The 144179-nt window shown below is 42.4% G+C and overlaps 1 protein-coding gene across 3 annotated transcripts; it reads right to left on the bottom strand.

Annotated features, from left to right (window-relative positions):
• Positions 1–58986: 58986 nt before the first annotated feature.
• PXYLP1 (2-phosphoxylose phosphatase 1) lies at positions 58987–142234 on the bottom strand. Of its 3 annotated transcripts, none has more exons than XM_068145473.1 (6): positions 142192–142234; positions 101970–102101; positions 77463–77624; positions 76552–76678; positions 63704–63843; positions 58987–61317 (listed from the first exon to the last, which is right to left on the bottom strand). In XM_068145473.1, exons 2-6 carry the CDS (start codon positions 102046–102048, stop codon positions 60386–60388), a joined length of 1440 nt encoding a protein of 479 aa, XP_068001574.1. In that variant the 5' UTR covers positions 102049–102101; positions 142192–142234; the 3' UTR covers positions 58987–60385. The 3 variants fall into 3 exon arrangements, with proteins under 3 accessions (XP_068001574.1, XP_068001572.1, XP_068001573.1); XM_068145471.1 differs by lacking the exon at positions 142192–142234 and adding an exon at positions 121995–122088; XM_068145472.1 differs by lacking the exon at positions 142192–142234 and adding an exon at positions 121371–121502.
• Positions 142235–144179: the final 1945 nt, after the last annotated feature.

Here is a 144179-nt window from a genome sequence, read left to right as displayed (position 1 = left end):
AATCAGTTGGGGAAAAAAAAACAATGAAACAGTTGAAAACAAGCAGAGGTATGGAGCTCAAGCCGTGGCCTTCAGTTTTTAGTTCAGATGGGATACTTAAAGAAGCTCTTGGTCTTAACTGTTGCCAAACCAGACTGGTTTCAGGTATAATCATTGTGAAAAAAGGGACAGACAGGAAAATACATCAATGTCCCCATACACTGAAGGTCACCATTTAGCATCTCAGCTGAAATCAGCACCCATTCATCTCTTCTTACTACAGGCAGTAAACTGTACCGGCTGAAGAGAGACCACATCTTTATTATTGGCTTAAGCTCATGAAAGAGGAAGGATGTACAGCCCTGAACAGCCACCTCTTACATTCATGCAAGGTGACTCTCAGAATCATGAGTCAGTTACACACTCCCTACCATCTGCTGATTGAGGCTTTTTTCCTCCCTGCATATCTGAAGGTGTGCAGTCATTACTCCAAAACTGTGAGACTGCAGTAGTCCATACCAGGTTGAAGCTAGGTGTTCTAATGTTTAACAATGTTCTGTTTGCATAGCTTTGATTTGTCCTAATCTGCCATTATGTTTGTCCCTGGAGTCAAGAATACATTCCTGCCCTCCTTTTTAAACAAAGCAACATTTGCTGGAGTTAACACATGCTCTGCATGTGGCTCAAGCTGTTAGCAAGCGGAAGGATGAATGTATTTGCTTATGCTCCTTCAAAAGCTGATCTTCTAGAATGGATTTTTATGTGGCTTGGGAGCCTTCCAAGTGCAAAGGATTAAATCACCAGGAAGGGCTATCTTTCCTTTTTCAATTCCCCTTTAAAATGTGTTATTTTGTGATGCCATCGGATATCAGTAGTGATGCTTGGCTACATTACATACTGCTGTTTAATTGCCTTAAAAACTATTTCCCTAGTAGTATCATTAATAATACCAAGCCTAAATTGGATTAAGCACTACACCACTATAAAGTTAATTCACTGTGATACTAATGAAATGTCATGTGAAGCTTCCTGTAAATCCAGCTAAACAGTCACTGCCAAGGATCATTAAATCAACAGCATGTTCAGCTATTCTGCTCAGAAAATATTGTTTTAACTACTACCAGGTGATTTTCCTTACATTTCACTGAGTTTTTAAGTCTGGTGGACTAGAGAGTCTTTTGTAGCACAACAATGGCAATACTTTGCCATTGTGTGTTTATGAAGCATCAAGGTAAAGACCCGCTCTGATGCTCAAGAAAGTTAGCAGGTTTGGGTTTGAACATCATTTGAAGCAATCCTGAAATGTTAACTATAGCTCCCACAGGAGATTTGCCACTGGACAGCCAAGCTTGAAAAATCTCAGCCTGCAAATCTGCCACAGCTTACTCAGGTGGAAAATAGGAATAACACTTCCCTGCATTTGGGAAATAATATTTAAAGTCAGTGGTGGAAGGAGTGCAACTGACAATGTAAGCTCAAGGCTCAAGCACTGGCTAAAATTGTTTGCTAAGTGGATAAAAGTTAGCCATGATCTTGACCTTCTCGTTACACTGTTATGCATACTGTCTGTTCTAAGAGAAAGCTGTCTTTGTTTTTAGTTTTGTCCTGAATCTCACAGGTTTTATTCTGCATTTATCTTTTTCTTAATTTAATACAAGTATGTAAAACCAGCCCTTCCAAACACAGAGTGTCCTTCTCCCTGAGGTTTGTTTATAGCAACAATTTAGAATCTAATGGTGTTGGCTATAGTCTTCAACAAAGTTAGAGAATCAAGGAATGGTGGAGGTTGGAAGGAAACCTCTGGTGATCACCTGGTCAGACTCCCCTTTCTAGAGCAGGGTGACCCAGAGCAGGTTCCCCAGGATGGCATCCAGACAGGTTTGGATTCTGTCCAGAGAAGACTCCACAGCCTCTCTGGACAGCCTGGTACAATGCTCCACCATTCTCTCCTTATGTTTACGTGGAACTTCCTGTGTTCTAATTTGTGCCCATTGTCCTTGTCATTTGTCCTGTCACTGGACACCACTGAAAGAGTCTGGCCCTATCCTCTTGACACCCATCCCTTATATATTCATAAGCACTGATAAGCTCCCCTCTCAGTCTTCTCTTCTTCAGGCTAAACAGCCCAAGGTCTCTCAGCTTTTCCTTATCAGAGAGATTCTACAGCCCCCTCAGCATCTTTGTAGCCTCCACTGGACTCTCTCCAGTAGTTCTCTCTCTCACACAAACTGGGGAGCCCAGCACTAGACACAATACTCCAGAGGTAGCCCCATTAAAGCCATGTAAAGGGGGAGGAGAACTTCCCTCAACCTGCTGGTCACACTCTTCTTAACGTACCCCAAGCTCTCAAATTTCAATCACTTGGGCGGAAGAGGGAAACCTGCTTAAAGAGAAAAGGTCCAAAGAAACTCCCAGAGAATCTCAGGATGCATACACCAACTGATACACTTCTCAGATGTACAATGCAAGGGATATAGGTCAGTCTACTGCCCAGAATGTAAGTGGGAAAAGGTAGCTTTAGGAGACAAAGGTGAAGTCATTTCTCCTATCTCCAAGCTAGTCAGAAGTTCTATAGTACTACTGCACTTAATTTCTCACTAATAAAGCTACTTCTCAGCAGTCTCTCTTAGTAGCTTAATATAAGGCCCAGGCTGATGCAGGTAAATGGCTTCTTTACAGAGCGAACTTGCATCTGTCTGGAGAAGATGGTACAGACACTTTAGCATTGGCTGTTGGTTGATCCAGAAACCATGCAAGCAGTTGCAGCCTTCTTTCCCACTAGTTACGACAGAGAGACGAAACTTTAGTGATGATTCTCCCTGTTCCACACCATTTACTACTTATAAATCTCTGGTCTGTGTTCAATGCACATGCCTTCAGATCTAGAGAAAACATTCAATAAATATTCAAACCTAGAATTTAAGAACGTAATCATCACCACTTATTTTGGACCATGTACTCCATATTTTTAGTTCCTGGACCTCAAAGATAGTTCTACTGTAGATAATAGGATATAATTCATTCTGAGTGACTTAAAAGTGTTAGTGGAATAAAGTTCACTGATACTGCACAAGCAATGCATTGAAATCCATGTCTTGCTACAGAAGAGGCTAATGGGGCAGAAATCTTACTCCCACTAAACAGATTCAGTTGCAAATGCTCCATCCTCCTTAATAGCTCTTCTGTATAATAATTCTCATCCAACTCAAGGCAATGATAAAACCTCATTGCAAAGAATCACCATTCCAGGTCACTTTTGGTAATGACATTGCTTTAAATCTTGCTAATCTGACACGCAAAATCGTTGCTAAAGATGTCTGTTTTCTCACAGAGACTGAATGGCAGCATTCTTTCTCTTCTGCTATGAGCCTGCCTGTCTAAAGTACTGTTAATGTGGATAGCTGTAAATCAGACAGCACTACCAGTCAGCTCTTTAATCTTTGTAGCCAGATTTCTCAGTGAGAGGTCAGAGCCACTGGGTAGTGCCTAGGCATAGGGAAAGGCACCTCCAAACCACCCATGGAGGATTTACAAATAACAATTGGTATCTTGACTGATGAAAAGCTAACTCTTGAGAAAGGAAAGGATGCAGCCCTGGTTTTCTATTCTCAGATCCATTATTCAGCTTTCAGGGATATTTTAGTTTCACAGGTAAGACTTGATTTTTTTTTTATTTACATTTTATAATATCTTTTAGGGATTGCCCTTCAAAACTGAAGATTAACCAGGACCCCTGCAAAGTCTGAAATCTTCTCATGGCATTTCTTTGACAGCAAAAGTCCTTCTGGTTAAACACCTGCTCTCTGAACTTATTGAGCAACAGATGAAAGTCTCAGGTTTCATACAGCTGAAGTCCAGCTTGTGCCAAGTACAGTCAAAGTGTCTCAGGGACTGCTGTGGCTGTTGGTTTTGATTACTGCAAACTTGCTGCTGGCTTGTGCATGTTTGGTTTGTCTCCCGAGCCATCAGCATAGCTTCTTGCTGTAAAGGGGGCAAACTGAATGACAAGGAAGCCAAGGACACTATAAGAGAGACTGAGAGTAAGTTGTTTGGCACTCATTTTGACATCAATACTCCTGGGCCATGAAGGTGGCTGTAGTGTAAATAAGTAGATATTTAACATCTTTGCCATAGTTTTCACTTTATAAAGCTGTTAGATTTAGTTCACTTATAATATATTATGCAAATGATAATTCTCTTAATTGATTTATATACCCATATATGCTTGCTCATGCTAGAAACTTAATTCATAACATAATTGCGTTTTAGCACAGTGCTATTCCTTAAAAGTCCATAAAACTTAGGTTTCCTGTCCATAGGGACCTATACAGTGGCAGTGATGTTTCTGTTTTCTCATTTCTTTTCACCATGTACCTCAGGTCAGACTTAAAAACACTCAGAGCACTCAGGATAAACACAACATCTATTTGTGCCCTGTGTTGCCACCTCTCCATCTCCATTTCCCTGTGGCAGTTATTCTTTTATCATGAATGGCTTATCAAATATTGTCAACTCCATGTCTTTCCAGACAATTAAATGCTGTAGATCGTATAATAAACTACTCTGCTGTCAGCCGGCACCATAAACCACAAGGAGCCAGCTGTTCAGGATGTCATCCAGCCTCTGACCAGAGGCGAGGATGAAAGCTGAACTCTGACCCGAGTGAGTGATTGAGAATACACTGTTTGTCACTGTCTATAGAAAACACAAACTGCCTTTGCTGGCATCCAGACTGTCTAAATTTAGCTCCATGATGAAGTCTTGAGTTTAGTGAAACCTTTCAAGGAATGGATGATAACATTTTGTGTTTCATCCTAGGACAAATTTTAATCACGCTCCTTCCCAGGGGACCTTAAAGTACATTTCTGAAATAACAAAATCCTGGATGTGTAAATTTGGACAGGAGACAGCCATTTGGATTTTATGTTCACGTAAATGGGATCAGCAATCTAGGCTTGTCAGTTCAGGGATTCAGTCTACTTAAAACATTCCATCACAGTAGCTGGCAGTTTATACTCAGATAATTATGATGTTCTCTGTATGTGTTTTCAAATGCTGGCTTTCCATGCATGTATTTTGCACCTTTCTTAGGACTCAGGAGAGCTGCAGGAGTGAAAACATTGGAGTCAGAATGGAAAGCCTGGTGGTGGCTCTGTGGCAAATTACTGTCAATACCTGTCAGTCTTGGCAGGGCTTGGACATAATTTCCAGGTGCCCTCATGAAAGGCTGACAACGCATTGCCTCCTCTAAACCAGCAATTCTCAGGAGTTCTCTCAGCAATTCTCTCACCTTCTCCATCTTACCTTCCTAGCACACACGCACTGCAAGCTAGACAGCATGGGTCTCTCATCCCTATAATTTGCTACTTGTTTAGAGGGCAGCCTGTAGTCATTCTAGACCAGAACCTGTCCTCTCAGCACCTACTTCTGTTTGAGTTCCCCAATTTCTCTCTGAAATAACTGGTGTAACTTTTATCTTAGGACTTAGTTGTTGAATCACTTCCTCCCATGCAGAAAGGACTACAGGATTTAAGCTAATGGTGAAACAACAAGGCTCAGATACAGGAGCTCGACAGAGAACTACTGGAGAGAGTTCAATGGACGCTATAGGAATAATATAGGAACTGAAGTACCTCTCTGATGAGGAAAGGCTGAGAGACCTGGGACTGTATAGCTGTCAGAAGACTGAGAAGACTGTTCATCAATACCTAAAGGCAGAATGTCAAGAGGATAAGGACAGACCCTTTAGTGGTGCCAGTGACAGGACAAAAGGCAAGAGGTACAAACTGGAACACAGGAAGTTCCATCTGAACATGAGGAAAAAATTCTTTGAGAGTGACAGAGCACTGGGCCAGGACTCCCCTTCTCTGGAGAGATTCCAAACCCACCTGGACATTGCAATCCTGAGTAATCTGCCCTGCTTTAGTAGGGGGATTAGACTAAATGATCCCCAAAGGTTCCTTTCATTATGCAATATTATTTCACGTGCACCAAGAGCTACCCCAGTTGGCCTATATGGCTTCAGCCCACCTCACTGAATTTAATAGGAATGAACTGTTTTCAAAACTCTCAGATAAGACCACTATAAATGAGGTCTTCTCTGTCAAGCAGTCTTCAAAACTAATAAAAGTGTTTTGCCAAATTATTTTATTCCAAATTGAGTCCAGTAGTTTTCAGCCCAACCCAGAAACTATAAAGCATACATGATGTGTGTGTGTACATACATGCAAGAGCTGTTTTAATGATGCAAATTTTAGAACATTAAGCCTTTATAACTCAGTGCTAATGCTTTCTCCCCCTTCTCTGTGATGCTGTTTACTTATTTGTCTGCCCACTGCTGAAAGTGTAATGTAGACATGGACCCATAGTAGAGTAATGTAGCACTGCCCCATAGTAATTTGTCACACAGAAAGAAACACTACAAAATACACATCTTCATTCTATGGGGACTGATGTCTGTGGGGCCCTGTGTGACTGCAGGAGTCAGTCAGTATGCGTGAACTTGAAGGAGTAGAGTTTCCAAGTTCGTAATTTCATGCAGCCAGGCATGTAGCCCAAGGTCAGAGAGAAAGTCACTGTCACTCTGAAATACAGGCTAAAGAGTCCTGACTCAGTCCTTTGAGCTAACCACCCAACCATGCTTCATTTCACATCCTCCTCAAGAGTCATTAAATGTTTCTTCAAGTGCAGCATAAAATTTGCTGCATTCAGTGCCTACTTGTTATTCTCATACCAAATTTCTCAAGTCTGATGTTTTGTTAGCAAGCACTGCCCCAAGGAGAAAAAAAAAACCACCACAACAACGCCCCCCAAACAAACAAAAAAAACCAAAAAACACACCAACAAACACAGCCAAAACTCACAACTAAACCAAGGAAGGTTTGAAAGGAAAGAATATTGGAAAACAAAACAAAAAACACAGACACACACACACATACCAAACACTGCACACCTCCCCTTCCTCCCCCCCCCTAAAAAAAGGCAGCAAATGACACCAGAAGGAGAGCTACTTATTTCCCCATCTTAGAGGGAAAAAGCAAAGGGTACTTTCTTCCCCATAACATATTCACTAATTATATGCACTATGAATTTAAAACAGAGAAAGAAACATTCTTTGAAATCACTGCAATAAAAGATGACCTTGCCAGATCAGATTTAAGCTTTCATTTGGAACTCCAGAACCGGTTTGGTGACCTCTCAAAAGCTATTTCTGATTCGAAGAAAGCCTTTAAAGTGATGTGACACGGTACGCATAAAACCACGAAGCCGCCTAGCAATTTCCAGCTGCTTCGCCACGTTAAGAAGTGTCGTTTCTTTCTGTTTGTCAAACCCAGCAAAATCTACAAGTAACAAATACCAAGGCTGGTTCAAAGTGATGCAAATTGTGAATTCTTCCAGTGCTTCAAGTTTCCCAAATATTTGCCAAGTTGCAATAATTTACTTTCTACCTCTGCAGTTTTAATTAGAACACTAAACTGTTCTACCAAAAAAAAAGCACCCTAATCAAACAAAAAGAATATATGCTTCACAACTTACTGCTAATGCACCTCAGTGGCAGGGGCTGAGATTCCCTCTGTTACTGACTATTTAACCACAACAGAGAAAGAATATCATAGAATTATATAATGGTTTAGATTGGAAGGGTTCCTTAAAGATCATCTAGTTCCAACTCAGTCATGGACAATGATACCTTCTACTAGACCAGGTTGCTCAAGGCTGTATCCAGTCTGGATATGTGTGTATTTACTTTACTAATTTAGAGTCTACTAACCAGGATCAGGCTAATTTAGAATAAACCAAACCAGGTTGGAAGAGACCTTCAAGATCATTCACGTCCAACCCATCAACCAATCCAACCCACCCAAGCAGCTAACCCATGGCACCAAGTACCCCATCAAGTCTCCTCCTGAACACCTCCAAGATCTACTGACCAGGCACCCACTGGCTAATTTCAGGCTTCAGCATTGAGGTCTCTACTTTCTATATCACATCTAAACCATTGTCTGCCTGCTCTATAAGGAAACAGTGCCTAAAACCCTGAGGCACTAGACCTTATTGATTGCAGTGCACACCTTCTCAGCAAGCTCCAAAGACCAATCCATCCCCATCTCCCTATTTTCACCTAATCATACCACCACTGTTCTATTACTCCATGACACAGTATGTGTCCGGTGTGAATTCCACATCCACTATTCATCATTTCCCCTGTGGAGCTTAAAGGAGCAGTGGATGTTGCATATAGCCACAACAGAAAGGTTAAAGGAAGATAGCGAGGGTTTGGAATCCAAGCCGCTACTTCACTAGCAATAAATTAGCACCATTTGCAGTCATTCTTTCCTCCCCCCCACCATGTTTCCCATTGCTGAATGAGTGAGAGTAGTGTACTAACATGTAATGCACAGATTATTACAGGAATAAGAATTTTACTTTATGATGAGAAGCAGGTAGAGCTAACTGTGCAGAACTGATGTTCCTTAAACTGGCATCTCGCAGAAGGCTAGAGCCTCAGGTTCAAGCAGTGTGTTGATTTATAAATGTGTATTAAGATTTCATAAAAATTCATTCCTGAGAGTTACATACTCAAGGACTGAAGGTTAGAGCAGGGCAAACATTTTCAATGCACAGTTTATCTGACATTTATAGCTGCTTCTGCGTGAGCAGCCTCTCAGAGACAGAGTGGCCCACCTAATTTTAAAACAGCCTTTTATTTATTCTTTAATTCTCATGCCCAAGTTACTGTATTGCCACACTTTGCTTATTTGTACATGTGACATTTGATTAGTCAGATAGCTTCTCCAGATTTACAGGACATGTGTATGACTACTTCCAACGCAGATAGGCCATATCCATGCTCCTTCATTTATACTTCACCTCTCCACAAACATTGTGCATACCCATTTCCACAGAGAAAATGTGAAATGGGACAAAAATATCATCCAAAGTAAAAAACTATCCTTGTGAAAATACATTTTTGAAGCAAGCACACACTTGTGCATCAAGCCACGAATGGATGTACTTGATGGCAAGATCTTCCTCTTATACACACGTCAGAAGAAACCATTGTGCTGTAGCCACAGATGAACACCGCAAATGCTCCACAGTTGCAATGACAATGTCTGGGCAGCACCCAACCCCAAATTTGTAATTACTAGAAGCAGCAAAACAAAACCCACAGTCAAGTAGGTAGCATTCCTCTGAAGCATGGAGGTTTTATGTCCTTGAGGCAGCAAGCAGGAGGTGTTTTGAACTGCAAACCATCTTAATCTCCTGAAATCCCTTAAAATGGATTTTTCCTTTTCTGTGCAGTTAAAATTCTTGCCTCACCTTCATTCCCATTCCCTTCTAAAACAAGAAATAACCCAAATGGTGGAAATCAAGGTTATATTGGCATCAAGGATTCATTTAGGAAAACAGTGTTTGGAATTGAGAGGAAGTCACTTTTAGACACAATGAAGGCATGAAAGAACTTGGCAGGGAGAATTACAAGAAAAGAGGAAGAACAGAAGGGAAGGAATGAGGAAAATGCACTAATACTTCTCCTGTATTAAGAACATACATCCTCAGGAAAGGATTTCCTCTTCTTTAAGAAAGAGCTCTTTGATTCATCTAATTAGTAATGAAACATCAATGTAACTGCAATATTTTCACTCCTATTCCCTTCTGCCATCATTACAAAGCCACTAGCTTTACTGACCTTAGCATGAAGGATGTTGAAAGCATACAAAGAAGCCTTCCTATTTTATTGCTTTCACTCCAGTACATTATACTAAATTACAGCTAGTTACTGTTCATAAAAGCTTAGCAGAAGAAACCAGGAACATCAGCTGACACCTGAATTAATTTCTCTTTCTCCCCATTAAATAATTTCTATTTAAGATGTTGCTGTGCATTCCAGCAGTCACAGTATTTGTCCTAGGCATCATATCCCTCACAAGTCTGCTGTTAAGTTCCTGACATTTTTGTGTTAGCCTTCAACAAGGCTACTAGCCCTACAAATCTCTTAGGCTTAGCTGTATTACGTGCAACTTTTAATGAAAGGAGGGCCTGACTTTGTGAAACCAGGACAGCAAACAAAAGTCTATTTTTAACTGCAGAAAAAATAAGAAAGCCTAATAAAAGGAGTTTGGGCTCCACATTAGCTGGCCAATGCAGCGAGGCACCAAACTGTCTCCACCTGTCTCATAACTCATCAGTTTGGGCTACTACTTACTTTAGAGGCTAGTGGCTGGTATACAAGGGATATTTGAGCCTTGAGAGTGTGAGCTGTTCTTGACCTTTTCATAGCTAACATAAGAGAGCAGAACTGTTTCTCTTCTGTTAGTCACACACAAACCACCTGGAACTCGTGAAACAAGGCCATTCCTCCAGAAGTGTATGCATATCACACATCTTTTCTCAGCAAGTACACATTCATAACAATCCACTTTCTCATCCTAATATGTTAAGTATCCCATATTTTGCTAACAAACTTTGACCACTATAAACTTCATGGAGACAAACTTCTGAGACAGTAATGGGGTCAGCCATACTTCTGTGTCCTTTAGTACAACTCTGTAAACCAGATTTATGCCACTGCTGTATTTTATGCCAACAACACTCTATGGTGCACATTATTCACAGTCTGCTTTATTCTTTAGCCTAATAAAAATAGCTGTTATGGAACCAAAAAAAAAATACTGCAAGTCACCCAAAACACAACTCCACAGACAGGGCTTCACTGCTACGTCAGTTAAAACAATCAACCAAACAACAACAAACCCTTTTAATAATATTTAACAACAAAAATAGTTGAGATCCCTCTTGTTTCTGGCATAATAAAAGTTCTTTGGGTCACATCAAACTGTGCCCAAGAGCAGCAGGTCACAGCATTGCTATTCAAAGTAGCAGGCATAAGCTCCAGCCACAAAGCAAGACCCTTTTTTTCTGGCCTTTGTATGCATCAAAGGAAAGAGGGTAAAGACATACTTAGTACTGGCAACTGCTTCATAAAGAAACAAACCCCTCATAAAATAAAATCTTCTGTACCTTTACTCCAGAGGCATTCCAACAGCTCTAACACTGCTCTTGAACTTCCCACTGGCTTTACACTCTCATGACATTCTGGGGCCAGCAGGAAGGAAGTAGCACAGAAGGGTGGAGGGAGTGAGAATCATTCTCATAAAACATTAAACCTGTGGTAGAGGTAATAAAGCACAGGATAGCTGTAGTTAGTGATTATGTTAAGCACCATGTTTCTACCCTTGCTGTTTCTTTAGCCACAAACACTTCCTGTGGGGAGAATTAAAAACTAGCTCCGGGGCTAGGATTGGGGATTTAAGAGTAAAGCAAATGATGTAAGAGTCTTATGGTCCTCTACCCTCACTTTTGTAGAAAGCAATAACCAAATGACCTATTTACAGATAAATCAGACACAGATGTGGGTGGCCCACTGGCAGAGAGAAACCCACCACTTGGCTTTGCAGAGATTCTAGGGACACCTCACAGCTCCTCTTAAGAACCAAATTTTTTTCCAACTGATTCCTTAAGGCCAGGTCCTTGGCAAGCATAAATCATCCCGAGCTCCAGTGAATTCCTTGTAAAACCCACCTTGATTTACATCCACAGAAAAAAAACAAGCCCTTTTTGCCTCTCCTTGCAATTCCAAGTGTTTGTTTCCTTTTCACCCAGCAGTTATGCTACTGAATGCTAATGAGATGTGAGGTGATTCATTCCCAATCAACCATTTCCAAAGTAATTAGCATGAGCATCTAACCTTCACCTTTCCCTGCTTTTTCAGATATTACACAGTCTCTACTATCCACAGATACTGGGACACTACACAGAGCATTTCAGCTGCAGCCCAGCTGCAATTATTCCCTCAAATGTTCAAGACATTCAGAAGAATCCCAACCACCCTTTGGTGTTCTCATGGAAATGAAGTTTTTGGGGGTTTGTATGTAATTATTTCATCATATTTATTACTCGAACCATCTCTGAGAACAAAAGCTACGCAGCAAAAGCAAGGCTTCATTTAACCAGGTGCTCTCCTGACAGTTTGAGGAAATCTATTTAGGAACAAAAAAAAAAAAAAAAAAAAAAAAAAAAAAAAAAAAAAAGGAAAAAAAAAAAAAACAGGCAACCCAACCTACAACAACAACCACCAAAAGAAAAAAAAAGAAGGAAAAAAAAAGCGCCTTTTCTTTTAACATCACTGCTCTGACAACCACAAAGACTGCCTGACAATCTTGATAGCTCTATTTATGATGTTACATTATCCTGCAACTGTGAGGAATGCTATTTCCCCTAACCAGGCTTAGGGCTAAATAGAGCTGTGAGACAAACTCTATTTCTCCATTTCCAACTGTGTGACCTCCTGGAGGGTGAACAAAAAGGGAATCGGAAACTACTGAAGGGTTGCAAAGATGGAAAGAGGCAGCGTCCCACTTCTTCCCCCACCTGGAGACCAGTGTGTCTGAGTCAGTCTCAGACTGGGAAGTTTCCCTGGTGGGGAAATGGCAAATTTATCACCAAGCTGTGAACAACTGCTGTGCACAGCACAAGGAAGAAAGCCATTTCAGCAGCTTGTTGGTGTTTTGGTTTGTTGGTGGGTTTTTTTTTTTTCAATATGACTTCAAGTAGAAGAGGTCTTGGATGCCAGTGATGGATTGTGACGTTTTGGAACTTTAAGACATAAGATATAAGGCAGTGCATTCCTGGCCCAACTAGAACAAGAAAAGTGGAGTCTGTAAAGCCCAGGAGCCAGCTGTCTGCATTTACCAGCTTAGATCTCTCATTTTGGCTTTTTGTTGTTGTTGCCATCAGATCACAAAACCATGAACAGAAAGTTTAGAAGGATGCTGCCTGGGGAGGTGGTGGAGTCCCCATCCCTGGAGCTGTTCAGGAGGGGATTGGATGTGGCACTTGGAGCCATGGTTTAGTTGTCAGTAGGTGTTAGGTATTAGGTAATACGTATGTTGGACTTGATGATCTCTGAGGTCTTGTCCAACCTGGTTGATTCTATGATTCTTCAGGATTTTTTTAGTGCCTACATTCATACATGTTCCTCAACCTCTCAAAAACCAGATACTGTTGGAGGAAGCCTCCATAACCTTCTCTATGAACATATTTGATGCTTATAAAGGACTTATCATAAACAAAACATTTACAAAGGACACTGCAGCCATTATCACCATTTCACAAATGGAGAACATGAGGTAAAATGACTTCCTCTAGCAGGGGCAAACTGGAGCCAGATATTCCATGTTCCTGCCGGATCACATTGCCAAATACATCCTGGAAGAGATAACTTTCTGTTAATCTTTAGGGTGAGCTATAAGGATATTCTGTTAGGAAAAAGGCTGGATAAATAGGACAAGTGAAAAGGATTAAGATTTTAAATCCTCTAATTCTAATGCCTGAGAACTGGGGTGTTTTTTTTTTCTGTTCTATTCTCAAACTGGTTTAAGTCAATTTGTTATGTTTTTTTTGAGCCTGCTTATTAATGAAATAGAATTTGTGTGATTGTGCTGACATTCCTGCCAACAGCCTTTGAATCTGCTAGTTAATTTAAACCAAATACAGAAAAGGAGTAGAAGTTTCCAAGGTAATTACATTCCCATAGATCTTAAGACTGGTCCCAGATAGGGCAGAGCTGGAACCAGATTAGTTCTGTCACTCAAACAAAGACCCTGTCAGATATGGCAGCACAACAGAACTTACAGAAGAAAGATGAGAAGAACATTTTTTAACAACTATATTTTGTGTTCATTAATCTTCAATTTCCTGTTGTTCACTGGATGCATGAGTTTGTACTTCAGTGTGCTGGGCAAGGAGAATGGTGACAGCCTGTCTCAAGGTGCTGCAGGCTCTCAGTTCAAAACTCATGCTTCAAAGCATGTTGAAATCCATGTAGGTGAGCAGCAGTAAAAATAATGGCTGTTAGCTGGGCTTCTGCTTGATTATTATCACAAAACCACTAATTAATCAAACGAAAATCATTCATGAATCATATTAGAAAATACCAAATAAATAATGTTTTAAAGCTTCTGCTTTTCGGTAGGTACAAGACAGCTGTCTTGGTTTGAGCTAGGAAAAAATGTAATTCTCTACAGTGAGTTTACTCTTTGGCTCAGTCTCTCATCTAATGTCTGTCACTCTTCTAGTGGCTGGTCTAGCCCTAACCCTTGACAAGAACTTGCTACCAACATTTCACAAGTTTTACCCCATTACCCTCAGAACTGCTGCGACGTATCAGGAATGGCCTTCAATACATCAGCAATGTTTTGTCTAATGTGACGAAATGTGCTGGGTTGAGGCAGGCCCCTTCCCCACCACTGGCAACAATAAACATTCAGACAAACGGATTGCAAAAGTGATGGAAAGTTTAAATAGAAAGCAGTGAAGATTTACAGAAAACCAAAAGCGCACTGACAAAGAAAGATCCCAAAGCAGACCCAGAGAGATCCCATCCCCACCTGAGGGTACACCCAAAACCCCCAGGGCTCCTTCTTCCCCCCCCCACTACTAGGCTAGTCTCAGCTGGCCAGGTCTGAGACTGCCCATTCCCGAGGCCCAAAGCCAGGAGGCATCTCCCCCAGTTACCGGCTGACGGAGGAGGAAGAGAAGAGGAGGTGCCAGACTCCGCCCTGGATCTTATAGTGGCACAAAGAATTGTGGTAGGAAATACTACATAATTTCCTGTGTCCACCCCTCTGGGCTGGACTTCTGGACACAGAAAGTAAACATTGCAGGGGGCACCCAGATCAAACTGCAAGACTAAGAGTTCCCCAAATGACAGATTTCAAAAATGACCAATATTGCTATGCCAGATCTCTCTTGCTATTTCCATAAACTAGATTCAAACAAGAAAGTCAGCTTGATGGCCGCACCCAAAGAGTAGCTGTCAATGGCTCCATGTCCCAGTGGAGGCCAGTGACAAGCGGAGTCCCTCAGGGATCAGTCCTGGGACCTATCTTGTTCAACATCGTTGTGGGTGACATGGACAGTGGCATTGAGTGCACCCTCAGCAAGTTTGCTGATGACACCAAGCTGTGTGGTGCAGCAGACACACTGGAGGGAAGGGAGGCCATCCAGAGGGACCTTGACAGGCTGGAGAGGTGGGCACAAGCCAACCTCATGAAGTTCAATAAGAGCAAGTGCAGGGTCCTGCATCTGGGTCGAGGCAATCCCAGGCACAAATACAGGCTGGGCAGTGACTGGCTGGAAAGTAGCCCTGAGGAGAGAGACTTGGGGGTGCTGGTGGACAAGAAGCTCAACATGAGCTCTCAGTGTGCACTTGCAGCCCGCAAAGCCAATCAGATCCTGGGCTGCATCAGGAGAAGTGTGGCTAGCAGGTCGAGGGAGGTGATCCTCCCCCTCTACTCAGCCCTGGTGAGACCCCACCTGGAGTACTGCGTCCAGTTCTGGAGCCCCTATTACAAGAGGGATGTGGAGGTGCTGGAACGTGTCCAGAGAAGGGCCACAAGGATGGTCAGAGGGCTGGAGCACCTCTCCTATGAGGACAGACTGAAGGAGTTGGGGCTGTTCAGTCTGCAGAAGAGAAGGCTCCAAGGTGACCTAATTGTGGCCTTCCAGTATCTGAAGGGGGCCTACAGGAAGGCTGGGGAAGGACTTCTCAGGATCTCAGGTAGTGATAGCACTAGGGGGAATGGAATGAAGCTGGAGGTGGGGAGATTCAGGCTGGATGTGAGGAGGAGGTTCTTCACCATGAGAGTGGTGAAGCCCTGGAATGGGTTGTCCAGGGAGGTGGTCGAGGCCCTGTCCCTGGGGGTGTTTAAGAGCAGGCTGGATGAGGCTCTGGGCAGCCTGATCTAGTGTGGGGTGTCCCTGCCCAGGGGGGGTGGAACTAGATGATCCTTGTGGTCCCTTCCAACCCTGAATGATACTATGATATTATGAAAGTCCATTGTTACACCTGTGGAACAAAAGCCCAACTCCCTTGGATATTAAAGAGTAGATCTGTTGAAGCTGAAATATTTGCAGGCCTATAGAAAAAAATAAAGCACTTCTGAATGTCAGTAGAATCCAACACATAGTCTCCCATAATGGTGCATTTTGTAACAAATGCTCCATATAGTTTCTCCTATAGCTCCCCTCAATTATCATACAGCAAAATCATTCCCACCACAGCTATTTTTAGTGCTCCTGACTGTTTTCTATTACCTCTGTTATAAATTGCCCATTGCCCTTGAAGCTACATATTTAAATAAATGGAATAAGTTGGTGAAACATGCCTAGTCCTAAATGTTGATATACATCATTCTGACATTCGCATTTATCCAGGAACAATAACACCACAAACATCCCTGAAAACACTGCAGAAAGAGGATGACAGTTCAGTTATCATATAATTATTCACAAATTAAAGCAAGAGCTTGTTAAGCACAATTTTCTGTTAGAAATTAGGGAGACCTTATTGTAGGCTTTCAGTACTCAAAGGGGCCCATAAGAAAGATGGGGGCAGACTTTTTAGCAGAGCCTGTTGTGATAGAACAAGGGGTGGTGGTTTGGAAACTAAAAGAGGGGATATTCAGAATAGAGAGAACGAAGACATTTTTTACACTGAAGGTTGTGAAACATTGGCTCAGGTTTCCAAGTGAGGTGGTAGATGTCCCATCCCTGGAAACATTCCAAATCATGTTTAACAGGGCTCTGAGCAACCTGATCTAGTTGAAGATGTCCCTGCTGACTGCAGAGGGGTTGGACTAGATGACCTTTAAAGGCCACTTTCAACCCCAAACATTCTATAATTCTATGAAATGGTATAGCAGAGTTTCCTGACACAGATGAAGTTACCAGAACTGGTTTCAGGTCCACATACACAAGAGAAATATAAACAACCAGTGATCTTTTTATAGAAATCATTACTCATACAGGGTTAATAATGAGAACTCAGATTCTGAATTCCACTTAAGCATTTGACTATAAATAAACATGAAGTATATATGGATAAGAAACTCTCAATCTGTGACACACTTTTCTTAGGCCATTAATGCTGTGGCTTAAGTACAATCTTAGTATCTGAAATTCAAATGGCATGTGTAAAGTTTTCTCTTCAGAAATGCTCCAGTTTTGGCTTTCTGCTTCAGCTCCTCTAGGAGTCTATTCCTTGTGTTGGCAACAAATTTTGCACTCGCTTGCTTTGGAGGAGAGCAAGTACAGTAAAATCCCACCACCCTGGTAGCACAACCAACACAACAGACTACTAGGAAGATTACAAATCCCTTGCCACCTGAATAACAAGCTACCAGGCTAAACTCAGGGCTGGATTGCCATTTCTTCATCAAATTCTCTCAAATGCCTAACCAACATTTTTTTTTTCCCCACTCACAGAGCTGGAACATTCTGAGGAATTTGTAACTTTTATAGTGTTTTCTACATGCAGTGGATAGCCAGATAAAAACTGCAGCTACTGCCACCTAGAAGTGTTGAGGTCTTTCTGGGCACCCTTGAGGGGTTGTGTGATGTGTCACAGGTGGTTTGTCTTTACTCCAGGATGTCACTCAGCTCCACTCATTCACATTTTTTTCAAGTGATAAAAAACCTCAAGTTTACCAAGTTTAATAGGCAGAATTAAGTTTTCAGAGGTTACAACCTGCACAAATGCCTGGACTTCCTCTAACAGACTAACAACTTTCAAAGATACTAAGAACTAAGGGGCCCCGTCCCTGGGGGTGTTTAAGAGCAGGCTGGATGAGGCTCTGGCCAGCCTGATCTAGTGTGGGGTGTCCCTGCCCATGGCAGGGGGGTTGGAACTAGATGATCCTTGTGGTCCCTTCCAACCCTGAATGAAACTATGAAACTATGAAACGTATAAGCAGAAGCTGAATTACTGACTGTGATTGCTTGCCACTGCCAATTTGAGGACATTCACGAATTAGTAGAATGTAAAAGGCAATTTCAGCCAGTGGAAGAATGAAGCAACATTTATCAGCCCTTGGTACAATGCTGATAGCTCAGTCCTTCAGGAATTCAAACCAAACAGGTTGAACTATAAGAACAGTTACAAGCCAGTTTGGAGGAAAATGTCTGTAACAATATTTACTTCAATTGTTGTTTTAAAATCACCTTGTTCTTTTAGAATATAGAACCATTTTATTTCACTGCTTGTTTTCTACCTGTGGTCTACACCTTAGTCTACATCTTAGTCTATGTACAGCCCAGAAGAATTGAGTATATTATGAAAAATAGCAATTTATATGCAAATCTCCTGCTTTTTCCATGTAAGTCAATGGCAATATTAATGTATGCAGGCAAAGAAGGTTTTCACAAACAGGACAGTATTCTATAGCTGTATGTACATAAAGCCCACTGGGAAATTGCAATTTCTATTTTCCTCTCTTCCTACATTGTTTATCTGTAAAAATAAATAGATCCAAACTCTAAATGTCCCACATCTAAATTGAATAGAAGCATTCAGAAATAGGGTGAAACTCAACAATACAGGCAAAGAATGGTGTTACCTGGATTTCCTTTCATTTTTGCAGGAATAAAAACTCAAATCTCCTGCGCAGCTTCACAAATGCCACCTTATACACACACATTGTTCAAAGCCAGGATGGATGGGGCCTTGAGCAATTTGGAATTGTCCCTACCCATGGCAGAGAGGTTGGAACTAGATGGTCCTTAAGGTTTCTTTCAACCCAAACCATTGTATAATTCTATACTCCAGAAACACAAAAAGCTACCAAATGGAGGTTATTGGCCCAACAGCTTCACAGTATATAAAAGCAGATTGACAGACATAACTTCAAATCCTGCTCATTGTTTAACTGGTACCTTTTCTATCTATCTATTACTTTAAGATGTTTTAGAAGTCTTTAGCTACTTTTGTGGTCTGGAATCAGACTGGATGGCAGCAGATCACAGGTTTGCCAGAATCCAAAATAAAACTAATTTAGAGTTTCTGTGGAAATCTTGTGAAACCATGACTTTTTCAATTTCAAAAAGCCAAGGACACTCACAGTCCAATATTGTCCTCTGAGCCCGGGGTTATGTGCTTCAGTGTGTTGTGCTATACAGACACAGAGAAGCTATTTGCTGTTTAGACAGTTGTGGTAACAAGGCAAAGAGTGGGATACAGATGCAACGGGATGTTCATAGATTGAAGGGGAAAAAAACATGCTTTGCAGAAAGCACATTTTAATAGTACTTGGTCCTGAAGTGAAGTCATAGAGATTTTCTTTGTCTATAGACTAGTCTTCCAGAGGAAGTGCCAGAAAACGAGTTGCCTAGTGGCATTTAAAGCTCTGCTAGACAAATGGCTAGGAAATTCTCTACAGGAAATTATCCTGTATTGACAAGGGAATGAACTGTATTACATTACAGGGTAGATGCTGCTCACACTTTCTCTGGATTAACACTAGTGTTGCCGAGATAAAAAAATATGACCCCAAGGGCCGTTTCCATCTCACTTCCTCATGATCCGTTTTCTTGGAGCAGAGCTTTAAGGTTAGGAATATAGTGAGTTGTATGAAAGAGAAGCTGCTAGAGACAATGAAGAAAGTTCTTATTCAAACACATGAATCTTTACTAAAAACAGACAAGGAGAAATTACTGTCAAGCTAGTTGCTTTATAATATGCTCCATTGTCTCTCAGAAATAAAGACTCTACTTTTCTACACTCCAGCATCTGCAATTTAGCCATTACTGTATTGTACTTGTTGGAATGGCAGTTTAAGGTTCTAAATTTGTTAATTTAATTTTTTTTTTCCTTATCAAGGGGAAACAAACTTTCTCTTCCTCACGTCCTTATTCCTTTTATCATAAATTGTTCCATTTCGCTCTAACTCCAGCGGTTTCCCTTTCACTCCCTAGAAATTACCTTATTGCCGGGCTGCCGGTCTGGCAAGGTTATCTCGTTCTGCCATCTAGTGAGCCATGGGCAGAATAACATGTTCCTTCCTAAATGGCCAGGCATCTGGAGAGCGTGTAACCAGTGTGATGATGTCTTTAAAATCTTCATCTCCTATACATTTGGTCTTTTATAAAGCCTACAAATAAAAGGTTCCATCATGCTGTAGATTAATGTATGTTTTCCCTAAACAGCTAAACCTATTATTGTAATTTACCATTTGATTTACAAGAGGGTTTACAGCCTTCATCTTGTGACAGGTAGTAATTTAAGCATTACCCACCAATGTATTACAGCAAATGGGTTGATGCAGGCACAAGTGCCTCCTTTCAATGGGTATACTCCTGTGATGGGTACTTGTGGATAAAGGTTCTGTTGTGCCACAGTAATTAAATTGTCAATATGATGTTTCGATATTTACCAGGCTATGCTGATGTTAACAAGAAATTCTTTCTCTCTTTGAGGGTGGCCCCCCAAAGTAAAAAATATGTCCTGCACCTAACCTAGCTTCCCTTTTGGTTAGTAATGCAGATTTTGGACCAGATAGCCACTGGTTTTAGTGTGTTAAATGATTGTGCTACCCACACAACCAACTAATAAATATTTCTTGATACACTCACAGTCTGATCCAAAGCCCACTGCAGTCAATGAAAAAAAGATTTAATGGCCTTAAACTGGCTTTGGTCCAGGTCCTCATTCTCTAAAATAATTCTTAATTGAAAATTAAAAGCTGCAAGTAAAAAAAAACAAACAGGTGGGAGAGGGGGAGAGCAAATTTTACCCACCAGAGCGTTACTCAGGCACATGTTAGGATTAGGTTGGAATTAAAACCCTGCGAAAAAGACCATCACTCAAAGAAAGCAAATACTAACACGGTGAAATATGCAGTTTGTGCTACTATTGAAAAAAAGAAACAGCCCTTGAAACAACACAAAGAATCTAAGAAGTCACCACAGATAAAGCAAAAATAGTAGCAAAAGGACGTCAGGCTTTATAGCTTCTAGAACTGAATTAACTTGCATAGAAGGGACGTGGGTTTGGCTAATATCAGCAATTTCATTGTGATGTTTGTGTGGGAATTTCAGAAACACAGCAGGCAATGTCTGGGTGCACACACAGACCCACACAAAAAAAAAACCCTCCAACTGATCACTTCAGTCTTTCATTATTACTGTTTGTTTGGATGATGGAGGGGAAATAAACAATAGTCCCAAATCAAAAGATGTGATCATTTTAAGAGCTGCACTGCCGTGTTAGCATAATGCCTCTGGGGTCTGCCATGAGCTTTTGTTCACTGATAGAATTAGTTCACTTGAAGGTGTTTGTTGCCATGAGAGAGATTTTATTAGCAAAATTCGATTTTCTCTGCTGAATGGCATAAAAGAGGCTTTATTTACATGTATATACATAAAGATATATTTCCCCAAGTCAAAAGAGACAGAATGAACCCAGAAGTAAAAAAAATAGTGTGCTTGGAAATATACATCTAAACTACTTCCAGAAATATAATATCCTTAAACTGACTGCCACAGTTCAGTACCCTGCAAAAACAAACCAAACCCAGAAGCAGGCATCCATTTACCCTGCAGAAAAGTACCCTGCATTATGCCTTACTTGCAGGCAATTGAGAAAAGCAAGTTTAACCTCAAATCATCTTCCACGTAGCTGTGCTCTTTGTAATCATGCAATATACAACCATGAGTAAAAATCACTGACACTGTGGAACTGGCAGCTGCAGCCACTAATGTGTTGGGCTCCTTTCCTTCCCCATTTTGAGTGTTTTTATTACTATTTCTTCCTCACATATTCATTGAAAATGACACCCAAGGTAGATGCCACTGCAGATTTTCCTGCATCAAACAGTTCTAGCTGACTCGAATCAAAAATTATTTTTACCCTTCTTACAAAACAAAAAAAAAGGACAAAAAAAAAACCCAACAAACAAACAAAAGGTTTGTATAATCATATTCCAGATACACTTCTCTATCTGTTTCTGCTGAACTTATTGGCCAGTTTACAATTTGGCAAAAAGTAGGAATCCAGATAATGTTAATTTATTAAAATTACATCAAAAACAGGTAAAATGAGGACAGATGCATTTAGTGTTGTGCAGCAAAAAGAGACTACAAAGGGGATTGTCACTTGCCATTAGGTACCAGGTACTCTACCTCAGTGCTCTCATACAGAACATAAATCTTGACAAAATCAAGTTTCATCAATGCTACAGTTCACAGGAACTGTTTGGCCTGCACTCTTACTTGTGTTAACAACTCTTTCACGCTTTGGGAATACCGTTTTATTCCATGGCAACACTTGGGATCCAGCTGGCTGAGCCACACGCGGTCAGGCACAATGGCATGGAAGCACGCCTGCAGGCTCAGGCACAAGAACTAGAAAACCAACAGAAAACGTCAGGAACCAACAGCTGTGACTTAAGACACTCCAGTCGACTCTAGGAGCCTGGTAAAAGGAACACAGCAGTATTAGATGCAGGCAGGCTTTTTCCAGGAATGAACATCTGCTTGCTTGAAAGACAAAATGCTGAACACAGAACTTTGCAACAAAACTAGAAGACACTCCTGAAGTTCCAAACCACTGGGATTTTTCCTCAAAGTTTAGTTAATGGATAGAGAGGCTGGCCATCAGTATCAGAACAAGACAAACATAGATTCAGACATTTTCCAACACCTGATATGATACAACTAGCATCATAATCATGGGATAGCTTAAGTTGAAAGAGACCTTAAAACTCATCAAATCCAACAATTAACCCAACCCTGCCAAGTCATCACTCAACCATATCATTAACAATGCTTTCAAATCCCTACAGGGATGGCAACTACATCACTTCCCTGAGCAGTCTGTTCCACGGCTCGACAACACTTCTGGGGAAGAAGCGGCTCCTAATGTCCTACCTAAACCTCCCCTGGCACAACTTGAGGCTGTCTCCCCTTGTTCTGCCACTTGTTACTTTGGAAAAGAGAGTGACCCCCACCTTGCTACAACCTCCTTTCAGGGAGCTGTAGAAGGTCTCCCCTGAGCCTCCTTTTCTGCAGGCTAAACAACCCCAGTCCCCTTAGCCACTCCTCAGATGGCTTGTGTTCTAGACCATTCTCCAGCTTTGTTGCCTTTCTTTGGATATCCTCCAGCAACATATATGCTAGTTTTCATTACCTGAAGAAAGAGTTTGCTAATGAGTCTCCTACTCAGCCGGCTTCTTGCCTGATCCTGCTTTCAGTGAAACCAGCAGCCTCATGCTTTTATGTCAGGGGAGCAATGAGTTTCAGCTCTGAGGCAGTGAAAGTAACACAGCACGAATGCAGTCCTTGCACCATCAGTGAGATGATGGCTGGTTTGCAGCGGCAGTGTGGGCAGGAACAGAGGAGATTTTCTGCAAGGAGAAGGAGATGAGAAACTTCATGCCTTGTCTCACACAAACCATGAAATTAAAAGCCAATCTGACAAAATCAACTGGATAAAGCTTTGTCTATCAGCAGGTATTTAAAATATGAAATTATATCATTCAGGTATTTATTAATGCACTGAGGATTTGCTTTGTTTCCACACAATTTGCTGATGAGACTCTGGTCTATTCAGAAATATGTGTATTTTTCAAGGCATTTAATTTCTGGAATTTAGCCATTTGTTTCAAGTTTATGGAACTCAAGGGAAATTCTGGCTTTGCTGAATTCACTGATAAAACTCTCTCATACCTCAAACTATCAAACAAAGAAGACAAGCAGCTTGATAGGACAAATACATCTAACAAAAAAAAAAATAGATTTTTGCATATATGCAAATGTTCAAACACATTCCTGGAAAAATCTATCCTCATCCAGAATTCTCTCATCAGGTAGAAATAAAAATGTACTCATTTTACCACTCACCCTTCACTTTCAGCAGATGCAGTTGTGCCAAAAAACCATGTTCTCACCTTTCAAGAATATAAATTGTCTGATAATACTAGAGCAGAAGCTGGAATTTAAATTTAAGCATTACAATTCCTTCCCAAATTCTGGCCAGAATCCAACCTACCAATTTCTCACTATGAAACTGGAGGATCAAAAAACAGAAGAGGGACAGAAGGAAACATGAACAAAGGGCAAGAGAGAAACGTCTGTCTTCTGTGTTCTCCAAAGTTTAACATCATGTAATGTCAGCACCATGCTGAGATGAAATTTGGCATAAATAGTGCAACTTTATCAACCACTTCCTAAAAATCACAATGTATTTCCTCTCAGTATTCATATCTGTCTTTGAGTTAAACCAGCACTAATTCTGTTCAGTGGTTTGACTTTTCAGCTCAGTCTCAGTGACAACGCTTTCTGAAGTTCACAGCATGTTCTTATAGACAGGAGCTGCTTTGAGCAGTGATAATGCTGATGGTTAGAGTTCCTACCAAGGACTGGGGTGCAGAAAGGCTCTTGCTTAGACTTGTTCCTTTGCAGAACAAAAATCTGTGTATCGCTTCGGGATGCAGTAAGGAACAGGTGCATCTTCCCTGAGCAAAGGAGTGGACAGGACAAGTGACCCTAAACCGACCAACAAGGGATTCCATTCCATGGATGTTATGTTCAGCATAAAGCAATCACTGTGGTCAAGCCTCTTCCCCGAAGGTTAGTGTCTGAGGAGGACTCTCTCCATTCTGCCTTTCATCCTGATCTATGAGGTCCTGAATCCAGTTCCAGAATATAGCTCCTGAATCTGGTTCCTGTTGGCCACTGAGTCCAGTCTGGGACTTCCCCAGAGCCTGCCCACAGTGACAGAATTGCCATCAGAGGTTGAATTCAATATGGGTTCATATCTATAGTAGCTATTTAATTTTATTTTCATTAAACATGGGTTTAGCTATCTTTTCAAACCCCTCAGTCTCTCTCCCTAATTGCCTTTCTCCTCCCTTTAGGAATAAGGAGGGAGGTTCATAAAGAACATCCGTCACTCATTTTGTGGCCAGTTCATCCCTAACCCTTGACCGTATCAAAAAGTGAAAATACCTGGAGGTTATGCTTAGGAACCCCATCACACATCACTTAAGTTCTGTTGCATACATTGTATTATTATTGCTTTTTACTTCCTCATATTGCATTTCTTACAAATAAGTTAGAAAATATTCAATTATTTTATACTTGAGACCAGGATACTATGATTAGACAGGCTTACAAATTCAACTGCAACTTCTGAGCTGTTGGGTTTTTGCTACCACTGTCATCATTATCAGCAACAGCAAAATACCTTCCCAAAATCCCTGGATCACACATCCTTGAGAAGCATCCCAGGCTGATTTCAGGGCAACATGACACAAATCAATGCATGTATAGAGATAGAAGAAATTAATATGTCTGGCATACCTGGTGATTAAAGTAAAATCAGTGTTAATCATAATCTATTTAAGGAGGGGGGAACAGGAAGGAGAAAAACATCTCAATTTTAGCTGAGCACAAATGCTGGGATCTATTTCTTCTCGTGCTCTCAGAACACAAGATTAGTCAGAGTTGATACCAGTGAGCAAAGAAGGAATTTTGTTTCTTACAGACCCTGTAGCAAGAGGGCACACCTGCAGGCCTGGGACGTCTGTAAAAGAGCTTCCAGAAATCCTGCATCGTCGCAGCCTTCAGATAAAAGCCAGACATACCTTCAGTAAAATTTTATTCTGGGGATTTCATTGCACAGTATCACAGTATCACAGTATCACAGTATCACTTAGGTTGGAAAGGACCCCAAGGATCATTGAGTCCAACCTGTCTCCACAGACCTCATGACTAGACCATGGCACCAAGTGCCACGTCCAATCTCCTCTTGAACGCCTCCAGGGACGGTGACTCAACCACCTCCCTGGGCAGCATATTCCAATGATGAATTACTCGCTCGGTGAAGAACTTCCTCCTCACCTCGAGTCTAAACCTCCCCTGGCACAGCTTGAGACTGTGTCCCCTTGTTCTGGTGCTGGTTGCCTAGGAGAAGAGGCCAACCCCTTCCTGGCTACAACCACCTTTCAGGTAGTTGTAGAGGGCAATGAGGTCACCCCTGAGCCTCCTCTTCTCCAGGCTAAACAATCCCAGCTCACTCAGCCTCTCCTCATAGGGCTGTGCTCAAGGCCTCTCCCCAGCCTTGTTGCCCTTCTCTGGACACGCTCAAGTGTCTCAATGTCCTTCTTAAACTGAGGGGCCCAGAACTGGACACAGTACTCAAGGTGTGGCCTAACCAAAGCAGAGTACAGGGGCACAATGACCTCCCTGCTCCTGCTGGCCACACTATTCCTAATGCAGGCCAGGATGCTATTGGCCCTCCTGGCCACCTGGGCACACTGTTGGCTCATATCCAGGTGGCTGTCAATCAGCACACCCAGGTCCTTCTCTGCCTGGGAGCTCTCCAGCCACTCCCACCCCAGCCTATAGCTCTACATGGGATTGCCGTAGCCAAAGTGTAGCACTCGGCACTTGGACTTGTTGAAAGCCATCCCATTGGACTCTGTCCATCTGTCCAGTCGGTCGAGGTCCCTCTGCAGAGCCTTTCTACCCTCTAACTGACTAACATCTGCCCCTAACTTTGTGTCATCTGCAAACTTGCTGATGACTGACTCTACCTCTTCATCCAGATCATCGATGAAGATGTTGAAGAGGACAGGGCCCAGCACTGATCCCTGGGGGACACCACTGTTTTGCAATCTGCCCCAAAGATGAAGGGACACTTCTAAAAGGTATTTGGCTGTTTTGCTACCAGACTGCTCTGATACAAGAAGTATTCTGTGTAGTTCTGGAGCTGCTATAGGATATGTTAGACACTTCTGGATACAGCGCTGCATCTATCCCAACTTGCTGGGACCAGAAGCCTCTGCCTTGAACAAAACCATGTTCATATGTCAATGAATCTTGGAAAATGGAAATGGAAACTGGAAAAAGCTTGCAGTTACTACTTCAGGACAACACCTCCTGAAGTGACAGTCAAAGTTCAGAATTCAAGAAGCAATTTGATTAGCAGCTTGAAGGGCAACAGAGAGAACCCTGCACAGACAGTGCTCCCAATATAGGGAAACTGATGGGGTTTAGCCTAAACCAAACAGCTGGCAACTTCTCCACTGAATATTTTGGCTTCAGGAAAAACAATCAAAACCAAAGAATCAAAAGAAAACACAACGGTGCAAGTTCTCCTTTAGTGTATTATTTCAGGAGCCAATATAAACAATTTTAATAGGGCTTTTGAAGAAAGAAGAGAAGGAGTAGTCTTGAAGTTATAAAATCCATGACATTTCTCACCTGCTTGAAGGATATGTTATTTGCTAAAGGGTTTTTTAAAAGATAGGGACATGAGGCCCTTCTGATCTCATCAGTCACAAGCTGCTATCCACTGTACATTCTCCACTGATTGTATCTTCAGTTTTGTTTTTGTTTAAACCCTTCTGTTACCACATTAACTACAGCTTTAGACAGCTTCTTGGCCCAGGCTCTGAGGCTTTTGCAGGGTCAGGGCAAAGCAGTAGAGCTCTTTATGATTTCATGACAGACCACAAAGAACACTGCACAGCTACCCGCTGGTTCTGTTTACACATTCCTTTAAAAACGCAGAACAGCTCCAGTCTTCTCTGCTGGCTGTGCTGCTGAAGGTGTGGCTGTATCAGCCCACTGAGGCCATGAAACCAAACCCAGACCCCTGAAATGCTCTTTCTCATGCCAGCAGAAAGGACTGTCAAAATCAATACAATACAGAATTACAAACCCTGTGCACCAGCAGTACAATACAGGGCTGCAAAATACACGTGTTCTGAATGCTTATGCTAATATTCTATAACTCCAAATAAAAATACAAGGTGATAGTTGGAACCACTGACACCAGTATAGGCTTTTGCATGGGCTTCAAGGCCAGGCTTTCACAAAACCAGTCACAGAATCAGAGAATGGTTTGGGTTGGAAGGGACTTTTAAAGGTCATCTAGCCCAACATCCCCACACCTGCAGTCACCAAGGACATCTTCAATCAAAGCAGATCACTCAGAGCCCTATCCAACCTGTCCTGGAATGGTTCCAGGGATCAGGCTTTTACCACCTCTTTGAGCAACCTGTGTCAGTGTTTTACCACCCTCCATGTAAAATACCTTTTCCTTATATCTACTCTGAATTTCCTCTCATTCTGTTTAAAACCATCACCCCTTGTCCTGTCACAACAGGTCCTGCTAAAAGGATTGGCCCCATCTTTATTAGAAATCATCTTTAAGTACTGAAAGACTGCAATGAAGCCTTCTTGCAGCCTTCTCCTCCCCAGGCTGAACACCACCAACTTTCTCATGCTCTCCTTACAATGGAGCAGTTCCAGCCCCCACATCATTTTTGTGGCCTACTCTGGACTGGCTCCAATTGTTCCATGTGTTTTCTGTGCTGAGGACTCCAGAGCTGGGCACAGCACTGCAGGTGAGGTCTCATCAGAGTGGAACAGAGGGGCAGAATCACCTCTCTTGACCTGCTGCCCACACTTGGGCAGTATTACTTTAGCTCATCAATGTAAACAGATATACTATAGGGAATCAATACCACAGAAGATTTAAAGCAGCAGTAAATTTAGAAAGTATAGTAGAGCAATGTATCATGTCCTTCCTCATCTGTCAACATGTTGCTGGGTTTGCTTATTGGAGTGACCAATAGGTCTTTCAGGTTAGAACTGAGCTCCCCACAGCCTGTTACACAGCTCAAGAACAGCTAATGGCAGCAGAAATGGCCTCCTCACTCTTAATGAGAACAACAAAATGTCACTGAAACACCGTGACAGAAAACTGCCACTGCAACATGGAAGAGAAACAGCAGTAAATGTCACTCAGAAGAGCAACCAGAATGAGAAATGAGTCATATCTGAGGATGCTCATGAGGTCTGGCTGCTATAGTAACTGCTGTGAGGAACTTAAACGGCAGAACCTTGTTCTCTGCTCTTTTGTTCTACTGATGGGTTGCCATTTCTAAATGGATGGTAGATTTCCATTGTTCCCCATCCTGTACAGCCCTGAGGGCTTTCTGCTAAGCCAATTCTAGCAGTGCTTTTTTCTGATCTAGCCGTTTGTCCACAAGGGAGCAGAGTGAAGAGGATGAATCACACCCTCAATATGTAGAAAGGAAGAACTGGGAGAAACATGATTATAAATCAGCTGCTGGAAGAGAGAGCTGAAGCAGGACAAAAAAAAAGATCAAAGGTACATATTGCTTAAGAAGCACTGGAAGGCTTGTCTGCTAAAAAGGTCTCTGTACCTGCATAGCCTGTAAGTCAACACTGGAGAGGAACTAGGAAACCACCAAGAAACAATCTACCAATGGAAGATTAAACAGCCTTTCACTTACTGCAAAGACTTACATTGTTGCAACATGTTCTAAGACTTTAAAGGGCCACGAGGATGATCAGAGGGCTGGAGCACCTCTCCTATGAGGACAGGCTAGGAGAGTTGGAGATTGTTAAGTTTGGAGAAGAGAAGGCTCCTAGGAGACCTTATTGTGGACTTTCAATATCTGAAGGGGGCCTACAAGAAAGCTGGTGAGGGACTTTTTAGGGTGTCAGGTAGTGCTAGGACTGGGGGGAATGGATCCAGTCTAGAGAAGGGTAGTGAGACGCTGGAACAAGCTGCCCAGGGAGGAAGCCCCATCCCTGGATGTTTTTAAGGCCAGGCTGGATGGGGCTCTGGGCGACTAGTGTGAGGTGTCCCTGCCCATTGCAGGGGGATTGGCAATAGATGATCCTTGAGGTCACTTCCAACCTTGCAGATTCCGTGAAATTCAGTTGTAATTAAATGCCCACTTGGTGAAACTTGGCTGCTGATCTGGGAGGGGAAGAAACAAAGAAAAAACAACCAAGAAAACAAACAATCAAACAAACAAACAAACGAGAAGTATTTCATACATGTCTTCTGAAGGTACAGTCCGAGAAACAACAAAATTCAACCATGCCTAGGCTGACAAGAATCTGTTACGGAAAATCATCCCTTAAGAGTCTGATCTTAAGAAGTGGGGGTGGTGTGTATGTAAATTAAAAACATAAAAGTGTGTTATTATTGGAATAAAAGTCCATCCAGAGATCCAAAAAGTTATGCAGAACCCATTTTATGAAGTCAGTGTACTAACAAATACAAACATCAGCAGAAAGAGTCACTGTGCAGTTTATGGAGGAAGAAGGAAACATCAGAACCTAGAGACAAGGAAATGGAATTTGCCTGATGTGGAACTAAGCAAAATAATGTTGTCCTTCTACTCCCATACCTTATTCTCTGTGTTTCACAGACATGCCTGTGGCTGAAAATACCTTGAATTGACTTCTAATAACAACAAAAAAATATAATTGGTGGTTTTTCACTTTAGAATTTGAGAACGTTTGAGGCTGGAAGGGACCTTCAAAGGTCATCTAGTACAACTCCCCTGCAGTCAGGAGGGACATCTTCAACTAAATAAGGTTGCTCACAGGCCCATACAATCTGACCTGGAATGTTTCCAGGGATGGGGCTTTTACCACCTCTCTGGGCAACCTGTGCCAGTGTCTCAGCACACTCAGTGCAAAACACATCTTCCTTCTATTTAGCTTAAATCTCCCCTCTTCTAGTTTAAAACCTTCACCTCTTGCCCTGTCACAACAGGCCTTACTAAAATAGATTGTCTCCACATTTGAACCTTGAAAGGCAAAGAAAAGAAAAGGCAAAATGTTATTCTCATATTTAAACTCTCCACCACTTGAAACACTATGCTGCAACATTTCACAACTGTTAATATCACTTCAGTTGTTTGCATTCTAAGAACTTTCTGTGAGAGGCCACATTAGTGACTGCAGAGCCTTGATTTATTTCTTATTGCCTTTCTTTGTGTTCCAGGAATGGACTGGGTGGGGGGTGTCTTGCCAGTATTTAAATGTTCCTTTTCTGTTTTATGGGGTTTGCCTCCTTCATTTCAGGGGATCATTTGAATCTGGAATCTCATCAGCTTTGTGTGCTTAAAGATGTAATTCAAATTAAACTTTTGCAAAAGTAAATGTTGACTTTCACAATAGCTATGAACTAAACTATGAGACACAAGGGAAAAAAAAAAAAAGAATGTAAACAGATACAACTAAAAGAAGAAAGAGCAGCTCAAGCATTTTTGGAAAATGTGGCCATCTGTACACTTTGCTTCTCTTCACTTGATACCTTTCCCCACATGGTCAGCTTATTGCAGTCAGCTTTTGCTTTCTGTGGTTTTGTCCAAGTGGTTCCAAGGTGACAGTTACCCAGCATTAGACATCACCTTCATTTGATCCAGCTCTTTTCCTACACTCTTGGGGATGATTTCTCTTCTTTTCTTTTGACTTTTTCATGGCTGACAGGTCAGAATACAGAGGCTAAGCTGTATCAGGGTGATGAAGTGGCTAGGAGCTCAAACTTGCAGAGGAAGAATCACCAGAAGATCGCAACACGCTCAAGCAACGGAGCTATGAGTAATCATCTGTACAACATCAAAAGATGCTTAGAGGCCACACACAGTTTTGACAAAAACCAACCAACCAGCTTTTCCTTCAATGACTCTCTGAGTTGTTCTCCCTTGAAAGAATTTTTTGTGGGAAAATTTGTCAGTGTACTAGTACTCATGAGAGGAAAAACTACAGCCTCTGGCTAAAAGCTACAGCCTCTGGCTGCACCTCATAGTTAAGACTGTTTCACTATAACCCTTCCACTCAAAATCATTAGAAATTAATACACAACATTTTCATTTGCCTTGTTCTGTGTGACTGCTATTTGTTAAGCTGCAGTACAATACAGTGAATAAACACAGGACACAAGCTGCCTATGAATAATTTCCATTTTCTCACCCACTCCATGCCTCTGCCACCTATTGTGTTAGTGTCAACTTTGAGTTTAAAGGGACCTTAAAGGTCATCTGGTTCCAACCCCCTGCCATGAGCAGGGACACCTGCTAGACCAGGTTGTTCAAGCCCCATCCAATCTGGCTTTGAACACTCCAAAGCTTGGAGGTTCCACAGTTTCTCTGAGCAACCTGTTCCAGGGCCTCACCATCCTCATGGGGAAGAATTTCTTCCTGGTGGTCCAATCTCAATCAAGCTTCTTCCAGTTTGAAGCCATTACCCCTTGTCCTGTCACAACATGTCTTTATAAAAAAATCCCTCTCCAGCTATCCTGTAGACAGCCTTGGACAAGCCTTGAAAGGCAATAATGAAACATCAGAATTCTTCATTTCTTTGTTTTATTTCACTTGAAAGAATATCTGTATGGAGTCCACCTCCCCAGTGCACAAGCATCAACAGGCCTCAAGATAAGAAAGGGGGAAAAATAATTCTGTTTGCATACTGAGATAGTGCTTCCCCTTCTGACAACAGCTACTCACCTGCTTTCTAGGTGATTGTGCATATCCTCTTGTACTGATAAATCAGAATGATGTCATTTTAAATAATGTTCACATTTGTTTTTAGCAATAATTCATCTTCTTTCATGTAATTCTCTAGGCTCTAATGGAAGGTATTGCCAGCCATGTGGTACTCTTTAGATATGACCAGCCACCTTCTTCCTTATGGCTGAAACAAGCTGAATACATCTGTAGGAGAATCCTGCTCTCCTCTGGAATCTGCAGATAGCTTACTGGGAACTAGGATGCATCACACAGACTTGCAACATCCCATTCACCAACATTTTAGTCTCCAGAAACAAAGTGTCAGGTCAGTGTAAGAGTAGAGCAAGAATAACTAGCCCATACTCCTTGCATAAATCTTCAGGCACCTCTAATGCCTGTGGTTCTACACCCAGCTTTTCAAACTCCTTACCCCAACAGAAGGATAGGAAAGAAGTAAAATACTTCTGTCCAGCTACCTACCCATTCATAGTGGCAGGAGAAGTGAATATGACCCAACTTTACTGGTCTATATTTAGGTGCAGTCAAGCACTGTGTAGGAACTGGCTATGGAATCCTGAAACACTCTACCAAATGAGAATGCCACAAAGAGAAGCAAGAAAAAAAAAACAGCTTTTAAACATATTACCTTTTCCCAAGAACCATCGAGATTCTTTACAGAGAACATCTCCATAGAGAAACCACAAGGCAGATCTAGCAGTTCACTTCAACCATGCTACCCCACAGGTAGGCTACAACTGAAAACCACTATCAAGCCTGACCAAAATGCAGCTGTGTTTAGGGGAGAGTTTGGCAAGGGGCAGGGGGGAGAATCCTTCCCAGGAATGGATATAATTAATGTTGATGTAACACCTCCATTATTAAAGGATCCAGCAGTTGACCTGTGCTGTGTAGTCACAGTTATTTCTTGACAAGTATGGATTAACTGCAGCACACAGCATTTTGCCCCTAATGTCATGCTGGCATTTTAGACCCCCACAAAGTATGTCTGAAGCTCTGGAATAATCCATCAAGTAACACATCCATCAGATACATATTGTTGCTCATCTCCAATAAAACGAATCCACTTTCAAACAAGCATTTTCTTTACTGCACTCATCAGTCTTTGTGCAGTTATGCACACAAAGGAAAATATGAGAGTAATAGCAAGCCCTAGAAGATCAAACAGAGATATATTTTACAGTAACCTCCAGAAAAGATGAGCTTTTGATGGAACAAAGAATCAGCCTAGGGCCTGTGTAAAAGATACAAGTCATGTCATGACTGTCCCTTCACTGTACTCATGAAGTCAAATTTATGAGCTGAAGGTTAGAACTTTAATGGGTGCAAAAGAAGTAACTTACCATGACCCCCAAGGCAACCAGAGGTCAGATGCATGGAAGCCTTTGAAAATTTTACTGATAGTTTAGTGTCAAGTGAGTTTCCAGCTTCCTCTTTTGACAGTACAAGTGGGTCAGGATAAAACATCTTTGTCCACCAGTGGAAAACAGCCTGTTTGAAATTTATTTCAGCAGTCTGAGGAACCTTGGATTGTTGGGGTTTTTTTTAACTTCTTTTTAAATATCCACACAAAGAACTAGAAGTTGTTTCAACCTCTATTGGACAGTGAGTAGAGACCAGTTGACCCAGCCCTTTCAGTAGCCCTTAAGAAAATCAGCTCAGTAGCTTTAAGGAACAGTTTTCATCAGGAGTCACACACACACACAAAAAAAAAGCATTAAAAAAAATACCTAAAAATTTTCCACACAGTAGAAAATACTCTGTAAAAAAAATATTTTCCTTCCTTCTGCAATTTTCCCAGCAGACATCCCAGTCTCTTTTAGAAATTACTCAGCTCTGGGAGATCAGCAGGTACACCTTCCCAGTGGGGTCCATTCCTTCCCTTCTTTAATGACTCATTAGTAACATGCATTCCTACACATCAGCCTGTCCCTATGGCGAATAAGCCAAAATGTAAATGTTAAGGTCGGTCATATTTACATGTCACCACTTATGCTAATAGCAATCCCAGTACCTGGCTCTTTAAGCAATGTCATCAATCATCTTGAACGTGATTAAGCAGGAAAGTGAGCAAACGGCTCACAAGGTGATCTCCCCTACTTCTCAGCCAATTAGTGCTGCATTGTACTCCATCTGCTTGGAGAAATGCTTCCTATTGAGTATTCCTCACCTCCCCTCTACACACCAAGAAGTAAACATGAAGGGCACCGTTTTGTCATTATTCTTGATAGCACAGACACACACCTCCAGCAAGCTGCAGTTCCCCGAGCGTGTGCTTTCCCAGATGTAGTCCAGATGCCTCCTAAATGCATATGGCAGGAAATTCTTTGCAATCTTTTCTGTTTCCCGTATATTATTGGTTTATAATTGCTGCTATCCATCATAATTTTTTTAGCTACTGACTACTGCCCTGCTTTGCAGGTGTGTAGAAGAAACACAGGCCTACCACATGAGCTAGTTTAACATCTATCTTGGTGGGAAGAAGTATAACTAGTCTTCAGCATTAACTGAAAGTAAGCCTTACTGGCAGAATCTAACATAACCAGGATGAAGATAGTATTACACAGAGTCCAGGACAGAGATACATTGTTCCTGACAATTAGGTTGTTTTCATGATAACTGAATTCGACTGCTGCCTGGCTGAAATTGTGTTAACCCAAAGCTCAAGCACAGTGTGTGACAGGGAATAAATGCACAGCAAAATATTACTCCACTGATACACACTCTAGCTCTATGAAACCTCATGTGTCTGCAGTGCAACACAGAGATTTCATTTTTGTCCCCAGCAGCAGTCTGTCTGTGTCCTAATTTATCTCAAGCCCATTTGCTTCTCAGGGACTAATCTGATCCTTCTAACATTTCACAGAATCACAGCATGGTAGGAGTTGGAAGGAACTTCTGGAGATCATTAGAAGAAGGTCTAACCCACCTGCTAAAACAGGATTACCCAGAACAGATCATGCAGGATCATGTCAAGATGGGTTTGGAATCTCTTCTGTGAAGGAGACTCCACAAACTCTTTGGGCAGCCTGGTCCAATTCTCTGTCACCCTCACAAGAAAGTTTTTCCTCATGTTCAGATGGAACCTCTTGTGTTCCAGTTTGTACCTTTTGCCCTTTGCACTGTCACTGGGCACCCCTGAAAAGAGTCTGGCCCCATCCTTGTGATATACATGCTTTAGTTATTTATAAGCATTGAAAAGATCACTTCTCAATCTTCTCCAGGCTAAAGAGCCCCAGGTCTCAGCCTTTCTTCAGAGAGATGCTCAAGACCCCTCACCATCTTTGTAGTTCCTTTGTTTCCTGCTTTGTCTTGCAGCACAGTACAGACACGTGATGTAAGTTCGAGTAGATGACATGATCAGCCTTGAGTCACTGGTTTTCTTAGGTTATTCTACAGCCTGCAAAGTTTGTCAAGATTGCTGCAGTGCTGTACTCTGAAATTGTAGCATCAGCCTGTTTCTTGTGCTCAGAAACTGGAAAGAGCTTCTGAGACTACAAATATTCCGTGATCTTCTCTGAAACACTTCATGAAGAACCCCACCAACCATTAGAACTTTTAAGCATGGAATAAGGAGAAACTTACCCAGTTTTAAGTGATGAGAAAAGGGGTCAATGTCTCACCAGGTCATTCTAAAGTTCTCAGTAACTGACACTGATAAGCATAAAAGGGCAGCCCCAGTTAAAGCATGACAGAGAAATATCCAGAAAAGAATTAACAGGAATAAAGAATAAGGCATCAATCTATCTCTGCTGGTTTATTTTGTATAAAATCCTGAATGAGGTCCAACAGATAGCACTAGCTTCCTCTCTTTGAAAACACAAATAGATGATAAGGACATGGAGTGTTTGAGTCCTAGCTCCTATTCCCCCCATCACTGAACTGAGACTCAGCACTGTATTGACTTGTAATTGTGTCAGTGTTCCCCTTTCATATCCTTCTCAGTCAAGAAGATCAGATAAAAACTGGGACCACTATTAACCTTGACAGGACCTTTAATCTTTCATGACCACAAAGGTTTGCATGACTAGTGGAAGATGTATAGATTATTAATCAGAATGTCTGTGACGTCTCCTCCCATCAGATCAGCAAGGACAACTGCTCAGCACTGATCTTCTCATCTATTACAGGAATTTTACAGGCAGCTTTCTGAAGTCACAGAGGATGTGACAATGTCTGACTTTTTTAATTTGGAAAGAAGATTTAGAATGTATTAAACCAAAACTTCTATACTTCCTAATTAAAACATAATATTAAGAACTGTACCAAAACCAGATCACCTTCACTGACATATCTCACGTGTAACCTCTACAGTACTTCCATAATTCACATCATGCATCTCCCTGGAGCACAATTGTTTTTGCCATGCTTATTCTGGACCAACACCCTGCATTTGTTAATCACCAGCTTCAGTTTCCAGGTAAAATGATCAAAGTCTATTTGAGTCAGCAATGTTTAATAAAGTACCATGCAGTTACATTTGTGCCTTTTTTACATGGATTCCTTTATAGTATCATAGTATCATAGGGTTGGAAGGGACCACAAGGATCATCTAGTTCCAACCCCCCTGCCATGGACAGGGACACACCACACTAGATCAGGCTGGACAGAGCCTCATCCAGCCTGCTCTTAAACACTTCCAGGGGTGGGGCCCCAACCACCTCCCTGGACAACCCATTCCAGGGTTTCACCACTCTCATGGTGAAGAACCTCCTCCTCACATCCAGCCTGAATCTCCCCACCTCCAGCTTCATTCCATTCCCCCTAGTCCTATCACTACCTGAGATCCTGAGAAGTCCTTCCCCAGCCTTCCTGTAGGCCCCCTTCAGATACTGGAAGGCCACAATGAGGTCACCTCAGAGCCTTCTCTTCTGCAGACTGAACAGCCCCAACTCCTTCAGTCTGCCCTCATAGGAGAGGTGCTCCAGCCCTCTGATCATCCTCGTGGCCCTTCTCTGGACACATTCCAGCACCTCCACATCCCTCTTGTAATAGGGGCTCCAGAACTGGACACAGTACTCCAGGTGGGGTCTCATCAGAGCTGAGTAGAGGGGGAGGATCACCTCCCTCGACCTTCTGGCCACACTTCTCCTGATGCAGCCCAGGATCTGATTGGCTTTGCTGGCTGCAAGTGCACACTGAGAGCTCATGTTGAGCTTTTTGTCCACCAGCACCCCCAAGTCTCTCTCCTCAGGGCTGCTTTCCAGCCAGTCACTGCCCATTCAGAGACCATTAATCTAGGAAAATTAAAACAGATTAAAATACCATCTTACTCTATAGAAAATCGAGCCCGGAAAGCCTCAGAGAGTCCTCAGTAGAGACAGTCAACACCTTAGGCTTCCTCCTAGTAATCCACATGGTGTGTGTGCGCTTGTGCACAGGTGAAGAGGAAGCAGCTCCGAATCACAAAGCTCTTAGCAGACCAGAGTAAATACATGTCGTAGATATGAACAGAATTTTTAGGAATATACTTCAAAAGAAACATTTTCTTGGAAGAGAACTCTGGCAGTAGGTTTGACTTTTTTGGTGTTTTAATATTCACACCCTAAATTTTGCTTTTAAAGTGCAACACCTCTACAGCTCAGCTGTCTGCCAGAGCAAAACCTGTAGGAAAAAATGATCAGTGTCACATGCCTGTGTTTTTAGTGATATTGATTAGCTTCAGCAATCACATAGGATGGCTTCAGAAGTCAAAAAAGATCAGTTACTCTGGCAAAACAATGCTCATGAATTATAAAGAGAAATAAATGTGCATTGATTGCAAATCTTGATGTATTGTGGTACAATGAATTTGCTCTGCATTGAGTTAATACAGTAAGATTTTCCCTTTGGGGATCAGATGGTAAGAATGAGCAACAACCTGCACCTACCATGCAGCAAATGATAATGAAATCAGCCAGTAGCCATTCACTTACCAGTACATATCCCTTATGCTTGCTGTTTTACACTGTAAAACAGGACATGCTACATGTCAGTCATGCAACAAGAGTACACTCTCCTTCTTCCTCCAGGAGAAAATGTCGCAGAATAGGTCAAAGCTCAAATAGTGGGTCAGGTTTTGGGGCCATCACTATATGAAGAGAATTGAAGTGCTGGAGCAGGTTTATAGTAGGGTAGCAAAGCTGGTGAAGGGTCTGGAGAACAAGTCCTGTGAGGAGCAGCTGAGGGAACTGGGGTTATTTAGCCTGGAAAAAAGGGAGGCTTAGGGAAGACCTTCTCACTCTTTACAACTACCTGAAAGAAGGTTGTAATGAGGGTCAGTCTTTTCTCCCAATTAAACAAGTGACAGGATGAGAGGAAATGGCCTGAAGGAGTGGTTCTGAGCAGTCAGAAAGAGCACTCAATTTTAACCCTGATTAGCTTTCACTATTAAATCCTAGCCAGGGATGCACACAATATCACAGCCTTAAACTTCTCCAAGCCAAAACAAGTAAAGACACTGGCACTTGTCACAAGCATTAGAATAGAATAGACTAGACTACAATAGAATAGAATAGAACAGAACAGAACAGAACAGAACAGGTTGGAAGAGACCTTCAAGATCATCGTTTCTCACAAGCTTTCTATGGGGAGGACATAGCCAAGGAATAGAGAAAAGGCTATGCTGATTATCACTGTCCCTTAGAGTAGTCCCAGTCCCTTGTGCTGAATCTAGCTAATCTCCTTAACGCTGTACAGAAGAGATCACTACTGGCTCCATCTTCTGAGGATGCTGTATCTCATGACCTGGGAAGTTCACATTATGTAATCCAAGGTAACTGATTTCAGTGCTAGAATTAAGAGCTTAACTCTTCTCAAGCTGTTCATTAAGCCTACAGAGCTGTTTCAGGGTGCCTGAAAGCAGAAGCATACAAAGAGTTCTGAAGATTCTACACCTATACAGAACAGAACCACAGAATGGTTTGGGTCAAAAGGACATTTAAATATCTAGCCCCTGCAGTCAGCAGGGACATCTTCAACTAGATCAAGTTGCTCAGAGCCCCACCAAATCTCACCTGGAAAGTTTCCAAGAATGGGGCACTGACCACCTCTCTGGTGTACCTGTTAATAGGCAGGCTCCCAATTCAGGCCCTGAAGTGAGACAGAAATATGCACATTCATCCAAGGTAATATGCACAAAATGGCCTGCAAAATCACCCTGGACAATCCCAGAAGAAAAGCCAGCTTCTCAAAAGGGTGAATCACAGCTTTGTTAGGAGATTTTTCCTGCCATACTGGTGTCACTTAGTTTCCTTCAAGCCTCACTGTAATATTTACCAGCCCAGTTATGAATGCCTTTGTTTTTTGATCTCCTTGGAACTTTTACTAACGCTCCACGTGCTCTTAGTTCTGTTATTTGCTTGGCAAATCTCCCATCTATCAGCTGACACATTCTGTAATTCAGCTCCACATTCTCCCATCATTCATCAGTCCATTCACACACTCTTCTATCTGTCCTCACATTCTCTCACTCTCTTCTTCTCACTTGCTGTTGTGTCACTTCTTTCAGTTTTAGAAAGCTCTGCCGCCTGTCTCCTGTGGGCTCTCCCAGAGTATCCAACAGTGTGTCATTGTACTCCACTTTGCAGTCAAAATGACCATGAAACAATTCACAGATAATCATACCTGCAAATCCAAGTATGTTTTACACATTCAGTGGTCCTGATCCTGATTTCATTCACTTCACAGTAAATTAAAGCAATCCTACGGGGAATATACAGGTGTAAAATTAGTTCAAGCAAGATGAAAAAGAACTCCTGTTTTCTACCAATAACATGAGTATTAAAGGGCTAAAGAGGAAGTTGGATAAGTCAAAATCCAGCAACTGATCTGAGAAGAATGAAAGACTGTGGAAAATTGGAGAATCATTGTTTTCTTAGCTGAAGTGTCATAAAAAAACCCACTCCCTGAGCTCATGTTATTTAGTCCCAGAGACTGTAATACAATGGAATATGTTTGCTGAGTAAAAAAGACATGAGAAAAACACATTTAAAACTTGTACAAAATCCAGTACAAATACAACCAACTCCCTCTCAAGGTTCACACACAAGCACCCATACTAATGGAAATAACAGACAGCAGCAGTACTCACAATGATCAGGAGAATCCACAGAAACAAGGCAAAAACAGAAGCAATATGAACAACTTCAGTTACCTACATAGGCTTTGCTCTGTCAGCAGTGAGGGAAGGCATGAAAAGTGGGGCAGATTCTCCCCACACATAAACACAGATAAGAGTTCTTGAAGGTGAGTTAATGAGCTTGGCATTCACATGATCCAAGAGACTAGGTGAAGATATAATTTGGACTGAGGAGTAAGCTGTAAAATGGGCCAATCTAATAGTCTTCAGCAGAGAGAGAGAGTCACTGAATTCTGTTTGTACTGATAATATCAACCAGGGACAACATTATTCACTGAGAAAGCACAAAGAAAGGAGATGTTCTGTGTGCCACCCTTGGAAAGAAAGGAGGAAGAAAGATTTTTTGAAGGGGCAGTTAGAGATATAGAGGGAGTGCAAGAAAATGTGGAACAAATGGGACTGGTGGGAAGAGAAAATCCAAGGGGAAAATGACAAAAATCCAGACCACAGACTATGAGACTTGACAAAAACCATTCAAGCAGCCAGCCATTATCACAAAAGAAGAAATAGCATGGATTTGTTTCCACAAATAGCTACCACATCTTGGAGAGCTTGAAGTGCATTGAAGTGGAACCCAGTGGAGGCCACAGAGAGGAAAAGAGGGCAGCAGAGGTTATTTGAACCCAGGAATACATGTATTAACTGAGATACAGTCATGTTGAGCAAACGTTTTGGAGGTAATGGAGTACAGATTTAGAGATCAAGGAAAGAAGAAAGGGGCAAATGAGTTCAAAGAGACCTCATTGACTCTACCATTCATTCTTGACCTCTAAAATACTTGCTGTTTATGATGAAAGCAGTGGCACAGGCTTTGCCATAGCCTTGTTAATTAACTAATTATCTGAAGGCCACAATCATAATGAGAGCTACACAAACAGCATTCAGAACATACTGTCATTCCCTAGATCAAGTTACAGCCAAGGAAAACTACATTCCTGGTTTATTTTCTCCCTTTCAGCCTTCTACAGAATTATGATGATGTGTTAATGGCTTAAAAGTACCTTTAGCAAGTTGGTACAAAGCTCAGCTTTCACTGATAATCAGCAATTCGAAGGAGCCCGTAATAATGCTTTAGTTTCAGTTCCGAGTGGCTGAAGGCCTTTCCCCTCTCCAGAGCATTCATATGGTTTTGATTCGGTTGCATTCTCCAGAGGAGACTACCAGTAGTTTGCAGGGATGGGGGGATGGGGTTTAAGAGTGCCATTTACATTTCTGAGGAGGAATTTTTTGGACAAGAGGACACAGTCTCAAGCTGTGCCAGGGGAAGTTTAGGCTTGAGGTGAGGAGAAAGTTCTTCACTGAGAGAGTCATTAACCATTGGAATGGGCTGCCCAGGGAGGTGGTGGAGTCACCATCCCTGGAGGTGTTCAAGAGGGGATTGGATATGGCACCATGAGGTCTGTGGTGACAGGTTGGACTTGATGATCTTTGAGGTCTCTTCCAACCTTGGTGATTCTGTTTATATCCTGATTATGGAATAAGTATTGCCAATACAGTGATGGGCATAACCACAGATACCAAGAGGTTTCTAAAGGATGAAACAACTGGAGCTACCCACATCAATTGCTCCAGGACTGCTATTCCACACTGCCAGGTAAAAGCTGTAGGAGGGCCCATGGGGCTCTCATTTCACCATGAGCTTCTTACCATCTCAGTCACCATAGAAGCAGTACAACAGACACTTAGCCATGTCCTCATTGGCTTCTGCATAACAGCACCAAGGTGGAAACTTAAACTGGGACCAAACAAGTGCACACTGAAAACATGGAGAAATAGCTTAAAAGCCTATTGAGAGTTGATTGAAGTTTTTTGCACTCCATAAAACAATTAAATGAGTTAAACTGGGCATAGAAGCATGGATCTACCTTCTACCACCAGGGCAAAGATGGGAAGGGGTAGGCAGTGAAGAACTTGCCTGTTTAAACTCCTCTACTGACACTCTAGCTGACTTGTACATTATGAATGTATTGTTAAAAGAAGTTACAAAGTTACATGTCCTGTTTTATGTTGTAATAGAACTTGTTTGGTGCTAGTTTAAAGCCTTTGTTTTCCCTTTGGGAAGAGAAGATTAGGAGAGAAGATCCTGGCATGTTCCTCTCAAAGCTTTTGCCAATGTGGGGTCTTGTTGCTTCCTCTCACAGTAGTAACAGATGTTTGTGAACACACTCCATAAGATTCACAAAAAAAAGAAGGGGGGGGGAGGAAAGAGGAGAGGAAAAAAAAAAAAATAAAGGGGGTCAAAGATATAAAGGGGGCAAAAAAAGAGAGAAAAGAAAAGGTAAGAAAGGGGGAAGAAGCAAGCTTGGTTATTTTCTGAGAGCTGCATGTTCTATGAATGATCACAAGAATTTGATCTCTTACAAGATGTCAATACAGCTATTTAAAATAAATATGAATGTCATTTCCTTCACATATTAGGCTACAACTGCAGAACTGGGATCCTAAATTCACTCCTGAAGTGGTACACGTACTGTTGTCACTGTATTTCTGATGTCTCATTTTCAGCAGTTGTTAACAAACTCTTTGAAAGTCAGACCTCTCAAAAGTGCCAGAACATCTTGGCCAGCCAAAAGTCTCTGTTGGTCTCTCCACTCCACATCCAATAACATTAATACTAAATCATCTCATGCAGGCCATCAGCATGGCAAAGAAAACAAAGTATGCTCTGAAAAGAATCAAAGTTTTTAGCAGTTTTTCCTCACACTGCTGGTACAGACTTTATGGAACAACTAGAATTTTCTCTCTAAAGTGGGAATTCCTTCAGGAGAATCAGCAGAAACATGGACTGTTTGAGGGCGAACAAGTAGTTTCTCAAGCTATTAGAGGGAATATTAGAGTAAAACCTGTAGTAGAGAGCTTCTCATTCTCTACTACAAAGGCATGTTGTGACAGGACAAGAGGTAACAGCTTCAAACTGGAAGAAACTAGATTTAGATTAGACATTAGGAAGAAATTCTTCCCTGTGAGGGTGGTGAAGCATCAGAGTAGTTTGTCCAGAGAAGCTGCGGAGGCTCCAGCTCTGGAAGTGTTCAAAGCCAGGCTGGATCAAGTGTTCAAAGCCTTGAACAACCAGGTCTAGAACAGGAGGTGCCCCTACCTGTGGCAGGGTAGATGATCTTTAATGTCCCTTCCAACCCAGACCACTCTATGATTCTACTGCTTTACTCTTCTAATTGACTCCCAGATCATAGTGATCTCACATCACAATGATTGTTCTTGTAGGCTATTGAAAAGTGCATTTCACCTCTATCACACATTTCATTCATTTCAAAAAGGCAACCCTATGTGCACCCCGTAGGGCCACAATTTGACATGAACCTTTCCCATCTGGACACGTGCGTTGTACCATCAAATCCTTGCCACACCAGCTAAGAATATTGACCCAGAATTATACAAAAATAATAAGCATGCACAGAGAGAGTGATTGCCCATTGGAATGGGCTGCCTGGGGAGGTGGTGGAGTCACCATCGCTGGAGGTGTTCAGAAGGAGACTTGACAGGGTGCTTGGTTGCATGGGTTAGTTGTTTAGGTGGTGTTGGATGATGGGTTGGACGCGATGATCTTGAAGATCTCTTCCAACCTGGTCTGGTCTATTCTATTCTATTCTATTCTATTCTATTCTATTCTATTCTATTCTATTCTATTCTATTCTATTCTATTCTATTCTAAAACAGTTTGGATGTGGGTATAATACAACACCAGCTGGGCTCTGTGAACTTTCTTTTTTTCAACCTGTTGTGAAATTTGTACTTTTGTCACTCAACTTCCTTTACAGACTTGGGGACTGAGAATCCATTGCACCCAGTTTCCAGCTTCCACGGCTCAACCCCAGGGGTGTTGCATGTCAGAGTTTAGGATTAAACATGCCTGATGCAGGAAACAGTTACAATACATCCCTTATGATGAGAATGAAAACACAAATAAGGAAATGCAAAAGCCCATGTCTAAAATAAAACTAGCAGTTGCTGCCACAGAGACTGCATGAGGCAGAATGAGAACTGCATTTCAGCAAAACTGCAAATGCTCCTACAGTCAGACAAGAAAAACCTTCTCCTTTGCTCAGCGGGATAGTAAAATTTATAGCTGTACTTCTTATTTTTAGATAGTTCTTTGAATGCACAGCTTCTGGCTTCCTTAATTTCTTTTGTATGTAATATGTTTGGATTTCTCCTCTTTTTTTTTCTTTTAATTTTTCTTTCTTTTTTGGTTTTTTTTTTTTTTAAAGAGCCAAGCAGTCATAAATCAGTCCAGGCTGTGGAGGTCTTAAAAAAATGCAACAGTTAAAACTGTAACATTCATAAATACTTTTATTACCCTTTCCAGGCTTGTGGAATGGTTTGACATTCATGTCTCTAACTTGGCACAATAACCAGCATAATTCTGGACGTGAGCAAGCACACTAACACCGTCTCGTTTCAGGCTGTGTAAGCAAGTAGAAGAGCTTAGGCATGCTCCTTATGTGCAGCAAGTGTTGTTAGTGCTATAAAGTGTGTATGACATAAAGCAGGGAAGGAATCCCATACTCATTTTTCATAGAGAAGAATCACAATTGTTAAAGACTGATTTGTGTTGCTGACAGACACATATTACACACCTACAGGCAATCTGGTTGTTGCTTCCAAAGGGTACAGGCATGCTGGGGGAACCTTGCTGAGTGAGTGCTAATAAACCTCTGGAAGAGACATTCTCACAGTTCTCCTAATGAGCTGGCAGATGATCTTTCAGTTCCACCAAGCAAAGAAATTAAAATGAGTCCAAGTACAGAAGTTGTGATCCATATCCAAAGAGCCAAGCAGGGGGCAGAAGGAATAACCAGTTGTCTCAAGTTGCAGCATTGTAACTGATGGGTCTGGTTGAGCTGTGAATGATGATCTGAATCACTGTAATACGCAGGATTTGCAAGTCATCATGGAATCATAGAAGGGTTTGGGTTGGAATAGACCTTAAAGACGATCATCTAATTCCAACTGCCATGGGTAGGTACACCCCAAAGGGTTTCTCAAAGCCCATCCAACCCATCTCTGAACACTTCCAGGGTTAGAGCCTTTATAACTTTCCAGGGCACTCTCAGAGAACTGGTACTAAACTCTCATAGGACATGTCAAGCATTGGTTTTATCCACATCATCTTTACTACTAAAAAGACATCAGTGTGCTGGAGTGGGTCCAGAGAAGGGCAACAAAGCCAGTGAAGGGTCCAGAGCATGAGTCCTATGAGAAGTGGATGAAGGAACTAGGAGTGTTTAGTCTGGAAAAGAGAAGGCACAAGGGAGACCCTCTCACTCTCAAGGATAGTGGACGTGGGGATTGATCTCTTCTCCCAAGTAACAACACCGGAGGAAACAGCCTCAAGTTGTACCAGGGGAGATTTAGGTTGGACACTGGGAAAAATTTCTTCACTGAAAGAATGGTCAAGTCCTGGAACTGACTTCTGGTTGAATCATCATCATCTGTAAGGGATGTAAGAAGTACAGTTGTGGTGCTGAGGGACATGGTTTAGCAGCAGAATTACTAGTATTGGGTTCGTTATTGGACTTGATATCTTAAAGGTCTTGTCCAAACTAAACAAATGTAAGATCCTAATAAATGTTAGAGTTTAGACATAAAGCAGGCTCATGACACAAAACCACATCTAGTTCTAATCCTTATTTTAGGCTAGACAATTCCCATTTTATTGCTTCTAAGCTAATCATCTCCCACATTTTCAGTCAAGTTTGTTCGGTTCAAAATAATGCTTTGCAGTTCAGAGAAATATCTGAAAGGAGCTACATCCACACTTACATATGATGCAAGATGAGTTGGCTGTTTGAAGACAGAGGGAGTGCAAGGATAAGATCTAGGAAACAAAGCTAAAATTAGCTGAGAACCCCAAACACTGCACACAACATTTAGAGAAACAACTGCCAAGTGCAAAATACAGGAATTAAACACAACACATACATGGCCATCAGCTACCCCTTTAAATCAAAAGGTTTGAAGATCTGTCTGAATATGACTGCAGCTGCAACTCATGAGCCAAGTCAGTGCTAGTGCTTTGAATCAGTTCTAATAACACCAATTTAAGTTACTTCCATGACACTCAAGCACCAAAGAACAGAAGTCTTGAGATTTTGTTATGAGGTGGCTCAATCAAGTACAGAAGACTTCCTTGATTTAGAACTTATGCAGATTTCCCCCAAATTAAGATTTACTACTGCAAATGTTAATTGCAAATACCACTGAGGAAGGATAATAGAATTCTAACTACCTTGAGAACGCTTTTGCAATACATCATATTAAGGCTCCTGTGACACAAATGGATTTAGTACATATAAGACTTTCTATAAAAGAATGATACAGAATCAGAAGAAAAGAAAAGAAGTCAGATTACAGCTTCCAGTCTTTGCTGCATTTGCAATTCATGACAAATATGTTCACTGTCAAGCTGTCATTTTATATTAGAACTTCATTTTCCTGCTATCGATCCTCTCTCTGTTTATTCTTTTTCTCATTCTTCAGCTGCCAGGATTTTGGAGGATCAACAGTGACCAAAACTACAATAAAGAACCTGAAGTCCCAAATAAATTTTGTACACATTCATTCCATACCCATCAGCCAGAATGATTTCTACAGACTCAAGCAAACTTTCATTAAAGCTGCCTTGCATTTGAATAATGAGTCACTGTTTAAAGAGGAAAGAGTAAAAGAGGCATCTTGCTTTCATGGTGAAGAGGAAGCTAAAATCAAACAAAGGTACTTCACAGCGTAGGTGTATGTAATGTAGCAGTTTCTACACAGATTATGCCCTGTTTCTGAAAACAAAACCAGACAGGGAGAGAAATATGGCCCACAAACCAGGTGTTAGATTTCAGTAAAGACTTAATGCAATACATAAACAGTAAAGGAAAGTGAATTGCAAGAGGCACAATTTCCCCCAGCACATTCAAGTACATTCCATGCTCATTAAGGGGTCTGGTCACTATGGGCATGCTAAGTGAAAGAGCCATACATAGACTCTTACATCAGCCTTTTCAAGCACATTGTTCTTTCACTAAGATTTACTGCATTTGCACTTCTCCAAGCTGTTTTTGGCTGAGAGATAGCATGGGAAAAGGTAGACCAAAGAAAGTGTAAGCCCAGAGTGTACAATATCTTTGTGGCCCACAGTGATGGGACCCCCTCTCCTGGAGAAATAGACATATGTTCCCAGCTATGTAAATTCAAGAACAGGAAACCAGTGATATTCCTGGGGTCTGAAGCCAAATGACCACAGCAAATCTTCATGTAATGACGGCAACTAGGAATGTTTTCCCTTGATATACACAAGATTGTTGCCAGGACTGGTAAAGACAACATTAGACACAGTAATATTCAGAACAATCATTCATATTTAGATGATTAACACTGTCAGGCTCTATTAAAATCACACTGGAGAAGAAGAATCTGTAGATTAATTCAGTCATTACATGAATTTACCCTGATTCAGATATTCCACAGGAAGGATACCACTGAGGATTACCTCCCTCCATTTCAAACTACATTACTTTGAATTTGACAGACATCACCCTTCAGGTGGCTAGCTCCCAAAGTTAAAGAATAAAAAAGCTTAGACTGAAGCACAAGCTCATTCTGTTTAGCTGGAAGTCCAGGTCCTAGACATTTCTTCTTCCCACCTCTGACATGGTTTCACATCTTTATGGTTTATCATAATTCTCACTGATCCATTCTTGTTTGTTTGGAACATCATCTGCTAAATGTATACAAGTTAAGGCTGTGAAACTTCCTAACGGGATGTCTGCAACAAGTAACATGAAATTAATAACCAAGAAGTTACCGGCTGTGGATGGATCACCTTTTAAAAGCAGGCAAATAGAGCAGGAATTTGTGGTACCAGTGACTAAGTGTGACAGAACATAAGTTCCTGGCTGATTAACAGCTTTCAAAAATGAAAGAGCTCTGCGAGTACAGGGCCCCCAGATGAGCAGCTTGGCCTCCAATACAGTGCATTTCTATTGGCAATAATCTCTTATATGATACCACAGAACATACATCCAGGAGACTAATTTTTACACCCTGAGGCAATCAGCTGCTATGCAAAAAAAGTGGGCCAGCTCCCAGTGAAGTTTCTGATCTGGACACTGCTGATTTGTATCTTAATTAGATGCAAAAAGGAACAGGAGGAAGAAGAGTCACAGCTTAGTTTTGTCAGTGATGTGGCTTTTGAATTTCATTTGACATTGGTAACTTACTTCTCTTGTTTAGAGAGCTTCTAAGCACAGCCCCACAGTGCTATGACAAGTTTTTTTTATAAAATTGAAATGATCAAACTCCAGGTACCTCTCGTGGTCTGCAGCCCAATTTAGAAGCAGTCAGCAAAGGAACAGAACAGTAGCATGCTGCTCAGGCTGTATCTGATCAAAGGCAAACTATTCCTCACGGCTTAAGGAGCATTCAGCCAGTTTACCTCAAGGCAGGATTAAATAGCAAGGGAAAGGCACTGCAGCCCCTGGGAAGTCCTTGCAGCCCTTGGAAAGTCTGCAGAGACAATTTCTAAGATGTATCAAGCACAAAGGCTCTCAGTGCCCAAGGCAAACTGGAAAATATTCCCTCCCTCCAGTTACTTGAACATTAAATCATCACCTGCGGGCTGAAGCTGTCATTTCACGCTGAGTAGCATCATACGGTGTCAGAAGTTCTACTCAGATCATTTAATCTCCCCCTTCTCACCCCAACACACACAGCAGTTTCTTACACAGGCATTAACAGAATAGTGAATTACTTTAAGGAAGGAGTAAGATTTGCATTAATATATAACATACATTAAAGTCTTGATTAAATTCAGCATCTGCCTTCCAGTCACTTCAATCAATTCTACACTGAATTACAGTTTGGGGTTTACATAAAAATGTAAAGTTCTCAGCATTTTTATGTTTGTTTGTTTTTTTTTTTGGTCTAAGTGCTAGCCTCAGAATGAAAGGCTTGGTCTAAAAGCTGTAAGAATGGATCTTAACAGTGCAATACTGCTCATGCAAGAACCAGAATGGCAAGATTAATACAACCACTTCAAAGCTGCTCCTGTGTTGTAGACTTTGAAGCATCAAAGTGGCACTAGGGGAAATAGCTGAGGTTCTGGTGAAGATCAGACACACAAGACTTTCTTCTTCCACTATCCAGTCAAAGCACATTGACCACTACCTTTTGGTAAAAGGCCATCTCTCAGGGCACACACACTGTCACTATGCTATCTCATAACTAAAAATACAATTGCTTACATTTGAGAAAGGCAGTCACAAGTTGGGAACTCAAATTGTAATTCCTATCGTCATGAGAGTTGGATTAATGAAAAACCACTCTCAGTCTGGGGCTGCAGGAAATTGTTTGACTTACACACAAGAATTTCATGGAATGCTATAGGGTGGAAGAGATCTTTAAAGATTGTCTAGTCCAACTCCCCTGAAGTCAGCAGAGACACCTTCAAGTACAGCAGGTTGCTCAGAGCCCCACCAACCTGATACAGGATGTTTCCAGGGATGGGGCATCTACCACCTCTCTGGGCAACCCGGGGCAGTGTTTCACCACCCTCATTGGAAAAAATTTCTTCCTTATCTCTAGTCTGAATCTCCCCTCTTTCAGTTCAAACCCATCACCTCTTGTCCTGTGGGTAACAGGGCAACAGGCCCTGCTAAAAAGTTTGGCACCTTTCTTATAATCCACTGAACACCCACAACAAGGTCTTTGCAAAGCCTTCTCTTCTCCAGGCTGAACAACCCCAACTCTCTCAGTGTGTCCTCACAGCAGAGGGGTTCCAGGCCTCAGATAATTTACATGGCCTCCTCTGGACCCACTCCAACACACCCATCTCTCTCTTCTGCTGATGACTCCAGAACTGGACACAGCTCTGTAGAGGGGCCTCACTAAACAAGACAATTTTGCAACAGAAGACATCCTTTTAGAGCTCATACACACCTGACTGGCAAACAGAAATCAGCAATTGCTCCTAAATGAATAGCATGGATTCTCTATTCAATTAACCTCATTGCCCTCTACAGCTACCTGAAGGGTGGTTGTAGCCAGGAAGGGGTTGGCCTCTTCTCCCAGGCAACCAGCACCAGAACAAGGGGACACAGTCTCAAGCTGCGCCAGGGGAGGTTTAGACTCGAGGTGAGGAGGAAGTTCTTCACCGAGCGAGTCATTCATCATTGGAACGGGTTGCCCAGGGAGGTGGTTGAGTCATCGACCCTGGAGGTGTTCAAGGGGAGATTGGATGTGGCACTTGGTGCCATGGTCTAGTCATGGGGTCTGCGTTGATAGGTTGGACTTGATGATCCTCAAGGTCCTTTCCAACCTAAGTGATACTGTGATACTGTGATTAATAAGAGCATTTTGCAAATCTACTTTTACAAGGAGAGTTGACTTAAGCTACAGGATAGTGGACTGATGCACACATATACTAATCAGATGAACAGTGTATTTATATTTTAGCATAACACACAACTAAGCATAAAAATAGTATCCACAACAGGTTAACTCATCAACCATGTTGATAAAAATCTATTTTCAAGCAGTATTTCATTTCTGATGTGCATTTTCTCCTGAAGAATCTTAAAGAGGCTTTGAAAAATGCAACAAAGCACTGTATAAATTATATACATTCTATTACTTACCTCTAAGGTGAGCTCTAGCACCTGTTTGACACCGAGCAGTGCAGCTACACAGCAGGCCACAGCGTGAAGCAGAACAGCTTGCTATATTAAAACTGCAGATGCAGTTCAGAGCCAATATAATTGCAGAGTCTGGAATTCCATCAGACGGACAAGGTTAAAATTCCTTTCACTACTTCTTGCAAAAGTTTGTAGAACTTTAATTACTAAAAAGGTTTCCCTGTAGCCACTCTTACTTTGAATTGACATGTCCTCACTCAACTGGCAGTTTCAGTGGTCAGTAAAATCACAAAGGAATCATACTCTCAGCCAGAGTTTCCTGACAGACATTGCCTGTTGGAATGAGTTCAGGATTTTCCACTGGCTGCAGGTGAGCCTTTTCAAAGCTTGGCTCACAGCTGGGAAGGGGCCACGCTCATTTGCCTGTACTGTTAGCATCCATCAGGTAGATGGCATCTATCATTTTTTAATGCAAATACCGCGGTGACACTTCCAGCAAGATTGGTTTGAAATTGCTTCTTCTCTCGACACCAAGAAAGCAGATTGACATGTCAGAAAAGTAATTTCGAAGGGGCACTTTTCAGTAGGTCAGGTTGGACAAATTTAGCAACAGCTTTCACACTTTTCATGCCTTTGCCTTTTGAGTGACCACTATCTGATTATTATTTGTCTTTAACCAAACCATAGTAGGAGAAAAAACACCATTTTGTTGTCAAATGTACTTTCTTCACACGTTCCCCACACAATGATGCCTCTGCTTCCCGGCAGGGCCAAATGCCTGACATGGTGCTGACGGCAATAGGCCACCAGAGGGCGGTGTGGACCTGCCTCACCTGGCTGAGGAGGGAGTTGTCATTTCCCCCTCCCTCCCTCCCTCTTCTCATTTCACCTCAGGACTTCTAAGATTGCACTTGCAGGGTCAGAGTACAAGCCAGGAGCGATGGTGACAGCAGAGGTGACAGCAGAGGTGGCAGAGGCAGTGTTCTTTTCCCACCGCTGCCTTGCCCCAGTGGTGCCTGCCATCTTCTCTCAGCTCTGCCAGAGAGCTATCCCATGAGGCAAGAGCCTCATACCTGTGCCTCATGGACCCACACAATTATCAGAGAATGACAGAAACTAAAAGGAGAATGGCTACAAAAAATAAGCAGTGGGGAATAAGATGGATTTCAACTGTGTCCAGAAGGAGCATGGCAATAGAACTGCATCCTCACTGCTGGTGAGCATGGAGGGTTAGCTCCCCACCAGCTGCTGCAGACTAACTTTAATGGCTACAGCAGAGGGTCACACCTGTGGCATGGAAAACCGCCCTGCCAAGGAGCTGTCAAGGACAGAGAAATGAGGTTTTCTCTCATGCCACGTGCTTCCAGGATTTGAAACATTTTTTCCTCCTAGCAGGATATTGGTCCAACAGACAGAAGTTAAGATCCACATCCCAACAGAGCATTTTACAAAAAAATAAGGATGGCAAGCAGTCAGTCCTTCACAAAATGGCAAGATTCAGTCAAAGCCTGTGGCTTCACACAGGTAACAGGACACATGGATACTGCTGTGACAATTAGCTCCCATTCTGTGCCAGTCAGAACAAGCACTGGCAGAAGTTGCACAGATGCATGACAAGCCCTTACAGTTAATGAGACCCTGTCTATCTCCACGTGTTTAAGCTGGCTGCCTTTCTTCTTATAACCACCACAGGCATAACTGCCTGATCCCAGTCCTCTATTAAAAGCAGAAGTATTTTTATCACTCTTCAGCAAGATGATGCATTTCAGCATTCTTTCTTACCAAAACCACAATTACCTTATTACAGAATGAAGGAGAGGTTAATAATTAACAATTAAACCTTTCCATAAACCTACTTAACTGTGGGGTCACATCTAAAGGCTTAGGAACACAGCTGAGTGCACAGTAATTGCTGACAAATGTCATCTTTTACATAGTAATGGACATCATCTAAACTCTATGGAAGAGGTTTAAGCAAAAAAAGATACCATTCTGGCACCTGAGATAGGAATAAGAACATACTCAAGACATAGTTTTTGCCTACTTGACAGCAAGTAGCACCAGTATCCACTAATTATCCTTCTGTTCCCTGAACTACACGTGTGGATGTAGCAGAAAAGCACTTCAGCCTGTTACTTACAAAGGTGTTTGGGTTTGTTGGTTTGGTTTCAAATTAAAGAAGCACTTAAATCATCAAAATCCTCTTGCAACCATCACTGTCAAATGAGACCAGGTCCAAAAGGAGAAAGAAATTAGGAATTAGAGGGCCACTATCGGTTCATCAGAATCAGTCTCAGTTCCTTTTGCTGTTGCTCAGTGCTTTTGGAGCAGAGAGACTTTATGGAGGATGAAACAGTTTTAGCAGTATTACACCTAAATCTGCAGAATCCTTCTTTAGATAACTCTGGTTTTGATGACAAAACTGTTTGGAGATGACAAATTCAGTAGCCCTACAGAAGCAAGGCTGCTGCAGCTCTGCTTTCAAAAGTCCAGCCAGTGGCTGGAAAGCCTTCAATCTACCCAGCAGCTGGTCACAAACCCTTTAATCTTCAAGCTGCCCCTTACACTTGTTCATACATGCCAGCACTCACACATATGCACTATGGATACCCCTGAAACTGGGCTTAAACATTCATTTGGTCCTGCAGCTGGTCCTGGATCCTCAGTCTCCTGACCTAGAATGCTCAACGTAGCTGCTTGTTCATACCTGCTCCAGGATAGAAAAATGCCAGAATTTGCAAGAGGCCACATTTTCTATTTCTGTTATCTGTTTTTCTTATCTCATGTGTCCTGTTTTGCAAAGACCTTCACCAGCAACAACCTCAGCTCACAAGATTTTTTTTTTCCTCCCCACAAATGTATTTTTTTCCCCTCTACCATAAAGACTATTCTTAGAATGAGATCTGGACTGCCTTACATTTCAAATGCCATCACTCGTTTTTCACCATTCTTTTTTACTTTCATCAGAAGAAAACTTTTTAATGACTATTTTTGTTAGGAATCCTAAAGGAATAGCTTAAGAGGAGTACTAAATCACTTTTGAAAATGGCTGCCCAAGACATTTGGGAAAAAAAAGGGCTTAATGGTATCTATTTTCAGTCTCAAGGAACTTTGCAAAGTTCAGAGTCTGTCACATCTCAACCACTTAAGTACCAACATAGTATGCACATGTGGCATAGGTCCCTTTATGTAGAAAAGGGAAAGCAACCAAATCACGAGGCAAACTCAAGACCAAAACAGCAAACCAACAGAGATTATAAAAATACTCTGCTTTACAATCCCATACAATATAGGCATCACAAACTTCAAAAGCTGCTCTGCTGAAAAGAGTAGAATCGAATTTGAGAGAGGACAGCAAAGCTGGAGAATACACCTGTGTGTGGCAACACAAAGGACTTTCTTCAGAAGAGCCATCACAGTTGTCATCATTATGCCTACTTCATTCCATTTCATTCCATTTCAAGAGACACAGAAGATAGCACAGAGCCTGCATGAGCTGTACTGCCAGAAGCTCTCAGCCCATGGGCAGCCTGGGCTCTGAGGGTGAAGCAGAAGCCTCTGCAACTTCTTACTGTTTTCCTCTACTCCTCATGCTGTGGCCTTTGAGTTGCTAGTGGCCTGTCTTGCAGTGGCTCTGCTGGGCTTAGCAAAGCCCAGCAGACCTTCAGCTGAGGATTATGGGTGGGAAGTGATCATGAAGGCACATCCCTGGAGAGCCTGGAGGGTGTCCTGCATGGTGGCATGGGATGTGGCGTGAGGATGCTGAGGGTGAACCTTCTGGGAGAGTCACTTCTGTAGAGGCAGAACAAAAAGTGCTGGAGATTGGAGAAAGGGACTCCTGAGCATTCCTGGGCATTGTCAGTGGCACTGGAGAAATATCCATGGTGACAATCCCAGCTGGCTCATGGTTGCTGCTGGAAGAGGTTGGAACTGGTCCCTGTTCCTTTGGTGTCCTTTGCTCTGTGATCCACCTAGCAACCCCCCGACTACATTCGGTGTTCCCTTGCATAGCTTTCACCTTGCTGCAGCTTCTCTTGCTTTCCTCTGTGCCTAATTCTGCCTTTTTCATGCTGTCTTACCCAATGAGATTGCTGTTCAAAAAAGGATTGGACGTGGCACTTGAAGCCATGGTTTAGCTAATCATGAGGTGTTGGGTGATAGGTTGGACTTGATGATCTCTGAGGTCTTTTCCAGCCTTATTGATTCTGATAAGGTTTAGATCATATTCTGTAAATAAACAATCATTCTCTTAAAGGATGGAGAAGGAGGTCCCTTTTTCGGACTGCAGGGTTAAATCTATCTACAACTTACCTGGGTTTAACTCTCCTTTTCTACCGTGTTGCGATTTCAGCACAAAGCTGTTCACCACTTCCCGCCCCCCAGTTTAATTCACAGATTTAAGATACCTTTTCCTTCTTTTTTTGTACAACAGAAAACCGCCACGAGAGGGCATCCGACTTCTTTCCTCCAATCTCTTGCTCTCAGTATTCTCAAAGAATCTTTCTGTAGTATTTTGCACTCAAAACATTTTGCATTTAGATGCCTTCCCATACACTCCCAGGTACAAAATTAGAACACAACAGCTGAAACCAAGGTGTTTGGCATTCATAATGTTGAAGAGAGCATTTGAAACTAAAGCCATTATACCTACCAGAACTGAAACAAAGGGGAGGGAGACTGTACATCAGCACTGCACTGAAAAATAAGCTGAATTTGATAAGGAAATACTATGAGAACTCAAAATGTTTAAACATCACACAAACAAAATGTGCCACTCCTACCTCCATTTCAAGGCAAAGCCAGTATCTCCAACAGCATTTCTGGAAGCAGAAGCTTTTAATTTCCATTCTATCATTTGGCTAAACTGCACAGCTGCACAAGTCAATGTTTCCCAAGTTGGTTGGTCTAACTCATCAGTGAAGCTCTACAGAAAGGGTATTAATCCATTTCACAGTAACTGGATTCACACCAGTTCCTCTTCCAATTAAGTAATTGATTTATTACCTTAGTCCATATAGGAATCCACTCACAAATTAAAATTGCATCATAAATCAGGTCAAACTTTAAAGCCTAATAATTATTCAAGTTTGATAATGCCATTTGCTTATCCGTTTGTCACCGCAGCCAAGTCAGAGGTTTGCAAGAAGGATCTCAGCTCTGCAACACTTGAAGTTCTTCCAGTAGCACCAGAAATACATCCGTTCTTTCAGTACTGCAGATTCTCTGAGTATGTGGCTTAGAAGAGAAGAGCCTTTCTTAATGAACCATGCACATATAAAAGAATAATAAGTTTGGGTTGGGAGAGGGGTGAGTTATCTTATTGACTTGATAATGTCCAGGCAGTGACCCTCGGACACACAGGTAAGCAGGTGCTAGCAACTTGATAAATCAGTTCTTGTTCACACTCACTGCTACAGGATAAAAGGCACATTCATGGCACTAGGACAAAAATATGAAAAGTACCTTTTGCTGCAACTGATCTGCATCTTCAGCCAGCTAAATGATAGGAAGAGTCTGACCCTCCTGTTCCTTCGAAAATGTTGCTCCAGATTTTCCTTAAGTACCCCAATGCAGGTTTCTTACCACTGCCCCGATCATAGTGGAAAGCTATTTTGGGTGAAACAGCTACTGTGCTTTTTGTCACACACAGCACGAGAGAGATGAAGGTAGTGGAGATCCCCACCATGACAATTAAGTGACTGGAGTGTCTTTTATATGAGGGTGGGCTGAGAGAGCTGGGGCTGTTTAGTCCAAGGAGGCGGCTAAGGAGTAATCACATGAGTGTGTTCAAATATCTGAAGGGAGGTTGTAAATAACAGGGATCTTTGCAGCACTGCCCAGTAACAAGACAAGCAGCAGTGAGCACAAAATGAGACACAGGAGGTTCCACTTGAATATAAAGGAATGTTGCTGGCTTTTTACTGCAAGGGTGACTGAGGACTGGTACAGGTTGTGAAAAGAGGAAATACTGCTCTTGAAGATATTCAAAAGCTGTCTGGACAGCAGAGACAGTGAGATATCATAAAAGCATTATTCTTGTTGGAGCTCTGGAGCAGTTCCATTAACAGCGAAGTACACATCTGCTTAAAGTAAGCAAGCCATAAGGATACATTGTAAGATCTGTATTTCCCCTAGAAAGAGGCTAAGTTACTTGCCTGTTAGTTTTCATATTCACTTATTTTCTTCTTCAGAGGAAAGACAAAAGTCTGCAGGAAGAGCGATGACTGGAAACAGTCAAAATACTGTAGGTGCCTATTCATTCTACTACACATGCTGGCCCTAACTGTACTGATTGTTACAAACTGGATGCCACAAGAAGAACTATTACAGACAAGACTTCAACAACTACTAAGTGCACTCCTGCTTTCATCTTGTTCCATTCCCTTATGGCCACATCTCTTTTCTTACACATTTATCCACCCAAGTGTTACATTCAGCATGTGGTCCTCTGTTTACACACTGTATGTTTGTTCTTTTTAAGTTACTCAGCACCACAGTGACTTTCTTGATAACATATTATGTTGATGATCATTCCTTTATTCAGAGACCATGTGGTAAGCAGAGACAGCTGGGGGACTGCTTGGTATGAACAAGGCTGGCAAGAGCACGAAGTATTCCTCCATACACTCTTCTACTCTTCTTAAACACAATGTAAGTTTACAGGTAACAATGAAGGAAAGGCAGAGAGAAGATAAATAAGGAAGGAAATGCCAGTTCTTGTACCTCTCTAAGCATAAAGAGAATTCTGGTTAAAGGGTAGTAATACTTCATGTTTACTATCACCATTATCAGGTACATTCTTCAACACAACAGTTACCAAGATTAGACATTCAGAAAGGACAAACCTGGGACAGTTCTAGGGTTTTACGACATCCTGGGCAACATGAGGAACAGCAGCTACTAACGGAATCTGTTATTTCTGCATCTGTGTCCTGGCATGACTTAGAACAGAACTAATTCTGTTCAGTGATGTGACTTTTCAGCTCAGTATTACTCACAGTCTGAAGTTCACAGCATGTTCTCAGACACAGGCTGCTTCTAGCAGCGATAATGCTGATGACTGGGGTTACTACTGAGGGTCAGGGTGCAGAAAGGCTCTTGTTTGACTTTGCTTCTGTGCAGAACAAGGTCACTGATAAATCTTGTGTACCATGTTGTGGTGCAGCAAGCAAGAGGCAGTACTTGCTGCAGAGGAGCAGACAGGACAGGTGACCCTAAATTGACCAACAAGGGATTCCATTCCGTGGGTGTCACATTCAGTATAAAGCTAAGGGATAACCAGGGTCAAGCCTCTTCTTCAATGGCTGATGTCAGAGGAGGAGACTGACCCTTCTGCCTTCAATCCAAGGCTCTCATGCTAACTTGTTACACATTACACAGACAGTAGCTGAGTAGCTCCACTAAAGCTGGTATAGTTTCTTTCCCAACACATCAGCCATTGGGAAGGAAGAGGGGTCCATAGAGACCATCCTCCACTTGTGTAGTGGCCGGCCCAGCCCTAACCCTTGACACTGTGTCTCACTGTTTCTCTTGATGTATGACTGTACAGATGAACACATTTCTGGGCAGACTCAACTGATTTACCCCAAGTCAGCTTGATACTTCAAGCACAGCAGAGTCCATAAAATCTGTGCACTTTTGCTTATCTACAAATATGTTAAGCTACATCTATTAATGTCTGGGGTCTTGACGCTTTTCGAAGCCAAACAAATGAGTAATCTGTCCAAATCCACATCTCCAACTCAAGGCTGCATCTCCAAACTTTTAAAACAAAGGGCATTTTTTTTGAAGAAGAAAATCAAAACAATTTGGTTCTGTGGTCTGTCCTCAAAAGATGCAAGGTAAGATGCTATTCCTAGTACAGGCTTTTGGAGACACCAGAAGTGGCTACGAAGGGTTCACATTTTCTAACTTGAAACACCAGTGATACGCCCTTGATAATATTTTCAGCAGCATTCCTGCAAATGGTCACCAAACAGCAAAGCTCCAACAGATTTTGTTATTGCAAGCAGCAAAAGAAGTCAGAAAAAAATGTAACACAGGATTATACAAAGAGTCCCCAAATTTTATTTGAACAAACGTTTTCAAACGCACCATTGAAAACAGAGTGTGGAATGCCAATAGTCAGAGAACTTAGGCTGAGTTATGTTTTCTTTGATGAACTAGCACCATTGAATCACAAGTCACAGACTAAATAATTCCTAGAGGTGTAAAAAACCTTCACCATTACAAAATTCCTAGGTCTATTAAAAAATTAGTTTTCAATTTACTCCTTCTAAAGAGATGAAAGCAGTTTGAAGTTCTCGTATCTACACATGTCAAGTCACCATAAAAGACAGTTTACTCTTTAAGTCTAAACATCCTGATCAAGGGGAAGAAATGTCTAAAAATGAGCTTCACAAGTCTTGACTAACTAAAGAAGTAAGAAAGATCTACTGTGTTATAAATACACACAGTACAGTATGTACAGGTCTGATCTTACAAAAGAAGAGCTTCCTAGGCCATAAAAATACTAACTCAGCTACAAAATTCTCTTAGTGTTTAATCAAGCTGTCTCAAGCAATCACTATATCAAACTCCTAAAACACCGATTTGCTCCACAGCACAGCAGCCTGAACATGTTCACAATGGGAAAGAGCCAACACTTCACCATAAAACTGATTTCTAATCCTAACTTCTCACTCAGGTTTAGTAGCAACATTAGTGTTTGCTATCTACTGTCATGTCACAAGAGTTTACGTATTTCTGGACTGTGTCTGAACTATTCAAAGTGCTGAAAGTGCGATTAAAGAAGAGGGGTTTGTATCCATTTTCCAGTACGCCCTTCTCTGGCACTGGCAACAATAGCCAGGTATTTATATGTCTGTGAGGTTAAAAAGGCACAGGATCATTTGGACATGCTCAGGAAGCACGCAGACATGCACTTTGCTTCAAAGACCTGTCCCTAAACCCTAAAATGCTTCTGAGTAGGGAGCTTCTAGAATTCCTCACAAACAGTTTAATGCAGATACCTGGAATTCATAAAGACCTTGATACAAACTGCTTACAATGAGTGTGAGACAGTGGGCAGGGGGGAGGGAAAGAATGGGTTTGGTTTTAAACTTCTGGCATCCAAGTATTGCTCTGAAATAACAGAGAAACAAAAGTCTCTGCTCTCTCAATTTTCATCAAGCAACATCCAGATTACAGTAGCCCATGGATTTATCATTACAGGTAACAGAGCATCTGTGAGTGCACACACAGAGACACTCCCTCAGTTCTTCTACTGGAGATCATCAGCAGCCCGAATGAAAATAAAACTATTTGAAGACTGTTGCAAGCAATATCCTTTTGTACTTACATATCCCAGTACGAGAAATAACAAACCTGAACTGTGCCTCAACCAGAATACAGACTTCAACTGATAACACAAGTTAACATCGCTTCCTTTCCACCTTGCTTCTCTACAGTGGTCTTCTGCGACATGCATCATAGTAACTAGTGCTGTTAAAAATTAAGAACATATCCCTCTTGACAAAGCTGACAAATTTTTCTAGTGGGCACATTGGCTTGCTGGAACGTTTGTAATAGTCCTTGCAAAAGGAGGTCTGGAATGTGACATCGGCGCCGTTATACAGGATACGGATGAAGTGTTCTTTGGGTCTCTTCCCATCCTGCCACAGCTCAAAAACTAACCTGGCAGCAAATCTAGGAAATCTGGCCTCTGTAATGCCCAAGGCACTAAGAACAGGTGACAACGTGACATCGTGTGCAGAGTAAAGAACAAATATTTCCTCTTTTTTGCCTTCGGCAATGCGCTGCAGCCGATTGACAGTCTGGTTGAGGAGAGGATGAGTAGCCAACAGTGCATACAAGAAATACAGTTTCTTTTCTTGTCTTTCTCTCTCATCCTCCAACTGATGTCTTTTGATGACTTGGAAGTGTTCCATACCAATGCAGCCAGTTTTGGTACACGGAAAACTGACGTTGTGGCAAAAATAGCACAGGAGAGAATCTATTGGGTTCGAAGCTCTCAACTGCCTGGTGGGAATGCCCACAATCTTGGCCATATCCACGTAGATTTTCTCCAAATCGCTGTTTTTCACCCGCAAACTGTACTGTCTGCGCTGCTCCTCTTCTAGGTAGTGGTTTCGCATAGGGCAGTCACAGCTTCCAGAGCAGAAAATGGTGCTCCACTGATGCCTCATATTAATTTTCTTCCAGTCAAAATCTGGCAAAAAACTGTAGAGCAGCGCCAACGCGCTCTGCAGGGTTCGGCTTTTCCCTGTTGTCTCCAAGTAGAGCTGCTTGGCTGTCCAGTCACTCAGCAGTAGTTTATGCTTATTTATATAGATTTCCCTCAAGAGTTGTCCATTTCTCAAGTGCTGCACTACCCCTGAAAGAGAATTTTTAAAGAAATTACCACACAGGACTATACTTTTCTTAGGTCTTAGGTCTGGAGAAATAAAAAAGCCACAGCTAACAGTCTTACTGATAAACTAACAGTTGGTTGAAAAGTTATGAACTTCAAAACTGAACTTCACCTGTGCTTGCCTATTAGGAAACTGAAAGAAATACATAATACCTGCTGTTCTTCAGTATCTCTTTGATTCTAGGAGCTAATTTGAGATGCAAGAAGCATCTGAGGGGACTGAGGTTGCTCAGCCTGGACAAACAGAAGCTGAAGGGAGACCTTCTCACTCTCTACAACTATCTGAAAGGATGTTGTAGCAAGGTGGGGTCAATGTGTTCTGCCAAGTAACAGGCAACAGCACAAGAGGAAATGGCCTCAAGCTGTGTCAGAGGAAGTTTAGGTTGAATATTAGGAAAAAAATTCTTCCTTACAGTGTTTGTCAAGCCCTGGCACAGGCTGCCACAGGAAGTGGTGGAATCACCATTCCTGGAGAGATTTAAGAGATGTGGAAATGTGATGCTGAGGGACACTGTTTGGGTTAACAGCTGGACTTGATGATCTTAAAGATCTCTTCCAACCAAAATGATTCTATGATACAGAAAGCAAAAGCTGGTTCAATAAAACCTCTTTAAAACCTTGGTAGTTTAATAGTTGTTCTTTGTACTACAGACACAGACTGATTGGATATAACATGACTATAAAAGTAAGACAGGAATGAAAATGGATCCAGAGTGCACACAGGACAGGTTTTCAGGCAAGGAGTGAATGCCATGGTCCCTGTACATTTATGGCAGCCAGTTAAACTGCCAGCAGTCAGGAAATGAATATACAGCATGTAAATTAGTGTGTGAACTCACAAAACAGCATGGTGAGGTGTAGTAACTACACAGAACTTCTTCTCTATCTTCCTTCAGGAAGTATTCAAAGTACATGATAACTTTTACATTAAGATTCTGCTTTTATCCAGCTGAAAAGGTAGAAGATGTTCTTCTACACATGCCAAAACCTCTACCCCAAAATCCACCTTGCTTGTGCTGTCTTCTTACAGCAGCAAAACAACATGCATGAATCCTTCATGCATTAGAACATCTACAGAAGTTGCCACAGGCAACAGGAATCCCAAACACCTGCTCAGTTACAAGCTGTGTGCAGTGATGGAGTCAGTTTCACACACAATGTGCTGTTAGGTGTTTCTTGGTAGCCTAACGAGATTTCTCCTGATGTTACTTACTCCTGATGCTGGCCTAACGCAAATATTTCTTCTGATGGGATCCCAAAACATACAAGGATTTGACAAGCAAGAGTTAGACTAAACAATAGAGGAGTTTCCTTGAATGGCTGTTGGCAAGATGAAAATGACACTGACTTCCCAAATCTTCACTACTACTTTCATTTTTTCTTAGCCAGTCTCCAAAGCCACTGAATACCCAGAGCCACCATGACATGTTCTTTCAGTGATTAGTATTTAAGATTAGAAGAACAGCACAGGTAAAAGCAAGAACTGGGAATAAAATGGAATAGATTAGTGTTAGAATTTGAACAGAAAAGGATTATTCATGTGAATTTTCCAATTAATGAATGTTGAAAGAAAGCAAAAATCCACGTGACTAACTCTTTCACAACCACATTTCTAACCTGTTGTGCAACAGTACATTTCCACATTTCTGGGAAAGCACTCGTATATTTTCCTTTCTGATGCACTGGCATAAATGCAGAGAGAAAAATAAACGCAAACACCCTCAGAGATTTCAGTTCATAGCAGTTCAGGTGGCAGCTACGCATGGAGAACACAAACAATTCCAAGCACTCTGGAATCTCTGAAAATCTGTTTCTTAAAAATTGGCAACTTGTTTCTATGCATCTGTCTTCCTCATCTTTTACTCCTCTACTTCTGTCTTCTTACATTTGGTTCCCCTCATGTTCTCTACTGCCTGCTTACAGCAGTCCCAGATCTTTTCCAAAATGGCCTTTTATCACTGCTCTGGGTCCAGCACTACTTTCAGTTTCCCTCTCCAATCCCAAACTCTTTGTCTCTAATATTTCCAATACCCCAGCACCACAATAGTCCCAGCCTCTCTGCACACTTCCTTTTACACAGTCAAATCTCTGATGACACCAGTTTTATCCCATCTCTCCCATCCTTTGGGTGCAGATAAACTGAACAATACATTCACTAGCAGAGGTCACAACCCTTCTCCCAGTGCTCTGGACCTGTTCCAGCAGCTCAGTGTCTTTTATACTGACCAACATAATAAATGCTTTTTTTATAGGAAGCTTTTATTTAAATATAAATACAAACAGAAGATCCCTTCTTGTAGATTGTATTCAATGCAGCAGAAGAAAACAAAGAGCTGCCATGGAAACTCACCTGTCTGTGTAAGCTCTCCCATTTCACACAAGGAATGACTAGGGTAACGTGGCAGGCTGCTCAGGGAACCATCCAGTTGGGCTGCAGAGCCTTTGGACATATGTTTAATGAAAGCTTCAAGCTGAGGATGAGAAGGTTTCCTAGAGAGACAAAGCAAAATGTGAAAGCTTCCAATGGCATATGGGAAAACGGCTCAAGACAGTCAAATATTCCAAGTAAGTCAGCTCAGAAATTTCATGGTGTGACATTATTTCCCATTGAGACAACATCTGCTCTTACTCAGGACTTTTAGAAATATGCAAAGAAATCTAACTACCTCCTAACTATCAAAGAGCCATAGGGAAATCAATGTCTTGTCATCTTGAAATTATGCTGCTTCTCAGTAAGTCACTTTGTAAGATACTTCTGGGTTTTAATACAATCACTAATAGTGTAGTGAATTTAACAACACAGGCAAAAGCACTAACAATCTAAAGGGGTTAAATTAACTATGATTTTAAGTAGATCTTGAAGGACACCCTCAAATTTTGTCATGTACAATGTCGACTAAAATCTCAGCCTTTACTTCTAATTACTTGGGGCGTCAGATCAAATAGAATATGTAGCCTCAGTTAAACAGTGCCTGGAAAGTAGTATCCAGTGGCCCCATTAAAACTGAAAGTCATTGTTTTGAGTACTGTATTATTATCCAGGAAAAAATAGTCCACCACTGGACACCTAAACAGAAAAAATACCCTAATGATGCAAGCCATGGTGACAACTGGCAGAGAGACACCAACATGTGTCAGAAGCATGCAGGGAAATACATTTATTCCATCTACCATATATGTGCAAAGACATGAAATACAACTTGTGCAGCTCAGCATTAAGTTCAAACACATTATACAGCAAAGCCTCAAATCCTGCACAGCAGCACAGAAACTTTGATACAGGACATTTTTGCACCTCACCAGTATGAGACTAGTTGATTCCAAGACTTCAAGGTCAGTGTTTCAGAACTGCTATGGAGACCTTGGAGCTTTCTGCCCCTGGATGAAGTGATGCTCAGATGCTTTGAGGGAGTAGAAACCTCTTTTGGTAAGAGGTTTGCTCTTTATGCTATCTGCTTTTGTTTTAATACTACTACAGAATTACAACATGGAGACCATTGCTAGACTTGATAGTTAATTCAGTGAGTAAGAAGAAAATCATCTTCAATTCTCAGGGCTACTTGTGTCAGAACCACTCAGGAACATCATGTTATTGATACATATTTTCCACTCATGACGTTTTCTTCTCCAGTAATCCTTGTGAGTAGAAACTGATTGATTAAAAATTTAAAGCATACATACAAGACAGGTCTAGAGCAGAGTTTTGTTCCTCCGCTAAAGCTAAGCTGCAAATCAGACCAAAGTCAATTTTGGTGAAAACTCCCCACCCCTCAATCTTTATGTTTATTAATTTAAGGACTGCTTTTGATCAAAAGTAATTCCTTGAACAGGCTGAGATTCCTTTAACAGTCAAAGCTATTGGGCCCCTGAATTACTGCTGTATTTATATTCTATAGGCTGTAAAATGAAATACAGTGTAAGCCTTTTATTCATGATTTGCATTGAAGGAACAACTGGGAAAGAGACACACAGAGAAAAGTCCAGCTTAATGTGCTGGAACAGAATTCAAGTCAGTGAAAGAATGCTGAGATCTACAGTTTTCTGCAGATTTCACATACATTGAAGTTCCTGTTCACTGCTGTACTGCTGTGCAGGAAACCACATACACAAAAAAGTCAATCAAAAGGGATTGATACCTGCAAAAAATCAACTATGATCACACTTCTGAAACAGAATACATCACTGTTATAGGGATTTTTTGTTAAATGCCAGCATTCAACAAGCGTCACACAATCACTTCTCGACTTCTGTACAGAAGCTTTGATAACTCAGCTCTGCCCCAGATGGCTCTTGTTGTAATAGGGCTTGCAGGGTGAATACAGTGAATAGTTTGTTGCTCAAAACCAACCCCAAAAAAACAATTATGTATATTTTAAAAAGAAGATAAATTTGGTCATATAACTTCTGTAGAAGTATGAGCTTTTTGTGTATTGTATATTTACACTTTCCCAGACCCACAAACCTCAGGATACAAAAAACCTTTTCACAGCAGTAATGACCACAAGAGGGAGCGGTAACACCGAGGTAAGGAGGAGTGCCTGGACTCCCAAGTTGAGTAGGATAAAGACACAAAAGAGCCGACTGAGGAACTCTCTTAAATGTCAGAAAACACCGCCTGCAGAGCTGTGTTCGCAGCATGCCCGTACAGGAGGTCACTGTACAGGCGTGCCTCTCTCAATAGAGGGGGAATTCATTGTCACAGCATTTCATAAAGCTTGAACTGAATGTGATCTGGTATAGGTGAACCTGCTCTGGCAGGGGGGTTGGACTAGACGATGTTTTGAGGTCCCTTCCAACCCCTAACATTCTGCAATTAAAACAAAAAAATCTAGGGATGAAAATGTTGTGATAAACTATAGTACAACTGCCAGTTAAAAAAAAATGCAAAGAGTGAAAAAAAAACCAAAACAGTATTGTCATTTTTACTTCAAATTGAAAGTACAACCAGTTCATTTATGACATGAAATTCCTAACTTCTGCACATTGCAATTTTAACAACATAAATGAAGATCAACGTTTAACCAGTAGAGGTACTCAGAAAAGGCTTTGTTCCTTCCTAAAGCAATGGAGGCTTCCTGTAACACAACTCTCTACAGTTCACTGTTTTCACAGCTCAGCAGTGCAATCTGAAAATGGAAGAATTAAGTGAAGAAAATTGTATTAAATCCACTAGCAAATAGCTTTTTAAGCTTATTACAGACATAGCAGGGTGAGCTACTAATTTTCTAAACTCTGCACTTTAAAAAAACCTCTAAACACAAATCAACTGTCAATCACAATCGTCTTTAAACCCTCCTGTCCTGGTCTCAGCTAGAACAGCACCAATTCTGTTCAGCTATTTTACTCTTCAGCTCAGTCTCTTCACAGTGATGGCACTTTCTGAAGTTCATAGCGTGTCGTCACAGACAGATGCTGCCTCTAGCCGTGACAACACGGCTGGCATTTGCTAGCAAGGATTGGGGTGCACACCAAGGTCACTACTAAATCTAGTGTACTACGTTGGGGAGCTCTAAGTAAAAGGTGGCACCTGAGGGAAGGAGCAGACAGGACAGGTGACCCAGAACTGACCAACAAGGTACTCCATTCCATACACGTCATATTCAATATAAAGCTGAGATATGAGAAGGGTCAAGCTCCTCTTTCTCCTTCTTTTCCCCTTCTTCAGTGGCTGGTGTCTGAGAACTCTGTCCATTCTGCCTCTGATGCTGACCCATGAGGTCCTGAATCCAGTTCCCATCTACCACAGAGTACAGTCAACTTCCCCAGTTCATGTCCGTGACACCAGTGGCAATGGTGATGTCATCAGGGGTTGAGTTCAACATTAGTTGGCATATATTTTTAATCTATTTCATTTTATTGTTGTTACTTTCATTAAAGCTGATTTAGCTTTGTTTCCCAACCCATCAGTCTGTCTGCTTAATTCCCTTCTCTTCCTGTTGGGAAGTTTCCTAGAGAGTGTCTGTCACTGGTTTCTTAGCCAGCCCAGCCTTAACTCTTAACACCTGTTTATTTCATTAGCAAGTTCTGCAGACAGCTGTGCAAAAAGAACTACAAGAACTGCAGTGCCTTTTCGGTTGCTTTTGCTGCCTTGCTTACAACCCCATGAATTCTAACAGGATCAAACCTGTACCAATAAAACCATCAAGCAATCACTTGTGGGAAGGAAGAAAGGAAGGTATTTATCAGTGCTTTGCAAAAAGATTTACCTAAAAATGATGGGCAAGGTAAAGATCCAAGAAAAAATAACCAAATGCATGACAAATGATCAAGTTATGTAACAGTGCATGAAAAAAAAGCTTTTTGCATACATATACAGATGCAAGCTACTCAGCTTTGAGCTATATTATTTTTAAAGCTAGCACAAGTTGAGCACACGCTCACAGCAGTGAATGATGAAATATGACTGCTAGACATAGTTCTGACCATAAATTCAAAGCTTATTGCTTGTTAAATATATTCCAGAGGAAGATAAAACTAAAAATCAAACAACAGCAACAAGAGCCTTTCTGCCTGAAGGGGACAGCCATTAAGATACTTCCCTCCTGAATGAATCCTCCTGTAACCAGATTCTGAACATTCCAGCAATCGTCCTGTTTAACCCCATAAAGCTGAGGCAATAAAAACTGATTTTTCTCAACAACAAAACTGACAGCACCACACAGGCTACCAGCTAACAAATTATTCTCCCTCCCCGCCCCACCGTTTCCCTTTTCTTCAGAATATGAATCCTCCTGTTGAATTGGCCAATTTACAGATGCCGCAGGAGATGGAGTATCTAGGCAACACCGCTCAGACTGCTGGGGCTGTTTGAGCAGGAAGCAAAGAAAATTACTCAGTTGTGTAGTTGAAAAGACTGAAATAGCCTTAAAATTTTACTTCCATAAAAGTTAACAGGCAATAAAAGTGAGATAAAAAGATATTCTTCTGTAATTTGCTGCTAAGCTGCAAAACTCAGGAAATGTATTAATAAGATAAATGTTCCAAATTCTGTCTGCAGATGGGATGGCTTCTCACCTAACACCATCAGCAGGAGCCATACTTCCTCTTCATTTTCAAGATTGAAAATGGGAAATCAGTCTCTTAGTTTTTAATGCTTGATAATTTGCTAATTTTCTTTGTGTAAAATAGGTTTTATCAGTAACAAAACTGAGGGTGCTTTTCCCACAGACAATTAATTCAGCTTATTGTTTTTGCTATTTACAAACTAAACACTGGGATAACAGAGCCCAGATTTAATAGCGTGGTTTTCACACACTAGCATTAATGTGGATCAATGCTTAAATCCTTAGTCAACATTTAAATGTCTTATTTATAAAGGTCTTAAAACGCTTTAATACTGAAATGTCATCTCCTATGCCTACACCCTAAGCAGAGTACAGGGGAAGAAGCCACACTGTGCTACTCCATAAGCTATTTGTGTATTGCTGCAAGCAACTGAGCTGACAACCTTCAGTAACATTTTCCTTCTTCCTTGAGGAGTTTAGATACAAAACCTGCAAAGGCATTTGAATATTTTCTTTGTTTTTCACAAGAAACAAAGACTAACTTGCTGGTTGTTCCAAATTAGCTCAGCAAAGTGAGAAATGCAGTACCAGAGTGGGCACATGCACATGATACCTCAGAAAATCTCCTGAGAGATTTTGGATGGCTTGAGTGTAGCGGCACAAAGTATTGTGTCAGAAACATGCAAGCAAATACATTTATTGTATCTATTACCTACACGCACAGATAGGAAATACAACTCATGCAGCTTAGCACTAAATTCAAATATGTTATGTAGAAAAGCCTCAAGTTCTTCACAGCAACACAGAAACTTCAATATAGGACATTTTTGCACCTCACCCCCATGTCACTAACTGAATCTAACACTTCAAGGGCAGAGTTTCAGAGGTGCTATGGGAGACCTTGGGGCTTTCTGCCCCTGAAAAAAGCTTTGAGTTCGTGAAAGCCTCTTCTGGTAAGAGGTTGGAGCATTGAGCTAATTGCCTTTGTAATAACAACATCAACAATAACAATAGAAAGAATCACAGCATGAAGACCATCGGTAGACCTAATAGTTAATTCAGAGAGCAAAAAGAAAACCATCCTTGCTTCTCAGGGCTACTTGTTTTGGGATCATTCAGGAACATAATGCTATTGATTCATTTTGTCTACTTTTGAAAGAATGTCTTATGAGCCCAAACTGGTTTTATTAAAGAATTAAAACATAAATAAAAATCAGATCTACAGAGTTTTGTTCCTTCTCTAGACCTAAGATGCAAATCAGCCCAAACAAAGCTAATTTTGGTTAAAATTCCCCACCTCTCCAATCCTTTTGTTTAGTCATATAACGACTGCTTTTAAACAGAATTAATTACTCAATTGGAACATATAGACGATGGAGATTGGAGTCAATACAGCTGACCAATATGATCGAGTATTGTTCCAGTATTGTAGGCCTACAGTGCAAGTACAGCACAGTAAAGTAAAGCAAAGAAGAAGAAGGGAAAGGAACTTCTACAACTTCTATAAACTCGGAGAGCCTTGTTGGCATAGCTTCATTGGTTCCCTATGAGTGACCACACATCACACTATTATGGATTATTGGTCCAACTACTAATGGCACAACGAGGTTTGTTGATGCAGGTGCATGTCCTGTTGTCCCAAGATAACTTTCCATGCTTACAGCTACCAGTGTCCTGTTTTAGTCACATGCTGCAGGCACAGCACTGTTTTGCTACACTGCTAGCTGGCTCTGCACTTATGCTGAGCATGGCCTACCACCATGGCAGGCTCTTGGCCTGCACTGCCAGATCGCTCACATTGCTCGTCGCTGGCATTGCCACAGGAACAGGCTGAGATTCCCTTAACAGTCTTTCCTATCTAAGCTATTGGACCACTGAACTATTGCCTTTTCTCCTCCACATGCTATAAAAGGAAGTACAGCGTAAGCCACATTTCTTCCACCAACCTGACAGTGAACAAACCACAGCGCTGCACCTGTCCTCTGACTCATTAAACCAAATACTCTTTGAACCACTTAGAAATTTGGGACTGGGACAGTCTATAAAGTTGATCTAATTAAGATGAAGTACAGAATTTATGAAACAGAAGTGAAAAGTCATCCTCTTGACAACACTACTACATTTTAACAATTCACACTTTCATAAAAATTCAAGGGTGGCATCAATAAGGTACTTTCGCCATATGCATAGCTACAGACAAAAAAAGATGTTGGTCAAGGTTATGATTTAAAAGAGAAATTGCAACAGAACTACTTTAATTATTGAGATCAATTACTAAGAGTCATTTATTTAACAGTTCAAACTGAATAATTAATCAAGCAGAAAACTAATGGCAGATTATGGATGCCTCACAGAATTCAGAAGGATTAGAATTTTTATTTATCTGTTACTGCACAGTGATGTCCTCTCACAGCTCTCAAGTTCTGCAGGAGATCTATATCCCTCAGGAAGGAACTTTTGGAGGTTGATATAGACACAAATGAGATATTGACTTTTTTTGATTTTTTTTTGTTCACTTCCCAAACAGCTTTTATCTATGCACATGTCACTTTCATTAGAAAATGCAGAACTTGCAAAAGCCAAGAGGGCCAGCCTTCTCACAAGGAGCTGCAGAACCCTCAAAGTGACACTCAGTGAGTAAATGTGACCATGCCAGGCAGACATCAAGCATTTCACAAATGAATTTTGCCTTTTGGTAACCGTATCAAACCAGATGCTGTCTGCTAACTACACCAAAAGCAAGTCCCTTTTCTCTTTAAAAAGTAAAACAATTATTCTGTAACTTTAACTAAAAACAAAATGTGTTTTCCATGAAGTCCAAGTAGATTAAAAAGTGTTAGATCAAAGGACTACACTGTTTCCTCTTTAGAAGGTAAATGAATGGAAGGAGCCACTAAAATTAACAACAGATTACAAGAGTCTAAACAAGTGATCCTTAAGACAGCACCAGTACTGTTGGGACTTACTCATAAAACTCTTCCAGCTTTTACATTTCTATAGCAAACTCTATAGTGATTCAGTCTACTTCAATGCTCTGAGTCATTAAAGAAGTCAGAGACGACCTCAGGCGAAGACTCTTCAGATTCTCATCTGGATCATGCTTTGACCTCACTCCAAGCCAAAACTACACCTCCTTTAGCCCACAGGACAGTAATTTGCCCCTCTCACACTTTTCCTTCTTACTGCTTGGTCAGTTTCCCTTCATGCATACAGAACTTAAAAATTCCAATTATTTGTCACTAAGCTTCTTATGATTAACATCAACACCTCTCAAAATGCCTCAGAGCATATGCCAATTAACCCAGCATACTAGCAAATTATAGCAGCCTTCTGAAATTATTTTAGCATCTTGCAAAATGCATTTCTTCTGTCTCACATATCAACTGAGTGAAGAAACACTGCATATGATTTTACTTTTGACACTATAGATGCAAGACACAGAGGGAAAAAGAAATGGGAGATTAATTAATTACACACACACACACATAAGCAAACACTACAATGAAAGGATTTTCATAACATCATTCAATTAATTTTTTGAAGAGGGGGAAAAAAAAACCCAAACAAACCATTGTTGGGTTCCCTTTGGAAATTTGCATCCAGAACAATGAAAATAATAATATTAATTGAAGCTTTAGATGGAAGAAATCTCAAATGCATTTAATCCATTTGCTTATATTCACTCCAAATGTCTATGTCACAATCCATAATCCACAATACTGAATCGTGACCTCAAGGCTATTTTGCATACCCATTAGAGGGCCATGGGGCTGTAGCATAATCTGCTTAATTAATGAATTCCATCAGCTGAGTGCCAAGTCAAATAAAGAACAGACTGAATATGAGCAGCATACTGATCTGAAACAAAAGTCCAGAAAGCTTAAACAAGCCAGACTTTCGATCAGACATCTCAGCTTAATTACACAGCAGCAAGAAACCCTCTATTCAAAGGCAGCAATTACACACCTTGTAATATTCTCAACATAAATACATTTACAATCAAGCACCACATTTACATCACAAACAGCCAGAAGCAGCAAATAGCTTCCTGATGTTAAAGTAATAAATGGTCCACCCAAATAATGGCAGAAACAGTAACAATTCCAGCTTTATTCAGAAAGGTCAACTTCAACACATCTGGACAGCATGGCACAGAGCCAACTCCTTTAACCTTCCTGCTGCCCTTTCCAAGCTGGCTAGAAGATTCTATTTTACATGAACTTTTGTTCTCAAGGAGACAAGGTCTTTTTGGTTCTCCGCTCATTTTTAGTGGCTGTGAATAGTAGTTAGTGGACATATCATCTATACATTTATGTTCTAACGCTTCATACATCACTAACAGTCAAAGGTATCTACAAACCCCGACACTATGCCCTCTTAACTGCTTGTCATGGTCAGTCTGTAGCAGTGTCAAAAGCTGCACTACTTTGTTGCCTTTTATGGACAGTTTTCACTGCCTACAGGGCCCCTGCATTGTATTCCTTACCTAAAACCGAAGCGAAAATAGCTGTAAAAACTTCTCTGACAAATCCAAAACTAAGGTCTTGTGTGGCACTATAATATTTAGAAATACAGCTATTCACGACTTGCAGTTGACATCTTTGCAATAAAGTTTCCTCACACACATTCCAACGTGACTGATACTGAGCAAGATCAGAAGATCAGAGCCTTTAAGAACTCCAGAAGGAATCTGCATCTATTTCTTTACTTAGTATTTCATGCAGGTCATTAAAAGTGTTATCATTGCTATTAGCAAATGATTCATTTTTCATCTTGTTAAAGAAATTCATTGCCTACACAACTCCATGGCAGAGATATCTGGGGTTAGGTCCCCAGTCTGCAGTCTCAGGGGTGTGCATCTAATTTTAGAAAGACAGCTGGTGTGCAGCAGGCACAGAACACTGCTAGGGATGGGCATCTCTCGAAGAATTCAAACTTCTCTTGGAGGACGTTAGGTAAGACCACTGAATGCCACTGCTTGACAAAACAAGCTGATCATAGATTTTACAGGTATTACATGAAGCTATACTTAGTTTCAACTATCCTTTCACACTACTTCAGCATATTTTAGCAACATTACAGCTGTGCAATATTACTACTGCCAGAAACTGACAAGCAGATATGAAAATGGGTCCATTTTCTCAAACAGAGCTGCAATAGGCCAGCTAATCACAAACCTGTAAAGGTACCATAATCTATTTTCTTCAGAGAGAATCTTTTGTTAAAAGCCCACTAAGGAAAAACTGAAAGGACAGATAATTTCAAACAAAGGTAAAATCATAAATGCTACTGATGACTAGAAGCTACTAAAATGTTAAAGGAATGCAGCTCAATAATCTACCAAAACAAGAAATGTGTATTTGATGTATATAAGTGAGAAATGCACTTTCAGTATGATGTTAACACTTGCAGCATGGCAGAGTAAAGTCAATTCTGAGTAATTCTACACCACAAAAGAAATGTCATTTCCTTAAAGACAGAAGAGATTCTATGCTATACTTATGGTATATCTACACTGCTCTGTATGCCTCCTGCCCTGAGTAATGTATGCATGTATACAGAGAAGACGCATACCCCAGTCCCTGAAATCACCACTGACACTGCTGAGTGGGCAGCAGCATGAAGGTGTAAATTTGCCCAGAGGTTTTCATAAGACATCTGATAGAAAAATATCAACAAAAACTTTTACCTGTAAGAATTCAGCATGTTCACTGGGAAGTCCTCAATTTGAAAAATAATACAAAATAACAAAATAAGCAAAAAAGATAAATAAAAAGACCAAAAAAAAACAAAAAAAATCCCCCCAAAAGAAACCACAAACCCAACACCACAGATCCTACTTAAAAGGAGCAAAATAAATGAATACAAGCAAAGACGAAGTATGGTGATTTGGTGGTTTACATGATCAGTTTATTTCTACTGCCCGACATCACAACTAATCTTTATCAATGAGCAAACTGCAAGCAAGAAAGGTTCTTCCATGAGGAAAAGAAGAAATTCAAACCCTATCTACAGTTCAGACTGTTTCAGGTATGAAGGCAAGCAAGGGCAAACTACAAAGACATGAAACCAGACCAAACCGGACCGGACCGGACCAAACCGGATCAGACCGGACCAGACCAGACCGGACTGGACCGGACCAAACCAGATCAGACCGGTCCAAACTGGACCAGACCGGATCAGACCGGTCCAAACCGGATCACACCAGATCAAACCGGTCCAAACCGGATCAGACTGGATCAAACCAGTCCAAACCGGATCAAACCGGATCAAACCGGTCCAAACCGGATCAAACCGGATCAAACCGGTCCAAACCGGATCAGACCGGATCAAACCGGATCAGACCGGATCAAACCGGTCCAAACCGGATCAGACCGGTCCAAACCGGTCCAGACCGGTCCAAACCGGATCAGACCGGATCAAACCGGTCCAAACCGGATCAAACCAGTCCAAACCGGATCAGACCGGTCCAAACCGGATCAGACCGGTCCAAACCGGATCAGACCGGATCAGACCGGATCAGACCGGATCAAACCGGTCCAAACCGGATCAGACCGGTCCAAACCGGATCAAACCGGTCCAAACCGGATCAGACCGGTCCAAACCGGATCAGACCGGTCCAAACCGGATCAGACCGGATCAGACCGGATCAGACCGGATCAGACCGGATCAAACCGGTCCAAACCGGATCAGACCGGTCCAAACCGGATCAAACCGGTCCAAACCGGATCAGACCGGTCCAAACTGGATCAGACCGGTCCAAACCAGTCGAAACCAGATCATACCGGTCGAAACCGGATCAGACCGGTCCAAACCGGATCAGGCCGGATCAAACCGGTCCAAACCGGATCAGACCAGATCAGACCGGATCAAACTGGTCCAAACCGGATTAGACCGGATCAGACCGGATCAAACCGGTCCAAACCGGATCAGACCGGTCCAAACCGGACCAAACCGGTCCAAACCGGATCAAACCGGTCCAAACCGGATCAGACCGGATCAAACCGGTCGAAACCGGATCAGACCGGATCAAACCGGATCAGACCGGATCAAACCGGTCCAAACCGGATCAGACCGGATCAGACCGGTCCAAACCGGATCAGACCGGTCCAAACCGGATCAGACCGGTCCAAACCGGTCCAAACCGGATCAGACCAGATCAGACCGGATCAAACCGGTCCAAACCGGATTAGACTAGATCAGACCGGATCAAACTGGTCCAAACCGGATCAGACCGGTCCAAACCGGATCAGACCGGTCCAAACCGGATCAGACCGGATCAAACCGCTCGAAACCGGATCAGACCGGATCAAACCGGTCCAAACCGGATCAGACCGGATCAGACCGGTCCAAACCGGATCAGACCGGTCCAAACCGGATCAGACCGGTCCAAACCGGATCAGATCGGATCAAACCGGATCAGATCGGATCAGACCGGATCAAACCGGTCCAAACCGGATCAAACCGGATCAGACCGGTCCAAACCGGATCAGACCGGTCCAAACCAGATCAGACCGGATCAAACCGGTCCAAACTGGATTAGACCGGATCAAGCCGGTCCAAACCGGATCAGACCGGATTAAACCGGACCAAACCGGATCAGACTGGTCCAAACCAGACCAAACCGGATCAGACTGGTCCAAACCGGATCAGACCGGATTAAACCGTTCCAAACCGGTCCAAATGGATCAAACCAGATTAGACCAGATCAGACCGGATTAAACCGGTCCAAACCGGATCAGACCGGACCAAACCGGATCAAACGAGATTAGACCGGATCAAACCGGCAATCTTAGTTGTCTTAAAGTAGTGATGAGCTGAGACCTTTATGTTTTCACACAACAGGAAGGATGCTCAGCTGAAATGGAAGAGACACACTCCAAAACTGCACTTACATTCTGAAAAACGCGTAAAAGCCTGTCTAAGGAGAATGTTACCCTAAAGGTTCAATTTAACACATTTTGCTTTTTTAAAATACCAAGAATTTCTTCTGGCCTGCACTGGCAAAGGTTCCTGTTTCAAAGGAACTCTCGTACACCACTGATACAGGGGTTGCTTTTTACATCCATGACAAGACACACAAAGATCAGAAGTCACAATGTAGTTCAAGCTGCACAAATTGTTTTCTGAAGAGGAACAAAATACTTATCAGGCAAAACACTCACTCAGGAATGAAAAGAGCCAAGAATTTTACCTGCTAGGCACCAACATACAGTCGATGTCAGGTCTCTTTGTCTTGGGAATGGCATATAGCGGATACCTATCACCATGTCGAATCAACACTTGAACTGACACAAGCTTAAAATAATGAGGTGCATGACCTAAAGTGAAGAAAGAAGAAAAAAAGAGACAAAAAAAACACCCACATTTTAAAAGTTAAGTAAATGTCATCTAAATGTGTCTCCTTGCACCTGTAATTAGCTTGATAGCTTTGGCATTGCAATGAAAGAAAACCCCAATCAGAAATGATACTTATTGTCCCCAAAACATTTCACCTTTATTTTGCAATATAACTTATACAAGACTCAGTGTCTTAGCACATGCTTCATAGTACATCTAAATCCAACAGCTGTACAAGTATTGAATCCTGCCAACACAGTAAGATTATCCCACCTTTATGATACATGTCTTCCAGACCTCTGTCATAATGAGGAATTTTGTCGCATGTCCAATTTGGAGCTTTTTGATAGACCAGTCTGTAATTTATTTTATACGCATTAGTGGGATGTTCTAAGAAGGGAGATCATTCAGACTAACTTGCTGCTGCAGTCACTATAGGGGAAAGAAAGCAAATGTGCCTTCCAGCTGACTATTCCTAATGCTTTGGGACACGGTTTAGTGGTGACCTGCAACGCTGAGTTACCATTTGGACTCAGTATCACAGTATAACTAAGGTTGGAAGAGACCTCGAGGATCATTGAGTCCAACCTAATGACTCAATGATATTAAGTCTTTACAACCTAATTGATTCTAAAATTCAGCAGCCAGATGGTGTTTGCTCTACCTTCTCCAAGCACCAAAGAACTGACAGTGCAGAGTTACTGTTTTAAGTGACAGCACACAGAAACAAGCACCTGAAGCATTGTTCATATTGACCAAGCTTACCTTCCATGCTGCGTTCAGCAATGCTGGGAATATTGCAGTAAACACGAGCTTCATAAATGGGATCTATCGCAGGAGGCTCAGTCAGGAAATCAGGCATTATTCTCTTTCGACTCTTAGGATTCAACCCATCTTCCCTGATGGGGTTTACTGGAATTAAATGCACTGAAAGGCAGAACACACACATCAAATTCATTTAGGAGGCTTTAAGGACATACAGGATGATGACTTTTTTTCTTTTAAAATAATCATGCACAAAGGCTATGGTTTCTATGAAAGGATCTCACTCTACACAACAGATCTTTGCTGGGAATTTTTCATGATTCACATGGTTCAGAAGGCAACCCCATATAGCTCTCTTGCATAGTCAGTGCTAAGGCTCTAGGAATGCATCTGTCGAGGGTTGGGGCACAGCATCTGGATGTAGAACTCTTGATAGCCTTTTGCTATCTTCTTGAGGCTGCTTATTCTTTCAGTATCTCATGAAACTCTAAGAACATGAGGAGGAAGGAAAGGTCTATAAGAGGCCCAGTTGTCCCTCATCACTTTAGCTTGAAAACTGGTGTTGAAGGACTTCAGCAAAAGAAACAAGACTGCTGTAATAATGGGACTGTAAACCACTGGGAAAACAAAGTAGTCAAGATTGAAGGGGCTGAATTGCCCATCATTTCCCTTATGAATCCTCACTCCTACACAACTACCTCAGCAGCATGAAATACTCTGACTTATCTAAAGTAAATAAACGCAAAATATTTGTTGAAATGTAACCAAGAGTACCATGAAAACTGTCAAACACAAAGAAATGGAACTAAAGCTTACACAAAAGCAGGGAAATTAGAAGAAATACCAGTATAAAATCTTCTGACATGTAAAACCGTGCTGAATCCCTGGAGGGTTTTAAGGCCAGGATGTATGTGGCTCTGAGCAAGCTGATTTAGTGTGTGGTCCCTTCCAACCCTAAGAGTTCTATGATTCTGTGAAGACCAGAGTTGTACTGACAATGTCTCTTTACCTTGACTGCATGTGAAAGCACTATTTAATTTATGAGTCTTGCAAGACTACACTTGTAATAACAAATGCCCATGTTGTTTTTCCTATATGGCATTTTCTAGTATTTGAACAAGAAGATTTAAAGGTGAAATGAGAAAAAGTGTTCATATTTTTACCCTTCTTAGATTTCTGCAGTGAGAAGGGGGGGAAGAAGGAGGGGGACAAATTAAATAAATAAAAATACAGCAAGAGAACAAATTTCAAATTAGAATTCCACTAATTCTTCTGGGCCAGCTGCACCTTGACTAGCACTCCTATCTTTAGAGGTGATTTTTTCCACAATTCAGCTGTAAAAGGAAAACCGACTAAGACAGCAAACTGAAGCAATACACACAAAGATTGTAAGAGCACGTAGCCATTAATCTAATGCAGACTCTTCATTCTTACAGTACAATACACTACAGTCCAAATATTTTTGCCTTTGCCTGCCAAAACCAGAACTCAGGCATTTTCCATGCCCTTGCTAGTGCTGTTGGTATGCTTAATACCCACAAAGTGCAGTGACTAACTTCTCCTTCAGCCCTTTCAGTTTTTGCACACAACTGCCCACAGGACCGTGCTTGGCAAGAACATCAAACTGTCACTTTGCCTGTGGACACTGAAATTGCAGAGCACAGCTGCCAATCCAGCATTTATCCATCAGATTAATTTCTTCATTCCTTCCATGCTAAGGCTCATCTGATTGTGAGACACTGCAAACCACTAACCAAGAAAATAGCAGTAACACAGAGCATTGGCAGTATCTATCCAAAGCTGATAACTTGAAGGAGGCTTGCAGTAAATTAGTGTTTGGGGTATGATCCAAAACCTAATGATGTTATAACAGTTGCTGGACTCTGCAAATAAACAGCATTACAAGACACTAGTTGCCTAATGAATATAAATGGAAAATTATAGGTCTATTGGTCAAGTTTCCCAGCCAGAAAGCATTAAAGAGCAACTCTCAGCTTTTTGTTAACAATTTTCATTAGAGCAACCCCTGCTGCTGCCATCACTGCCATAACAGGTAGTAGTGTCCATACCTAACCAGCACACCTACAAACAGTATTGGGCTGACACAGATCATCAGATGGAGCTGAAATCAATCTTTTTTCCAAACTCTTTTCTGCTCTTTCAGTTGTAAATCATTATGGGATCAAAATTCCTTCAGATACTTTTTACACATTTTATAGCTTTACATTATTTTATATGACTTGCTATATTAGTTCACAGATACACTTGCCCCAGACAGAAGCCTGCCAACAGGTATCTAGTCATACTTAAAATCTTTGGTTAAGGGAATTTCAGCATAGGATGTTTATACCTGTGTGCCTTTCAAAGTCCCTGTTTCACTATGACAGGAATGCAATGTAAACCAGAAATGAGACAGATGTTTATGTGCATCTCCCACAGCCAAGGCAGCTAATAAAATATATCTGAAACCCATTTGGTGATCTAACTGGAAACTCTGCCTATATAATATCACAGAGGTACTTTGACAACAAAAAGGAAAGAAGAATTTTTATTCCCTAATATTAATAATCTGACTTTTTAAAGTGAAGAAGCTGCATGGAAGCTATCTAGGAAAAAAAAGCTGAAGCCTTACTGAAAGAATAAAATGAAGCAGACTTCAGTTTAACTCTCCTCAGTGATCCATCAAGTTAAAATTGTTTGAAACACGAAGTAAAACTAAACACCTGGGCTGCTAGCAGACAAAAGTAAGACCTCACTAAACAGTCAAACAGCAAATGATGTCCTATGAGAGACAGCAGGGGACAAGGCACATGGAGTAACAGCTAAAAGCTACTGTGCAATCCCTCCTGCAAAAATTTTCAGTTAACTCTTTAACAAAGAAACGTCTTTATGAACAAAACCAACTGCTTCCAAAATATTGTGACATATGGTTTTACTTTCAGTGTACATTCAATATGACCTATTTAAAGAGCAAGAAACTAATGCACCCAGCTTCCATACCTCACCAACAGTCCCTGAATGCTATAAAAGACACAAAAAAGACAAATATAAGACAAAGGCAGAACATTTTCTAAGGCAGGAACACAATAATTCAGAAGTGCTTTCAGTGTAGTAACAATTACTGCATAACAACTAATGCCCTCTGAAGAATGTCAGGTTTATAAAATCTACTATTGTATGCAGGAGCCCAAGCAGGGAGCCAGTCTAATATGAATTAAGGCTACAAAACAGACCTGGATTTGGCAGAATTCAGTACAGCAGAAAAACAAAGTAAAGCACAGTTCATGTAGAAGAAACACCAAATGAAATGCTAAATCACTCCATCACCAGTTTCTCTCCCTTCTGCAAGTCCATCTTCAGCTTGAAAAACAAGTTACCACCACTGTTTACCAAGAAGAAATAGACTAATCTGTGAAAAAAAAATTACCTAGAAGCAGAAACATAGGCAATAAAATCATTTTCCACTTCTGTTTTCCCTTGTAGGTCCAACCAGCCCAAGAAGCAGCAGCAGCAGCACACGTAGCCACGTTAGTCTCCATTTTCTGACTAAACAGAGACCTGAAGTTTTCATCGTTTATAAACAGAAAGTTCTTTCAGCCCCATGCAAACATACTATTTAAAACAGTCACATGGTCATGAAGCCACAGCACAGAAATGGAAAAAGCCAAACCATCCCACAGTAGGTGACCTTATGCTGGTGAGTAAAAAATCAAGCGCGCATGTCAGCACAAATAGTTATTTATCCCTCTTCCACCTTTTTTTTTAATCCCTTCTCCATTCTGCTCCTAGCAGAACACTACCAAGGCTGTCTCATACAAAGAACACTCAGACCTCTGCAGTTCTGATGCTGAGCATAGATGTCTCCTCTAGTTGCTCTCCCCTCTTAAAAAAATGGAAGCTAGAAGAAGAGTGTAGGGGAAAACAACCAGGAATGCATCAAAACAGCTGAGATGGGGGAGAAAAATGAAGATGTGTGCAGCAAGACAAACTCAGGAAGAAGCAGAAAGGGCACACATGGGCTGAAGAGCATGTAGTAATGCACCAGGGAAGGTGCAGGCTGCCAGTGTGGCCATGAGGCAGCTCGGACTCAGCTGCTGCAGATGGCTCCACGCTTTCAGAATTTCTTACCCCAGTGCTGCTACCTGCTCTGAGCACCACTCCAAAGAAAACAAAAGAAAAAAGAAAGGGAAAAAAAAAAAAAAAAGTGAAGGGAGCTCTAGGGGTGGCAGGTACAGAAAGAATCACAGATCGGTGGCGGTTGGAAGAGACCTCCAGAAATTGTCTAGTGCAACCTGCCCGATAAAGCAGGGTCACCCAGGTCAGGTTGCCCAAGATCATTATCCAGGCAGGCTGGGAATCTCTCCAGAGGAGACTCCACAACCTCTCTGTGCAGCCTGCTCCAGTGTTCCAAAGAAGAATGTTGCAGGGCTAGGGATAAACACTTAAATTTAACCTAGAATAGCAACAACAAAAAGCTCTGCCTTGGCAAATCCCTGACAAGCTAAAGAAGGTTCCTTGGAGTGTGATTTCTCTACAATGCTTCAACCTAACAATAGCAAGTGTTTCCAGGTCACATAGGTACAGCTTGCAGTTAGGCAGTAGAGGTAGCCACTTCCCTTCTTATACTGTATACTTTAAAATGCCATCAAACCAGAGGTCTGAAAATGGATGACCCAAAGCACAAGTTCATAGACTTCATTACAGAAGACGTGAGCAGGAATTTCCAGCCTCACAGTATTCACTGAGCAGTCAAATGGAAGCAAACAGTCAATGGAGATTACAGGTCCCTTCCTCTGAGTTTCCCAGAGTTTGCAAACATCCAGCACTAGTGGTGAGACATGCCCAGACACACAAATCTATTTGATATACATCCCATTTCTGGGTTGCTGCTGCTGCTGTTCTTCCTTCTGTAAGAGAGATCACAGCAACTGAGAATTTTTATCAAGTCTGTTGACTTACAGCACAACCCTATTGCCAGTACCTCATGCTTCAAGTTCTAAGACTTTAAAAATATTCATGGAAAGTATTTAAAAGTGTAGTAATCACATAGCAGACACCATTGAATAAAAGCTGTTTTCAAGGAGTGCTTCCAACCAAAAGCTCTGCCAAGCACTTGCTATGGCAGCCTTGAATACATGTACCTCAGACTGCAGAAGCACAGATTTCAGCACTAGCCTTCACTACAGCGTATTCTGACACCAGAAGTTACAGCCCACTAGAATAGTTCTATTGATCCTATCAAGTAAACACAGACATCTCCCTCCCGACAGCAAAAATATCAATTACTCTGGGAGACGAGGAATGCAGCAGCAGACATGTGGAACAGAACATCACATTTTCAATTCTTACATATAAACCTGCCAACAGAAATTGATTGAATTCACAGAGTTGTTGTTTGGGGGTTTTTTTCCATGTTGATGCAGTGATCCTGGTAGGGTGAATTTCTGCACTACCTGGTTCAATGTTGGAAAAGCACTGCTTTTACAATTCTCTCTACAGCTACCTGAAGGGAGGTTGTAGACAGGCAGATGATGTTCTCTTCTCCCAGGCAGCCAGTACCAGAACAAGAGGACACAGTCTCAGGCTGTGCCAGGGGAGGTTTAGGCTGGATGTTAGGAAGAAGTTCTATACAGAGAGAGTGATTGCCCATTGGAATGGGCTGCCTGGGGAGGTGGTGGAGTCACCATCATTGGAGGTGTTCAGGAGGAGACTTGATGGGGTGCTTGGTGCCATGGGTTAGTTGTTTAGGTGGGTTGGATGCAATGATCTTGAAGGTCTCTTCCAACCTGGTCTATTCTATTCTATTCTTCAGTACTACATCTTCTGTTCCAAAGTGACAACACAGAGTTCTAGCTCCTTCCTTCTTTGTGATTTCATGCAGACAAGAGGTGGATTTCCCTTCTTTATCACTCTTTTAGATCTCAGCTACATCAACTCACTATTATTCATCTTAGAGTGAAGATAAAATGGACACACTTACTTCTTTGCCTGGTACATTTTCATTGGTAACCTGAGGAAAATGATTGGCCTAAGGCTGAGATGGACCTGTCTACTGGATATAAGAAATTTAAATAAAGGATGCCTAAATTTTTCTATTTTTCATTATTTTTTTCTCATTCTGTAAGTTTTGATTAATTTTTTTTGTTGTTATTGTTTGCTATGTTTTGCTTGCAATAACTTCTTGGTATGACAGGGCAAATCTTCCCCTAGAAGTCTGAGTCACTTTTAATTATTTAAATAAACATTCTGTCTCACTGTCTAAAGTCTAAGAAAAATAGTAGCAGGCCATTTACTGACAGAAAACAAATGCAGGAAAGGAAGGTGGTTGCAGATGTACCTCAGCTCATCTAATGGATGTCAGATGTGACTGAGGAGGAACACGTGTGAGCACTGAAGCGTTTTTAACACGTGTGGGTTTAGGAAACCCTCATTTACACTGGGCTATGAAGGGGAAAAGAACAAATCAAAGATTCCGTAATGTTCTCCTGCCATGCACCAGCTCAAATACAAGATCAGATAAATTTTAATTGGAAAAAAAAAAATAAGTCACACAATCATAGAACGTTTTGGGTTGGAAAGGACTTTTAAAAGTCATATAGACCAACCCCCTTGCAGTTAGCAGGGACATCTTCAAACAGAGCAGATTGCTCAGAGCCTCATCCAATCTCACCTTGAATGTTTCCACCACCTCTCTGGGCAACCTGTGACAGTGTTTCACCACCCTCAGCATACAAAATTTCTTCCTTATCTCTAATCTGAACATCCCACTTGAATTTAAAACTGTCACCCCTTTTTACATCACAACAGGCCCTGCAAAAAGTCTAACACCATCTTATAGCACCCGCCCCAAAAGGCTGCAATAACTTCACCCCAGAGCCTTCTCTTCTCCAGGATGAACAACTCCAACTTCTTCAGCCTGTCCTCAGAGAAAAGGTGTTCCAGCCCTCTGATCATTTTTGTGGCCTCCTCTGGATGTGCTCTAACAGGTCCATCACCTTCCATAGCTGGACAATGTACTCCACATGAGGGGTCACCAAAGCAGAGTGGCAAAATCCTCTTCCTCGAAAGGCTGGCCACAAAATTGAAGTCTATTCATATGCCTTTCACAATACAGTCTCTTCTTTCTGCCCACAACAGTCATCATATGATTGTAGCTGCAACTTTTAAGTACATCTTAACTGCACTAATCAAAATTGATGTAAATTTACTGCCTGAAATGCAACCAAAAGCTTATATTTCAGTCTGATGCTGAGTTTTCAGCCTTCTGCTTTACAGATTCCCCAAGTTTTCGACCCAAATTTCTCTCTCAACACTTCAGAACTACAATAAACCTGCTGCTGTTTTTTTACAGACTTGAACAGAACTTATAGTTTCATAGTTTCATAGTTTCATTCAGGGTTGGAAGGGACCACAAGGATCATCTAGTTCCAACCCCCCTGCCATGGGCAGGGACACCCCACACTAGATCAGGCTGGACAGAGCCTCATCCAGCCTGCTCTTAAACACCCCCAGGGACGGGGCCTCGACCACCTCCCTGGACAACCCATTCCAGGGCTTCACCACTCTCATGGTGAAGAACCTCCTCCTCACATCCAGCCTGAATCTCCCCACCTCCAGCTTCATTCCATTCCCCCTAGTCCTATCACTACCTGATATCCTGAGAAGTCCTTCCCCTGCCTTCCTGTAGGCCCCCTTCAGATACTGGAAGGCGACAATTAGGTCACCTCGGAGCCTTCTCTTCTGCAGACTGTACAGCCCCAACTCCTTCAGTCTGTCCTCATAGGAGAGGTACTCCAGCCCTCTGATCATCCTCGTGGCCCTTCTCTGGACACGTTCCAGCACCTCCACATCCCTCTTGTAATAGGGGCTCCAGAACTGGACACAGTACTCCAGGTGGGGTCTCACCAGGGCTGAGTAGAGGGGGAGGATCACCTCCCTCGACCTGCTAGCCACACTTCTCCTGATGCAGCCCAGGATCTGATTGGCTTTGCGGGCTGCAAGTGCACACTGAGAGCTCATGTTGAGCTTTTTGTCCACCAGCACCCCCAAGTCTCTCTCCTCAGGGCTATCCTCCAGCCAGTCACTGCCTAGCCTGTATTTGTGCCTGGGATTGCCTCGACCCAGATGCAGGACCCTGCACTTGCTCTTATTGAACTTCATGAGGTTGGCCTGTGCCCACCTCTCCAGCCTGTCAAGGTCCCTCTGGATGGCCTCCCTTCCCTCCAGCGTGTCTGCTGCACCACACAGCTTGGTGTCATCAGCAAACTTGCTGAGGGTGCACTCAATGCCACTGTCCATGTCCCCCACAAAGATGTTGAATAAGATAGGTCCCAGGACTGATCCCTGAGGGACTCCACTTGTCACTGGCCTCCACTGGGACATGGAGCCATTGACAGCCACTCTTTGGGTGCGGCCATCAAGCCAGTTCCTTATCCATCTAGTGGTCCACCCATCAAACCCATGTGTCACCAGTTTGGAGACCAGGATGTGGTGCGGGACAGTGTCGAAGGCTTTGCTCAGGTCCAGGTAAACAACATCAGTTGCTCGCCCCTCATCTATTAATTTTGTCACCTGCTCATAGAAGGCCACCAGGTTGGTCAGGCAGGATTTGCCCTTGGCAAAGCCATGCTGACTGTTCCCAATCACCTCTTCACTATTCTTTTGAGCGAGTAGTGACTCCAGGAGGATCTGTTCCATGATCTTTCCAGGCACAGAGGTGAGACTGACTGGCCTGTAGTTCCCTGGTTCCTCCTTCTTGCCCTTTTTGAAGATGGGGGCAATGTTTCCCCTTTTCCAGTCTGTGGGGACTTCACCAGACTGCCAGGACTTTTGAAATATAATAGAGAGGGGTTTAGCAACCTCATCTGCCAGTTCTCTCAGTACCCGTGGGTGTAACCCGTCGGGTCCCATGGACTTGAACACTTTCAGGTTCTTCAGATGATCACGAACCTGATCTGCACTTACAATGGGCAGTTCTTCCTCCCCGTCCCTGGCTTTGACTTCCATAACATCAGGAGTGTGGCTAGAGGCCCTTGCAGTGAAGACTGAGGTAAAGAAGTTATTAAGTACCTCAGCCTTTTCCTCATCACAGGTGACCATGTCACCATTTTCTTTTCTGAGGGGGCCCACACCTTCCCTAGTCTTCTTCTTCCCATTAATATACCTGTAAAAGTTCTTAGTATTCCCTTTAATCTCCCTGGCTAGATTCAACTCAAACTCTGCTTTGGCTTTCCTGACCAGGACTCTTGCTGCTCGGGCAGCTTCCTTGTATTCCCCCTGTTCTACCTGTCCTTCCCTCCACTTCCTGTAGAGTTTCCTTTTAAGTAATAGTGTGTCCAGTAGCTCCTTGCCCATCCAGGCAGGCCTCCTAGCATTCTTACCTGCTTTTCTCTTTGTTGGTACACAGAGCTCCTGGACACAGAGGAGGTGGTCCTTGAATACTGACCAGCTGTCCTGGGTCCCTCTTCCCTCCAGGGCTTTGTCCCATGACACTTTGGCTAGCAGATCCCTGAAGCGATCAAAATCTGCATGCCTAAAGTCTAGGGTCGTGATCTTGGAATACTTCCTCCTGATTGCCCTGAGGATGTTAAATTCAACTGCTTCATGGTCACTGCAGCCAAGGCCGTCTATGAGCCTCACATTGCTTACCAGCCCTTCCCTGTTGGTGAGAACAAGGTCCAGCATAGCACCATTTCTTGTTGGTTCCTCCACCATTTGGAGGAGGAAGTTGTCTTCTATGCAGTCCAGGAACATCCTGGATTGCTGGTGCCTTGCTGTGTTGTCCCTCCAGCAGATGTCCGGGTGGTTGAAATCACCCATGAGGACCAGGGCTTGTGACCTGGAAGCTGCTTCTATTTGCCTATGGAGGGCCTCATCTGCTTGGATCTGCTGGTCAGGTGGCCTGTAGGAGACCCCCACAGTAATATCTTCTTCCCCTGTCCTGCCTTTAATTTTGACCCATACACTCTCAACTAGCTTATCATCCCTCCCCAGTTGGAGCTCCACTGATTCCAACTGGCTATTGACATAGAGGGCAACACCTCCTCCTCTCCTTCCCTGCCTATCCTTCCTAAAGAGTTTATACCCATCTATGCCTACATCCCAGTCATGGGATTCATCCCACCAAGTTTCAGTAACAGCCACTATGTCGTGGCATCCCAGCAGCACAGTGGCACTTAACTCATCCTGTTTATTGCCCAAGCTGCACGCATTCGCATAGAAGCACTTCAGCTGGGCTGGCCCTGTCCTCCTCTTGTGCCAAATCCCCTCGGTTTCCACAGAATGTCCTGGTGGATCATTCGTGGCTTGCCTCAGGATAGCAAGTTGAGAGCCCTTACCAGCTCTCCTTCTCTCTACTGCTGGTGAGCTGCCCCTCTGTTTGTCACCAGCCAGCAGGAGACTATTAACCCCTTCCCCCTTCAAATCTAGTTTAAAGCCCTATCAATGAGCCCTGCCAATTCCTGCCCCAGGATTCTTATCCCACTCTGGGACAAGTGTGTCCCATGAGTTGTTTTCAGCTCAGGTGCCTTGAAAACCAATCCATGATTGTGGAACCCAAAGCCCTGTCGATGGCACCAGCCCCTGAGCCATGAATTGATCTGTCGGCCCTTCCTCAGTGTGTCCTCATCCATTGCTGACGTTAGAGGGATGGCAGAGAACACGACTTGAGCCCCTGATCCCTTTAGCATTTGCCCTAAGGTTCTGAAGTCTTTCTTAATAGATTGTGAGCCTCTCATTGTTACATCGTCACTGCCCACCTGAAAGACCAGCAGTGGGTAGTAGTCCGAAGGACTCACGAGGTTGGGAATTCTATCTACAACATCTTTTACTTGGGCACCAGGGAGGCAGCTGACCGCTCTATGAAATGGGTCTGGTCTGCATATTCGGCCCTCTGTTCCCCTCAGTAGGGAGTCTCCTATGACGATGACTTGCCCAGTCCCCTACCCCTTCCCACAAGTGGGTCAAGGCTTATTTGTCTGCCTGTTTTCTATAAGACAAGTTGAGAGCTGTAAAGCTTTTTCTCATCCTGGGGCCACTGCAAATGTAGCCTTTCGCTATAGCTTGCAGGTGTGACCCAGAACCTTGTTCCTTACCAGACTCAAGGGGAAAGGCCAGCTTGCCTTGTCCCAGCTTGCCTTGTCTGTGTGTTTATGTTCAAAACCAAACCGAACTACACACAACCAGCATGCATGGTAGCTCTACCAGGTTTGAACAACTCAGACCAGGATTTCTGAGCACAGATTTCTCATTTCCAGCTGCATTTGCTGCATGCCTTGCTCTTTTCCTGGGTTTTGGTGTTTTTTTCCACAGGGTCCCAATCTGACTTACACAAGGAAAATCAGCATTAAGAAAAATCTTTTGTGCACCAAAGCACAACATGGCAGACCTTGTAGTGTCATGGTTTTGAAGCCAAATTTAAATCAAACACATTAAAATATACAATGGGTGCTTTCATTTATTGAGTCCAGATGTAGCTCTGAGAAGAGCTTTATAGTTTTAGAGGTCCCCCCCATCGATTGTTTTTCAGCTGACAGTTCAGAAGGGCATATGGCACTGCTTAAATAGCTTCCAGGATTTTCAGCTTGACAGCAACAACACAGCAACGCCGAGTGCAAGTCTGAGCTTTTCCCAGTTTGAGAGAAGACAGCCATTGCCCACTTCTCCCAGAGGCAAAAAATTACTCTCTGCACTTAGTTCTATTTTCCTCTGTGCTGAAACTCTACATTATTTAACAAGGAAAAAAAAAATCTTTTTCCATCAATTAAATGCACTCCTTTTCTTCAATAAAATGTGTATGCACAATAAAGCTTTTCCTTACCAGCTTCTCCCTAAATGCCTCACTGTTTGGCTCTCCAGTAGATTTGAAAGGGATGGAGGAGGCTCCTGCTAGACATCTAGACAAGCAAACAGATTTCCTGCTCTATAAACAAGTGACAAGATGCAAAAAAAGCCTCACCACTGCTTATGATGAAGCAGTTATGTTGGTCCCTTGCCTACCACAGGCTTGTTAGGATTCACAAATAAGAAGTGTTACATAAACTGCACCATGATGCTATAAATGAAGTCCTTCCTATTGATGTATCTGCCTAACAGCCACATCTCATCAGGCTGTGAGATGACTTCAGTTATGTGAGTGTGACAGAGCACTGGGCCAGGCTAACGAGAGAGGTTGTGAGGTCTCTTTCTCCCTAGGGATTCCAAACTCGCCAGTTCTGGGTGACCCTGCTTTAGCACAGGGGGTTGGACTAGGTGATCTCCAGAGGTTTCCTCCACCCCCCATCACTCTGTGATATCAGGCTGCACCAGGGGAGATTTAGGTTGGATGTTAGGAAAAAGTTCTATACAGAGAGAGTGATTGCCCATTGGAATGGGCTGCCTGGGGAGGTGGTGGAGTCACCATCATTGGAGGTGTTCAGGAGGAGACTTGATGGGGTGCTTGGTGCCATGGGTTAGTTGTTTAGGTGGGTTGGACGCGATGATCTTGAAGGTCTCTTCCAACCTGGTTTATTATTATTATTATTGTCATCATCATCACCCTATCAGTGTCCTAAGGGCCACCAAGAGAAGGACTACTAGTGGCTGAGGACCAGACATACAAAGCTTAAGCATACAAAGATTAAGTAGTGTGTTTTATGGCCTGAAACCAGGGATTTTATAAATACAGTGGATCCAGCCATTGTTACTTATCTGGCATGATCTGTGAGCACTACAATAAGATTTTAAAGCTGTGTCCTGCTTCTGTCTACACAACTCAGCAACTGGTAAATGAACTAATCCAGCCAAACTGGCCTGGAACAGATTTTCTAAACAGCTTTTATCAGCTGTGTCCAGAAACTGTTGGCAAATCTTCCCATTTCCATAGTATTGTCTCCAAATGAAGGTCAGCATGAAAAGGTAGCTGCAGGACACAATAAAACAAATGCCACTGCCATAATTTGCAATGTGGTGACCTTTGTTTTTAGCTTTTGTCCTGTATATTTTTGGTATCTCACAAATACTGGAGTGGGAAGCTCTGCAGCAGTGATTACATCATGACTGAAAAGAGACACTTGGCAAATTTCACATGTGAATTGAACACAAACATAGAGGCCAACTACACTAAGTGTTCAACACAGTAGAAAAAACATGGCAAGAAGTATTTTCTCAGGAACATGGACTGAAAATCCCCTGGCTTCAGTGATCTATTCATCCATAGCAGCTGAGAATGATACAAAACCATGCCTCATACAGCAGAGCTCAAGACAATCCAACAGTTGCTCCCGTTCAGTTATCTAACAGTCTACAGCAAACACTTCACATTTTGGATGAGGACTCTGCTGCTGGAACATGCACACCCTCCTGTGCTTACTTCAAGGAATACACTAACACTTGCTTCTCAAATGGATATGAAAAGGAAATGTGTAAAATTGTTTTCCATCACTCCAGATTTCTTTTTTTTTTTTCCTTTTAACAGACTAAATAATAGAAACAGAGTCACCGAGAGCCTCAGGTGCATGTCATTGCCTCTTTTCCTTAGGACCGTCCTTAGCACCCCAAAACACTCAGAATGGCTTCTGAAATTCAAGTCAAAATAGCAATCAGACAACACATAGGTAAACCCAAAGAAACTAAAGGACTTAAAAGCAGACTTTTGCCCTGCTCACTGTATCTTTACAAGCGTTGTCCCTCTGGTTTCCAAACACCAAGCCAGCAGCTTTTTGAGCCACCACAAGTTCTGTACATCTGCTCACTGATGAAAGCATATTTCTGTCACCTCTTCACAGACCTGCTTTCTGCACTGCTCAGCACTATCTGTGTGCCTGGGTCAGGCACAATAATCTTTCTCCTCTCAAAGGACCACTACCCAGAGGGCAGGAAACCCCACCCTGTCGACGGCTCAGCCATAGCCTGAGCAAAGGCCCGGGACACAAACTGTTTAATATGTTAATGTCATCAGTCAGACACAATCCACAGACATCTGGCACTTCTCTACATCAGTGTCCTTCCAAGATAAAAAGCCTTACAAATTCAAATCAATATTTTAACTACTGCATTAAATTAGCACCTTTCTGTTTCACATCTAATCCCAACTGTTTTCTGTCCTCAAACTGACCTGCCTGGGGAAGTGATCTCAACACCATATGCCACTGCTTACCCAAGCCAAGCCAGCTCACTTGTTTGTCCTTGTCAATACCAGGGCACAGAAATCTGCCAGGCATTTGCTAGCAGCAACCCCCTAACCAATGTACTTAATACAGTACAGCCAGACAGATTTTTGTGCTGGGAATGACAGACGTAGTCATTAATCTCCAAAATTCAGAACAGTGTTCTCTGAATCATGGACATATTGGTACCTTTAGGACACCTGCCACAAGCCAGCTTGGAGGAAGATGGTCAATTTTATTTCCCGTCTTCATCCAGTATTAATGCACACAGTTGGCAAACCCAAAAATCACAGCATGTACCCAGCACTTCCTTCTCTTTTAAGCCAAGAATCTCATAAAAATCATAAAGGAAGATCACTTCCACTTTCAAAGACTCCATAATTCATGGCAGCAAGTCCACAAAAGCCTCAGTCTTTTAAATACAAACTACTTAGACCCCATCTCATTAACAAATAAACCACAATGCCATTTAGTGTGTGCAAGCATTGCTTTTCTCTCAGTGAATGAGCTTTCAAAATTCAAAAGGGAAGCAACTTCAGGAGCAGAGATTACTCTTACTCATAAAAAAAAAACCCAAACAAACAACAACAATACACTGCCTGCAGGCATTAAAATCTTCAAAATCAGTACAGCTTAAGAAACATTATTAATCACAGAGGATGCAGAAGCTCGAGAACACACAATACATTTGTCAAAAGTCTTCATAGTCAAATGCTGAGGCACTTTGGATCGAATAAGTCACTACCTCGTTTCAGCAAAGAAAGCCCAGCATGAGCACAGACAAAAGAACAGAACTGCCTGGAAGATAAATTGTAAGAGGAATTAAGAGGACTAAGAAGAAACGTGAACAATAACTATCTGGAAAATGTTAAGTATAACTGAAAAGGATACATATGGGAGAGGTAGCACATCCATAAAAACAATGGTTTTCAACTCAATTTGCAGAACACAGCAGAGATTGAGGCAGGCACAATGCACAACTCAGAAAAACAAACCTAGCATCAAACCTGAAGTTTCAGTAGTCCTCCATGCTTTCCTGAAGACTGCACAATAGGAACTCCAGTGCATTATCAGAGAATTACAGAACAGTCTGGGTTGGAAGGGACTTTGAATATCATCTAGTTCCAATCCCCCTGCCATGGGCAGCGACACCTTCCACTAGACCAGGCTGCTCAAAGCCCCATCCAGCCTGACCTCAAACACTTCCAGGGACGAGCCAGGTTGGAGGGCCTTTGAGCAATCTGATTGTACCCACTGATTTTAAGATAGTTTTCACAGTACTTTCCAGCTTAGACTCTGTGTCTGCACTCTGAACAAGGAAGGGAGATTTGGGTCAGGACATTCTGCTGATGAAGATGCAGAACACAAACCTCAAACAAAGGACAGCAAAGCATTAATGTATGATGAATCCATTAGCAAGTAATAGCTCAACTGTTTTTTTTCCTTCTCCTACTGAGAATATTTATTTTTCTCTTGTTATTTACTATCCATTCAATATCCAAACAATTGAGGACAGGCACACGCCCATGAGACTGTCCCTACAAGAAGTCATTGACCCTTTCACATGTTTTAAATCACTACAATTATTAAAAGACCAAAGGACACATTCCAACCCTTCGAAAGTTCCTTGCAGGTATTAGGACCAAAAATTGAGTCCAATTTTGAAAGAAATGTTAAAATGCTTATTTTTCAGCCTCGTTTCCCTCCCTCTATAATTTAACCCAACACTGCATGAAAGATTTGCAGTACACTAATAACTTGCTATTGGGTTTTGTGAAGCATTAGGCTTTATATACAGTAGCCTTCAACCATATGTTTTAACAACACTTACTCATCTCTGCTTACATACAGTTCAAGCATCATGTGTGAAGCCAAAACATGTATTTAAAGAAGACTCATGAAGTTCAGTAGCCTGCCAAGTATCTTCTACTGGTCAAATCCTGTCAGAAGCAGCTTACCCTGACCTATTCAGATGGGCAGAGTCCAGTGGCATGAGATTTAACACATCTAAGTGCCAGGTTCTGCACATTGTCCACAACAACCCCATGCAGTGCTACAGGCTGGGGTCAGAGTGGCTGGAGAGCAGCCAGGCAGAGAGGGACCTGGGGGTGCTGGTTGATGGTAGGATGAACATGACCCTGCAGTGTGCCCAGGTGGCCAGGAGGGTCAATGGCATCCTGGCCTGCATTAAGAACAGGGAGGTCATTCTGCCTCTGTACACTGCACTGGTTAGGCCACACCTCGAGTACTGTGTCCAGTTCTGGGCCCCTCAGTTTAGGAAGGAGGTTGACTTGCTGGAACGAGTCCAGAGAAGGGCAACAAAGTTGGTGAGGGGTTTGGAACACAAGCCCTATGAGGAGAGACTGAGGGAGCTGGGGCTGCTTAGCCTGGAGAGGAGGAGACTCAGGGGTGACCTTATTGCTCTCTACAACTACCTGAAGGTGGGTTGTAAACAGGCAGAGGTTGGTCTCTTCTCCCAGGCAGCCAGCACCAGAACAAGAGGACACAATCTCAGGCTGTGCCAGGGGAGGTTCAGGCTGGAGGTCAGGAGGAAGTTTTACACAGAGAGAGTGATTGCCCATTGGAATGGACTGCCCGGGGAGGTGGTGGAGTCGCCGTCACTGGAGGTGTTCAGGAGGAGACTTGACAGGGTGCTTGGTTGCATGGGTTAGTTGATTGGGTGGTGTTGGATGATAGGTTGGACGCGATGATCTTGAAGGTCTCTTCCAACCTGGTTTATTCTATTCTATATCGAAAGCACACATTTTTAAGTGATTGTTCTGGGTTTTGTGGGAGAAACTAAGACTGTCCTCTAGTAGCATTCTCAAGCATTCAATGTGTTTCCTCCCTCTTCAGGGGTTAGTTTCTGGACTGGCACATCATAACACCACTCTGAGAATCAAAGAGTAGTCACTTAAATCTCCAGTTACAACATTAAGAAGAAAATTTTCAACCAAAATCTGTGTATTTACAGCTAATTTTCTTCATTCACTAGTAAAATGTACACAGCCTTGGATATATTATTTGTGGATTGTTTCTCCCTTTAATCTTAAATTCAGATTAAATTAGTACTTTCAAGAAACCCAGAGAGACTTCTCATTAGAGGAAAATCTGCCATGGCTATGAGCTTGAAGGCAAAACTCAGGGAGGGAAGTATCTGGTCTCCTTTTAATTTTGTATGCTGGTAGGACATGTCAAAAACAAGTTCCCTGAATCAAGAACACTAAAGTTGTGGCTTTTAAAATACAGGCAGTTGTATAAATCAGCAAAATGCAACACTCTTTTTTCTTCCACTGAAGAGATACTATTAGAACATGAAACACCAGTAGTTACTGTGTGTTGGTAAGGAGCAGCAAGAGATGGTAAGGCATTCATCTTGGAAAGATGTCAGGGATTTGTATTCTGTCCAGAAACAACCAGCTTTTATTATATTTTCCTGAATACTTTGGGGGTTTTCCCTCCTTCTCCTTCACAAATTAAGTTCTGGAAAAATCCAGCTCATCCATTTTTCTCCACGTACTCCACATATCCCAGCTCCTCTCAGCACCTACCAGGCAGTCTTTGGGTGAGAGACTGTGGGTTCAGCTCACAACACCATTCTGGTTTGGGTGGAGATGGGGGACAGTGGCAGCTCTGCAGTGCCACAGCTACAAGTTAAGGAAGCACACAGAATGCTTTTAGGCAAGACCATCTTCAACTAGAGAAGGTTGCTCAGAGCCCCCTGCAATGTCACCTGGACCGGTTTCAGGGATGAGCATCTACCAACTCTCTGGGCAACCTGGGGCAGTATTTATTCCTTATATCTAGTCTGAATCTCCCCTCATTTTTACATCCTGCTTTGCAAATGGAAGGGCTGAACAGGGATGCTGCACCTCCTTGGCCTTCACTTCTGTTCCCACCTGTGACTCCTTACTCAACATCTGTCACTGGCTCACACTCCCCCAGAGCCTCCTCCCCAGACCATCCCAACAACCGCTGGGCTTTGGAGTGAGGAAATGAAGCGAGCAGCAGCAAGGACACCAAGCTCAGCCCCAAATGTTTCAAGTGCTGTTCTGGTACAGCTGTATTGGGTCACCAAGCAGGCTTGTGAACAGCATAATCACAGAAGAGGGGAGAGGGTTATTAAAGCAAAGAGGGTTTTAATAGAGGGGTTGGGCTGCAACACAGCAATCACCTCCTACAGGCAACACCCTGGCAGGGCTGCACACAGCTCTTGCTCTCCATGTGAAATAGGAACTGCCTGCAGCACTGAAGCCAATAAAATAAAACTCAAATGCTTTTCCTTGTGGAGAATCCCGATTTCTGTTTCCTATGACTCATCTGCAAAAATCAAAACCTCCAGTGCTACACAAGATGACAGAAGTAGAGGGAAATTATTACTGAAAAAGCAAAATGTCATCTCTAGACGTGTTGAAATGCCAACACCTAAGCCTTAACCATCAAGGCAGAGAAAGTAATTAAAAGGGGAAAAAAAAAACCACCCTCCCTTCACTTTATATGTGAATCACAGAATGGTGAGGGTTGGAAGGGACCTCAGGAGATCATCTAGTTCAACACCCCTGCCAAAGCAGGGTCATCCAAAGCAGCTTGCCAAGGACCAGTGTCCAGTAAAATCTGGTATGTCTCCAGAGAAGGAGCCTCCACAACCTCTCTGGGCAGACTGTTCCAGTACTCTAGCACCCTCACAAGAAGGAACACTTTTCCTTCTGTGTAGGTGGAGTTTCATGTGTTCCTGCTTGTGCTCACTGTCCCTTGTCTTGGCATCGGACACCACTGAAAAGTTTCTGGCCCCACCCTCTCACTTCTTGTCCTTTAGATATCTATCAGCATTGATAAGATTCCCTCTCAATCTTCTCTTCTCCAGGCTGAACAATCCCAGGTCTTTCAGCCTCTCCTCATCAGAGAGATGCTCCAACCAGCACCCACCCAGGGTAGCAGAGGTGTCACCCTAAAAAGCACTGGCAGATACCAAAATTCAGACAAAATGTGAGACACTGACCAAACATTCAAAGCTTTTAGAGAAAACAACTTCAAACCATTTGCTTCATATGCAGGATCTGCCTGAGAGCCAGGACTTCTCAGTTCTGCAAGTGCCCGAGACAAGCAGGCTCTAAAGGAAAGGTTCTTATCTATAAGAGAGTTAAATATTGAGGTGAAAGAGCTGCTTTCCCACTATAGTTTTAATCCTCTTCTGCTAAGTGTTTCTTCTAGTAAACAGAAATAAAGTAAAAAATAGAACTAAAACAAACAAGTGGCATTTACTTGGTTGAAAAAATATTTACATGAATTCAATGAAAAAATAAACATCCACGGCCAAGTAAACCTTAGGGATTATACATGGTGTCTTAACCACTAACTCAGACAGTTCCCTTCCATTTGGTTTGTTCAAGGTAGCTTCAAAGATAAATAGTTGAGGCATCCTGAGGAAACCCATTTCCAGGCTTCCACAGGCAGTCACAGCTGTTCTAAGGTATTGGAATCTCTGTGCTTGCCCAGTAATTGGGTTCTCCTACAGGACACCAATTTTAAGGGGATAAAAGCAAGCAGCTCTTCAGGCATACTTGCAACCTCCTGTTCCCAAGCTGACCTACCTGGGCTAACAAACCTAATTAACATTGACAGGGACCTAAATTATACCTTTTCTCCTCAGCATGAAGCTACAGGACCATAGCCAGATTCTGACACACCCCTTATAACACACTTGGATCTAGCTGTGCTGCCATTCACCATCCCTGTGCTACAGAACTCCCCAACCACTGCATTTGCAATCCCTTTGGCACTTTATACAGCACAGAGTAGGAAGGAATACCCCAACCACTGCAACCTTTTTCTCTGACAAGAAAAGTATCCCAGCCTGCATTTGCACAGAAGTAAATTGTCAAGCTTCACCCATTGCAGATATTTACAGAGACAAAAATACAGCCTAGCACAGGTCGTTCTTCCATACTGATCTTTTTTTTCTGACAAAGCAAAATTCTGAAGTATTTTAAAGATAAAAACAAAATAATTTCATTTTCAAACAGTCTGACTGAAAAGTCCATCAAAACCAGTTCTGCCCCTGTACACTGCACTGGTTAAGCCGCACCTCGAGTACTGTGTCCAGTTCTGGGCCCTTCAGTTTAGGAAGGATGTTGACTTGCTGGAACGAGTCCAGAGAAGAGCAACAAAGTTGGTGAGGGGTTTGGAACACAAGCCCAATGAGGAGAGGCTGAGGGAGCTGGGGTTGGTCAGCCTGGAGAAGAGGAGACTCAGGAGTGACCTTATCACTCTCTACAACTACCTGAAGGGAGGTTGTAGACAGGCAGATGATGGTCTCTTCTCCCAGGCACCCAGTACCAGAACAAGAGGACACAGTCTCAGGCTGCACCAGGGGAGGTTCAGATTGGATGTTAGGAAGAAGTTCTATACAGAAAGAGTGATTGCCCATTGGAATGGGCTGCCCAAGGAGGTGGTGGAGTCACCGTCATTGGAGGCGTTCAGGAGGAGACTTGATGGGGTGCTTGGTGCCATGGGTTAGCTGTTTAGGTGGGTTGGATTGGTTAATGGGTTGGATGCGATGATCTTGAAGGTCTCTTCCAACCTGGTTTGGTTTATTCTATTCTAAGCTTTTCTCTTCAATACTGAAGTTTTAAATCATTTTAGAACCATGACCATTTACTAAAACAATGAGGGGAGGAAAGTAAAACCATGTGTGGAGTGAGAAATACTATGAGAAAAATATTTCCCTCCTCTTTTCCACAGATCTGGCCCCAGACATGAAACAAGGGTAACAAAGACAAATCTCAGTAGAGCTTTAAGCTGCCAGTCGTATTTGGTTTGGAAGTCAAGCTGTCACCCCGCCCAAAGGGTTTCCCCGAATAAAAACTCTCATCACTATGATTACCCACCAGAGTCATCACAGTCTGCTTTCAGTCAGCAGTGGAACATATTGGGTGTTTTAGCTTTTAAAACTGCCATTTTTCTATACTATTTAAAAATCAAAACACGTACAAAACCGGGAGGCATTTGCCACTGAGGAGTTTGCCTCTTCTGCTGATCTGTTCCAGGTTTCACACTGTATGATTTATTTACAGCCAAACTCAACTTGAGAACACACGTTAAAACCAATTGGGAACTATAATTTGGGGAAAACTGAAAATTTACAGCTATCTTGGGAACAGTCAGCATGGCTTTGCCAAGGGCAAATCCTGCCTGACCAACCTGGTTGCCTTCTATGAGCAGGTGACAAAATTAAGAGATGAGGGGCGAGCAACTGATGTCATTTACCTGGACCTGAGCAAAGCCTTCGACACTGTCCCACACCACATCCTGGTCTCCAAACTGGTGACACATGGGTTTGATGGGTGACCACTAGATGGATAAGGAACTGGCTTGATGGCCGCACCCAAAGAGTGGCTGTCAATGGCTCCATGTCCCAGTGGAGGCCAGTGACAAGCGGAGTCCCTCAGGGATCAGTCCTGGGACCTGTCTTATTCAACATCTTTGTGGGGGACATGGACAGTGGCATTGAGTGCACCCTCAGCAAGTTTGCTGATGACACCAAGCTGTGTGGTGCAGCAGACACGCTGGAGGGAAGGGAGGCCATCCAGAGGGACCTTGACAAGCTGGAGAGGTGGGCACAAGCCAACCTCATGAGGTTCAACAAGACCAAGTGCAGGGTCCTGCATCTGGGTCGAGGCAATCCCAGGCACAAATACAGGCTGGGCAGTGACTGCTGGAAAGCAGCACTGAGGAGAGAGACTTGGGGGTGCTGGTGGACAAAAAGCTCAACATGAGCTCTCAGTGTGCACTTGCAGCCCGCAAAGCCAATCAGATCCTGGGCTGCATCAGGAGAAGTGTGGCTAGCAGGTCGAAGGAGGTGATCTTCCCCCTCTACTCAGCCCTGGTGAGACCCCACCTGGAGTACTGTGTCCAGTTCTGGAGCCCCTATTACAAGAGGGATGTGAAGGTGCTGGAGCGTGTCCAGAGAAGGGCCACAAGGATGATCAGAGGGCTGGAGCACCTCTCCTATGAGGACAGACTGAAGGAGTTGGGGCTGTTCAGTCTGCAGAAGAGAAGGCTCCGAGGTGACCTAATTGTGGCCTTCCAGTATCTGAAGGGGGCCTACAGGAATGCTGGGGAAGGACTTCTCAGGATATCAGGTAGTGATAGGACTAGGGGGAATGGAATGAAGCTGGAGGTGGGGAGATTCAGGGTAGATGTGAGGAGGAGGTTCTTCACCATGAGAGTGGTGAAGCACTGGAATGGGTTGTCCAGGGAGGTGGTTGAGGCCCCGTCCCTGGAGGTGTTTAAGACCAGGCTGGCTGAGGTTCTGGCCAGCCTGATCTAGTGTGGGGTGTCCCTGCCCATGGCAGGGGGGTTGGAACTAGATGATCCTTGTGGTCCCTTCCAACCCTGAATGATACTATGATACTATGATCTTTTATCTGAAAGCAGCTCATCAAGCATTTGTAGACTCTCTAACTCAATTTTGCAGGTAGCACATTGCCTTGTGGTTGGAGGAGAAAAACTGGTTTTGGCTTAACAAAATTTTGGTTTGGTTTTTAAATTCTCAAAACTTTAGCTAGTTTCTATAATAGTTTTAACTGGTGATAGAAGGAGATCATTGCTTTGGAAATGGTCTTTGGTCTGAGTTTGAAACAGTCTCTACAAGCTGAAGCAGGGAGAAGTTTAAATATCAGGCTACGTCTATAGCAAACTATTTGCTTCCTGCCACCCTGTATTGCAGTTCTTGCTATGTAAAGCTTGCTGTACATATTTTGGTATTGGCACTAAGCTTCATGATGGCTGCTTGCTGGAGCCTAAGTGCTTTTTAAAGCACCCCTCACACATCTTTCTCCTGGAATCCCTCCTGCAAAAGTGTTATCTTCTAATTAAGTGGAAAGCAACTTCCTCTTGCAATGAAATGTGATTCATTTTCCTATATGCCCACCTCTTCATCTCTAAATAAAGCTTTCCGCCTGTACACAATTCATGACCAAACATATAATGCCAAGGCTGGAGTCATAAAGAGCCTAATGAGCAAAACAAGCTGCAATCAGACCCACTGGCATGTACCCACAGGAGGCTGAAAAAGCAATTGCTGTTTATTTTATACTATGCAAAAAACCGCACAGACCAGAAGGATCACGCTCTTACATTAAACCATGATGCAAGACAACAAAGAATCATAGAATGGTTTAGGGTGAAGGGACCTTAAAGATAATCTAGTTCCATGCTCCCTGACATGAGCAGGGACACATCCCACTAGATGTGTCCCACTAGACACATCCCACATCCACAGCTTCTCTGGGCAATCTGTTCCAGTGCCTCGCCACACTCACGGGGAGGAATTTCCTCCTGATGTCTAATCTAAATCTGACTTCCAGTTTGAAGTCATTACCACTCACCCGGTTACTTTGTAAAACAGAGTCACTCAGGAGCTACCCTGGAGGCCCCATTCAAATACTGAAGGCCACAATGAGGTCTCCTGGGAGCCTTCTCCAGTCCGAACAATCTCAACTCACTCATCCTGTCTTCATAGGAGAGGTGCTCCAGCCCTCGGATCATCTTCGTGGCCTCCTCTGGTCCCACCCAAACATTTCCATGTCTCTCGTATGTTGAGGGCTCCAGAACTGAGCTGCTGTCATACACTTTGTGTTTTCCCTGACATTCTAACAGCAACTAATAGCATCAGCACGTATCAGCTTTAAAAACAACTCACTTTATCATCTCACAAATGTTATCATCCATGAGCCAGGTGATGAGCTGTCATATAGCACAATGCTAATTTGCCAACAGACAATAACCTGAATCCAGCACCACTTTCCTGTGCAGTTATCAGTGAATGACAGCCCTCTGGACTGACTCATGATAAAGTGATCTGAAGAACAACATAACTTATCTTTTCTTAAAGAAACCAGCCACTTATGATGAGCCAATTCAACTATTTAAAGTTTCCTAACATGAGGGTACAACCAGGGAGAAGTTCCAACACTCAACCCTCTCACAGCAGTTCTCTCAATCCCAGGCAGTCTGATGCAATGTGAAATAGGAATTGCAGCAGTTTTGACTCAGATGTATTTTGTCTGCTTTCATGGAAGGATTTAACCACATTCAGTTCCTTAATTGCAGTATAAAATGAAGTGTGGTGGGTTTTTTTTCTGAGATAGCCCGAATTCAAATGTCTCTGGAGTGCAGGGTTCCTACATGGCACACAAAATTGGTTTTATTCCGACATTTATTTTCCTATTTTTGAAAACAAAACCAAACCCCCCAAATATTTAACTCTAGAAAGAATGTCTGAGCAACTCATTAAGCACAGCCAATTCTAAATACACCTATAGACCGCTACATATAGAAAAGCAAAGGGGAGGACACTTACAGAATTGTAGACTGAGGCTCAGAAAGGCTAACAAGGCTGCCAAAGCCAGCAAGATCAGAAAGCGGTTTCGGAAAAGCATTATTATTTGTTCTGCTTCCTCTTCATGGTTTCATCTTCATATCTCAATAGTGCCTGCAAACAACAAAACCTTGGTGAATATACTTCAGATGTGGCAGCTCTAGCACAGAAAACTAAAAGGTCCTTTTGACAATGTAATTTATTTAAAGGTAAAAATGTGCAACAATTCAAACTGGCAGCAACACTATCAATAAATTGTCTTCACTCTACTGATGAGAGAAACTCTATTTCCATAAGCAAATTAAGAAATAAATAAATAAAAATGGCCATTTCCCTTAAAATTAAGCTTTTTTTTTTCCTTCTGCTTATATGGGGTTAATGCTCATGTCATAACATGGTCGACAGTTCATTAACAAAAGCCTCTTGTTCCTGTGCAAAGCAAACTGTAACAAGAACATTATTACTTAAGGGCTCTCAAGAGCAATTTGGTAAATCATCCCTAGAAAACAAAATAATCCCATGACACATTTAATCAGTCCACACACACACTTTTAAATGCAGGTTAAAAGTTGGTTTCTCTACCTAGTGGCCCTTTTACTGATGAAAGGCAAGAAAAATTTATCAATGTCATTGTGCAGAGAATGGAAAAGTACTCTGTCTTAAGATTAACACCTGGAATAGTTCTGTGTAACAATAGTTTTAGGCAACTGTTTTGATGAGGATCAGAACAGTATTTTTAAATCAACAATATTTAATTTTTTAAAAAAGAAAGACAAAAAAAAAAATACCCCAGCCCTCTCCTGGAAATACCCAAACAAGCAGCACAATCAGTCAAAACCACACTTTTCCTTGTAGAATTACTTCCCGAGGCCTGTGAAATCGCCGACGTGCCCTGTTTTCACAGATGTCCATTTTCCACTGGAAAACAGCTCTGTGTAGGGGATGGGTGGCAGGGGGGTGAGGGGCTTGCTTTCACACACATTCTCTTTTTCAAAACACCCAGCTGCTGTTAGATGCCAAGAGATGCCTTTTCCTAGTGCTGACAGCATGTTGCAGGAAATTGGTAAATCTTGAAAAGAATCTTCTGAGATTCCCAGGTCCTTTGAACTTCGTTCTGTTTATGATGCACATCCAAAACATCCACAGAAAATAACCTTTTCCCCACCACCCCCACCATTTTCTTTTGCCCCAGCACTTATTTGCTCCCCAGAAGTGAGCTCTCTTGCTTCCTTCCTGCTTGTGAGAATGAAAAGGCTTACGTAGGCACGTAATTAACATGTATTTATCATAACTCTTCTGTACTGCAAAAAATATCCATCTTTTCCTAGATTTTAATCTCTGTCCCTGAGAACTGATCAGCCATGTAAAAATCTCAGTCTCAAAATTCTGATTTTTCTCTTCCCCAATTAATTGTCTCATTAGTATTAAAAAATGGCTCATGAATCACTGCACATATTTTATCTATTGTGGTCGGTCATCAGAAGAGTTGTGGGATCTACAAGTTGGAAAGACCCAGAGCATTAAGCGTTGATATTCCAGAAACTAAGGCAGTGGGACCTACAGTAAGTGAAAGGAATTATGCATGTGTGTTTTGCAAGACTGAGGTCTTTCCATCTGATTTTACTTGGAGACTTACCTTTACAGCTGCTGGAGACAGTGGGGAAAATGGAAAGAACTAGCAATGCTGAGAAGCAAGAAACCAGAGCTAGTACAGCATTCTTCCAAAGTGCCAATAGCACCGTAAATGGCATGTGCAGGAAGTAATAAAGTTAAGAAAAAAGAAGAGAAACAGAAGGGATGGTTTGAACAGTCTCAGTGCCACAAAATCATAGCTCATCCTGGAACATCTTAGAGAAGGATGCTGAAACTAAACTGAACGAAACTACTGAAACCAAACAAAGCTGAAGGGCAGAAAGTAGAAGGATTAGTGTATACAAAACATTATAGAGAGAGAATAAGGCAGTTCAACCAGACAGATGGAAGAACAGAAGGGAAACCACAGGAAAAAGCAAAATTAGACTTAGCAGGCAGGAGAAGGTAAAAATCTATTAAAACACTCCTGGGAACAAGAGGTCTTGAGCATAATCTACACTCATTAATACTACTGCTGCATTAAAAAGTTACCACAATAAAGGGAAAAGGGCAAGACTGGAAAACAGGAGCTTATACACACCTCAGATCAGCAAAATGTTTCAGGAAAAAAGCTTCATTCATCTTAAACCTTAACTGCAAGCTCTGAAGTTGAAAAACATTCAGTTTAAAATGCAACATTCAAGAAATTATAAAGAAGGTGGGAAGATTTTTCTTTTAAATATACTTTGGCCTGTTAGTAAAAAAGTTGCACGTTATGACAAATAGAACCAGCTCCTGTTGAGTAGCTGTAAAATAAAAGCCTGTCAATACAATCTGTCACCAGCTCCTACTTCCTATCAAGCTACTGGCAATCAGGTGACGGTATGCAAGATGGGAGTGCTGCAGCTTCTGCTCCTGTATTGGCACATCAGAGACTCCCACGGAGAAGGGCAGGTAGCCAGCACTTATTCAGTGCAGGCAATACAATAACCATTGTGAGCACTCATTGAAGTGAGTACTTGTACACTAAAGAAGATAAAATTAAGGCAGGGTGGGGCTGGAAGTAAGCTAACCAACCTCATCTCCCCACAACATTATTCTTACATGGATCACAAAAAACCCACAGCAAAACACATTTTGGATCTTCAGAATATGCTACCACGTTGCAAGAGGTTGCAGCCTTGCAGAGCACCTGCTGCTAACCTGACATTTAGAGAACACTGATCTTTATCTATGTACACTGCCCAGAGGCCAGGGTGCAGCTCATGTCCCAGCCTCACCATCTTCACGCTGTAAACTCTCGATACTCAAAGGTCAGACACCACCACCTCACTGGTCTCCAGGTACAGGCCTTGGCTCATTGCCTCAGAGGAAAGCAAGTAGTTACTGCATTTAAAAGCAAGTAAGCACCAAACCGCTGCAGAAGAAACAGAACTCAGCATTACAAGCAGTAAGTTTCTGGCAATGCCCTCCAAGGTGTCCTAGAAAAGCTGTGAATTTTGTTCATCCCCAAGAACAGGTCTTTTGCTCATGACCAGAACAGCCTCAAGTTGCCCCAGGGAAAGTTTAGATTGGATAATCTGAAAAAAATTCTTCACTGAAAGCACTTGCACAGGCTGCCCAGGGAAGTGGTAGAGTCACCATCCCTGGAGGTATATAAAAGATGCATAGGTGTGATGTTGATGGGCATAGTTTAGTGGTGGAGTTGGCAGTGTTGGGTTAATGGTTAGAGCTGATGATCTTAAAAAAGGTCTTTTCCAAACAGATTCTGTGATTCTATAAATGTAGGAATTGATAGACCTACCAAACCACAAACTTACTGTAATTGACTGTCACTGTCTACATTTAGTCTGTGTCTGGGGGTAAACTACAGCAGTTGTCCTATGGCCCAGTGACCCCTCTGCAGTAGATATTGGAAAAGGAGAGAACCCTTATAGGTTGAAATGGAATAAAATGTAATGGAACAGCCAGGCTGATACCCATGTCAATACAGAGTATACAATGTTATACCCAGTCCATCAAATATACTGTGGTTACACTAAACAAAGAAAGAAGCCCACAGAAGAAAGAGGCTCGGGGTCAGGAGGAGCCTGAGCAAGAGCACGAGCCCAAGCAGGAAGCCCTCTTGTCCTCAGCAAGCTTCCCCTTTATGCTGAGCATGATGTTTATGGTCTGGGATACACCTGTAGCCAGCTCAGGTCAGCTGCTCTGGGTGACTCAGAACTGCGAACAGCCTGCAGACCACGCCTGGCCTGATTCTGTTCCAGCAAAACCAGGACAGAGACATATACAGCCAAGCCACTCTGAAGGACAGCTGCTACTAAAGCATCCTGTATCAAAATGCAGATAACTAAAGGCTGTTCCAGAGCCACCTTTTGCAGCATACTCACCTACCCACAGACTTTCTTTCAAACAGGATCCAAAAGTTTCAGCTCATCAAAACACATCAGAATGACTCACAGCATTTAGAGCCCCCTCAGATCTCACCTTATCTCACAAGACGGAGCCAACATGTGCCAGTGTAAGGTGCCAGGCTATTGCACACTGACAAAAGGCCTGTGATTGCAGGCCAGGCCAGGGAGTCAGGACACTATAGCAAAGCCTCTGCTAGGCTCTTGGAAAAATCTGATCAAGCCATACTCTCCACTCCAGGCCATTTCAGTGGAAAATTTTGTAACTCCCTAGCAATACCAGGAGAGTAGAATGGCTGCACAGAGCATGGGCTCAGCACGCAGCTCCCAGAAGACCAGCTGGCATGACTAACCTACTTTTTGTTGAGCAGTGGCTGGGTACTGCTCACATAGAACCTCCCCTCAGCATCTCCTCCTCCTCCTCTGCAAAATATAAAGATGGCATTTTGTGCAGGGTTAACTAAACTATTTGATTATTTTAACTCACACCCCAAAAATAACATGATGTCAGCGCTTTTCAAAGTGCTTGTGTAGTTAGACATGACACAAAACCATCCCTGCCAAACTTCTGGGCAATTGACTGATATGGCTACATCCTTTAAATCAGCCCTATCCATCCAGAATACAAACCTACTAACCAGCATGAAGCGTAAGCACATTATTACACTGACTCACTATGACAGCCTAAATGAATTTACTTGATTAAAATAGCATGTCTACATAAATAATCAATAGTACTCTTCAAAGTCTGACTCAATAAAATCACTCTTTATATCCTATATGGTACATCAAAATGACACTGCCTACTGAAACACTAACAAGCAAAAGTGGTTACCATGAAACAAGCAAAGAGTAACGGTAAGTTTGCCTAAAAGGGAAGGTAGAATTAAGCCTGTACCTTGTTGTAATGTAACAACTCTTCTCCTACAGTACCTAACTATATAACAAAGGCAGATAGAAATATATTTTGTAGCAAGAGCCTGAGGATGGGAAGAAGCAGCCTACAGACAACCTAAGCTGATTTGGAGTAACATTCAGACAGTTTTAGAGTCACAGCAGAACACAAGGACTCACTTACTAGTCTGACATCTGCACACTGCAGAGGAGAGTTTTTAATCATAATTGCTTTTTGATGCATCTTTGATCTTTTATCTACATCTGCAGGCTTATTTTCTGACAAAATCTATTTTGAAGACATCTGAAACAGTGACAGCTTCTGATACAATTATAATGAGGATTTCTGCCCTAAGTTTCATTTTAACTCATGACGCTGCATCAATTATTACCCAGCCATTTGGCAGCACACAACCAGGCAGGGCGTTTTTCATCTACTAAACCCCGCAAGTCCAGCATCCAGACATTCTCAGACAGCTAAAGAACTTCATACTCTTGAAATGAAAACTGTAGGAAACAAGTGTGTCAGCAAGTGGGGAAAGCCAAACCTTTTCTTTGGTGGTTCAAAGGATTTGCTTTTTTTTTTGCTGCAGGAATGTAAAACAGCGGCTGGGATCTTGTGGTTACGACCAAACTGACCAGTGCTACAGCAACCTATGGCAAGCACCAGAAGAGAGAGTAAATGGGAACATTCAGCAGAACTAATTCCCTGGTCAGCACGACCTGCTTAGTTACTCATGCTTGTAATCACCACATTGAGAAAACCCTCACAAAAGCCCTGCAGCTAATGTCAGCAGTTTAAACTGGACACTTGATTCCTGTAGCACTGCAGTTGCATTTTGAATAACATCACGAAGTAACAAACATCTGTGATGCTGTTCATCATAATTTTCCATCTTTCCCATCAGAAAGAAACAAGCATTCCTTTTTTTTTTTATTAAAGCATTTCTGAGAAATAGGTCACATCGCTTGGCAAAAAAAAAAAAGGCATTTCTGAAAAAAAAGGCAAAAACACACACACCAGATCATCATTGAAACAAAGTTAACTTAAACCTGTTCAGTAATGTTACTCATGTCAGTCCACAGGAAACACAGACCCTGACTGTAAGTTCAAACAGGTCAGCGACCTCATAAAAACAGCGTGACGGTCAGGAAAGCAGTGGTAAAAAAAGGCAGCATGCACCACTCCATGTACGTCATGTAGAGAAACAATAGGAAGCAGAACCTATTCAACAAAGCATACCTACATGTTGGTATGATTGAGAGGAGCCTTGCAGAGAAGGACTTGGGGTACTGGTGGATGAACAGCTTAACAAGAGGTGGCAATGTGCACTTGCAACCCAGAAGCCAACTGTACCCTGGGCTGCATCCCCAGAAGCATGGGTAGCAGGTCATGGGAGGAGATTCTGGCTCCACTCTGGTTGAGACCCCATATGCAGTGCTGTACCCAGCTCTGAAGCCCTCAGCACAGGAAGTACAAGGACTTATGGGGGCAGGTCCACAGGAGGCCACAGAAATGATAAAAGGGCTGGAACACCTCTCATATGAAGAAAGGCTGAGAGTTGGGATTGTTCTCTTTGAAGAGAAGGCTCCAAGGAGACCTTACTGCAGCCTTTCAGTACTTAAAGTGGCCTACCAGAAAGACAGACATTTTTATCAGGGCTTGTGACAGAACAAGGGGTGAAGGGTTTAAACTGAAAGAGGGGACATTTAGATGAGATACAAGGATGATTTTTTTTACTTTGTTTTTTACAGTGAGGGTGTGGATACACTGACAAAGGCTGCCCAGAGAGGTAGCAGGTGCCCCATCCCTGAAAACATTCCAGGTCAGGTTGGAGGGGGCTCTGAGAAACCTGCTCTAATGGAAGATGCCCCTGCTGACAGCAGGAGGGATAGACCTTTAAAGGTCTCTTCCAACTCAAATGCTGATTCTGTTCTATGACTCTAAAAGGCTTTTCATGCCCCACATGAGCATGCTAATTGTCTAACACATCTACAAAAAGAATCTGAATGCTAAGAAGCAGACAGAGAAGATGCTCCTTTGGTTGAGATACAGCAGATCTAAGAGTGGGAAGAACAAATAGTAGGAGTCTTCATACAATATCTACTTACTAAGAGCATGAATGACATGACTGTGGTGAAGCCACAGGTTTCTTAACAAATACAACAAACACCTCTCAGAGTGGCCCTACATGTGATGACCATACAGATGTCCACACTTCTTTGCTTACTTTTTTCTGCTGTTCCTGTCAAAAGTAAAGCTTAGGAGCAGAACAAATGACTTCTGACTTCAGAACAGAATGAGAAACTGTGCAGCAGAACTCGAAGCGTGAGCAGCAGACTACTGCACACAACAGTTGAACCACAGAGCATATTTTCAAATTACTTAACATTTTAGCATCCTAAAAAGTAACAACAAAGCTGGTAAATTTAATATATTTTAGTATTTAGACCATTAACATATCTATATTTAAGTCCCTCTTTTCTCCCATTTCAAGTTTCTTCCTTACCAAGTCAGTTCTAAAATCCTCATACCAGCCTGGCTGGTCTTGAGATGTGCAAAAGCTATTGAAAACAGCACAGCAGTATTGCCCAGCCCACCAAAGCAACCAAGAAAAGCTCTCACTTCATTAAAGCAAAGGGATCAAGCAGAGCTTATACTCAAACAATTTTGTCCCTCCTTACAGCACTCATTACATTCACTGTGCAGCAAATTTACTGCTGGATTTAATAACTAAAGGTGAAGAGTTGCTTGGCATTCTGAAGCGATGAAGAGAGCATTAGCCATACAGAAATGTGACCACACCTTGAAGATAATTCCCTGTTCTTGAACTAAAAGGTTCACTTAACTCTGAGATTTCAAATCCCAAGGTATAAAAACAGGTAACACAGTGAACATTTTAAACTTCTCTTTTTCCCAGTCATGTTCCAGCACAACTGTCATGCAGTTTTAGGGTGGAAAATCTGGGAAAGCAGGCTTCAGAGGTTATAACCTCCGATTCAAAGGGCAGCTTCCAGCGTTTCAGTTCTGTCCTACTCAAATCACCATTACAAGCTGTTTTCTTTCTGAGATGATCAGCTATGAGATGCAAGTAGAACAAGCTTTTACATAGTTTAACTTCATGTTTGATTTTTGTCAGTCCAAATCTGGAACAGGCTCCCCACAGAGATGGTTGAATCACCACCCCAGGAGGTGTCTAAAAGATGCAGAGATGTGGTGCTGAAGGACATGATTTAGCACCAGCTAGAGTAAAATAAAGGTTGGACTCTGTGATCTCAAAGGTCTTTTGCAACCCAAATGATTCTGAGATTCTAGAAATCTTTTAGAATATTACTTTTATTTAAACTAGAACCTAAAGTCTATGGATCTCTTAAAAAATGGGCAATGAACAGTAATGCAGAGACATCTGTATTCCTATTTAGGGCATTAGTATTGCAGTTAATGTTAAAGCATTACAACTGCACTATGCATTTCCCAGCACAGGAGCTGGCTTATTTTACAGGCAGAAATCTCCTGTTTTCTGGAATTTCCTTAGACTTGCACCATGAGTTTTCTGATAAAATTGTAAGGCTGTATTTTCTTGAACAAGGATAACATGGGTGGGGAGTAGCAAAGGAAATGTGGGAACTGTTAAAAAGCATGGGGGAAAAAAAAAAAATCATTAAGTGTGTGATTCTTTTATCATTCCCAGATGTCCACAGAATACCGTGTAGGTGTACCAGCTTACCTCCTCTGGGCTTTGACCACTGATCACCTTGTAAGGAAACACTTCTAAAACCTGACAATTCAAACAAGAAATACCATACTTGTGACCTGTACATTTCCCTTTTATTCAGCAACACTTCAAAATCACTCTTTATGAAACCTGCACACCATACATTTTCACCATGCAGTCATTTAAAGGTATCAGTACTGCTGTTATTTCTGCATAATCCATAGTTCCTAAAGCATTAATAATAACAATAATTAAAGAAAAGAAAAAAGAAAAGAAAAAATGTAATTGTCATCAACTAACTTAGAGAAGGAGGAAGCTATTTGGCCAAAATATAATTTACTGCAAACATCTCATTCCTTTGGGATGTAATTGTCCCAGACCGCTCTTTTCCTTCCCCAATCTCTCTGATACTCCTAAAATTATCATTATATGTCAGAGAAGTTCTGAACAGCTGCAATCCAAATATCATTTTGATGTCCTGCACATTCTTCCCTTAAAAATAAATACAGACATTTTACATTTACTCTCCTTTCTCCCTCTTCCCAGAACACTTACCCTTTAGAGACTAATCTTGGAGACAGTGCCCAGGCTCTGGCAGCACCCCATTGGCAGAGGCTTTTTTTTTCCCCCCCTCCTACTAGCTTCACTAGTCTGTTTATAAAGAACATGAAGTGTTCCCACCAGCCAGCACATGGAGATGACGCGCCCCTGCCTGGAGGAATTTGCAAGAGTCTAAATTAGCTCTGACTGTAAACAAAGAGGAAAAAGCAGGATCACATAAAGAAACAATTATGGAACATTTATTACAAACTGTCTGAAGTTTCCTTCATGTTCCACTTTGTGCCAGACTCAGATATCTGTTTAGAACAGTGGACAAAGTGATGGTGAGCACCAAAATTCACGTGTGCCAGTTCATACAGCCTCTGCTTTTTGGTTAGTACTTTTAGTCAAACTTGTTAGTCACTGATGCTCTGCCGTATCACTTCTCTCTGTGAGACTCAGAGCCAGGACAAGAACACTTTTGCTGAATTCTGCTCCACATGCAGGGAAGTATACAGATGAAACCCACTGCAGATACAAGAATCTGAACTACAGGCTTTCAGAGAGATGTCTGTTGACAACACCCAAGTACTAACTTCTCCAGTTAGGATTGTTTTCCCTCCTATAAAGCTCTTAGGTTCTGAATTACAAGCATCATGATGATCTGATTTTCCATCAGCTGTAGAGAAGTAGTCCCCTACTTTCCATAGGTGCCACACAATTCTTCCCTCTGTTGCTGTTTTCCAGAGAAAAACAGGATTACACATTCCTTCATCTATCACTGCAAACCATTCCATCCTTTAATATAGTCCCTTTGTCCCTTTAAACAGAGTCCGTATATCTACATATTTTGAAGTCCCACCTACTCAACTGGTTACTGACACCTCTCCTAGGAGGTTTTGGATTATCTTAATTCTGCATATTTAAAAGATCTGTATATTAATTCTATGCACTAAAATGCTGCATATTTAAATAAACAAAGCACACACAAACAAAAACCACAAAACAACAAACTACATAATCATATATACATGTCCCTATCCAAAGGAGTGTGTGTGTATACATACTATATCCCTATATAACACACAGATTATTTCTCTTTCCTTGGTTACACACCAAGTGTGATATAGGTGAATTGGAAACAAGCCTTAAGCTCTTTTGGTCAGCAAAATGCTTTGCTTGAAGTCTGTATTTATGTGATTGCTTACAAGCACTAAATACAGCGCAAGTTTTAAGTCTGCTGTTTGGATCCAAAACAGGATCCAGGGGATTGTATTCATAGGATGCATCCAGGGAAGGAACGATGACGGGTGCTGTGATGATGCAGGATATATCTGGGTTATCCTGCTGAGCTTGTTTCTGAACCAGCACGCTTCCAAGCAAGCTACCAAAGATAGGAATGAAAAAAAACACTAGAGCAGAATTCAGCTAGGTTTTCCTGCTCCAGTTTATATAGATCAGGTGGTAAGCCCAAATATGCCCTCAACACAGCTCTTGTTACAATCAATTTACACCACTGATGTCAGTTTTCACGTTGCAATGGATGTACAATCAATTTCATAGTATCATAGTATCAGTCAGGGTTGGAAGGGACCACAAGGATCATCTAGTTCCAACCCCCCTGCCATGGGCAGGGACACCCCACACTAGATCAGGCTGGCCAGAGCCTCATCCAGCCTGGTCTTATACACCTCCAGGGACAGGGCCTCAACCACCTCCCTGGACAACCCATTCCAGTGTTTCACCATGAGAGCAAAACATGAGTTTTCATATACCCTGGGGTTTCACACTTATGCCCTTTAGCAGAAACAAAAATCTAGGTTCAATGGGCAATACCTTTTACTATTTCTCATTATGACTATGATAAAGATTTGTTATACTCCTATTACATTAAAGAAAGAGCATAAAGCTTACTGATTCAGTAACATTTAGCATAATATTTGAAAGCTGACTGACAGTGTTCCCCTTCAGTAGCAAGCAAAAAAAATTGGAAAAACACTGGAGTATTTGAAGAAATATTTTTGTTTTCTGCCTGAAAATACATCTGAATATAAAACTTCCCAATTTCTAGGTCACACAAGCCAGTTTGGCCACTGCTTTGAGGACAGGATTTATACAGAAATGTATTTGCTGCAGACTGATGCTCTCCTGTAGATAAAAAGATTTTAGAATGTGCCCTTGCACCTCATCAAGAATAAAAGGCACCATTAAAGTTCTACTACCAAAAGCATTAAAATGAAGCACATACTCCTGCCACCTGCATTTTTGTAGCATTTCAAAGAATCAGTGTTCCTTTCCCAGACCCTCTCCTTTCCCTCGCTGCAGCCTATCAGGACTATTCATTTCACACTACAGACCTGACACAGACTTGCCCAATTGAATCAAAAAACTAAAAATGTCCCCACCTCTAAGGAACCTACACATTTCAGATCACCTAAATGAAGGCTGAGAAAGACCACTTCACTCAACAGAAACAAACCCACAGGTCATCTACTACCACAGGGTCTCTCGGTGTGCAGCAGATACTCCAAAGGTGGATGTGGGTTTGGATTTGAAGCTGCATTTCAAACAGAACACGACATAGCAGGGAGCGCTTCCTTACAAACCACAGAGAAGCCTCACTGTTAAGACTACCAATTAAATCCAGTCTGGAATTAAAAACATCAAATTACAAAGCTTTAAACAGCCTTTAAGTAACTTTGGATCACAAAACATTCTCCTTTTTAGAGAAGTCAGACTTCATGGCATACCCAAATCATAAGCACTGAGATTACCACAGTTCCTTTACTAATTTAATTCCTCTTCTCTCATTTTCATATTCATTTTAGGAATGTTTCCTTGCTTTGGGCTTTGGTTTTCCAGCTGTCATGAATTTATAGGTCTCACTTGGATTATTTGAACAGTAAATATATAAAACCATAAAACATTTCAAGGAGCAGGTGTCCTTCACTTTGGTTTCTTTTAGTCAATTTAAACCCTTTGTTCAAAAGTTCCTTCCATTCAGGCAAACTTCTCCACAAATGCTTTATCTGGTCTTGATTAACTCTTTTTGTTTGGAAATAAGATCACTGTCCTACAGCTGTGTAAGTTACTTTGTAGAAACACAAAAAAGCCCAAGTCACTAGCAGCCCCCCAGCACTAACAACCCAGTCCAGCACAACATTTGGGAGGCCCTGTAGAAACAATACTTTAGTATCTATAAAAATCTGCCACAAGCCCCACTTTATGTCATCCACTTCAGCAATGTCACTGCATTTCTACTCCTTTTTCTATGCAATGGTAGATCATACGCCTCTCTGAACTGCAGGGAAAGTGAAAACAAAAACATAGGAAGTGCTCTTACTTCCTTAAAGGAAACTGAGCAACTCTCTTTTAACATTATTATGAAGCTTGACAGAAGCCTTATGATTTTGGTGGCTCCAGGCCAGAACTAAATCTTAACTGGCAGCAAAAACATTCCAGAAGATAGAGATTAATTAAATAATTCTTTTCAAAAGCACCAGAATGTAATTATTTTAAACTTACACTTTTAAAATGAGAATACCATATGCTCGTAATTGTACGAGCATAGATCCTAATCACAGACAGATCACAGCCAGTGGCTGATCAGATAACATCACAGCTCCAGAGAGCACACAAAGGCAAAGCAGTTAATGTGCCTGAATTGTTACGCTTTTTAGCTAAGCTTTTAGTTTTGACAGTTTTAATTGTCTGAACAATTTGCTCTCCTGCTATAACTCTCCCCTCTGCAACCACTGCCCTTGCAGACCTTTGGACATACCTCTGAACATGAACACACCTGCCTCTGTTCCAGTGCCAGGGGTTGTATCCAGCTGCAAATACTTTCTTCCAGCACTAACTCTGAAAGCAAACATTGCAGGGATGTGCTCAAAGCTAGTTCTGATCAACCAGTGAGGTCAAGTTGTATAGACAGGTCAGTGAAGAAAGCTCAGAAATGTAGGAAAATGTTTACTGTCCCACACCAGGTCTGATTTATCTTGCACAACCTTTGAGATAATGCCAGTATGAAAGGCAGTATTTCCTCTGCATGTCTGCCCAGCCACTCAAGTTAGATGGATTTGAGAATAGGATCTGAGATACCTAATCTCTCCTTATGCTTTTAATTCCAGATGATCTTATACTGGATCAGTTTATAACCTGCCTGCACATGCATCTGTTCTAATGCTGAAAAGTCACACACCCACAACTCTCAGTTAATTCACACAGTTAAGGTTGATTTGCTTGCAGCATTTGTATGGAATGGATTTAGGGAGATTCTAGTTAAGTCGTAAGAGCTCACTGACTTAATTACTCCAAGCTCCTTAGCCTACTCGCCATCCTAGCTTGTATCCCCTCTTTAGTTGGTGTGTTATCCCTCACCCTCTGGAAAACTGCTAGAATCTGAATCCAGTAAGGATCCACCCACAACTCTGCCAGTAATCATTAGCCATGCCTTCAGCTTATCTTAAAACACAGCATTTTAGATCTGGTAGCATTTTACACCTGGTGATTTGACCCTGAGAGCTTTCCATGAAGCACACCAAATTTTACTATATTATCTAAATTACACATGTGAAAAACACCAGTACAACAACCTGACGTTCAATGTGAAAGGATGGGCATTTATTTCATTACCAATTACATTTTCACTCTGTCCTTGTGCTCAAGCTGTGTTTTGGCCCACATCCCAAAATATTTTTTCTTCTGACTATACCCCTGCTATGAGATCTGTCTCATCCTATCCTGGTAGTCCACCATGGTGGACAACAAGTTCACCATGAGCCAGCAATGTGCCCTTGTGGCCAAGGCAGCAAACAGTATCCCTTGGGTGCATTAAGAAGAGTGGGGCCACCAGGTTGAGGGAGGTGGTTCTCCCCCTCTAACTCTGCCCTAGTGAGGCGACATCTGGAATATTGTGTCCAGTTCTGGGCTCCCCAGTTCAAGAGAGACAGGGAACTACTGGAAAGAGTCCACCAGGCTACAAAGATAATGAGGGGACTGGAGAATTTCTCTGATGAGGAAAGGCTGAGGGACCTGGGACTGTTTAGCCTGGAGAAGACCGAGAGGGGATCTTGTCAATAGTTATCAATATCTAAAGCGCTGGAAGCAAGAAGATGGGGCCAGACTCTTTTCAGTGGTGCCCAGTTTCAGGATAAGGGACCACAGGCACAACTGAGACAGGAAGTTCCATCTCAACATGAGGAAAAACTTCCTTTTTGTGAGGACACTGGAGTCCTGGACCAGGCCCAGAGACATGCAGTCTCCTCTGCAGAGATTCCAAACCCACCTGGACACTGTGATCCAGTGCAACCTGCCTTTGGTGACCCTGCTTGAGGATATCCAGAGATGCCAGGAATATGAACAAAGCATAAAAACCATGGGAAATTGCAAAATGCAGCATCGGCATTGCTCTGTCCTTTTAAAGTAATCATTAATAACAGAGTAGTCATAGAGCCTCCCTATCACCAGAGACTATTAGCATCAGCAAAACATAGCACTGTATCTTCCACTACTTAAGGAACTGTAGAATTTATCATAGCATACACTGAGACCAAGTAATGGTGCTTATTTTTCATTTTCACAAGAGAAGCCATGAATCCTGTGACAGCCTTCTGGGGGAAAACAACTTCATTCTTGGTACACCAAAAAGTTTAAGGTGGCTCTAGATAGAAATTCCGGATGAAACAGGTGGAAAACAGCCACTGACTAATATTGCCAACCAGCATTTCTGAACAATGCCTTTACCATGTGGCACAAACAAATAAGCCAAACTATTTCAGCTTCTAAAAATCAGTTCAGAATAGGCCAGCTATCTAGCTTTTCAGTGCCCAGTTTACCTCTATAACCAATACAAAATAGCCTGTCAATCTTGCTCTGAATGCTTTGCCCGCAGTCAGAACCACTTAGTGCAGAATCACCTTTGCTGCCCTCTTAGCAAATGCTCCTATTATCGTCTTGCACAATGAAAAAACTGCTCTTTTTTGTTGCTTAGGATGAGCCATCGCATTGATGATTCAGGGATTATGTGAACAGTAGAAAGGGCATTATCTGATATTTTTTAAAAGAATCATAAACACGGATTCTCACAGGACACCTTCCCACTCTTTATTTCTTCACCCAGCAATAAAATGTCTCAGCCAATTGTAATCAGACACTGCCTAATACTTTCAAACAAACCAGAAGATTAATTTTCAATTCTAACCTAAACCTGATGCCGGAGCTCGTGGTCGCAGCTCACGTGCTCCTGCATAGAGATGAGTCAAGACCTGTGTATCCCCCCCTGCAATCTTTAGACAATAAAATATCAAAACCTTTCTGCTTTAAGTAGTTTGCAAAACTTTGCTTAAGGGTCTATTTGGGTTTCCCCGAGCCTGATTTTAGCAGAACATGAAGCATTCATGGTTTGTATAATGTAGACTACCAGAGAGTCCAAAGGAGAGCTGCAAGTACGACTGGGGGACTTAAACATCTTTCCTACAAAGAGAGGCTGAGAACTGGGACTGTTCAGTCTTGAGAAAAGAAAGCTGAAGGGAATCTTATTAATGTCTATAATATCTGAGGGGTGGGCATAAAGATGAAGGCACCAGTCTCTTTTCAGTGGTGCCCAGCAATAAGGCAAGGAACAACAGACACAATCCGGAACAGAGGAGGTGCCACCTCAAGATGAGGAGAAACTTCTTTACAGTGAAGGTGACAGAGCACTGGAACTGAATGCCCAGAGAGGTTGTGGATTAGCCATCCTTCTCTAGAGACTTTCAAAATCTTCCTGGATGCATTCCTGTGTGACCTGCCCTAGGTGATTCCACTTTGGCAAAGGCGGGTGGACTGGATGATCCTTAGAGATTCCTTCCAACCCCCAACATTCCATTATTCTGTGAATCATAGAATCATTTAGGTTGGAAAAGATCACTGAGTTCAACCACTAATATAACACCACCAAGTCTACTGCTAAATTATGTCCATCAACACCACATCTACACATATTTGAAATTCTCCAGGAATGATGATTCAACTGCTTCCTTGAAGAGGCTGTTCCAGGGCTTGAAAACCCTTTCACTGAGGAAATTTTTCCTTATGTCCAACCTAAACCTCTGTTGGTTCAACGTGAGGCCATTTCCTCTCATCCTGTTACTTGGGAGAACAGACCAAGACCCACCTCGCTACAACCTTTGTAAGAGAACACCTATATCTCATAAATAATACTGCAACACAACATTTATAGTATCACTCTGGAAAGCTGCTATATAAGACCTAAGCAATCATCATCCTACATGTAGCTCTATGATCAACTGTTTCCATTTCTGTGTAAATTATTCCATATATTGGCCTGCATTCATTATGGAAGCATTCTAGAAAGCATTCCAAAGGGGGGGGGGGGGGAAGAGAAGTACTTTAAAGCAGAATCTTTTTTTATCAGCACTGCAATATCTTAGTACAACTCTAGTAGAAGTACCACAACACTGCAACCCAACTGGGCATGAAATCTATATTTGGAGTCTCCTCTCAGGCAGTGGGAATTTCTTCCCTTTTTGGTACAAAATTTGAGATTTCATCATTATATGTTGTTTATCACCCAAGTCACAGTATTTTTAAACACAACCTTCTACATGTGAGCCAATGCAGAGCTTGTTTACCGCCTCCCTCTCCCAGGGAGTCCAGATTCACAGCTATGTTCAAATGCATCCTAAATGCAAGATAATGCTTGAATAGTTTGGACCCAAACCACATTCTTGCCCAACAAATGGACCATGAGGTTTTTTAAAACAAATCTTTCTCACCTCTAATGCTGCTGTCTTGCAGCACTTGTGTGTGTTAGTCTAGTGTGTGCCAGGACAGCTGAGCTGCCATACTGTCTTTCAGACATCTTACCAGTAACCGTCCTCTGTATCAACCAGTTAACTCTCCAAACATTCCTGTGTTACCTAGAACAAACTCCATTGTCTTTAACCCTCTCACACTTCCCTCACCAAATGATTCCTTTAACACTTAAAACAATCACTCTGCATGTGTGTGCATCCAATACTCCTTGAGAGATCACCTTCATCATTTCAGTAGAGACAGACTTGAGACTCCACCCACGTGAACAATTAAGGTTCCACCACCTCCTCTGTAGCATCCATCATAAACCATAAACCTAATCACATCTGAATCTTAAACCATATGTTAGTAGGTGGCTTAACATTTAATTCCTACACTCATTTGATATATGTTTGTGAGCAAAACACATCTCATGATGATTTTTTTTGCATATTAATTGCCCTTTTTTTATTTATTAGTTAAAAAAGAACGAAAAAGCCTTGGAAAGAGGTCTTTACCACGTGACCTACGCAACTAGAACTGACCATTAACCCACACAAAAGCCAGACTAAGGACCAGATCATTCAGCTTTTGGGCAATCATATGGAGATACAGTGATGATATAAGCCTTTATTTATATTGTTATTAAAAAAAAAGGTAATATGCAGCTTCAGCAGAAAAAAAAAATCCATTAAAAATTCAACCAAAATCTAGTTTCAAAGGCTTCCTATGAGGTTAGGAAAATGAACAAAGACCTACATACGAAACCTCCCAGGACAGTTCAGTCTGCAGAAGAGAAGGCTCCGAGGTGACCTCATTGTGGCCTTCCAGTATCTGAAGGGGGCCTACAGGAAGACTGGGGAAGGACTTCTCAGGATCTCAGGTAGTGACAGGACTAGGGGGAATGGAATGAAGCTGGAGGTGGGGAGATTCAAGCTAGATGTGAAGAGGAGGTTCTTCACCATGAGAGTGGTGAAACCCTGGAATGGGTTGTCCAGGGAGGTGGTCAAGGCCCCATCTCTGGAGGTGTTTAAGAGCAGGCTGGATGAGGCTCTGGCCAGCCTGATCTAGTGTGGGGTGTCCCTGCCCACGGCAGGGGGGTTGGAACTAGATGATCCTTGTGGTCCCTTCCAACCCTGAATGATACTATGATACCCGAGGTTTCTTTCAGGGGAGACAGGAAGATAAGTCTCTAAAGGGATACACCCCATTGTAAAACCACTGGAGGAAGCAAACGTCATGGGGGACAGTAGGCTTGCACACCCTTGAAGCACTGCTTTTTGCATGTGCCCATTCTGAGACACACACTTACTAAACTAAAAAAAAGCCCATAAAACAATGAAAGCTGATAGAAAAAAAGCGAGTTCACAACTAGCAAACTGAAACAACACAACTAAATGCCTGAAGCCTTAATCTACCTCTGTTCAGGTACACTCATATGCAGGTTTAGTTACACCACCGTGGGTTTATAGCCCTGTTGTTGTCAGCCCTTTGCACCAGACTCTGCCATTCCTCAATAGTTCCTTTCTCTGCAGAACAGGGAGCTCATTTAGTGTGTATTGAATCTTACACAAATTAATTTTTCAGCACTACTACAGGAAATATTTAAGCGACTACAATGAAAAGCCATTAGAGAGAGGAGCATATGTGTTTTAACCAAGTGCGCTACTTTTAGTTACCTTTTTGAGAAGATTAAAATTAAGCAGCTTTTGCTTTTCATCCCACTCACATCCTCCCACTATAAATTCTGTCTGAGCTAATCCTCCTTCTACAGACGTCAAAACAGGGCATAAGTATTACAGCTACTTACTGCCAAAATGTGTTGGTTTAATATCCCATTACTATTGTAATACTGGCACAATAACTTATTATATGTGACAGCTTTTGCAGTTAGTCAAGGATAGAGCCTCTTATTCTGTAGTGTTTTCATCCACATGAAATTGTATTCGTAAAAGTGAACATGCAAGGTCTGAACTAAATGCTCAGCTCACACTATAATGCCAGACAAAATAAAAGTCTTCTAAGGTCATCACACGCTGTTCCCATCCTGTCATTTCCATTGTCCTGGCCTTTATGTGAACTGATCTGTCCACAAATTCAGGTTACCGTATTTACCAACACATTGTTTAACCTCTTACTTCCAAACATTTCAAAACAGACTTTCACTGATATTTCCATTTATTTCTGTGCAAACATTCTGCAAGAAGGCCAGGAGGGTCTGTTGGTCAGAACACACTTCTGATGAAAACTCCACGCTTCTCAAAAGGTTCACAATTATTCTTCAGACAGCTGCAGCACAGAAATACACTAAGAAGTCTGTTCAAGGCCCTAAAATTATTTAAGCACAGACAATGAAAGGGACGTCCCTCAGATACACTAAAGACAACAAGCACCCAAAAAAAATAAAAACAAAAAGAGTTCAAGTAAGTTGCTCCACTCCAGCCACACTGTACCAGCCAACAATAGAAGTCCAAGCGTCAGCCACCGGAGAAGCGCAGCAGCTCCGCCACAGCACGGTGTGATCCGCCAGCCAAGGCTGGTCAACACGAAGTCGCCCACCGCAGGGACGCCGAGGAGCCCGCTCTGAGCTCTGCCCTGGCAGGGAGGGTTGCACGCACGGTCTGAACCCGCCGAGCCAGCCGGACCGCTCGCACACACCGGATCATGCCCCAACACCCAGACCCGGGTGTCTGTCTGCGCGGACGGTCCCGGAGGCAAAGTTAGACCCGCCGCGGCTCCACGGAGGCGGCCGGCCTGGCTGCGGAGGCGACCCGCGGCCGGGCCGGTTCAGTCGCTCCTGCCCCAGCACTCCCCGCTGCACGGGACAGGCGGGAGCACAGCGGACCCTACCCGGCCTTGAGAGCCAGGCGCGCCGCCGCACGGGTAATGCCCGGTCCGCACACCCTTTCTCTCCCCAGGCGTCGGCTGTTATCGCCCGCCGGAGACGCGGGGGAGGGAAGGACCGCGGACACAGCCGGGTCGTAGCGGGGCAGCAGCCCGAGCGCTCACCGGCAGAGCACCGTCCCACCTGCCCAACCTGGAACACACTCACTCCTGTCCGCCTCGCCTCCCTTTACCTGCCCTGCCGCGCTCAGCGCGTCCTCCAGTGCCGAAACCGGAGCTTGAGCCGGGCTTGAAGCCGCTGCCCGCCGCCACGCCACGGCTGGGGCTCGGCAGCCCGCCCAGCGCCGGCTCCTGCCAGCACCGCCCCCGCCCCCGCCCCCGCCCGCCGCGCCGCCCCCGAGCGCCCCCTGCCGCTGCCTCCGCCCCGGAGCAGGGGGGCCCGGCCCGCTTCTCCGTGACGCTCCGCGAGACGGGGCGGGGTTGCCCCGGCCCAGCCCGGCCAAGACGGCTGCTGTCCGGCTGCGGGTCTGGGAAAGGGGCGCCCTCGTAGCCAGGAGTGGAGTTTCCGCTGCCACCCGTCGAGGGCCCGGGCCGTTCCAGCCCTCTGGAGACGGCTTCTTGAGTGACCACAGTTGCGGGAGAGCAGCGAGAGGATCCGGGGCAGCAGGAGGGCATCCAGTACGAGCTCCCGCCGTCCGACCCTTGCTTTTAACGTCCTGCAACCGTCAGTGGGACCAGTGCTAACATGTTCATCACCTATGACAGTGAGATCGAGTGCACCCTCGGCAAGTTTGCAGAGGACACTGAGTGGTGCAGTCAGCAAGACAATGTATGATGGCTTTCAACTAAAAGAGGGGAGAATGAGACTAGAAAGAAGGAAGACATTTTTCACACTGAGCATAGTGAAACACTGCCCCGGCTTGCCCAGAGAGGTGGTAGATGCCCCATCCCTGGAAACATTCCAGGTCAGGCTGGATAGGGCTCTGAGCAACCTACTGTAGTTGCAGATGTCGCTGCTGACTGCAGGGGCGTTGGGCTAGAAGATATGTAAAGGTCCCTTTCAAACTAAAACTTTCTGTGATTCCAGAGTTTAAGTAGCTGGATGTCAGTACCCTGGAGATAAAGCACAAACATCTACTGTAGCTAAGCAAAATGGTCACTGCTAATGACTCTGCTCACAAATTCTCCTCAGTTTACCAGGAGCTACAGCTGGAAGTTGTCATGCTCCAAATTTCAGTTTCAAGACCTTGTCAATGGAGAATTTAATTAATTTCAATAAAAAGATAAACCTATTTCATTGTCTATCTGATGCAAATTAGGCCATTTCATGACTTGTGATGCCTTTGCCAGGATTTGTTGCCAACAAAGCAGCTCCCAACTACCAGCTGTTCCCCTCATTGGGGCTCAACCTGCTCTACCAGCAGGAGAACTTGTTTAATCCTACAACCTGATCATCTTTCAAATACACCAAATTTTCATGTACCCCTAAAACGGGTTCTAAATTTAATTCTGCAGGTTGTGGAATGTCATAATTCCCCTTAGACACCTCCTTTGACATGTCCATACAGAACCTATGCAAATACTGGGGGATCAAAGCAGACAGTAAAATTTGGCACCAGGGTTTGTGGTTTTGGCAGGGGTTTTGTGTTGCAGTCTGGAGTGAACTCAAAGAGCATGTGTGGTTTAGATACTCCTGTGGTTCCACTTGCAACCCTGGGTACTTTTGCTGGCTTCCAGCTGCATTGTCACACTGCCTTGCCAGCAAAGTTACCTATGTGGTCTCTACTCTTGGGTCAGGGTGACCAATGATCACTGCCTGGTAAATAGCAGCATGGAGCCAGATTTGCTCACTTCAATACTGCACACCCGGAGAGTCAACATAGCCAGCAAAAATATGGGGTGAGTTTTTCCTGCTAGACTAGACCTTGGCTTGACTGGTATGATTTCACCTGGAAGTGTGCTGAGATTCTCCAAATTCTTTTCTTTTGGTATAAAAAGTAGGAACTAACCTAGTTTTAACTGAGAGATGGCACAGTAGTGTAGGAAGCAGTTGCCCAGCTGCAGATCAGACTGGAGCCTTTACCAACTGCTGCTCTTTAAAAAACATATTCAGACACCACAGAATCTCAGCATGATGGGGAGTGATGGGACCTCTGGAAATCACCTAGTCCAACCCACCCTGCTAAAGTAGGGTCGTCCAGGGCAGGCTGCCCAGGGGTGCAAAGTCCATATAGGTTTAGAATCTCTCCAGAGGAAACTCCACAACCTCTCTGGATAGCTTGTTCCAGGGCTCCAGCATCCTCACAGGCAAGTTTTTTTCTCACGTTTGGATGGAACTTCTGGGGTTTCAGTTCATGCCTATTGCCCCTTGTCCCATTGCTGAGCACCACTGAAAAGAGTCTGGCACCATGCTTTTGTCCCTTCCCTTTAGATATTGATAAGTATTGGTAAGGTGCCCTCTTAGTCTTCTCTTCTCCAGGCTAAACAGCCCCAGATGCCCAGCAGCAGGGCAGTTGGTCTGCCAGCTGATAGCTACACATCAAATAGAGTCTTCTTTTCTTCCCTGATATCTAATCACACCAGATTAGAGCTAATCCACCATCATGATCTTCCTATTTTTTCAGAAAAGCAGTGCCAACCATCTGAAAAATAATGGCTGGCAGAAGAGCAGATGACAAATTATAGGGCCTTAGGTGTGGAAGAGTGAGACTTTGGACTGCTATTTACTAGATCACTTCAGGACATGTTAGGATTGTGTAATACCAATGGTAGCGTAAAGAAATTTGGCCTTTCCCTCTCTGGAAAACTGAATACATGCATTACAGAAAAATCATCTCAATATAGCAACAATGATTTAACAGATAACAGGGCAGAGCAACTGCAGCTACAGTTTCTGGAGAAGACCTGGAGTTATGCACAGTCCTACTTTATCAACTCACTTGATATTCTTGTCAATTGGATCTACTTTCTCCTGTACGTACCACTATGCAGCGAATGGGCTTCTCACAGTGCAAATGCCCCTTTATATCATCAGAATTTGTTCTTTCAATGAGTATTGTGAGGATGTCCTTACACCAGAGTGAGTTAGTCATGAACTAACAAACATTCTGCTGCATTAGCCAAACAGTAGGTTTGTGTATGGACACTAAAACTAAGAACTCACATGCTAACGTCAATCAGCTGGTACTAAAGCCATCCAGAATCATACGTGGCAAAAACACTCTTGTGTTCTTCTGCCTGATTTCAATCCCAAGAGGTAAATTGACATGTGAACTATAGAGGGTAGGTCATAACAAAATGCAGCCCCACTGGCTGGGGCTAATTCTGTATGTACTTAGTTATCTAAGCTCCTGATCCTAGTCCTGGCTTTTTTCTTTTGTAAGGGGAAAACCCAAACTGCATGGTAGGGTTTTCTCTTCCTCCTCCTTCATTTCTAGTCACACATTCTTCTGTATGCCAGAGGGATTGGAGATTCTCAGGAGAAGGGTTGGATCAGAGCTCTCCTGCAGACAGATTCTAGCTCGCATAATACACAAATAATTATGTTTTACAGTATAAATTAATTCCATTTTCTGTTCCATTCAACAATTAATACTTTTGCATGACATGAGATTCAGGAAGGAAGCCCAGAGACTTTATGCAAAATGCCAGCTAGACCCCAGCTACTGCTCCTAAAAGCCATGACAGTAATGGAATATAGTACTTAAGGACAAGTGAGCAGGGAGAAGCCTGTCACTACTCTGCAGACAAGCTTGCCGTCAGTTTTGCTTAAGCAGAAAGGAAAGTTTCAGGCACTTCTAAACACTTTTACATCTTAACTATGTGAGTATTACATGAGGTAATTTCTGAGCAAGGTGTTTCAATTCCAGGGTTACTTCTGCACTCAAACGGTTTCAGGACCTATGTTTGTAGGGGTTCAGTGGACTGAATCATTCTTTCAGTTCTGTTATTCGATTTTGGCTGGATTTCTCAGCTAAACACCTGAATGCTTCAAGGCCTTCTTACTCTGTCTAGCAAACGGTTGCTTCCAACGTACCCTGTTCTTAGCTAGTGCTGGTTGCAGTTTGCTAATTACAGACTGAAAGGCTTTGTGTCTCAGTCCTACTGCCTTTAAGCATTTCAAGAAACTGCTTGACAGTTCTGTATGGAAGCCCCTTTGAAAACAGTTATTTATACCCACTTTTTGCCCCCAAATACCTAAAGTGTGCTGTCACCTCTTTCAGTTGCTTTGTGCATATTCCTGTGTCATCCAAGTGTCATGTGGCATCTATCCAATGCCTGACAAACTTAGCTCTGGTTTTATAGTTTTGAGTGCCTTGATAGCTTGTGTGTATTTCAAGACAATGGGGCCAGACTCTTTTCAGTCGTCCCTAGTGACAGAACAAGATGAAATGGGCACAAACCAGACAACAGCATGTTTGCCTAAACATGAGGTAAAACTACTTTCCTGTGAGGGTGCTGGAGAACTTGACCAGGCTGTCCAGAAAGGCTGTGGAGTCTCCTCCACAGAGATTCCAAACCTGCCCGGACATGATCCTGGGCAACCTGCTCTGGGTAACCCCGCTTTAGGAAAGAGGTAGAGAGGTTAGACTATATGATCTCCAGAGGTCCCTTCACCCCCCATCATGCTGGGATTCTGTGATCATATTTCCATAATGATGTTTGCATCCTGCTAATATTGCTAGCCGTTCAGTTACCACACTCCATCTTTCACTGGGTCTTTTGGAATCGTATTAAAATGTCATGACCATTGGTCTGGATGTGGTGCCTCAGCCACTCATCCAAATTTCTGTGACTCTTCTGTTGCATTACAGCAACTTCTGTTTTCTCTTAGGCTGCCTATTATCTTGTTCATCCACATTTCTACATATATGGCTTTATAGGCTTTAAGTTGGCTGGCAGGGAGTCACTCAGTTCAGCTCTCAACCACGCTATTTTGCAGCATATCGTGTTCATGTTAAATGTTAGGTTTTCATCTTTTGCTCTCAGGCTTAACTCCCTGATAATATCATCACCCTCAGTCTCATCAGTTTCAGCATTAATCAAGCAATCAGCAATTAAAGTATATACTAGGAATATTACCACATATTTCATTATTTTTTCTGTTTCACTGGTTGATTAAACCCCAAATAGTAATTACAAATTCTGCATGGTTTCTAGGTGGTATTAAACAGACACAGCAGAAGATGACTTTTCTGACTGTGTTTGCCAGTAGTTCTCTTTCTTCTGGATAGCATCATAAAATCATCTGATTTTGTGGCAGGGTTTTCAGACAGAATTTAGGATCCCTAAACAAATAGAACTTGAATGGTAAGTTTGGTCTATTACTTCCTGTTCCTTTCTTTTCCACATCATGCATCTGGATGCGTACCAAGCATGGGATTAAAATCCAGGCATCTCATCCCAGCAGGCTCACATCTCATCCCAGCAGGGCCCTACATGTGGGCAAGAGGACTGCCAGTGCATGTCAGAATAACAAAGACCAGTGAATCAAGTCATTCAACAATACAGTCAGCTACCTACAAAGGTAGTTTCAGAATTCATGGGATGGGTATCACCAAATGGCAATGTTGCATATCACATTCCAACTGTGCTCTTTCTAAGTGTGTAAACAGGGTGTCATGTTATGAAGAAAAGAGCTTGTTGTCACTTCTTTATGGAGCAATTACTGCAAGCAGCAGAAACCACAAACTAAATTTGGGACTGAAGGTTTTGAAAGAGGAAGTCTGTGTGGGACCACACTCATGGAGGAATGTATGCAGAAGAAAAAGACATTATGAGTATGCTAATGAAATTCCCTGAACATGCATTGCTGGTTTCTCTCCAACAGAAAACCCAACACCTGTTTCCACATCACAGAGGTTGAGCAGCCATTTTTGTAGCCAAATTTCTCCAGAGTGCTACTTTAAGACATAGTATGAGAACCATAGTTCTCTTTTAAACTGGGGCCATTGAAAAGGAAGATTAAGTTGCTTTTTTTTAGCATAATGCCTTATGACACATCAGTTCTGATCAAAGAGCTCCTGTTCATAATACACACTTCAAAGCAATTTTAAATAAGATCCTACACTCATTTGAGAACATAAACAAGTGACTCATACTCTAGCTTTTGTTGCCATCTAAGATCTCTTTTAATGAGTATTGGTTACATTGATAATCAGCTAGAACATAGGAGGTTCTGCCTCAACATGAGGAGACACTTTACGATGATGGTAATGAGGCACTGGAACAGGCTGCCTGAAATGATTATGGAGTCTCCTTCTCTGAAGACTTTCAAAATCCTCCTGGATACATTCCTGGGTGGCCTGCCCTACTTGATTCTGCTTTGGCAGGGAGGTTGAACTAGATGATCTCTGGAGGTCCTTTCCAACCCCTACCATTCTGTGATTCTAGTAATAGATTTATATCTAGGTATTTATCTGAACACCCACCTAAGTTTGAATGGCATGTATAAGGAGATGTGACAACTTCTTAAAACAAAATTAAATGGTAAGAAACTTTGCTCTTTAGTCATCCCATTTCACCCTTCCAAATTGTCAGCAACTATGAGATGGAAGCAGGCTTGGAGAAATCACCCACCTTTGCCATTCTAGTAGGTGCATTATTTGGCTAGCACATTATTTCACCTATTTAAAGCTCTATTTGGTAATTTTCCACTAGGATTAACTTCAGAAAAGAAACTCTGTGAAGTGTTTAGTGCAGTCCTCTGAAATCCACATCTCAGATTGTCTGAATATATATCATTGATTTTATTTGCATTTCAAACAACTCAGATGAAAGCACAAATGCCCAAAAAGGCAGCAGGTGCTTAGAATGCACCTCAAAAACAACCCTTTAAATAACTGCATACATACACAACTACTCTCCACTGTCATTTATGATCCCAAACAGGTCCTTCTGTCTCCCTGAAATAAGACAAGCAATCTTACAGCACTTAATTGGTTCTAGGGTTAACCAAGTCCTGCTGCTTTGTCTAGCAAAGCAGCACAACTGCCTTCCCAGTCCAGAGGAGCTGAGGAGAGGGGAAAAAATGAAAAGTACCCACCACTTCAAGAGCTCCATTCCCAGGGTCTCACAAATCTGACTAGAATCTGGATTGGAATTTTAAACAGATCCCTCAGGAGCAGCAATTGGCTTCCTAGGCAACCAGGGTGGCCGCATTGCTGCGCTGCTTACATGGAGATAGGAGGAAGGAGGGAGTGGAAATACATACATATATATATGTGTGTATGTGTGTGTGTGTGTGTGTATATATATATATATGTATAATTTCCCTTATATGCTCACAGGAGGGTTTCCTAGATCATAAATATTCTTGCTGCAAGCTGTGATTTTAGTTAAATTCAGACTCAACTTGCTGAAGTGGTAGGCAGTAAAGTTATGCAGAGTGACAGCTTTTAGCCCTTCTGTTGCTGGGTGAGTTGGGACCAGATGGTTAGATGCCAGAAAAATTGGCTTTAGAGTATCAGAATGCTTCCTGGTGCCTGAGGAATGCCCAGGTACCTTGCTGGGAAAGATTACTGACCTTTCTGGTGGGCAGGACTGAAGACTTGTACATGAAGCTAGGTGAATTTTAACCACAGTATAATATTTCCCTGTTGCATTTAGTTCTCAGGGAAACTGCCAACTTTAAAAGTCTAATTAGGGAAACCTGCCTAGAAAAAAAGCCCTCAGCAGTGACATTATCATTGACAGCTTCCTTATTACCCCAGTCTCTGATATGCCTCACACCTGCTCATGAGAGATCCAGACAGACATGAAAAGGGATGGCTGTTCCTCCTTAGTCATAGTCACATAATCACAGAATAGACCTCTGAGATCATGACGTCTGGCCTATGACCTAACACCATCACATTAACTAGACCATGTCACTAAGCACCACATCCAGTCTCTGCTTAAGCACATCCAGGGACAGCAACTCCACCACCTCCCTGAGCAGGCCATTCCAGTGTCTAATTACCCTTTGCATGAGGAAGTGCTTCCTAACATCCAACCTAAATCTCCCGTGGAGAAGCTTCAGGCCATGCTCTCTCATCTAGTCACAAGTTGCCTGGGAGAAGAGCCCCCACCTTACTACAACTTCCCTTCAGGTAGTTGTAGAGTGTGATAAGGTCCCCCCTGAGTCTCCTCTTCTCCAAGCTAAACAACCCCAGCTCCCTCAGCCTCTCCTCATCAGACTTTCCCTCTAGTCCCTTCACCAGTCTCGTTGCTTTCCTCTGGACTCGCTCCAACACCTCAATATCTTTCTAAAGTGAGGGACCCAGAACTACCCACAGTACTTGAGGTGAGGCCTCACCAGTGTCACATCCCTAGTCCTGATGGCCACATTATTCCTGATACAAGCCAAGATGCCATTGGCCTTCTGTGCCACCTGGGTACTCTGCTGGCTCATGTTCAGCTGTTGTCACCCAGCACTCCCAGGTCCCTCTCCACTCCAGCCACTCATCCCCCAGTCTGTAGCGCTGGGGTTATTGTGGCCAAAGTGTAGGCCCCTGCACTTGGCCTTGTTAAACCTTATACCCAGCCTGTCCAGGTCTCTTAAGTGTCTTCCTACCTTCCAGCAGAAGGTAGTCCTTCTATTAAAACCATTATCAAGGGTACCCATATAGCAAATATATCTCACACTACTGTACAAACTCTGAAAACGGGAAAAGCCTTGGAATAATGGAGACACAAGCAGAAGGTCATGAGGATGTACAAATATTATTGATCCTGTATCTTTTGTCACCAGAGAGGCAAAAAATTTCTGTGGAACGGGCCATGTCAGTCTCCCTAGCCTGTAGTCAATAACACTGCTTTGCACTAAATGCAGCTGGTACAGCTGCATTTGGCATACTAACCTGATATTCCATCAGGAAAGAATGGATACAAGGATACAGATGATATGGGTGAGTGTAGCAGAAACAACGTTCAAATAAGAGTATTAAGTGATTGCTACTTGAAAGATGAATAACACCAAATGATATAAGTACACGATCATCTTAGCTTCCTGTTTTCATGAACAAACCCTCTGGCTGCGAATGCAAGGTGCGTACAGTCTGGGGCCACGTCCTAGCTTAAGTAAAGACAAATAGTACTGCAAGACCCACCTTACCAAACTTTTAATCCTTGCTGCTTAAAATGAACAGTGACTGATACACTGTGAAGCAGCAGCAGACTGCTTCTGCGCACGTACGTGCGCATGCTGCTGTATCAGATGAACTTCCTGTATAAATACATACAAATGCTCCAAGGCTGGAATAGTAACATACTAAGCAGATATAAAGCCAGACACATCAATATAATTTATTTCTAGCTGTCTTTAATATTCTTGTCAGGGATGTACCTCATTTTTAGGGCTCAATGCTTCTGCATTAACATACAGATGGCACTTCCCCTGTGCTGTAGGAGTAAATAAGTGGGTAGAATGAAAAGTGAATGAGTTGTGTAGTGTATTCTCAGTGTGACAGAGGAAAAGCAGTTGGTATGGCTAAGCCAAGCTTCTCTGTTTTTACACCCACATAGGGTGAGTATTTCAAGTATTCATTCCCCCCTCACTACATTAACATTTGTCAAATGAACAAATCCAGTAGTTCCAACTCTAGGTGAACTTGCTTTCAGACAAGGAGGAGAAAAAGCCTATTTAGTATTTGGTTCAGCCTGAATGAGTTCATTGTGCACCCCAACGATGAGCCCGCAAGGTATAGATTCTGAGAAGATCTGCAATTTGCAGCACTGCCTGATTCCTTTCAGGTCACTTAAGTTTCTCCTATTCTTAAAGATCTTCACCTAGTGCATTTTGGGGAGAAAAAAAAAAATAGTCCCTCTTTTAAGTGACTCTTTAGCCAGTTAATTCTTAATCCTTCCCTTGCCATTTTTTTTAGGAACTAGAACACTTTGCTTTTCCACTTACAGTTTCAGATACTACATGGCTGAAGTTTCAAGGATTAAAGCCAGAGGTTCATGAGAAATAGGTTTTCATAATATAACTGAAGCAGAACAGAAACTGTGAAAATAAACATGTACACAACCAGGTGCATGGACTTTTAGAAAACAATTTCTAGATCACAGTCAGTTTACTTAAATACTGAGGTGATGGGCCAGAATGCTCAGCACTGCTCAAGGAGCCCAGGGCAGCTGGGAAACTATCAAATATACCGCTCTCCCAGATTTGAATCCCTACACCAATTTCTAACATCACTTTCCTATCAGAGAAAGTATGTTAGGTCTAATCCTGGCTAGCAAAGCCCTAGACAGGTCTTAATTTTTGTTAGAACATAAAGAAGAAGTGGCAGGTCCAAGAATAATTATTTGGAAAAGCATTTACACTTTCTTGCCATTCAAATTTTGTTTTATATATATAACATATATATATATATATATATATATATAACACATATATATATATATCACTACAGTCTTGTAGGTCATGAGTGTCCTCACTTCCCTGAACTTTAGGACTATTTCTTAGAGTTGTCTCCATACTCCTTTTTTAAGACTCTCTTCCTTTCCCTTGAAAATACCTTTTTGAGGGGAGCAGTGCAGCCCCAGAAGGCAAGAGATCAGATCTTCAGGTGAGTTTGTGGTAAGGAAGTAGGTCCCAGGTCAAGCCAGGAAGTAAAACAACAGGTGAGAATCAAGCCAAGTGATTGAGCATCAATTCTACAGTGACGATGCATGCCTGATGTCAAGCCAGGTCCAGATCATGGAATCAAAGAATTGTATTGGTTGGAAGAGATCAAATGTTCAAAAAAGGACTGGACATGGCACTTGAAGCCATAGTTTAGTTAGTCATGAGGTGTTGGGTGATAGGTTGGATTTGATGATCTCTGAGGTCTTTTCCAACTTTATTGATTCTATGATTCCAAGTCAAATCATTAACCCAGCACTGTGAGGTTTCCACTAAACTATGCCACTCAGAACATGTCTTTTAAATCCCTTCATGGGAGGGGACTCCCTGGGCAACATGTTCAAGGGTTTGACAACCCTTTCAGGGAAGAAATTTTTCCTAATGTCCAGTTTAAACCTCCCCTGGTGCAACTTGAGGCTGTTTCCCCTTTCCTATCACAGAACAATATGGCTCATGCCAAGGCAGAGCTATAGCTTAACTAGAGACCAGCACTACAACACCATGGTTCACACCAGGACTGAAGGCCTCAGACTGAGCTGAAACGGTCTCCTGTCCCCATGCTTGAGGCTAGTCACAACAATTAAAGCCTCTTAGTGCCCTCAGGGCCATAGGGATAGAAATATGACTATGTGAGCAACATTTCTTGTTTACAGCTGTGCTCAGTGACACCTCCCTCAGTGAAGTGTGCTGTGTATTAGTCAGTACTTTTAATATTGTACAAATAGCACCACTGCTCTCAACAATCTGCTTTTAGTTGAGCATTACCAATTAAGATACATGTGAAGTGTGGCAAACTCAAGTAAAAGAGGCAAAAGGCCAGGATACTGAGTTGAAATGTGGTTGTAGAACAGAATAACACCTTCCCACAGCTGAAGATCCAGTACATACAATGGGGTGGCACCAAAATCTATTTCAATGGGTCTGATGTTTTCTTGGAAAGAACTATAACTTCCATGACTTTTGAAGTGCTCTGTGAAACAGAGAGAGGCTAGAAAGGCTACTTGGACATTACTCTCTATTGCACATTGTAAGGGGAAATGTAATAGTTTTATTTTTAGTAAGTGAAAAATAGCATGATTTTTAACACTAAAGGAACAAATATCAGGCCAAATGACGGCCCCAGAGGTCACCCCCATCTAGCATGAATACCAACTGTCAGCATTCAGCAGTCATGAAGAGTGCCTGCCACTATAAATCATTTGTCATTGTCACTCTGAGAACTCACGGGCTTAGCCTATTTTTTTCAGAAAATGTGATTCCTTTGTCTTGTTAGTTTTTGCATACAGCTAACTAGCTTGTTTCAAGGGCAGGACAAGATCAAGAAAAGATGGGAGGGTATTGAGACAGGAATGTGAGAGAGACAAATGAGTGGGCCACTGCATGATGATAAAAAAAATACCATTTGATGATAGTCACTGCAGAGAATGGCTAAATAGCACAGATTGTATGCATGAGCATCATTTTGCCCATAATGAAAAGAATCAACCAAGCAACGGCCCAAATGCAGATTAGCTCAAGGACGTGCCTGAAAACAAACATATTCATATCAATGGAGCTGTCAGTAAGAAATTGATTAATCCCACAATCCCAAATGAAGAGTGACCCAGCTGCAGCAGTGTTAAGAGATTCATTTTTAGATATGAGAGAGAGGAAGAATTTTACTACTGCTACCCAGAAAAAGCTGCAGCACCCCTTAAATATGAATTAGAGATCATACTTGAGGGATCACAGGTCCTACCTAGGGATCAAGGCCTGAGAGATTCAAACTACTTATTTATGTATAATATGGTAAGGAGTGCATTCCATGGACCTTGCTAGACAGACAGGCAGCTGGAATACTCTGTCACTTGTTCTAAGGTCTACAAACATCTCCCAGTTTGGAATCTCCTCTCCAACGGTAGGACTGGGGTTCCAATCTGATCTATATCCCAGCACCAAACATTTATGCACATAGTGAGCTTTAGCCCAAGAAAGGAGGAAATAGAGCAACTTGCCTCTCTCTCGCTGACTGTCATTAATGGGAGCTCTTGCTACTTTCACAGCCGCAGGAAAGCAGGGGGCTATTTTCTTGACAGCCTTCAAGTGAAGAGAGTTTTCTATTTTGAGACTTTCATTACCCATCCTTACCTCCAATAATTTGATATTCCATTCAGGAAACTGGAAAAATAATATTAGCCACTGAAAGGTGTCTTTTTTTTTTTTTTTTTCCCCTTCAAAAAAAATGATTTCTAAGTTTTCATTTGAAATTGAAACAGCATTTAAGGCATTTAAGTGATTCCCTGAATGTACTGACAGTCTTAGTAGGCTCCTAGAGTTTTTCAAGCAGCCTATATCGGTTGTGCTTATTTTTGTAGACTGATTTCAGACACACAAAGAGGATTCTGCCATTTCCCTAGTGAGCTCAGTGGGGTTATTTCAGGTTTACATCAGCATGACTAAGAGGAGGAGAATTAGCCCTTTTTAAAAGTCAGATAGCAATGAATGCCTCTTGCCCGCAGTCAAGTGCAAGTTCTGAAGGAGGAAAGCATTCTTACATTTAATACACTTTTGCATTCCACTGAACTGCTGCTAATATTAGATACATATTTAAAGACTGTTTAAAATAAAATAAAATTCCTCTCATTTGGCACAGATACAAAGCAAGCTGCTTCTTATATTCTGCTCTCAACTATGCTGGTGTCAGATTTACTCACCTCCCTGCCTGAGAAGTAAGACCAAGCCAGATGGGAATTGTGAGAATGAGCTGAGGTGTCTCAAAGGAACAATCAAAAGCAGACAGGCCAACTATGCCAGGTAACTCAGGTAAATCCCTTTAAGGCTTTACAGCCCTTTAGGGATGAGCATGTGCAACCGGGAAAAAGGGCAACTAAAATCGTATCTACACAACGTATGCTGTGAAACTTAAACTTCCCTTTTTCGTGTCTGTCTGTACTTTAAAAGGTAAAACTACTACATAAGCCTGAGTCAGGCTTATGGGTTAAAACTTCTGTGAGTAAAGTGAGATTGCACTATTTGCAGGTGTGTGTTTATTTATTTGATGTGTTGCACAGGAGGAGCAAATGCTTGTTTCTTAACAGACTACACCTGTGTTTCTCAGCATACTGTTCAACTTTCAGAGGCTCCTTTTTATAATGCATTGAAAATATGTTTTCGTTTGGATTCTTGTACTCCAGCAAATTAGAAATCCACTGCAGATGGGAAAATACCCAAGTGTAGATTTTCAGTAAGCCTTCAACCTCTTATACTGAGTAATTCATTGATTACATGTAGTAGCCTTCAGCTTCCTAATCTCTTTCTTAATGAGCATGGTAAACAGGCATCAGCATGGATAAAAGATAACTCTTCCCAAAAATTTTAGCACCAGAACACTTGGGCATACATTTCCCCCTCTCTCATGCACATGGTTATTTACTCTTACAACAAATGTGCAGCTTGTAGTCCAGTCAGTACAGGGTTAGACAGACTTCAGAGCTTTGTGATGCTGGCTCTCATAATACAATCTCTTTAAGATCTAATTAATCACAGCACTTGTCACAGGAGGCATTTCTATGTTAAGTCTGTTTTGTTCTCAGCCAATAGATGGGTGGGGCATTGAACCACACAGGGATGAGAAAGCTAATTTAACACTCTGGGTGCTTAAACAAATAAGCTTATTGAAAGAGACAGTGATTTTGTGTGGCTTTCCTACTGCTGATAAATAAAAAATGACAGGTTTTCTCTCTGGTTTTAAAGGTAAACATTTCTGTTCTCAAAAAAAGGAGGTGGGTAAACAAGTGGTTTTGAGGACAAGAGGGAAACATTACTATTCTTGGCCACAGTGCCCTAAAGCCTGAAAGCAGAATACACTGCATTGTGTCTGTGATACTGCTGTCTCCCTAATTCACAAAGGGATGGCACATAGGCTCAGACAACTCTGACTGCAGCAAAGTAGCAGGGATCCCAGTGGTGTTCCCATGGAGCTCTCATTAGAGATGGAGACTCATGGTGTGTTTAATCTCATCTCCTGAATGACTTTGCTATGTGTCATTTGGCAGCAGCACATAAAGATTAGAATAGCAGCCTGGCAAAGCGGGTTTAAAGTCACACAAATTAGTGTAAGCCAGCAACCCCCACCTTGATTGTACCTCCCCCACCACCTCAACCCCCCCACTACTCCTCCCTGCCTCCCCCCAAAAAAAGTTATCCTAGTAGAAATAGGAGGATCAGACCTGCATCCATTAAATATAACATATCTGAATTATGATGTCTCTGCCGTTCCTCAGCACATCATTGTTATTGCAGGACCAACTCCTGTCAGAGTTGCAGCCCTTATGTCACATGTGATTATGTGCTGCTCTCACCCTCAAAGTCAACAGAATGCGGGCACAAAGGCATTCATTAATAAGCATCCTGATAGAACACAGATGGAACTTCAGACTCCAACGACCTGAAACAATAGTTGTGTATTGAGGAAATTCTGGCCTGAAGAGGAGGAGACAACTTTATTGTCTGTCTACTCTAAGAATCAGAAAATGATGAGGTCAGACAGATCTGCCCACAAGGGCGTTGTTCTATCTTACATGATCCCAGGTAGTGCCTCTGAAACAGCTGTTTTACAGATTTTCTCTCCAAAAAGGCAGGGTAATTAAATGGTTACAGTTAGTATATTGCAGTCTTGCCTCTAATTATTTCAGCTCCTCTTTGTGTGTGTCTCTCTTTTGATATAGGTCACAGCTATATCAAAAAACTTAGTTTGTTAACCTAGAATCCTGCAGCAAACTCCCCATATCTATGTTATCCTACAGAACAGTGTCTTCAGATAATTTGTGAATAGGTGAAGAGCAGTGATATTACTTTATATCAAATACAGATTAGTTTGACTCCTCTTGAAGAGTATTATAAGAAAAGAATCGAACTTGGGTTTTATTCCTGTACATTATAACCATCTTTCAACACTTTACCCCCCACTTTTCCCAGCCTGGTGCCACACAAACAATATTAACTTGAAGATTAACTTGAAGTGCTACAACCCCATGCAGTGCTACAGGCTGGGGTCAGAGTAGCTGGAGAGCAGCCAAGCAGAGAGGGACCTGGGGGTGCGGGTCGATGGTAGGCTGAGCATGAGCCTGCAGTGTGCCCAGGCAGCCAAGAGGGCCAATGGCATCCTGGCCTGCATCAAGAACAGTGTGGCCAGCAGGAGCAGGGAGGTCATTCTGCCCCTGTACACTGCACTGGTTAGGCCACACCTTGAGTACTGTGTCCAGTTCTGGGCCCCTCAGTTTAGGAAGGATGTTGACTTGCTGGAACGAGTCCAGAGAAGAACAACAAAGTTGGTGAGGGGTTTGGAACACAGCCCTATGAGGAGAGGCTGAGGGAGCTGGGGTTGCTCAGCCTGGAGAAGAGGAGACTCAGGGGTGACCTTATCACTCTCTACAGTGATATAACTCTCACAGTGAATAACTCTCACAGGCTCCCTGAGTATCTGCAATGGACACAATATTTTCTGCTTTCAGTTTTCCTTCTTGCTTTTTATCTGTTGGTTTCCTTCATGAAACAATTTAGCATTACCAATAAAAATATATATATATACACACACATATATATACATGTACATACATACATATATATAGATATAGATATCTTTAGTCCATTGCTTTGGTGGCCTTTTCCATAATCTCCAGATGGGTTCTGCTACAATTATTTTAATTGCACATATTTTGTTTGGAAAAAAAAAATAAATTATATGAACTATGAGATATCATTATTGGAAAGAGCTCTTCAGTCTTAGATTATTCAGTTTTAGCCAATATTTTGAATTTCCAGCATACTTCAATTATGCAGCCACGATGGTGTTCCCAGAGCTTTGTGCTCTAACTAAAGTGGACTGGGAAATTGTTAGCAATCAGTACCTTTTGTAGACTGTATCTGTCCTGCCCACTGGTGATCTCCTTACAAGTCTGAATAAGGTATCATAGTATCAGTCAGGGTTGGAAGGGACCACAGGGATCATCTAGTTCCAACCCCCCTGCCATGGGCAGGGACACCCCACACTAGATCAGGCTGGCCAGAGCCTCAGCCAGCCTGCTCCTAAACACCTTCAGGGACGGGGCCTCAACCACCTCCCTGGACAACCCTTCTCAGATCTGCTGGCTTCTGGGATGTTGAGAGACATATCCTAAGAGCTGAATAATACCTGAGGTAATAAAATGGACTGCTCTGTGATGGAAAGAAGTGAGGTATATGACAGGAGTTCTCCTCACAACATAATGCAAGCAGATCAAAACCACAATCATGCCAAAGATCTTTTCCACTGCATCCATAAACTGATTTTGTTTGTTTGTTGCTGATTGATTTAAGTATCTTGCACCATCAGTCTTTACCCATTGTGGTTAAAATATTAAAGGAAACTGGTAACCTGATGAGCAGCTGTGAGGTCTTAGCAGCCACTGTGTTTACTGTTTTATACTTCTGTACACCGTGTTTTATCCTGGATAAAAATAGAGGAGCTGCTATGTCCTACTTACCAAAAGTGGCAAACTACAACTACAACATGAAAACTTCTTAACATCAGGCATGTGTAGTCTGGCTGCAGCTGAACAGTTTAATGGCAACAGACATAAGTAGCCAAAGAGTGTCTATACAGCAAAACAGGGAAATCATTATGTTGGCATTTACCTTGCTGGCTCTGCTAATGCTCACCATGAAGACATGGCAGCCAGCTCTGACAATTGCAAGCTCTAACATGGCTGCTCTTCTGTGCTGGAGCGCAGGCTACCAAATCTCTGCTGCACTCTGACTGCTGCTAGCTAAATTAAACTTATCATGGATAGCACAATCATGCTGTGACCACTCTAATATGTTTTATTACATCCTCAGAGTATGAGCTGAGAGGAATAACTCAGTACAAACAGTCCCTATACACAGAATACCACCCTTGATTGGATTTGCCAGAAAACAGAGTGCTTTGAATATTGTATGAATGTAACACATTAATATTGCCTCAGCTTTCAGTAATGTCTATAATAAAGGTCACAGAGGAAAAGGCAGGATCAATTAAGTCCTCTCTGGTAACTGCCACTTTACACATTTGCAGTGGAATCAGAACTTAAATTGCTCAAAGCATATTCAGGGCTTCAATAATACCTATTTATGCAAAGTCTACCTGGCAGCCAGCAACTACTGGTGTCCCTCAGAGATCAGAGTTGGAATCAGCATGGTCTAATACCTTCATTAATGATTTGGATGATGGGACAGAGTGCACTCTCAGCAAGTGTGCAGAGAACTCAGTGCTGGGAGGAGTCGTCAACATTCTGGCTACTAGGAGTGCTTGTCAGAGGGACCTGAAAAGGCTGTGGAAATGGGCTATTAGGAACTTTGTGGGGTTCCACAAAAGCAAATTCATCTAGGATGGAATGACATCTTGCAACCCACAACCTCAGGCCATTAGGGACTGAGGAAGAGACTTTTTACAAGGGGTTGTAGTGGTAGGATGCGAAGGGATGGTTTTAAGCTTGAGGAGGGTAGATTTAGTCTGGGTATCAAGAATAAATACAGTGAGGTTAGTGAGACACTGGAACAGGCTGCCCAGGGAGGTCATGGGTGTCCCCTTCCTGGAGGTGTTCAAGACTGGGTTGGATGAGGCCTTGAGTGACCCAGTATAGCAGAAGGTGCCTGTGCCCAGGGCAGGGAAGTTGATGATCTAGATGATTTTTAAGATTCCTTCCAACCTAAATCATTCTATGAATCTATTAATATTTCTACCATGAAAGTGGTCAAAATATGATGAAGGCTGGCCAGGAGGTTGTGAAATCTCCTTCCCTCATTGGAGGAGATTGAGACTCAGCTGAATACTTGCTGGCACAATCTGATATCGATAGACCTGCTTTGAGCAGGGAGTTGGACTAGATCTCTGGAGGTCCCATCCAACTCAAATTATTCTACAATGTTACAATTCCTAGACACAGAAAGAAATGCTGCAGGAAGCTGCTGTCAGCTAACCTGCACAGGGATAGAAAATAACAGGAAGAAAAGCAATCTAAGCAATCTAGAGCCTGTTGATGTATCTTCTACAGGTTCTAAGGCTAGGATACAGACCGAGTGATGAATGGACGATAAGATACTATGCTGTATCAAATTACCAGCAGCATATCTTTCAGATCATCCTACTATCTTCTGTGATAAGAAATTTCTGGGTGGTTTAGACCTACTGTGTTTAAACAGCACTTTAAGTTTTTCAGTCTGAAGAAAACATTTAGTGCAGTAAGTACAAAGCAGCAAGGGACATGATTAAACCAAGGAACTGATAATTTGTGCCAAAAAGAAAAGGCTGGAAATTGGTTTCTTGCTGGGCTTTTCAAGGTCTGAAATTGGGACTACTTCTTTAATATTTCATTTTGCCATTGCCATTAAAAGGAAGTGGGAGGTAATATTTGTCAATGTCTAAAATGGGCTGTGTTATCAACATCAGAGAAGCCTGAAATAAGCTACAGAATTAAATGAAAGATCTTGGGGATGACAGCACAGAAACTGGATGATATTTAATTGCACAGCATGCAATGCCATGTATTTAAGAAATTGCAGCCAGCTGGAAATGACTAAGGAAAAAGATCTGGACATGCTGGCAAATCACCCGCACTCTGTGTGGTGAGTCAAAGGGGTATGATGCAGCTGCACAAGAAACACAACTCAACAAAAGGCTGTAATTTTCACTAACTCTTTTGATACTTCTAGATTTCCTACCACAGAGAGGCTCTGAATATTGCACACTTTTTCAGAACTAGCTTTTAAATTCTTAAAAACCTTTTGGTTTCCCATAGAGAGAAAGCCAGTGAAAAGTATGTGTGTGTGCACAGAGGGAGAGCAATGGGAAAAGGTGAAACACAGGGGAAACACTGAAGGAAAAAAAATCACAATTTTTAGGGGCAGTGATTTTCAGTTTGAATTGACAGCCATTAATTCCAGAAATATGTCTTAAGAGTGCTTTTGAAAGCTTTTGGCAACATCAATTCCACTAAGTGAAGTACTATTACAGTAAGTAATTTTAGAAGGACAGCAGGTGATGTCTTTCCAGCTGCTCTTTCACAGACTCATAGAATGGTTTGGGTTGGAAGGGACCATTAAAGGTCATTTAGTCCAATCCCCCTGCAGTGAGCAGGTGCATCTGCAACAGAGCTCAGAGCCCTGTCCAACCTGACCTGGAATGTTTCCAGGAATAGGGCTTCTACCACCTCCCTGGAAAGCCTGTGCCAGTCTCTCACTACCCTCACTGTATAAGATTTCTTCATTCCCTCTAGATTAAACCTCCTCTCTTTCAGTTTTAAACCATCAGACCTGTCCTGTGACAACAGGCCCTGCTAAACAGACTATCCCTCTCTTTCTCATAGCCTCCCTAGGAACATTTCAGCAATGTTATTTCTATGCTAAACCTATAGCAAAGATTATGCATGCTCAAAGTACTTAGACAATGTGGGTCATAAACTGTGAAAGCCAGAAGTAACAATTTCCTTAAACTGAATCATATTAATAAGTTCTCTTATCCTGCTCTGATAGTTTCTTATTTTATTATTATATACATTATTAGCTATGCTAACAGCAGGACATAACGAATGCAAAATACTTGTTCAAGAACACTACTGTTTTCAGCAGGGAATAATTAAGAACACATTTCAATAACATTTAGCCTTCTAATGAATAAAAGATAACTCATGTAGGCAACTCAGAGGCCTGCATAATTTTCTCGGAGGAGGTTAAAATGCACGATGAGTGCCTACTGCACAAGGAAACACTTTTGGGTCATATATATCAAGAGCAGACAAGATGTGATCAAGGTTTGGGTAACATACACGTTTGAAATGTCATCTTTCCTGCAGGAGGCCTTCAAGAGGATGTCAGAATTCAGTGTAATTCACCTGAAAAGCAGAAAAATACATCTGAGAGGTGGAATTTTAGAGCTTCAGCACTTTTCAAACAAGATGTGCATCAAACCCAGAAGCTTCGCCTCCTGTTCATGGGAGCACTGATTGCATTTTCCCAGCTGGATCCGCATTGGTAAACAAGTGCTAAGCACAACTGTGCCTCCATCTCCCTAACAGCTACTTAATGAAAGCAGAAAAGAATATGGCCATCAAACAAGCTTTCTTTCAGATCCTCCACCATTCTTCCAATTCTCCTAATTGCCAGATGCAGCTATTTACTCTTATATCCAAAATTGCCTTGATTTTACTTCTTCCAGAAAAGTAACAAAGGACAGCATGTGTTTCCGGGGCTCAGTCCCATCAGACAGCCTGCCTCATTTGGTTTAAAGTTTGCTCTACAGCGAGCATAGGCTGTCACAGCAGCATCTATAATCCTCTTGGATTCCACACCACAATACTGTAACAGCCTGAGTAGAAATGACTGCTACCTTTGTATTACTCTTCATCTGTCATTCTGCATCCATTTGGAGGGACTGCTGGGAAAGATAGCAACGAAAGTGTTAAGGCAGTGATTGTACAGAATAGAAAAACAGGCTTTAGAAAACTGGGATTGAAAAGACAGGTGTTTGTACGTGGATTCACACACAGTGCTGCCCTTAAACCAGCAGATCTGAAAATGATCAGTAATTTCTAACAAACAAAGCATAAACAGGAACAGTTTATTGGGATTTTCAAATGCCAGTCTCAGCAAATGCTGAAGTTGGGTCACTGTCTTTGTACTCCCCTGGCAAAGCCTCCCCCTACACAACTCCAGCTCAATTGTTTTTCCAAGTTTTCCTCTTAAAGCTTGACTTAAACCCAGAGAATACAATCATTTTTGGACATATTACAACTGCCCCTCCCTACCACATGAGCAGACAGTAGCTAGGATTCCCTGTGAGTCACTCTGTGGTTTTTCAGACCAACATTAGCATCTGGGAGGTGACCAGGCACAACCAGGCCTCTAGTGCATATTGACACTGTTCAGGGCCAGTCCAAAGCACGGAGAGGAGATCCAAGGCTTTGTGCAGCCTATTTTGCTGCCTGTGGAATGAGAACAATGATTTTTCTGCCACTTTTTGTCAGTGTTGTTCAGAATGCTTTTCTACTCATAAACTTGCTAACCTGGCAGCCTATATTGTCTGCATACACGCAGAGATTGCCACCAACTAGTTTTCTTCCTATTCCAAGTTAGAATGAGCTGCAACAGAGGTAGATTTAAGGCAGTTTTATCCTTCTACACCTGTGCTGTTGCCAGAACTGCAGCACACAAGCTGATTTTTAGCTAGATTGGTTCCTCATGCTAGGTGTTGCATTTGTAAAGTTTTCAAGCTTTCATAGATTTCAAGCAAAACTTGGAAATATAGGAGCAAATCCTCAACTGGAAAACAAACCCAAATACCTACAAGCATTTGTTTTAAAGCCCCAGATAGCCTATTTGTTTAAAATCAGTATTCTAGGTGCTGCTTGGCAACAGGAGAGGTAATTAAAATGGTGTTTGTGACAGGGAAAACAAAACTCTAGACCATTGCTCACTAACTGCAATGATTTAGCCCAAGGAATACCTGTGATGCTTTCACATCAGAGGTTTTGAGGCTATGTTTAAAGAACAAGCATGTGGTTGGAGGCACATCAGGCAATTTGACATTGGAAAATTGTCTGATCTCCACCAGCCAGACTCTGCAACCAGCAGCAGGAAACAAGGCATCAGCTGGCAGCTCTATGTTCATATTCAAAATGCTGAGGTGCATCTTGCAAGCCATCTGTGGCCTGGTCTCGGGGGGGACAGAAAACACAGAGGAGTGCTTTGAATTCTAATGTGTGCATTGACTTCTCAGTGTCCTCTGCACTGGCACCCCATTTCCCTTCACACTCAA

This window comes from Melanerpes formicivorus, unplaced genomic scaffold (genome assembly GCF_026170545.1).
Source record: "Melanerpes formicivorus ecotype bairdi unplaced genomic scaffold, bMelFor1.0.p_v2 SCAF_12, whole genome shotgun sequence".
In the NCBI taxonomy this organism is placed as follows: Eukaryota; Metazoa; Chordata; class Aves; order Piciformes; family Picidae; genus Melanerpes; species Melanerpes formicivorus.
The sequence above is the reverse complement of the archived record's forward strand: the minus strand, read 5'-3'. Positions and strand labels throughout refer to the sequence as shown.

What these genes read in the sequence shown, in the direction of transcription:
- PXYLP1 (XM_068145473.1), bottom strand. Translation starts at nt 102,048, where the DNA reads ATGCTTTTCCGAAACCGCTTTCTGATCTTGCTGGCTTTGGCAGCCTTG. An exon ending in GAGCCTCAGTCTACAATTCT is followed by an intron (nt 77,625 to 101,969) that starts GTAAGTGTCCTC and finishes TCTGCCTTTCAG; the next exon opens with TGCATTTAATTCCAGTAAAC. An exon ending in GGGAGAGCTTACACAGACAG is followed by an intron (nt 61,318 to 63,703) that starts GTGAGTTTCCAT and finishes ATTCTCTTTCAG; the next exon opens with GGGTAGTGCAGCACTTGAGA.